At 45.2% G+C, this 144,179-nt stretch overlaps 1 protein-coding gene across 4 annotated transcripts; it reads right to left on the reverse strand.

The window, feature by feature from the left end:
- Positions 1-24,653: 24,653 nt before the first annotated feature.
- SALL1 (spalt like transcription factor 1) lies at positions 24,654-63,709 on the reverse strand. Of its 4 annotated transcripts, XM_078671577.1 has the most exons (5): positions 63,501-63,709; positions 55,081-55,173; positions 49,023-51,856; positions 48,429-48,668; positions 24,654-26,726 (listed from the first exon to the last, which is right to left on the reverse strand). In XM_078671577.1, the coding sequence occupies exons 1-5, from the start codon at positions 63,577-63,579 to the stop codon at positions 26,286-26,288; spliced, it is 3,687 nt and encodes a 1,228-aa protein (XP_078527703.1). In that variant the 5' UTR covers positions 63,580-63,709; the 3' UTR covers positions 24,654-26,285. The 4 variants fall into 4 exon arrangements, with proteins under 4 accessions (XP_078527703.1, XP_078527699.1, XP_078527701.1 ...); XM_078671573.1 differs by having other exon boundaries at positions 48,429-51,856; XM_078671575.1 differs by lacking the exon at positions 63,501-63,709 and adding an exon at positions 61,252-61,371 and having other exon boundaries at positions 48,429-51,856.
- Between the last annotated feature and the right edge of the window lie 80,470 nt (positions 63,710-144,179).

The raw sequence follows: 144,179 nt of genomic DNA on the forward strand, positions 1-144,179 counted from the left end.
AGGGAGGCTATATTTAGAGACCCGCCCGGGTCTTACTCACATCGTCAAGGCTGCAGACTCTCCGGTAAATACCTTCTCGTGGCTCCGTGGAACTTTATCTGAACGTTCGGAGCTCCAATTTATATTGCCAGCACTTTGAAAGCCTGCTAAACAGGAAATCAAACACTAGAGTGTTACATCACCAATGATGGCCACCAGTAATGTGCTGTTACAGTTAATGAAAATGCCACACTTCCTGTATGATTGTAATTGTGTGCTGACTCTTCGTTTGTATACGAATTTGTCCTAGATACAAAAATCTCGTGGATGTATGTCTAGAAGGGAAAATAACTTTTTGCAGGTCAGGATAAATAGCTTTGTTGAATTTAAAGTCCACCTGATGAGCATACTGTTATTTCGAGAAATAACTACTAGAGTCCTACCTTTCACAAAGATGGCCGCCTGTAATGTGCTGTTGCTGTTACCAAAAATACCACACTTCCTGTATGATCATGATTAAGTGCTGGCTCTTTGTTTGTTCCTAAATGTGTGGAATGCTACCATTCGCAAAATGGCCGCCTTAGTTGTGCCATTCTAATCGGTTGGGATAGTCCACTTCCTGGGTTAGTAAACATATGTAATATTTCTATATTCTTACATATATATATTTCTTTATATTGGTACGATATATTTTATATTTGATATTATCATTTTAATAATGTTTATTATTGGAAATGGGGTCAGGTGGGCATTTACGTTTTTTCTAAAGTAAATACATAGTCAGAGTATTTTACATACATATGATCTTATCTTGGTGGCATAGTATGATTCTTATTAATTATATCTCATAAAGAGTAGAAAATTACAGTTGGTCCCAGGGAATTTCAAAGTTCAGTCCTGTGTCATAAGTTTTGAAACGGAACACCCCCCTTTGTTCTTTTTCAAAAAGATATCCTTCATTCATGACTTGTTTTATCACTGTCCACGAGATTTCTTTGTGCGTGTCCCTTTTTTAAAAAGTTAGGCCATTTTTGTAGTGTTCTTTTTACACTTAGTATTGTCCTTGTGCTCCCCTATCCTGGTTTTCTCTGGGCGTCTGGTCATGCCTAAATACTCCATCAAACAGGGACAGGTGATCAGGTACACAACATTCTTGCTATTACACATTGTGAATTTTCTCTGTTCCCTCTTTGTGCCATTCCGGAAAGTGATTAGTCTGCAGACTGTGCACTTGCCGCAGGGGTAATGTCCTGTGATTTGTGGTAGTAATGTTGTATGTCTTGTATGTTCACCCTCATGCGGTCTGGGGTGCACTACCATATCTATGATGCGTTTTCCTCTCCTGTGGGAGAAGTTTGGTTTAGGGAGGTTCATTCCTCCACTGTTTAAGATATGCCAGTGTTTGTTGACAATCTTGGTTATTTGGTTGTAATTCGTATTGAATGTTGTTATGCAAATGGGACGTTTGTCTTCTTGTTTTGGAGACGAAGGTTCTAACAGACTTTCCCTACAGTTGTTCCATGCTCTTTTGTAGGCCTGATCTATCACCTTTCTTGGGTATAGTCTTTTTTTCCGTTTCTTTTTCAAATCCTCTGACTGATGTTTAAAGTCAGTGATTTCTGTACACTTCCTCCTTAGGTGTAAACATTTCCCATAAGGGAGATTGTAACGAAGATGTCTAGGATGGAAACTTTGATATAACAACAAGCAGTTTTTAGAAGTGGATTTGAAATGTGTCGTAATCACAAGTTTTCCTTCTTTTGGGTATATCTTCAAGTCGAGGAAGACTAATTTCTTATTTGAAATGGTGCTGGTAAATTTCAAAAATTCATCTTGGTAGTTTAGCCTAGTGATGAAACGTCTGGCTGTAGTTTCACCTCCACCCCAGATGATTAGTATATCATCAATATGCCATTTCCATATATTTATATGGTTACGGAAAGGATTGTCAGCATGCAAAATGTTGTGTTTCTCCAGATGGTGGACATAGAGACCAGCTATGCTGGGAGCAAATGTGCTCCCCATGCTGGTGCCCTGTTTCTGGAGGTACAGGGTCTTATTGTACTCAAAAAAGTTTTCCTTCAATGCCAGAATACAGCACTCCATTATGACATTTCAAGGCGTTTGGTAATCACAGTCTGTATCGAAAAGCACTTCTTCAATGATGGTTAGGTCTTGTTGTGAGGAAGGCTGGTGTACAGACTCTCCACATCACAACTAATCATTAGTTGGTGCTGGGGATCAAAAGGCATGTCTTCAAGAAGTATCAGGATATTCTTGGTGTCTTTCAAGCATGTGGAGGTCGTTTGTACCATTGGTCGTAGGTAGGCATCTGCACATTTTGAGACGGGTTCTAAAATGGATCCTATTCCTGACACTATCGGGCGACCGGGTGGAGTCTTCAGATCCTTTTGTATCTTTGGGATTGTATACAGATATGGTGTCCTTGGTGAATCTTTGATCAGGAAATCACCTTATTTTTTCGATATCCATCCATGTGCCAGGGCTTCTTCTATCATACTTACTATCTGTACCTTTATTTGATCTGTTGGATCCTGATCTAGGATTTTGTAATTTCTTTGGTCTTGAAGGAGGCGCCTGCATTCACAATCATATTGGTCAGCTGACTGTATTACAATAGCACCTCTTTTATCCGCTGCTTTTATGACCAGGTTGGTGTTGTTGGTTAGCTCTTTGATGGCTTCTCTTTCTTCCTTTGTGATGTTATGTAAAACCTGATTGGCAGTGGGGTCCAATTCCTCCAGTTCTTTCATAACTGCTGTCTCAAATGTGAGCACTTCAATAGGTAAAGTTGAATCTGGGGGGTGAAGGTAGATTTGAGTTTTAAACCAGTATCCCCATCTGTAAGGGTATATAGTCTGTTAGATTCACCACAACATTAAATTCCTGCTAGTTGTGGCACCCGTCATGCTCCTTGTCGATACTCTGGGTTGCTCTTTCTCTCTCCGTGTCCTGTGCACATTGTTTCCTCTCCGGTTTCTTCCTTTGTTCTTCCCTTGGCGTGACCCTAAAAAATGGGTCTGTTCATAATAGGGGAAATCCTGGGGAGGATAGTTCCAAGGGTGGTATGCTCCTTGAGGATGTTGGTATGGAAGAAGGCAAAAGGGAGGTGCTGGATACGTAGGTGGGCCCTGGTAATGGCCCCAACCTCTTGGTCCGTAGGGATTTGGGCATCTGTAGTTCTTCTTGCCCCCTGATATATTGGACTCTTACCGCGGCTGGAATCTGAGCTACTTGACCCTGTCTCTGATGAATCATCATCTGTTGTCATTTCTTGGGCGCTTGTTTGGGGTTTATAATATTCCCTGGTATATGGATATACCCTGTCATGGCTGAAACGGCTTGTATCTTTTTTTAATTTGTTATACTTGCTCTGTTTCAATGACACTTCAAACTCATGCAATGTTTTGTTCAATTCATTCAGATGTTTTTTATAGGCACTTAGAGATTCGTAGCTCTTTAGACGTACTTCTATTTCCTGACTCTCAATCTTCAATGCATATGCTAGTCTACTGGCAGTTTTTATTATTAATACCAGCTAATGTCTGGGGCAGTGCCACGATATTAATGACCAATCTTTTTTGAAAGTCTTGTCTTGCTGGAAGATAAATGGCTCATTTATAACTATTAATCCTGTGGTGCTGCGTTTGCCTTCAGACACTCTGTCAATAAGAGGCCATGTAGAGCTGTTTTTATTTGAGTTCAACTCATTTGTGATATTTTGTCCCAGTCATTGTTGTCGGTGGTAGGTTCTGGTATATTTAGACCTTCAAAATTTTCTAAGGATGTAATGATGCTCTCTATTTCCTCCTCGGAAAAAGTGAGTCCCATGTTTTCTGCCATTTTTGTGTGTGTTTCAGTGTGTCTCTCAGTAGACTACAGAGTGAGAAAAAGTGACTTAGAGGGAGAGGGTGTTTACACATATTCACCTCTGCAGGTAAAGATTCTGTGTATACTCCCACAGCTACATGCTGTCAATAATAAGCAAAAAATCGAAGAGGGGGAGTGAAGAGGGGCGAAAGTAGAATTGTCCTCCTCTAGAGACCTTAATTCAACAAAGAGATTCTACCACTTTTCAATATATCCTTCCTTGCTTGGAAAGTTATAATGATGGTGGTGGGAAAATTGTGTTATACCCAAGAAATTGTCATGGGAAACACTTCGTTTTTTTAAAATACCCCTCACACACAAAGAATCCCTGTGTCATGCTTCATCATGGGGGTCTTCCCGTCCCTCTACGGGTTGGGGCATGCTGCAACCTACGAAGATGCGGGAGCACTTGATTTAAGTGAATAAACTATGTGTAGTGCAAATGTAGAAGTGGTAGGGTCAGGAAAGATAGTGTTGCAAATTTAAAAGTTACCTAGCTAGTGGACAAAATAAACGTTATTCGCTTCCCTAGCTGGAAACATAAAAAATTGGGGCGACATAGGGGTTATACTGTTATGAGTTGCCTCCTACTTGGTCAACATGTTTCGAAAGCCATCCCCTTGGCTTTCTCTTCAGGAACACGCTTGATACCTACTTCACTCACACATTATTTATATGTAATCCCTGTGTCTAATTGATATTCAGCCACAGTTCATGCTAAAATTAAGCATCCCAAAAAACATATCCATTTGGTATCTTTTATAACCTGTAAAAAGAACAAAAACATGAAATAAATTACACAGTAATGCACTGTATGAAACATATCACCATCATGTGGAAATAGGAAGTTGGCAGTAAATACCACTGTGATATTTGTACACTAGGAATTTAGCAATCATAATTTCCATTTACAGGTCTTCTACCATTGTGTTAATAGTTGTAGCTCATTGTTAGAGAGATGAGACCTTCCAGTGCATCTTGCTGGGTAGTGGTGTGTGTGTTATTTTGTGGGGCCCACCTTCTTTCTTTCTGAGGTGGGGTGATTCCATTATGTTAATTGTTTGTAACTTCAGTCTTATTAAACATTTAATATTTCAATTTTATAGAGTAACACAGAAAGCAACACACTGGGAAAGCCACTGGTTTTCGCCTTGGCAAGATCTGTGATGATAAATGTATTTTTATTGCGACCATATGTAATAGAAAATATGAAAAAGAAAACATGCTGCCATTTATAACATCTGATCATATGCTTGGAATAACATTTTTACATTTAAAAAACACTTTCACATTTCAAAAGCATTAATAGAAAAGTACTGGTGTCCTACTGCTCCCATGGCCAGCTGGCCAGCTCGCGGAGGATTGCTTTGGAATCATCAGTTCCCGGGGCATAATAACTCACTAAGTTGATCGTCTTGGCATAGTTTCAGGTTGTTACCAAGATCCATCAGCCATTGAGATCACGACTAACTTGTGTGTCCTCCCACTCTATCCCCTTCCCCAAATATATTGCTACCTCCCTCACTGCAAGTCCGGCTGAAGCAAAATAGGCTGCATGATAATATTTGGAATAAAAAGTTTTGGCGTGTTGGATTTCAAGTGAGTTTCTTGCAACATTACAACCTGTGGAGAAAAAGATATTAACCACCTAATTAGCCCTCCATATTTTGTTGGATATGGCATTGATATTGCAAGATAATATTGTAATTTTAAACGCCATCACTTTTATAAAAATGTTATTTTTTCCCAAAGAATATTAAAGGAACTCTCACATTTCTTTTGTGCATTCTGCTAACTAGTATTTTTTGTGAAGAAACCATCCCAAACCTCCTACAACGTGCCCCCCTACAGAACCCACCTGGATATCCCCAATTGAGAGAGGAATAGCCCACAATAGCCCTCTCAAGAAGGTACCTACCCTTTTGGGGTGCCATGGTATTGCACCCGATAGACTGCCCACCCCTAAAAAGAAAAAGGAAAAAAAAACTTCTACGAACATCTGCCATGTCCCTCTGTTTGATTCAGTTACTTTGTGATAATTATAGGAGGCGATTTTAATGTCATACAGGATTTGGCCCAAGATACCTCAAACAAAACAAAGAAGCAATTAAAGCCCTATACAAAGAAAGTAATTGATTTACTGAAGAAGGAGTATCACCTGGTCGATCCTTGGCGTAGGGGCAATACCAAATCTTCACCGTACACCTGCTATGCAAATCTGCTGCGCGTATAGATTTGTTTTAAATTTCTCGCTCGCTTAATTGTCTGTGTTCCGAAATAAAGGCTAATGCCATTTCTTACTATTCCTTGGTTAGTGTTGACCTGGAAGTTAAAACCAGCATAAGAGAAAGGCCCAGGTAGCAGATTGACTGTTCTCTTCTTTCTAATCCGCAATGGTTATCAGATATGAGCTATTTATGGAAAACTTTTTCCAGACCAACATAGGCACTGCACCTTTTTTCTCTGTCTCGGAACCCTTCGAAACCACAATTCGTGGACAAATAATAGCCTTTACAGCTGCACAATTTAAAAAGCGGCAGGTAGGTATAGCTCAAATACAATCCAAAGACGACAACTTATTACAGTTGAGTAATGGACGGCTGTGGTCTCAAAATATTATCAGGCAAATAAAGCAAAGCTCGAGCTAAGAGAGTTTTTATTTTAGAGAAAATCCAAAGTTCACAGCTATATCAGCACCGGGTCTATGAGGAAAGTCAGTTGATAGGGACGTTTCTTGCTCATTCAACTAGAAGTAAACAGGAAACCGCAACAATTAGGAAATTTGCAGAACCACAGACAGGTGCTGTGGTCTGGGAGAAGGATAGGATAGCCAAAATCTTTTTACAGCATTATAACAATTTATATGCGGCAAAATATACAGTCTCGAAGGAGTCTATATCCTCTTATTTTCACTATCTAAATCTCCCACAACTAACAACTACACAAATTGAAGAATTAGATACAGACATAACAGCAGCAGAAATTAAACTTGCCCTCTGCACAATGTCAAGTGGCAAAGCTTCCAGCAACAATGGTTTTCCAGTAGAATTTTACAAAATCTTTATTAAGGAGCTAACACCCTTTTTGGTCGAGTTTTTTAACGCAATAAATAAAGGGGGAGGGATTCCATCTGATTTTAAAGAATCAACTATAGTCAGTTTTGACAAGAAAGGCAAGAACCCGAGAGATGTCAATGCATACAGACTGATAAGCTTATTAAATGCCGACTATAAAATCTTAATAAGATTATGGGTTGGTCGTGTGTCGCAAATAGCTTAGAACCTAATCCATATGGACCAAACAGAATTTATTGCCAACAGAATGATGTCATCGAACAAAACTTTTTTAATACAAGCACTTAAATATTTTTATATTAATCAGACCTCCGCAGTTATGTTACTAGATTCATAAAGTGCGTAGCTGCCCCAGCAACGGGCGTCCCAGCGCTAAACCGAGAAATACCATTGCAAGGTGGAGAAAACAAGAGGCAATGACTAGACAGGAAAGAACGCGGTTTTTATGGACCTTCTGAAAGCCGCATGATTCTGGATACTCCTGATGGCCACAGGTAGGGAGTTCCAGAGGACTAATGCCAGCTCCCCGAAAGAACGTCCCCCCGTTCTTGCTCTTTGGACTCGAGAGACGCATGCTAAATGCAAATCCACGGAGCACAGCATGCGGCATGGTGTATAAGGCAAGAGAAGATTAGTTAAAATAGGGGACGCTTGGTGGATGAAGTTTGGTGGGCAATACAAAGGGTCTTGAAATTAATTCTCTTGTCCACCGGCAGCCAGTCTAATTTGGTGATGAGTTTCGATACTGAGCAAGATTTAGGGAGCGCAAAGAGAGTGTGCACTGCTGCATTTTGTACCCTCTGAAAGCGCTGTATCTCAGTTTTGTTTGGGCCAAGATGCAAGGAATTGCAATAGTCTAATCTGGAGAGGATCGTAGATTGCATTATGATCTGGCTTCTTTGTGGGTCGAAAAACCCTAAAAGAGGCTTGAGTCCACGTATAAGCCCAAAACAAACTCATGCAACCGCTTTTGTTTGGGCTTTGAAGGACAAGGCGGTGTCAACCCATACGCCCAGGTTTTTTCCACCTCCTTAGGTGAGGGTGGGGACCACAGCACGTTTGGCCACCACTGGTCTGTCCATAATGGCGTGTCTTTGCCTAACAAAAAACTTTCGGACTTGCTGACATTAAGCTGTAGACAACTGGCAGACATCTATTCCGCTACAGCCAGCACATCATCCTGGAATTTGATTAAGTTATTGTTAGATTTGTTGGAGAAGGAGATAACCAGCTGAATATCATCAGCAAAAGTTACTAATGACAGTCCTCTGCTTTTTGCCACCACTGCAAGGGGTGGTATGTAGATATTAAAAAGCATGGGACTCAGCATCTATCCCTGTGGAAATCCATGATGGGCTGCGCATTACCGAGAACAGTAAGGGGGTGCAATAACCTGAAATTATCTGCATCCAAAAATGATGTGATCCAGGCACGTAGTCCTATCTCCTGTAGACGTGGCAATAGAATCTCATGAGATACCGTGTCAAACCCAGTGCTGATGCGAGAAGGATTAAGGCTACGGAATTTCCTTCATCTAACGAGCTCTGTCTATGTTCCTTGGCCGCCAACAAGGAGGATTTGGTGCAATGGTGTGATCTAAAACCATTTTGTGAGGAGTCTGTAAATTTTGTTAGGGCGGAGTTAACATACCATTCAGTGGCTTTAGCCGAGAGATGGGACGATAATATTCTGGTTTGGATACATCCAGGGAAGGTTTCTTCAGCAGCAGAGCAACTTTGGCAAGCTTCCATGTGACAGGTACTGTCGCCGTAGCCAGTGATAGGTTCATCAGCTCACCGCAGACCGGAAAAAGATGTTTCGGAAATTTACAAAGTTGGTCTCATTTCATAGGGTCAATAGGGAAACCAGATTTAATTTAATTGCAGAGGGTCTCTACCTCTGTCTGGGATAGTAAAGGGAATGAAGGGGGAGCCAAGGGGCTCATCCCTTCCTTACCATTCAAGTTGCCCCTCGACCATTCCTTACCATTCGCATTACCACTTGTTGTTGAAAAGTTTTTATAATTATTCTCTACCTTGTCAATGAAATAGGTTGCCAACTCGTCACACTGGGTGTTTGAAGTGATGGAAGGTTCAGCTCCCGAGTTGGGCTTCTTCAAGTCATTTAGAAGGGAGAAGATGGTTTTTGAGAGGTTACTGCTATTTAGGATTTTAAAAGCAAAATAATCAGCCCTGGACTTCCATATTCACTTATGATAACCTTTAATAGATGTGTGATACTTTCTTTTTGCATCTGGATCATAGGAGAGTTTCCAGGCACATTCTATCTGCTTACAGATTTTTCTCGCAAGGATCTGGGACTCATTAAACAAAGGGTTGGTCTGTGTTTTTTTCCTGTAGGTAAGCTTAGCAGGGATACAGCTATCAAAGGCATGTGTAAGCCAGGCTTGATAGAGATCATTCGCTGCCTCTATGTTGGGGGCAGCTGGGGCTTTTGTGCTAGCAAAAGGTCTCTAAAATGGTCTGCATCTAGTTCATGCCATGGGTGTTTCACAGTAGGATGAGGGCGGGACTGCTGTGGCTGGCCTTGCCAGCATAATAACAAAGAAATAAGGAAATAGTCCAATCAGGCCATAAGGAGAGAGGGAAGGACCTTTAATGAGGGTAAGTTAGATAATACTGGGTCTAACAAATGCCTTGTTAGATACGTGGAACTTGGAATGCATTGCAACAGCTGGCATGCTTCTAGGTCTGCTAAAACGTTAGCGATCTCCTTAATGTGAAGTCTTCCAAATGAAGGTTAAGGTCCCCCAGGATGTTAAAATTGGCAGATGTACTAGCCAATATGATTACCAGGTTAACCAACGCTTCCCTAAAAGCTTAAAATGGACCGGGGGTCGGTAGATTAACAAGCCAGAAATTGTGAGGTTACCATTGAGGGTGATTTTAAAAAGGGCAGTTTCACACTTCACAATATTCTCCCTGGTGAAACAGCAGGAGTAAGATTCCTTAAAAATTACCGCAATGCCCCCCCCCCTGTTACTGACTCTATTTAACTGCTTCATAGCGTAGCCTTGGGGCAGAGCCAGCAATGGCTCGGATACGGAGTTCGGGGTCAGACATCTTTCTGTTAAAACAGACCATCTGGGGATTCCTCATGCAACAGGTTGAAGACTTCAGTTGATGCTTGACCAAGGACCGACAGTTTAAGCTGAGGAGTTTAAACTCTGAGATGTGAGGGGGTGGTGCTGAGGTCAGACCACCCACCCCCAACTTCAGCCCACATTGTTTGCAATGAGGAAAACTTGCCAATGGGACCCAAGTGTGTTTGATACATGGGTTAGACAGGACTTTGAATATGGCTATTAAAACCATAATGATGGTAGATGCCGAAAAGGCTCTTTTTTTCCCTTATGAAGTTCGGCTTCCCCTCGCAGTCTACTAACATGCTTCGCAGAGTATACCATGGAACACAGGCAAAGGTCCTTATAAACTCAACTTAGCAGGAATTGCTAAAATAAATAGGGGGATGCAGCAAGGATGCCCCCTTTCACCAGGGTTGTGTACCTTTATTACTTAACTGTTAGCTATTAGTATTAGGGACAATAGGGGTGTGGAGCCACCAATTTTGAGAATTTCTAAACTAAAGCTATTTGCGGATGATATAGTATTATCTTAGGGCAGAAAGGCAAAATCTTAAGAATTATTGGCAGAATTTGATCGTTTTCAAGCAATAGGGGGATATAAAATCAATCACAGCAAAACATAAATGTTTGTATTTAATGCCTTGCTTAGTATATTCCTTTTAAATCTTCAGCAACAGGCATGTAGTAACCAACCAATTCACTATCAAGGGGTAAGAGTAACTAACCAATATGAAGAACTTTATAGATTGAATTAGGAATCTATGTTGAGAAAAATCAAGGATAGACATTTCTCCTTCTTACAATGATAGGACGTGTAGCATTGATCATGATGTCTATCTTTCCTTCGTTGATTTTTCTTTTTTCAAATATCCCGAGAAAAATCAAGGATAGACATTTCTCCTTCTTACAATGATAGGACGTGTAGCATTGATCATGATGTCTATCTTTCCTTCGTTGATTTTTCTTTTTTCAAATATCCCGATCAAAATCAATAGGACATATTTTAAGAAATTGGGCACCCTTTTTAGGCGTTGGAATAAAAAGGCTCCAAGAGTTAAATTTCTAATACTTCAATTGGATATAGGCCAGGGTGTATATTTTATTAGGAAGCAGCCCTTTTAGATGGAACAGTGCGGATCTGGGATGCTGTAGGAACACAGGATATATATTTTTTTTAAAGATGTTGCAGGAGGAGGGGTCCCAGTTACCGGCTGTTTTAAAGACTGCTAAGCTCCCAAAAAAGACAAGATATAAGGTTCTTCAGGAATACTCTACCAGACTTCAAATATTTTATGCCATAAAGGTACACTTTGCAGACTATAGTCATCTGCAGCTAGACGAATGTCAGGACTTGGGTTTGCAAATCCCTAAAAGGCATACAAAGGCATTGGTATATGAACAATTTAAAAAAATTAGGACCTTTTATGGTAGGAAGAAGTATTATTTCCTGGCAGAATATCCATGGAAGATGTGGTGATCTCGTACTTTATAAACAAAAAGTAATATACCAATGAGCTCCATCTCTTCACCAACAACAACGATTCTTTTTAAGACAATAATGAGGAGGATAGGAAATTGGTATAGGTTACTAAGGATTCAAATGTAATGTCTCTTGATGAAAACATTTTTAGAGAAGATTTCCTTGACAAGCCAGTGTACTTTTTCAGAAGCAGAATGGCAGATGATCTCAAAAATAGGGAACTCAGCCTTAAGAGCTGCAAACAACAAAAGAATATCTTTTTTCGCTCGGTGTATGGCATACTTACAAAGATGTATCCAGAGGTGGAAGATCGCTGTTTCTAATGTAAGCAGTTTGGGAGTGGAGATTGGCTCTATATCTTTTTTACCAGCCCTGGGATAAAGGTGTTTTGGGAACAAGTATTTGCTGCCTTAAGCAGGGGACTACATATGCAGATAGAACGTGATATAGGTGTGGCACTCTTTGGGTTAAGCACCCAAAGGCAAAGCCAACTTTTGAGTAAAGATGCTGATGTATTTATAACTATTACATCTTTAGTTGCTTGCTCCTTGATCCTTTAGAACTGGAGGACTAATAGAGTTCCAACTTATCAGGAATGGTATAATAAAATGATCCTAATTCAAAAGTTTGAGAAAGCATGTGCTAGCAGGGTCAGGGCCTTAAAAGATTTGCCGCTTCTTGGCAATTTATGACAAAAATCTAGAACTATATGTTAGGACTCTCTGCTGAACAACAAATATTTTTTCTCTTTAAAGAGTACATACGCACTCTCTAAGATATAATTGTATAGAATGGATAGCTGCTAAATTCCCAATCTTTGCACTTTATGTACTACATATCCAATATTTGCACTTATGCACATCTGCACTTTCTCGATATACTTAGGATTTGATGCACTGTTGAAAATATAATTATGAAAAGGGTTGTATTTGATTTTGTGATTCTGTAATTTAAGCACATTTTATAATATAACTGTTATGTTGATGCCATTAAGGTATTATGCGCAATGAAGGTCTGATTGATAAATTGAAAATACATTTTTACTTCTTTGTAAATCCTACTGGCTTATTTTATATATGTATTCTGCTATTTCATAGAAATATCCGGGTAAGCTTTTCGTTTAAAGCTTACCGACAGCACGACCTCAACATAATCTCCTACACCCACGCTCTCCCTCACCAAGGACCCCATCACCGCCAAAGCCAACCTCCACGAAGGAATTTTAGGCCGTCGCCAACTGGATGAAGACCAGCCGTCTGAAGCTGAACTCGGACACGACAGAGGTCCTCATCCTCGGCTCCAACCCTTCAGCCTGGGACGACTCCTGGTGGGCGACAGCACTGGGGGCAGCCCTGACACCCACCGACCACGCACGCAACCTGGGAATCATCCTCGAGTCAACGCTTCAATAACCAAGCAACTCAACACCGTATCCTCCTCCTGCTACAACACCCTTCGCATGCTCCGCAAGATCTACAGATGGATTCCGACAGATATAAGAAAGACAGTCACTCAGGCCCTTGTAAGCAGCAGACTCGACTACGGAAACGCCCTCTACGCTGGAGCCCCGACCAAGCTCATCAAATGACTACAACGCATCCAAAACGCCTAGGCACGACTGATCCTCGACATACCATGCCACGTCCTCATCACCCCCCACTTAGAAACCTGCACTGGCTCCCCGTCAACAAGAGGATATCCTTCAAGCTCCTCACCCACACACACAAGGCACTCCACGAGACCGGCCCAGCCTACCTCAACAGACGGCTCTCCTTCTACATCCCCAAACGCCAGCTACGCTCCGCCGACCCCTCACTCGCCACCGTCCCGCGCATCCGAAGAAAAACCACTGGTGGGAGATCCTTCTCTCACCTCGCCGCCAAGACATGGAACACCCTCCCACTGAGCCTATGACAGACCCAAGACCTGCTGACCTTCAGGAGGATACTCAAGACCTGGCTGTTCAATCAGTAGAGCCCCTCAGCGCCTTGAGACCCTCGCGGGTATGTAATGCGCTTTACAAATGATTGATTGATTGATTGAAATAACCATGACAAAGCTGATGTATTCTTTTTATCTGGTTTAATAAAAAATAAAGTACTGATGCTTCCAAAAGGCAGACCTATTTGGCACGGGTATTGAAGTCCTTTACACTTTAATGTAGAGAATATTACAATTCTTATTAGTGCAAAGAGAAGGTAGCATTAGCTTTGAAGTAATGTATCCTGAAGACATAGTTTAAACACATAAGAAGTACAGAATCATTTTTAAAAAGATAGGAGAGAAAACAACATTCGCAAACTAAACCAATGACCCACAAGTCCTGACACTGAAGCACACTTTTTAGGTGACTGTCCACGTGTGATAAAGTAACATTAAATCAACTACAGACAAAGAAAGCCAGTGGCTAAAGTGGGCTGGCCCATTGCCCAATCCTGTATCTTTGGTGGACAGATGCAAAATGTGAATGAAAATCGAAGAGACCAGTGGATGAAGTATGTATATAGGTATGTATTGTTTGTTACTTTGTTTTCTTACACAAGACTGATGAGACAGCTAAAGCTGCCTCAACGCCTAACCTTAAAAAAAGAAGCATTGGCAAAGCCAATAGGTCTCACCAATGCAAGAGCTACTGGCTTTGCCAATGTCTTTTAAGCATGTTCAACAGCAGCCGGCCACTGTGCTGCATCTCTATACATTATTTAAAGAAGCGCTGTGATGCTTCTAGCATAAGCTACAGCATAGCACTTGTTCTTCTTATGGCAGGTGGGCAAAACGCACAATGGAAGGGAGGGTGGTAAGGAACGGGCAACACTGACAATGAGAGGGAGGGAAAGGGCAGCAAGACAAAAAAATCACTATTATGCAGCCTGCGGAGGCTGCATCATAGAGCTTTTTTTTCTTATGACGGTCGGGGTATGGGTAACACGGGCAGTGGGATGGTGGGGAAGGAGGGGAAGAAGCAACATGTACAAGGGGGGTAGGAGGGGAAGAAGCAATGTGGAAAATGGGGAAGGGAAGGGAAAAGCAACACGGAAAAAGACAACAATGGAAGAAGAAAAAATAAAAATAGTACCTCAATCACTGAGTGATCAGTGGGGGGACAGCAATCAAGCTGAAGCAATTCGTACTTCGTCAATGCTCCAACTGAAAGAAGAGGAAGTGAAGCTGCAACGTACTGGCCAATTAGAAGGCAGAAAATGAAAGTGACAATCAAGAAAATAAATGGTAATAAATGGGCAGGCTGCAAGCCCCTTGTTGTATACAATATCTCTCATAAGCAAAAGCACATGCAAATTTAAAAACGCTGGGCCCTTGGATGAAAACATCCACCTTCTGGAACCTTAAAGATGTCATATTCTCAACCAATTTTGCTCACATAATTGTCTGCCTCCCAGTTCTTTTCTATCAAGATACAGGCCACCAAGGAATAGAAGACTGTAATAATTGGGTAGCAAAGTTCCTTGGATTAGTTCACAGCAGCAGCCCTGCAAGGCCAGGTGAAGATTGGGATGTGTCTCTCTGTGTCACTACAGAGCATATGTTATGAATCGCCTACTCCAGTTTAGCATCTGGAACACTTACGTAATTAATCTTTGGAAATCCTATACAAGAACCTTGAAACATAATATAGGCGATGCAGTAAAAAGTATTGAACTTTGAGTAAATATGAGCCACTCAGGATATCAAGCAAGAAGTTGAAGCAAAGTCATTGGAAGAGTTGGCCCTTAATCTGAAAGTAGAGTTTGATCCCTGGTCGATGTTCATTTAACATTTTATCTCCTCTGGTCAATAAACGGAGTTCCCATTTCATTGGGTAATAGGTACTTTGCCTATCTAAAGTGCTTAACACCTACAAAAAGGTCTGAAGTGCTATATATGATTCTACCTACTCCGGCATTTTGCAAATTAGAAGCAGAGACCTCAGTTACGGATTTCCCTATCCAAGTCTACTCTATCTTCAATATGCATTTAAGTTATTATTACATTGGGAAACACAGACCTTAACAAACTGCTACTGGAATTTAAAACCAATGCCCTTTGAGGTGGAATTGTTTGAACGTCTTGCAAAAGTAGCTTCTTAAATGTAGCAATTAAGTAATATAAGCCACCCTGCTCATGAGGCCATAGTACCCATTAGATTTTATTTATTCACATTTTTTGTTAACAATAATCCTTTCGTGCACAGCATAAAAACATTTATACATTATAAAATATAAAAAAAGTTAAGACATGTTTGTAATAGTACCTAGAGAATAAAATATATGAAGTTATGAACCTTTAAAAATCTAAGAATGCCTCTCCAAATACTAGGGATTGCCCGCTTTATCTACCAGTTGAGATTTATTCATGAACAAGTCAAATTCTCGCTTTAGTACATTTTACAGAAATTCCACAAGTGACACAAAACACGGTCCTCTTTGACTTTGGCAAACGCCTACTTTGCTTTCACGAACACTGGTAAGGGGACACGATTTTCTTAAGTAATTGTTTTCTATTTGGATGCGTTTGCTATATTCTTTTTAACATCAGAAGCAAATAAACTCAAAATAAATCGGAAAATTGTCTTCATCCCCGTGATCGAAGGTATCCCTATGCAAGCAGCCCAACCGACCCATGTCAATACCTTCATTTCTATTTGCAATTTAAAAGTGCCATTAATGCATTGACTTTTGAAGCAAAGTCTATATTCCGGTACTTTAAGACATCTGTGCACCCTACTGTTTAATAACGTATGACTTCCTCCTGTCTGCAAGCCCTATAATTAATGAATGTGTGGCAGTGAAACACGAGCTGCACTGGGCAAGGGGTAAGAAAGGAAAGCTGCGAAATTCTAACTTGTCATATAACATCCTTCATTAATAAACAACCTTCGTGAAACAAATAAGACAAAGAAACAGAATTGTCATCTTTCTAATAAAATATGAATTGGTGGACAGAAGGATGTTTTTAATAAAATGTGTATAACAATGTAACTTTTCCGTAGTGTGGGTTATGCACGCACAGTTGGTAAACAACAAATGGGGAATTGGTCACTTTTCCATTAGCGACCCTCCCCCTGCTAAAGGATTAATTTCGAAAAAATCGTTATTTACGAGTATTTGACAAACCTGGGTATTTTCATTCGATGGATCGATTTTCGAAAATGCAAACTATCCGATGTTATTATTTGAACAATTAAATAAAATCGTGAATAAACCCGGGGTCGAAACTAGAACTCCATGTGTGGTCTGTGACACGCACGCATACATTTCATAAGCAAGCGAGGAATGTAAATAAAATATAAATCAAGATGGCTACGGCAGTTCAACTTTACAGTTATCCCTTAAAATGTAACCGGGGTGTAAATGAACACAAGTGAATACATCCGCCTCGCCGAAATGAGTGCAGGTGTTTCAAAGATCAGGGCGACGCCATTTCTGAAACCATGTTTGAAGCTGTGCTGTGCTTTACGCAGTTGGTTAACCTTTGTTAAAAAATGTGCCACACAGTGGATGTCGTGCTAATTTCCGCGCCCCTTTCATCCCTACCTCGATTAATCTGGTGAGAAGGGCAGTTTTAAAGTCATTTGTAAAAGAAACAACATGAAAGGCCTAGCTCCACAGGTATTTTGTCTTGTGACAAGTGTCCGGAAGCTGATGCCCCCTCTGCACACAAAAGCCTTGAATGAGAGGGCCAGATGTGACCGCCCCAGACAAAGGGACCATCCAAATGACAGAGCTGAGGCGGGGGTGCGTTTAGTGCCTCGAACGTGTAAATATTGGCGAGTTTAGCCTGCTATAAAACTCCTAAGGAAGGGCTACTGAGCTCAAATTAACAGATCCTGTATTGCAGGAAGTGCGACCATGTGTAAAATTAAAGACAGCTGTTGTAAAGAAAGGGGGTAGGGGCTGCGTTCCCATAAAATAGACCTTTGAAGGACATTCCGGGAGTGCCCTGGAGACAGCTGCATGTTTTCATGTTTGCATTTGCACATAAAATAATCAATGGTATTGTCTTCGAAGTTTAATGATGGGTAGCTCACGGAGACCGGAAGTGATCACTCCACCTTGCAGTCCTTTTGCCATTGTAACCGCATTCCGGTATTAAAAGCAGACAGAGGTCGCGCCATGATTCTGTATAGCGAATGTGACGTCAAATGAATGCGCTTTGCCCAAGGTGTGGACTAAGTATTGCTGAACAACAGGGTGGAGGGGCGCCGTTCCTGCTCCGTATTTTTAAATGCCCCATCCTACTGTTGCCTGCACGCGGCTAGGTCGAGTGCCTTAAAAGTAGAGCCAAGAACGCTCTGGCAGATTTTATTGAGCAGAGCAGAAGGCAAGCCAGCCCTATCGTGACTGCAAGACACTCAGACGTCCTTCAGATTAATTAAAGACGTAGCCTGAGCAACATCAGTAGCAAGTGAGAAAGGGGGAGGTAGAAACATTTAACACAAGGTCTCATTTCAAATGTAAAAATAAAAGAGACACAAGTTACATGATATGGCATAGAATGATAATAAACAAGACAGCAACAACAACAACATGATAATAACAACAACCGATTATTATCATTATCTATTATTAACGTCATTATTGATCAATAATAGCAATAATAATATCACTAATATGAAATGTGTTGATAATGATAACTATCACTAGTATTATTGTTGTTATTAATAGCATTATTATTATTGTTATTCATAATATTGTTTCTTTTATTGGTATTATACCACGTACAACAAAAACAACAGAGACGCCTGTCAGTGCAATAAGAAATTACCCATAATTAGTTAATATAAAATGGGCGTTCTTTAATGCACACAACAAGTATTACTATCACGCACAACAGACAGAATAAGCAATGCCAGCACGTGGACCACTTTTCAGTGCAAATGAAGACTTTCCATAATGAGAGCCACAGTTTCCTCTTGTCATCTCCAAAAGATCCCAGTTTAAAAAAAGTAACAATTAAAACAGTAAGTTTGTGTTTACATTTGTTTCTGGTGAGTTATTAGGCTTTCAGCGCTTGCCTGAATCTCTCCTCCATGGTACTAGAACAGGCACGCTTATCAAAAACATCTGACAAGAGCTCTACCTGGTTGCACAGGTGTTATTTCCATAGTATAAATATAATCACACTCAACCTTCTAATGGTCCTACTGCTCAGAAACTATAAATTTAAATGAACAAATATACATAAAATTGGAGTGCTTAGGAAGGCTCCCTAAAAATAATCACCTACATTTAAATTAACTCTTTACAATGTCAGTCCAAATTCTTATTCCAATCGTGAAACTTCTTCTTTCAGGTCCAGCCAATGCAACAAAATTGCTTGGGAAGCCAAATAAGTATTATTCCAAATTTGGCAATCACGAGATTCTTCTCATTGATTTCAATGTAATGCAGGAGCCAAGGCATGATATTTCAAAGAAAGCATTATTTTTTCTATACAAAATCCAACAGCAGCCGATTGAAAGCATTAAGTTCCTAACAGGGGCATCATGAGGGATTAGAACAATTATTGTCCTTCTCTCTTTTAGTGATGTCAAATCCCATCTAGACGGATCCTTATCGTTGACGAAAACAATTCATGTAGAGAGGATTTGGCGCCATTCTACTTGATGTAGAAGATCCCACTGGGGAACCAGTCACTCTATGCCTGCATTTTTATGGGATATCTCTATCCAGAAAAGCGTCACTAAAGAAGAGAAGAACAATCATTTTTCTAATCCCTGATGAAGTCCCTGTTAAGGACGAAATTCGTTGGCTGGGCTGCTGTTGGAGTTTGTAAAGAACGCGTTTTCTTTGAAATGTCATGCCTTGGCTCCAGCATTACATTGAAATCTATGAGAAGAATCTCGGTGTTTGAATGATCACTACTTGAAGCCAAATTTGGAATAATACTTACTTGGTTTCCCAAGCAATTTTTGTGCATTGGCTGGACCTGAAAGAAGAAGTTTCATAAATGGAATAAGAATTTGGACTGACTTTATATTGAGTTAATTTCAATTTAGATTACATTTTTTGTGACTTACTAAGCTACTTCCTTTTTACATATTTTTGTACATATTTTATCCCCACTTTTTAAAGCGATGGATCTCTAAAAATTAAAGAAAGGGAAATTTGCTTTCATGTTATTGAAGCACATGCACAGGAGTTTAAAAACCACTAAAAGTGATTAACTATCACTACATAGAAAGTTTCTTAAAAGAGAGGCTGCAATTCATTGATCTTCAGGAGATATAGCAAACGTTACTGAGTGCATCAAGGGGTATTTCTGATCACATTATCGAAGATAACAATCTTATTCAGAAACAAACGTCTTCTACCAAGTAAGTCCCTTTCCGTGAGATCTTGATTGAGTCTTGCTCCAGTACCAGGCTGGTCAGAGCTTGACCTGTAATATCATTATTGAATTTCTTGACAAATCTGCAGAAAGCTAAGAACAGAGAGGCGTGGCATGTTTTGGAATACTCCCTGACGACATCTTGCATCTACAGAGAGAAACAATCTTTCAATTTTTAGGTAATTCTTTCTGTGAAGGGGAGGAGTTAGTTGTGAGACAGCAACATGCCAAAAATTGAGCATGTAGAAAAACCAAGCGATGTGGACTGCAGGCCTCTCAGTTGCTTAGTGTCACATGCACTTTGGACTTCTCGCCAGCATGGTCAGGTTGGAGATGCATTTCATGTAAGCCACCGTTTATCCTTTGAAATTATGTTATTCCTTGACAAACAAACAAAGTAACATGCAGCTGATGCTACAATGCAAATGCCATTCAATATCAGTTCTCTACAGAGGAATTTAGGATATAAACATGCTAGAGGCTACATATGAAGTTGTAGGAACATCTTAACTGGGAATACATGCATGTAAAAAGGATCATACGCTGATCTGTGCAAAATTGTACATAGTAAACTCACTCATTTTGTGGTGTATGTATTGAATTCAATTAATACATACATGAATAACTTACGAGTGAAAGCAAATGATGTTCAATCAAACATGTTATATGAAGCAGGAGCACTAATAAAAACATATGCACAAAATGTATTACAACATTGCAGAGGCCAGGCTCTGCGTTATCACTATAGTACAGCATCACTACCTTACAAAAGCATTTCTTCCTGCACTTCAGATAACACATCTCTGTCACGTCATACAGGAAAACAACGAGGCCAGTTTTCACAAGGCCTCTTTAATGAGATCTAATCTCAATACACTTATGTAAACACTTGTGATCTGGGTAAAATGTTTTTCATAAACACTACACATGAAAAAAACTGCACATATATAAACCATACATGAAGATCCTCTGAAAGTTACATGCTATTACTGCCATTATTGAGGAAAGAGAAGGGCATTATGATCCACTCGACCCTTCACCTCTCTTGAGTCAAGACCCCTCCTCACAATCAACAATTTTAACTTACAGTGTATAACAAACACAGACACATGCATGCTTGCATGTTTCTGTAATACATGGATAGCTGCTTTAATTACTCGAAAAACAGTGGGTTCAAAACAGGGCTAATATCTTACCTACAAATTATTTCCTTGCATTATGGCTTTCATCCAAAGGTAGACCTAGCTTCAGTCGTCTTCATTTCCCTCCAGTTTAAAAACCTCCTAGAATGGCAGTGCATTTAAGATAATGACAATTCCAAAACAGTCTCCTAACCTTCACCATAGACCTTGACAACTTTGACAACCTTGACATTATTTAAACAGCATCTATTCATGGAAGGTATACTAAACATGAACATTTTAATTGCAATGAGGGCTCATGGTTAACACAACCATTAAGGCAACTGCTTCAGAAAGCTAGCAGTATCCGGGTCATTGTGATTTTATTTGTTGTGGCAGGTGGGGGGAGGGCAAGCAACAACAGAAAAAGAGCGGGTGGGTTGGAAGGATTGGCAAGCAATAACACAGAATGAGGCAGGGCTGGGGCAAGCAACAATGTGAGGATGTTTGGGGTCAAACAAAAATGTAGGGAGAGTGTGCAGGCAAAATCAAATGCTATGACACGTTAGCGGTGTTTGCATCAGAACACTTTTTTGTGATGGTAGTGGTCAAGCAAAAACGGAAGGAGGGAGGACAGGTGAGGCAAGCAATAATGGAGGGAGGCATGGTGGTTGAGAACCAGAAACAACAGACACATTCAAGAAGATATGCAGCAGAGGGGGAGAGAGAGGTACATGAGGGAGCCACCTGAAAACGAGAGATTCTGGGAGAGTACTCAAACACGAAGAAAAAAGTAGTACCTACAAAAGTGAGCAGTGGAAGGAAACAAGTAATGCATCCATGCTCCTGGGAAGGGGCAAACATACAAAGGGGAAGGAAGACTACAGCAACTGACCAATAAGACGCAAGCAAATGAGAGTGACAATGAAGTCAACCAATGGTAAGCAGTGGGCAGTCTTTAAGCCTCCTGAGAGAAAACAATAGGTCTTGAGGATAGAGAACAGATGCTGTCTAGGCAGGAACTTAAAAGCACTCACTCCCACAGACCGAATATACGTAGCAAAATATGCCTTCAATGAATCTCACTTTATGAAATACACAATTAAATATTTTCTTTTCTTTTAACTGCAGCCAACCAAAACTACTCAACTAAGTAACTAATTGTATTAAAATATCATTTTGAAAAAAACCCACCATTTTCATGTAGTCTGCATCAAGACACTTTTAATATAACAAATCTATAATGAGCATTATGAACCTGCACCAATGAAATAATCTCAATAGTTCTGTGACTTCAGCTGCAAGACAAGATTGCACCATAATTTATTGTAAACCAGTATTATCTATTCTTCATATAAGAAATAAGACACACAGGGAATAGCCTATAGCTCTATCTTGTATGTTCTATAAATATTATAGCTGATGGTCATGTCCTGTGCTGCCTATATACTGTACACCTGACGATGCTCGTTACGTCTTATGCCTTTTGTGTTTTGAAACTAAGGGTACAAGCATTGAATTAAAGTGTGCACTAAGAGCACTTTAAAAAGCGCTTGGCAACAAGTCATGTCCTGCAAGCCCTGTGTTTCTTGTATGGATAAAAAACACCACCAAATGTCTCCTCCTGTGCATGCTACATACAAGAGAGGGCTATAGTTCACACTGTGTATGGTACTTACAAGGGAGAGCTATAGATCACCCTATATATGTTACACACAAGTGAGGGCTATAACTCACTTTGTGTATGTTACATACAAGGGAGGGCTATAGCTCACCCTGTGTATGTTAAATACAAGTGAGGGCTGTAACTCACCCTGTGTATGTTACATACAAGTGAGGGCTATAGCTCACCCTGTATGTGCTATATACAAGTAAGGGCTATAGCTCACAGTGTATGCTACATACAAGTGAGGGCTGTAGCTCACTCTCTGTATGTTACACACAAGGTAGGGCTATAGCTCACATTGTATGTGCTTCATACAAGTAAGGGCTATAGCTCACCCTGTCTATGCTACACACAAGTGAGTGCTATAGCTCATCCTCTGTATGTTACATACAAGTGAGGGCTTTAGCTCACCCTGTATGTGCTACATACAAAGAAGGGCTATAGTTCACCCTGTGTATGCTACATACAAGTGAGGGCTATACATAGCTCACCCTCTGTATGTTACATACAAGTGAGGGCTATAACTCACTCTGTGTATGTTACATACAAGTAAGGGCTATAGCTCACCCTGTCTATGCTACATACAAATGAGGGCTATAGCTCACCCTCTGTATGTTACATACAAGTGAGGGCTTTAGCTCACCCTGTATGTGCTACATACAAGTAAGGGCTATAGTTCACCCCGTGTATGCTACATACAAATGAGGGCTCTACATAGCTCACCCTCGGTATGTTACATACCAGTGAGGGCTATAGCTCACCCTGTATGTGCACATACAAGTAAGGGCAATAGTTCACCCTGTGTATGCTATATAGAAGTGAGGGCTATAGCTCACCGTCTGTAGGTTACATGCAAGTGAGGGCTATCGCTCACCCTGTATGTGCTACTTACAAGTAAGGGTTATAGCTCACCCTGAGTTTTTTACATAAACACGAGGGCTAAAGGTCACCCTGTGGCTAGGGCTTGCAGAAAGCACCAATGCTGTAATTGGTCATGTCATCATTGATGCCATGTGTGTGACATATGTGGTGTCACATTTGAGATTAAGGAGAAGTGTTGAGATCTATGATTGTCTGTTGTCAAATGTTATACTGTTTAGGTTATGAATCATAATGACCCTTCAACCATTTTTTTCGAGTACATATGTATGGGGTTTTATAATCCAGGTAAGTATGTAATATTTGTAGAGGACTATACCAGCCCTGAGTGAAAATCTTTTCAGTTCATTTATTGGGTTCTGTGGTTATATGATTTGCCCAGTTCCTCGATTATCAACACCGTAAAGCGTTGTAATACTTTGTGGACACTGAATAAAGGACAGGGCATTTGGCTTTGCCTGTGTCAGATGTTTATGTTTGCAGTATCAGTAGTGTATGGACAGCTGCCATGCCCTGTGGTACCTGGATTCATTACATGCTCTTGGACCACACTCTGTATAAGATGTCCATGTCCAAAGAGCCTGAAAGGCATGACCGTTGCCACACTCCGCTGCCTCTGGTTATACTGTCTTTATCTATAGCCTGTACCACATATCAGTAACAACAGTTCCTGCAAGGAAGAGCATTGGGCATAGGGGGTGGCCCTTTACGATGCGCTGTGCCCACTATCCATGCACACAGTACTCAGTAGAATAGACCTTTAAAAATAGCCTCTGACACTATTAGTGCTCACACTAACTACAGGGCCTGTCTTTCATCCATGTCCTTCTGGTCCTGGGCACATGACATTACTTTTTGGCATGACAACTCAGTACACTGTACCTTGTAGGAAATGAAGGTAGATCCTGATTATCCCTGCGCTATTACCATAATGTAAATTATTTTGGGATAATTATACACTTATATCTAACTACTTCTTTTTTTATTAGTATTGTTGTAGAAACGTCCATCAATAGAGCATGCACCAGTAAACAGTGTTGTATGGCATTCATTTTCACGGGGGAATTCTCGCCTCAAAGCCCATGCTATTAAACATTTCTTAAATTGTGGAGGTTATGTACCAGTGCGTAATTTATTGAATAGTAGTCAAATCATTGGAAATGGTCTGAGAGCGCATCTGGTAAACATAAATAAAAATATAGACTTCTCTATACCCAATCCTGCATGACCGGCAATCACCAACAACAAAGATCTTACAATGACTAGCTGGAGTTTGCCATTACTGACCAGTTGGCCACTTCAACACAACACTGTTACATTAAAAAGTAACCACTGTAAATCTCAAAACACATTTACACAGTTCCATTGGAGTAGACTTCATACGATGCGATATTCATTACTAGGCTCATCTCCACTGCACTGAAAAATCTCAGAATAAAATGCAAGAAAAAGAATTGAGCAAGATTTTTTGGAAAAGCAATGAGATAGGTTGTAATGGTTTACCTGCGAGAAATGACTTGCAAGTGACTCCAGTTGTGTGTATCCCCAGTGGTACAGCCATTAACATGTTAATTGCCAAACACTTACATCACTGAATAGCTAAGTTTGAAAGTCAAACTCAAGGTCATCAATTATACGTGAACATGTTAAAAACACAGACACTTGTTGTTTTTCTCTGTTGTAAAACTGCTGTATTTGATTACTCAAGTAAAATTACAGTATCTCTGCGGTTAGTACGTATTAAATGTTTAAAAGAAACTGGACCCTTTTTCCTTTTAACTTTCTAAGAAAGTGCATGTAACAGTCCAAAGTTTGCAATATCTAATACAAAACAAGAAAACTGTTTCCTTAGTCAAGAAGTAGGGCTTGGTCTTGAAAGGAACATATGTACATTTTAATGCAAGTGAATATTTCTCATTTTATATACAGGAGCATCTACATGTTTGTCCCCCCAGAAGGTTGTTCAAGATGCCATACTTAGCAGCATTGTGAAATTCCAGCACATTTTCTATAATGGATATACCTACAAGGCAAATTATTACGTCTCAGTTTCAACTACCAAAACAACACTTTTGTATTATTCTCTAATAATCTGCGTGCGCGTTTCTGTACAGGAACATATTGACATTTAAGAGGACTCAAGAAAAAGGAGCACAGTACAAAGAACTGTCCAAAACGGAAATAAACATATTTCGATCTTCAAAAGGAGAAAAACTGTTTTAGTCTGAAAATAATAAAAAAGAAAAAATGAGCATCATGTACAGGTTCACACGGTTCAGTCCAAGCTCTCCAAATCAAGTCGTTAGTATCTGAAAATCAATTTCTGGAAGATTGAACAAGGGTTTCCCCAATTGATTGACATGTTCAGCAGATCAGAGTAAACATTTAAATACAGACTTGGATCAGAGATGCAAATGCATTCTCAAGACATTGAATCAACCCTGGAGTTCATATTAACTTGGGTATATAAAATAAGTTAATGCCAGAATGGGATCACCTAGCAGAACAAACTTGAAACTGCCATAAATGTTACAGCATGTTTACAGCAACTCTAGTTGATTAGTACATAGTTCAAATTACAAGGGGGCTGAAGTTATGCATGTGTCTGCAAAGCCAAGGAAATGTAACTAATAAATAAGGTCTCTAGTAACTCTACGAGTCACTCCTGGTACAAAACAAGTTTTTAATGTTGCACTTCATATACTGGAAAAAGCAACCGCGGGTTGCAGTATTTGCAGGAACGCCATTCATGAAGTGTGTTCTAATTTGTTATCATTTCTTTGTTGTCCTCTACAAAACGGGTGAATCGGAAGGTTGTCCCATTGTCATTGCCTGCCATCCTCTCCAGACCAGCTAGAGAGGCATTGGGTTCAGAATTCTGGAGCTTCTCCAGGCTTCCTGTTAAGCCACTAATGGGTGAATTGCCACCATTGCCCAAGCTGCCAGAAAGTGAGGGGATGCCTCCATTCTGTATGACAGAGATCTCATTGGTCTTCATGGCCAGTCCGTTGGAGAGAGCTGCTGCGTACTGATTCCAGAAACTCGATGGGTCTCCATTCCCTGACCTGGAGATCAGGTCTTTCTGAAAGATGTCTGGAAACTTGACTGCATTGCCTCCCAGAAAAGTCATAGGTCCATCTACAGAAAGTCGTCGCCCTCGCCGTGCAGGAGTGCTGTTCCACATATGCGTCCCCATGTGAACCTGAACGAAAATAAATGGAGTCAAATAAGTGACGGCCATATGTCACAGGACTGAATAAGGAATCAAGAGTATTAAAAAAGGCATTCATACATTGGATGGACCATCCTTATCAGTCATTATTAGTTTTTGCTGTTGAAAGTGCACACATGTTGGCTTTACTGTAATTCATGTTGTTAAACCGAATATGCTGCTTCCCGTACTAATAATAAAGATCATGTTATTTACAAGAGCAATGCGACCTTTTATTGGCTGTAGGAGGTCGGTATAAAGTTCTTCTTTTCACTTTTACAGATCGGATAGCCATTTGCAGAGGGAGAATTGCTATGTCCACTTCCATTGCATTGGCGAGTATTGTATTTGACACCTTTCACCCTAAACCTATCCTTTGCAGACAGGAATAAAGTGTCCTTTCCTGGTAGCTCATCTGACGGCCAGGACTATAGACAGAATGGCCTGAAAGTAATTATTCATCTTGCATTAAGGATAGCAATCCCTAGAGAAATGATTCTCCTGTTGAAAGTGACCAAATGGAGTTGGAAAACTAAAGTGTTTCCTATGCTGTAATGTGATCTATAGGGGCAATGCTTGTTATAGAATCCTGGATAGCCAAAACAAACTACGCTTCTTTGTTTGTAGGGCACAAAGAGATTTATTGTACATTATAAATATTTACTGACTTCGTGCATGATAAAATACTTTCCGATAGCATATTGCTTGTATGACAGTGAAAATGTGGACTGATCTGGAGGTTTCATTGTTACCTTGGTCTGTTCTATGGGGATTTGCTAAGTACAGAAACCTTTAAATAACTAAGCAGTGCGTTGATTCATACTAAATAGTGAGTAATATGAACACCTGATCAGTCGCTAATGGCTTACACAAATCAGACTACATTGATTTATTTTACACAGGTGTTATCTTGCATAAGTCCTTATTAGTGGAGTATGCGTATTTTGTGTATTTTTTGTTAGACACCAGTTTACACTTTAAGCATAATTTTCACTTGTGGGAGACACGTTCAAGCGGATGGTAGCTATAACTGGCAACTTAACCATGTCACTTTAGAAAATGCACAAAAAATACATAGAACAAATATTGTGTGACTTTTTTTCTGCAAAAGCATACCTCGTGTACAATTTAAATGCAGATCATTACCTTGCCTAATTGTTATACGCACAATTTCTGGGAAATAACATATTACACATAGAAAAACTAGGCGATTTCCCCATCCTAGGAAAAAAAAAATCGGTTAATTTGCACTAGTGTGATAATTAGCACTCTAGTGACCAATAGTTCTGTTTGTATCATTCAATACTGTTTATAGCAGTAAAGAATCTTTGCTTAGAAATTGTCTTTGTAGATAAAATATAAATAATGTTTTATTGATGCTGCAAAACAATACTGCAAAACTGAACAACAATACACAATCGAATGTGGTACTGATAACCCCTTGGATAGAAAATAGCACCACCAAGCTAATTCTGAAATTCACCTCATTCTTTGCTATATAAGGCAACATTTGTTCTTATTGTGGGTTCAAAAAGGATATTATTTCTAAGCAAAGTGCCATACTGGGGAAGCTTCTTTCCTCTGAAAAACAAGAGATTTAATTGGTGTGCTGAAAGTATTGGTGATTCAATCGATTAGGCCCTAACCCAACTGGTACCTACTGAATAATGTTTGTAGGAGCTATGGTGAACTGTTGTAAATGGTCTTGAAAGCCAGTTGTATTTAGGCCCCAATGGAGGAAGACTGAACTTGTCTCACATTAGGGGAGGAGTTGGACAATTTATTTCTCCTTTAACCCAGTGGACACATGGCATGGCTCTCATTTTCAATTACAATGACATGAAAGTGACAGAATGAGGTTGTTTTCAATCAGTACTTTATAAATAATTCAACAGATCATTATAAAATTCAAAATTGAGTCATATAAAAAGTTACCATCAAGTGATTTGCAAGTATTATAGTACCCAGATCCTCCTACTCCAACTACCTACTGAAATAGCAGTTTTCCTCTATGGTAAATACGCTTGCCACTAGCTCAAGTACAAAGTAACATTCCATCGACCACTGCCAAGTGCTTGTGCTGGAAAAATCTGTATCATGCTATGATTTCAGAAAAAGAAAACTACTTCATGTTTGAAAAGTCTGCTTGTTTTAATTTTTTCTGGTGGCAGTTCAACCTGGGGTCATAACTTCAAACATCTGGAAAAAGATGCACAAACCTTGATGTGGGTCAACATGACACACAGCCTTTGGTCAAAAGATTATGTTCATTTGGCTCAGCACCAGGCTTCATAAATCTACTTATGTAAATATTGTCAAAGCCACAAAATACAAATCCGGCAGAAATAATGCACTGGCCAAACTTAAACGCACTTGTTGTGTGTTCAGTGTATCACCAATTTATTTTCTATGGTTTCTCGAAGAGATGGGCGTGTGTTGTGATACATAAGGGCAGTGTAATCTCTTCCTCATAGACTATAATATTGTTAGTTACCAGACGAATAAAATAACAAAAAAAGAACCGTAAAACATACAGCATTTTAATGTACTGAATTATTTGTAGGATGGCTATTTTATGTATCACCTCCCACGACAGACTACTAGAGTTTGATACCAAATTCAGGGAGAACCTATAAATAGGTGCACACAAATCCATCTGTTTTACATGACAGAACTCGAGCAGTATTTGCAATGGAGAGGCGAGGTACAGGGGATAAATTGGGATTAGAGAATCACATGGAAAATATGTTTTCATAAGTCTTCTGAAAGGCGAGCACAGTTACATAGGGTAAGGGATAGCTGGGACGCTGTTGGTAAGGTGTCTTTTTCCCATTCCTAAATTAGAATTAACTCTGTGACGAAGTCTCCTCTTTCAGGAAACACTAGGAGAATGATAGAGTCGCTAGAGATGGGGCAAGACAGATCACAGTATTTTAATTGTCTCTAACTGAGGGTAATCAAAACAAAATGAACATTTGTTTTCTTTTTCTGTACAAAAAGACAGACTGTCCCTTACAGCACAGTGTGATTTTATCTCTTTCCAAGCTTTAATCGACACATAATATATTAGCGATCAACTGACATCTTGCACTCTTAAAGTCCTTTGCTCCATGCATATGTGCACCCTTCCATTTTCATATTCATTTTGTAGATGTGTGCATGCTTAATGTCATAAGAGTGCCCAAGAGTCACTACGCTTATGCACCTACAAAATGATGCAGTTAAAGCAGTATGGGTGACCTTTTTATTCATTTATATATCTGAGATGGGGGGAAAAAAAAGAAGCAGTGCAAAAGTACTTTTTTTAAAACAGAGGCAGCAATTGGATATCTGATCCCCACCAAAATATTTAATATAAAAAAGAGGGGGATTTGAAGGGGACAATGCAGAAGCCAGTGGAGTCAAGGGGAGTGGGAAGAGTTGAAGTAGCACACGAGAAAGAGCAACATGGGGTCACACAAGTGAGCAAGCACCCCAGATTGTGGAGGAGGCAGGGAGATTGTCAGGTGAGAGAAGAGCACGAGAGTGATAGCTCAAAGCACGGTGGAGACCACAACAAAGAGCATGGTGGTTAGTTATTGGCAGAGGCAAGAGAGCGCTTAACCAAAATGGGGAAAAAGTAGTTCCCGAAAAGTGAGTAGTGGAAGAAAATAAAACAGCCAGTCAGCAAAATAGAAAAGAGGCTATCTTCCGGGGAAAGAAGAAACACAAGATAGAAGAAAATAAGCGAGTAAATAAAGCCAACCAACGGTAAGCAATGAGCGGGCTATAAGCACCTGTAAGTTCTTGGTAAGCCCACAATTAATATTTTACACCCAGACAGCTTGTGCTGTGTAGCAAGCTTGACTTAAAAATGCATCCATGCTGCTTTCACCATGATCTGTTAACATTACCAACTCACAACTAAAAACGCAGCTTTTATGGAACTTTCAACTCTTACACAACTATGTCGATGCATCCAATAATAATGATAATAAATGACATATGTTACAGTAAACGTCCAAGTATTTTATGAATAGTTCCTTCTGTAAAAGAGCCACGCATTTTTCAATACATAACGTTGCTTCAATAAGTTATTGAAGAAATGCAAATAAATCAACTAAAGCCACTGGGCTGAATCCACCATCTAATAGTCTAATTCATTTCTCAGTCGCAAAACCACATGTCCCTACTGTACATAGATTGTGGCATTGAAAGACATACAAATAGCTGTGCTCGTTTAAAAGGAACTATTCAAGACTCATTGTTTAAACAGTGAGCAGCAAGGTTCTCACAGTTAAAGCAATATACAGGATTTATTTTCAGATACATAAAAGTATCAATGTACATTAAACATCTTTTTCTTGGCCCCTCATGGAGCCAAAATGCTTTTTTATCGATGGGGTTGGGAAACTGGTGTAAAAAGCCAAAGGATGCAAAGGGAATAAAAGCATATCCATCAGTGATTGCTAAAGTCGCCTAACTCTTGCCTTACAAAGAATCCAACTATAATAAACACAAAATATGCCCAGTGACAGGCACTTTCCGAGATCGACTGTTTTACCTAAATCAAAAATTGCCTAACCCTCAAACAAGATAAAGTAGGAGGGTAAAAAGGGAAGAGAAAAGTCCCTCATTCATCCCACACTGATTCCAAATGTGAATCCAGCTGTTAATAGGCGGAAGAAGTAGAAGGCTGCCCTGCCAACAAATCCTGCTAGAACACACAAGTCAATCATTCAGTGCCACAGATATGGCCTGGAATGAATAGCTGCACCGTAAAAATGTTCCTATATTTACATTTACATTTGCACTTAGTCATTTATAGCGAAGAAGCCCGGATGAGTGGTTTCCAATCTAACATTAGATTGTGCTTTTGAGACTATGGGCCTTATTTAGAGTTTGGCAGAGCAGGAGCCCGGGTGAAAATCAGTGGTGCTGCCACACCACCAAACTCACGGCTCGCCCACCTCATTTAGTGGTAGGCGAAGTGCCAGGATTCCTGTGGCAGAGACTAAGCTGTCTTTTCAGCGATGGCCCACCACAACGCCACAGGTCAATGGGTGTTGGAACACCTGCCTTACTTAAGCCGGGCCTTCCGATGACATTTATCCAAATGGAAAGCACTAGGAAAGACCTGATGGTCCCTAACTTCAAACAATGAAAATCCCCCACCCCCCCACCCCCCTCATCCCCCACCCCCGCATACTTGGAGAAGTCTCCCCATTAGTCAGGGAGATTTTTAAACTGTCATAAACAAACTACCCCTCCTTCTAGGCTTATCACATATGAACAAATAATTGCTGAGGAGGTCCAAAACAACATGAAAACTTCTCTGCCTTCTGAGAAACTGCTGTAGTTGCTTGAAGTCAGTGCTATTCCCTTCTAGGCAGGCAGAGATCTAACAATATGGTGGTTGGTCCTACAGCAGGGGCATCCACATATCCTCTTCTAACCTGGAAGGCTGTCTACTCTGCAAAGTCAGGGATATTTACTTTGAGTCAGTCAGAGTAAGTAGGTGCATGTCCAAGATGGGGGGAAAAGTGAGCACTTTCATGCATAAAAGGAGACTTCTTAGCAAAAAGTTAACTGTGCCAGTGCACAATTTGGCATGGTTTAATCATGCGGATTGTAAACCTTGTTGAAAATTCACACGTATTTTATGCCTAATGGGAAGTCCGCATACGTACATTTTACAAATTGGAGGACTGCCGAACATTTAAGCTGCCATAAGTAATCCTAGAATTCTTTTTAACCCAATAAAATTAGGCAATCTACGTTAAGTGTAGGTGTAAATCTGCTGGTGTACATTTTTTATTTTGCTTGTGAGAATTTGTAAATTGGACCCTCTGTATTTATTACTGATACTTCTATAGTGCGTTTTAAAAGCTGAAATGTTAATGATCTGGTGTGGAAAAGCATATGTAAGTACCTACCAGTTATGGCCAATGAATAATTATTTTCCACTGCGTTCTTGTGTGTTTGGTTTTGTTGCTCTTTTTTACTCACCATAACATGGCCCTTCTTTAATTATATCTAAATAATTGAAGAGGTGATTCTGAATCATCCCCGTACCCTTGGCTTAGAGACCAAGGGACCTTCTACAAACAATTAACTGATTTAAAGGAATTCAGGGAGTCATTTAGGCCCTTGCAGGCAATACTTCATTCCGCCAGGCCTTAAGAGGGATGTACTCTGCTGCCATAGTAGACTGCAGCCCACCATATCTAGAGGTCTCTGCCTCCCTGACAGAGATGTGTAAGCCTTCAGAATAGTCAGAGTGGCTTCTTTGAAAGCACTCAAAGTTTGCTGAGCAGCCGTCATGTTTCATGTGGCGGGCCTTTCAGCTACATTTTTTGTTTTAAGTGGGAGGTTTTTTTTTTAAAACAGAAAAACAATTGACCCTGACACGCTGGGAGTTTCTTTTAGGGAGTTGGATACATTTTATATCTGTTTGTGACAGTCACGCTTTTCCTGGCAGTCCTGAACAGACAAAAATGTACATTAGAACATCTTCTCTAAATAGGGCAGATGGTTTGAGGCATACATACCGATAGCCATGAGTCTGTCAGGCCATCAGTGTAAGATTTCTACCAGAGGAGGTGGAATCATGGCGCTATACCTGACTTCAAAAAGATCAGGTGGGCCCTCAGTGTGGCACGCATCGTACTCCACCATGTTTGTGGCAGAGTACCCTCTCCGCCAAACTCTAAATGAGAACCCTAGCCCTTAGGTATATTGAAGATCATTTATAGATCTCACTTGACATTACACTTGATATTTTGTCTGCAGTTATTACAAAAATAAGAACATTAAATATTAGACATCCTTTTTCATTGGTGGAGGGGGACGTTAATTTTGGCAACAAAAGGTCACACCAATGTGCTTACAAGTAATTAATATTAGCACCATTCAGGTTTTAAGTGTTTTATTTTTATTGTTGTCGCCGTCATTGTCATCATCTTCAGTGGCTTTATTAGTATTGTTAGTAACAGCAATATTAATACTATCACATTATCGTCATTGATAGCAGTAGTATTGTCATTATTTTGTCATCATCCTCTTTAGTGGTTTGAAATGCACATGTGACAACAGGAAGCTATCATTACCCAGCTTGCTGTGTGTCCCGGGAAGCTTTCCCTTCCCGGGACACACAGCAAGCTGGGTAATGATAGCTTCCTGTTTGTAAAGGTTTTTAAATTATGTTTGCCCGCCAAATCAACTAACCGTGATCAAGGTAGTATAGAGCTACTGAAACGCGTTGGTTAAACCTGTGCGGAGACTACGTAATGGATTGAAAAATAAATTAAAACTTTAAAAAGGAAAAAACGAGGCTGGAGTTTGCGGCTCTTTCTTGTTTCCGATGGAGACTGTTTGTTGAAATTATCGGCGGTTTGGTTCTACCGCGAGAGTAAAGTTTAGCTCTCCAATTGTCAAAATTCAGTACTAACAATGCAGAACTATTTTTATGGTCAATCTGTGAAGCCATCCAAAATATATATTTGCTCCTAAAATTCATCAGTTGTATCCCTTAAATTGTCTACACTTGTTTTAGGTATTACATTATCATGACACCAAAATATAGATTAAAAACATTTCTCAAATTGTAATTCCACCATGGAAGCAAAGATCTGAGAGGATACTCTTTATTGCGGATTTAGGGCACGAGTGCAAGGTAGGGAAATGGAAATGATGAGCACTAGGCTCAAGCTACTAGCCAGGAGCAAAACCTTGAAATCAAGTCACCGACCATGGGTAGACTTGTACCAAAATAAGCGGGTATTTCCTGGAACTTTGCAGCAGGCTCAGTCCAATAGTATTCAATTATATTGCACTGCGTGCACATATGTTCTCTTTACCATACAAGGAGGTCCAGACTACAGGTTTGCCTGAATGTAACATCTAGGGTTATGGCAAACTGACACCCATTTGCTGTCCAGAGAAGTGTTTACAAACAGCAAGATGTACACATTAAACATACATTTCCTTCCAGGTAGACACCACTTTGAATGATGGGAAAAAGGCCAGAATCTAGCCTCTGCCAGGTATGTCAGCTAACGTGCCCCTACCATTACAGTGTCAGAGGCTATGGGCATCCAACTGCCTACGCTGGAGTCTGTCAGATGGAGGGAAAGAAACATTCAGAGGCAGAAAGCCATGCTACTTCACAAAAGCACTTTATGTTAATCTGGAGGTAACGCAAGGTGCCCACAATGTAAACAAAAAAAGAGGAGCTATCAGACCATGTTAGGAAGAAGCTAAAGACTCTCCCATGTCAATGGTTGACCACACGGATGAAGGAGCATCAAAAGAGTGGTGTTTGATCACATAAGTTCTTGTGGGGGTAGTCCCATTGACAAAGCGACCACAATGAATGCAATTCCAGAAACTAAGCCCATCGACTGCAGCTACAGAAAAGATAAATCAACTAAAAGACCTATTGATTTCTTGAAACCCAAATACAGAGGATATATTCGCATGCCTAATAAAAGGAATTTTAACACAGGTCAGGACAGGCATATTACTGAGCAGCCAAACTTCCCAAAAATATGGGATATTTTAATTCACACCTCCTGCACTGTACTGTGGCTGGATTACTAGAAGATGTCAGACAAATCTACTCTATGATGGGGTATCTTAAGAACAAATAGCTCAGTTTGCACAATGACACCTATAAATAACCAATGGCCTGGAGAAACTGTCACTTCCCGATTCACATCAGGAAGCAGGTAACAATCGAGCTTAAGAAGTGGGAAGATGCAGACTTCATAGACAATGTGAAAGACTTCAGCCAGTGGGTGTCGCTGATAGACATCACAGAAACGCCCAGCAGGCTAGCCAAGAAGACTAAGCCAAGAAGAAACCTGATTTGACAGCAGGACTCCCAACTAGCCTGACGGACCTTTCCCCACGATTGACAACACCACGGCAGATCTTTATGAAGCCAAGTGATTCTCAGAAGCACAGTTTTAAATTATGGCAGAACCTGCTGCAACAGCACAGAGTTGAGATATATTACAATTGCCTCCATACATGTGGAAATTAGAAGATCTTGGTAGTTTAGTTTTGGCTTATATATCCAGGAGATTCTGGTGTATCTGAGTTGCTCAATGTCATTTACAATATTCGTATGGGTCTCAACCGAGCAGCAAGACTGTGAGCAAATAAATATGCAACACTTTTAAGAATTTCGAAGAAAGTGAATGAGCCTGTACTGAGGCAAATGTTGGAATTATTTGGCTACATGTTCAGACAGGTGGCAGCTTGCCAGACCAGAGCTAAATTCCCAACAACATGTCTAGAATCATCTAGTACACGTCTAGAATGAGAGGTTAATTTGGGATCACTACCTAATGGGATTGGTCCATCACAAACTGAATAAAAGTAACTGATCCCCTGAGGGAGCATCTTAGGCAAATACATGAATAGATATGGATAACAGAGCAAGAGAACTTTCAGACAACAAATAATTCTCACCTTCGGACTACATATTGCCAAGTTTTGAACCCCTCACAACCAGGAAACTGACATGTGTGGTGGCACATTCATGGGCCTACTGAACGACTCAGGCACTAGAAGCATTATGATACAGACATACTATGTGTGCATTGCGTTGTGAGGCATTTTCTCAGTTCTCTCTCTCTCTCTTTTTTTTTAGCTTTTACGGATGATGTACAGCATCACCAGACAGAACTAGCAAAGCCAATATGTCTCAAAGGTGAGACTTATTAGTGTTGATAATGCCTATTTGAGTAACTTTTGGTTTGTTTGAGCTAGAAACTCATTTATTTTGTTGAAATCTCTAAACTGAGCAATAGATGTTGAAACTGTTACAATTGAGGAAAATTATATAATTATGAGGAAAATGAGGCAGAATCGCATAATTCCAGTGGTGGGTGATAATGACCTCCATTCACCAGCAACCACTCTATATTTCCTGTCAGGAAACTCCCAAAAATTAAAAACAAATGTCCTAGAGAGGTGGGGATCATATGTTCTATGCCAGCTGCCAAATAATTATATTTTTGAGTCATATAAACAGGGTAATCCCATTTAATGTACTATTGAGAAGTTACAGATTGTGTTCTGTAGCTTTTCTTTATTTTTTAGGAACTGTACCATGCTAAGAACTCTTGCCTTTCCTTTATCACAGTGTTCTTCAAACTTTTTCATGCTGGGTCAGTCCTTGAGTAAACAAGCGTTGGCAAAACCAATAGGTCTTGTCTTTAATATGCGTGCACCCAGCTACAGGCTTTGCCAGTGTACGGTTGCTTTGGCATACTGTATGGGCCTAATTATTCCAAAATAGCAGTGCATATGTACATGAGTGTGGACAGAAGGAAGGCCATCTTAGTGTTTTTTTTGTGTGAATATATCATAGAAAATACATCAAAGATGGCCACTGCAAATGGTCATGCATGCAAATGCACCAGCGGCTATCATGCATTTACATTTGTTACAGTTAGACAAACAAAATGCAAGCTATCCACCCATACATCAGCAAGACGACAAAAAGAAAGGGATATCTTCTTGGGAAAGTTAATAAATGTTGATGTTTATTATTTACCTATTAATTTCTCAAAAGAGCATTTCATCCATTTCAATTATGTTTTCTACTTTTTTTTAAAACACCCTTTGCAACATACATTGGTAAACTGACAGAAGAAGCCTCATTCCTTAGCTATGCCAGAACTTCATATCCTCTTACAAACTGGTTCACATCCCCCCAGGAGTGGCCATCCCCCAGTTTGAAGACACATTATTTACCAGCTTCCATCACTCCACCACCCCTCCCCCACTCCATCCACTGTCATTTGTTGTGTAGTGCATGCAATGTTAACAATATAGGACCTTGGACCAAAAGTCACGTTGACATTATTACATTAATTGAAAACTCATCTCAATTAATCCAATGGACATTTGGAGTGGTGTATTACTGCCGCCTACCCTCATTCAGGTGTTATGGCTTCATATACTTTTAATTAAATGCTTTTGAAAAATGTGTTAAAGGTTATTAGGAGAGACTTGAATGTCAGCTACCCCATTTCTTGTGATTTTGATATATGGCTATATTCCAGCATAGTTTTATGGTAGATGTTTCTGGAAAACAGTAACATATCTAGTTAGCAAGGATGATCCCAAAGACCAGACATAAGCTAAACACAACTTGAGCAACACAGTTGAGAATTAATAAGTAAAAAATATACTAGCACCAGTACTTTAATGCTTCACACTATATCTTGCACTCAGTGATGAGACTTTATATCTTCTGTTGAGAAGTAAAGCTACCACTGGACAGCGCCTAGTGATTAATTATTTTGTTTGCACGGGTGAAGGTGCTGTTAGCAATACTTATTTAGTTAGTACGTGTTCAATATTCCAAAGGTGTGTGTATATCTAATATAAATCTAATATACTAGTGTTACAAAGTGTCCTCATTAAACTGAAAAGTGAAATCTGTTACGTGTTTCAGCACAAATTTTTATTTTTATTAATAAATTGCATGTACTAAAATGATCTCATCAACAAAAGCAGTAACCCACTTAACTATGTACATTATAAACACTTTTGTGATCTGCATGGTAACGTGCCTTGCAATAGGCATATTAACCCTCTGCACTACTTTATGAGTCAAAATTTCCACAAGACAAAACTCAATCTGCAGGTCCATTAATCACCAGGGTTTTCTTGACATTTGTATTGGTGCCTGAAAATTTCTGGAGGAAAGGAACGAGGCAGTAGGTGCTTTAAATTCACTATATAAGTGACAACACAGTGCTCCCCTGAAAGTTAACGCCTGGTGCAGTTGCACCAATCACACTGCCATAGTGCTGGGCAGGCTCAGGCAAAGTTGAGCTGTGGTGTGAATATGTGTAGAAGGAAGGGAGCGTATGAGTCTCACACAAAATGTACATTTGATGTGAAGAGTGCCATGTTGTCAGAAGGTTGGCCTTTGGTTCTCTAGTGGTTGAAACCCGTGCAAACAGAGTACACAAGGGGGTGTAGGATTTGAGCATGGGTTTGAAGAGGTAGCACATGCAGGGTAGAGATGCTCACTTTGAGGATTCAGACAAAAGTTGTTTTGATAACAGGAACTCGCCAATGGGTTGACCTTTTGCATTATTGTGGCTATTGAGAAATTAATGACACATGCTAGAGAGGTGGGTGCATAATTTCTTTAGGCGAAACAAAATACAATGTTTATTGAAAGGAAAACACAGAAAAGCAGAGAGGACAGAAGTGAGGGAAGAAGGGTGCAAAGAGAGGTAATGCAAGCTGGCTGTCCACTCGGTGCTGCTAAGTGGCTGCCTCCAACCTCTATAGTAGCCAGGGCAAGGAGGATACCATTGGTAAGGGTAGAAATGAGATGGAAGAAGCAAGTGTTCCATTACATACTGTACAGAAAATTATCTTTAAATACTCTAAGTAAGCAAATGGGCATGTTTGCATAATATACTTAGGGCTCCCTATTTTCCGTGTTTAGAGATAAATACAGACAGAAAACAATTTATTTTCTTGTCTGTATTTATTTTTTTATGTGGATAAAAACGGAAATTGGGTGCATTTTGAGTGATGCTAAATACACTTTGCCATTATTGTCAGGCCAGTAACTGTGTGGATTGATAGGTAAGGGTGTTAAAAAAAGTAATTTTAGTAAAGAGGCTTAAACAGCAGTAGATATGCACAAGGCTGATAATGAAATGTCCATATTTTCATATAAGTGCATTGATTTATCTTCTGCGGGTGTTCATATCACTGAAACCTGGCAGGCATTCAAGCATGACGGCATATTTAAATAAATGTGGAAATACCAGTTTCAGATTTATGTTTTTCACAAAACCCATAATAAATATTGATAAATACAGATAAAGTTGATCAAGAATAAATATGGATAAATATAGACGGAAATGTCAAAACAATAAACACCATAAAACCGGCAACCCTAACTGTACTTTAATGACTAAAAGTCAGAATAGTTTTTCCTAGGGGTTATAGTAGAGGAAGGGTTGAACCAATAGTTCATACTTTTTTCTACCTACAGCTAGGGCTTCTGGAAATATGTGGCAAGGGAGGCCCAAATTATGCAGCACAGTTGAGTAAATTATGTGCCAAAAAGTCAACTTGTGTGGCATAATGAGCCACATTTTGCGAATGTATTACTTAATTATTTTTACAGTTGTTAACACTGCCGGTTGCACATAATTCATACCAGTTTTACACCCAAATATAGCAATAAGCTAAAGAAAGGTGACTATCAACCTTTGAAAATGGCGTTGAACTGCGCAGGAACAAGGTGTTGCTGTGTTTTTGAGTAACTTTTGCACTGATAGAGCTAGAAAAAATGTTGGTGAAAATCCGATGATTATGCAGCAGATGATAGATTATATGAAAAGTGGAGAAAATCTAAAATCATGCAAAAATGCTGCGGCTGCACAATTGCATAATTCCAGTGGCCCTGCCTATAGTGTATTTCTCCTTGTCAGCAATGTACTTTAATACCCCAATTTTTCTATTTTTCAGAGACAAAAGTTGCCTAAAGCAAGCAAGCGTTTAACATATGGTGAAAATGAGGACTCTTCAACTACAAGCAAGGTGGAAGGAAGTCTTTTGTACGTTACACGTGCATAAGTATTCAGTGAAATATTCCTTAAATATCAGAAACTGATTCAAGATGGCAGGTGGGGTTTTTTATAAAATATGTGCCAGGGATCAAGCCCGTCAAATTACACGAGTGACAACCAACTGTTCCGAGTTCTTCACGTTTTGCGTAGAATCATGGGTCGACTTCCAAAAGTTGACTGTCTCCATAATAGACTGTCTCTTGTTTTACTTAGTATACATTAGGAGGGACATAGTATGCGTTTGACGATGATAACACAACTATCGCTAGAGAGCAAAATAATAGCCTAGCCACAGTAAATGATGTGCTTTGGCACCTGCCCTATTTATAACAATAAAATTCAGCCCTTATGGGGTGATGGTGGCTGGAAAGAGAGAGGTGAATGGAGAAAGGAAACTTGTACTTGTCTACATTTTAAAATAATATAATACTCTTCCTTGTAAATTTTAATGGGCGGGGCACATCATTTGGAATAGCAGTTAGGCTTGCTTTAAATACCAAGGTGCATGTAGATATTGTATTAACTATAGTATTTGCACAGAGGGGTATTCATTTCTGTTTATCTGTATTTTTATCTGGATAGTGTTCTAAACTGCAAAGTGGAGCGCATTTATCGGTATGAGATTCACGCGCTTGGAATTTTCCTGCTGGACTGTGCAGTGGGTGAGGAACCTCAGGATGAAACAGTATAGTTTGGTATATCAGCCAATCAACTCTACTCTTAGTGATCATGCTGCTTAGGTGTACCGGATTTGCGCTTGTTGTGTATAACTGCCTTAAACACCCCGCCTTCCCTACGGTGCCCCTAAACTCTACTACTGTGGATGGAGACAGGATGGGTGCAGAAGGAGCAAAAGGAAAGGAGGGACGTCACACGTAGACAACATTTAATAAACTTAAGTGTTACACAGAATATTATCAGTGAGAGCTAAACAAGGCATATTTTACCAATTGAACTGCCCCTAATGGACCAGGTTGAAGTCAGTGGAAAGTTACTGCCCATAGTGGTGGCACCAAGAATCAACATAGGCAACTTCAAATGTATAGGAGCTATATCATGGACCCTAGGAGATGGCCATCGTAGTCTACAAAGCAGTAGAGGGCAGACATACTACCTATTTGCATCAGAAAAGTGACACAAGCCAGTGCAAAGTGTGGATTTTGGATTTCATTTCCACTTTAAAACTTTGTTTCTGCTAGAAAGTAGCCTTAAAGTAACTAAAAAGTAGTTCTGATTTACATTACTTTTCATTAAGGGGACGTACCATGGGTGGTACATGGGCATTCCCAATCTACCACCCATGAGTCTTGACGCAAAGTCCTTTCTACTAACATTTGTAGACAGGACCATGTGGCAAACAATAACACCTCTCTGAGGTAGTGTTAACTTGACGGAATTGTTTTATTTCTATAGAAGTTTTCAACTTTGCATGAGTGCAGCAATTTACATCAGACATACAATGTGTGAAAAGTGTTAAACTAAGTCTAAGCTTTGTATTTTGCACTGGAAGGACAGCCTTTCAGTGCAAAGCCTATACTTGACGCATCCTTACTCTATTGTGCAAGGGTGCATGCAATTGTGCATGCAACAGCATAGGTGCAGAGGAAAACAGCACTGTATCTTAGAGGACATGGCCCTGTTCGGTTCTCTCCTTTTCATGCAATGCAGCACAGAAACTTTGGTTGCTGTGCTGCGTTGCATAAAAGGTAAGGAAATCTGACCTTAAATGTTGCAGAACCTTGCACTCTGTGGGAATCCTTTAGGGGTGCCTTGTCCTAGTCAGCACAGTTTTAGAACCACTAGTTAACATACACATACCGGGTGTTCAGTGGCTTAATGAGGTTTGTGATGTGTGCAGTAGCACCTTTTGTGCAACTATTTACTACAGAACCAACAAACAGAACACATTTTATTTTGCTAGTCTTGAATACGTTTCATTGATTGGCAGAGGTACCCCTTCAGCTTTCTTCGCTTCTTTGTTATTTTTGTAATTGATTTTGTTTCATATTCTATGCCTCATTTTCCAGAAATACGCACAATTGAATGGCACTCATGGATAAGGGGGAAAAAAAGGATAATTTGCAAAAATAAATTGTTTCTTTAAGGTCGATATGTTCGCCAGCATCTAGTTAGCCACACAACACTACGGATGTAGGGAAGCCTAGAGTTTAATGTGAATAGTTCAGTGCATGCGCACAAACATTTCCAAGTGGATAATTACAATTATACCTACTGCGTAAATGTGTCAAAAGATCAAAATAGGCGAGGGCTCAATTCACCACCGTCGATGCCCTCTCGAAGGAAGGCATGGGGTTTGCACATTGTCCTTGTTGAGTTTCCCCGGGAGTGCGGACCTACTGCAATTTGTTAGCTGACAAAAGAGCAGCTCCACAAGAGGCCGAGAGGTCAGCCCTGGGCGCCGCCATTTTGAATGCCAATTATTAACCGCTCGAGGAGAAGGGAGAATTTAAGGCAATTTTGCCCAACTAATTTAAACGTACACAGTAAGCTGGTCACCCCCCACCTAGTTCGAGGGTAATATTTCATAAAGAAGACGTATACTGATGCCACATTTGGTAGCTGAGTTTGTCCAACACTAACGACGAGGCAGGATGCAATCAGATGCGTTATTTGATCTTGGCATCACCATGCTACCCAAAATGCTCCAGTAATAGGTTGATGGATCTGTCTCTCGGCTGCCAACGACAATGTAGTGGGTGTGCAACAGCTGTACTCGGGCATATGGAACGAGATGGCTATTGCACCGCAGCTCACAGGGAAACCCCATTAACAAAGGTCTCCAGCTGACACGAGACTGTAGCCGAAGAGGTCTGCAGCGCTCTAGGCCGCTGCCTCTTTCAATCACTTAGAGGAACAATGTCCCGCCGCTGACAGCGCTGACATGCTCCCTGGACTGCACACAATCCGCGGACAAACCGCGGCACTCGCAACAATCACCCAATGTCTGCACCTCTTTCATCATGCTCCCTGCAGCCCTCACCTAGCAAGGCCTGCGACCACTGGAACCAATTGAACTCTCCGCGTGTGTGACTGCCCCGTGCTTTTTAGCGAAGTATGATGTGACAGCCACTCACCCTCCCGTCTCGCAATTAATGACATGAAAGAGGCCTATTCACCGATACTGGCTAATTAATCACTGTGAATTTGGACCATCTTCATACTGGGGAGTCAGCAATTTCATTTATGTAGTGCTTTTATATTTGTGAAAAATTTGATCTGATTTTTTTGCCTCGTTAAACGCAAACCTCGGAGCAAATTCGTTTTAGCATTCGGGGTTTTAAAAAATGTTCACATTTGCAGCTGTAAAGTTTACACGTATCTTCTTGGAGTGAGTTTAAAAATGCGTGTGTCTTCACAAAACATTTCAGGAGTACTCCTGGGTAACTGTAACACTTTCCAGAAGAATTTACACGTGTAAACATTTGCAAATGCACAAATGTACATGATATCCATATACACATGTATAAAAAGGAAGTAAAATGGCATTTGAACAGGCTAGGTTTTTTCTACTTTTCCCCAGGGAGAAATTCTTTGACCTAAACTCCTGTCAGTTTAGGGGGTGTCCACGCTCTATCTCCATGCTGGTTCCAGGTTTAGTCCTTACATTCTCTAGAATAAGGGGCACATGCATCAAGGTAGGCTTTTGCGATTCCTTAATCGCAATAGCCTATGCATGTAGGAATCGCTAACAAAATAAAAACAATTTGCGAATCTCAATTAAGGAATGGCTTCCCAATTATTCATATGGGCCTACAGGCCCATAAGAATGAATGGGTATTGCATGCGCAATTTGCGAGTACCAAATCGGTACTCGCAAATTGCGCATACAATCTCAAGGGTGCAAGGGTGCGAAAAGGACACCCTGTTGTACCGCAGAAATTGTAATGTGCACCCATGTTGCGCATACACATGCCCCAAGGGCTTGTGTGTGTGGAACATGTAACTTTTAAAAAATGCACTTTAGTGCATTATTCAAAGTTTTTGCAAATTACCAACCTGTTTTTTTTCTGGTAATTTGCGACCCCTGATAGCGAAATCGCTATTTTAAATTGCTTCAAGCATTGCATTTAAGGAATCGCAATTTGCGATTCCTTAAATGCAATCGCAATTTGCTATTTTTGGATTTGGGAATATGCATCCTAAAGGCAAAAATACTGGTCGCAAAGGGGCAGATTCTGAGAATCTACCCATTTGTGACCGGTTTTTAGTTTGATGCATGGGGCCCTAAATCTCTGATCATATCCAGGGTGTTCATAAACGATCCAAACATTAGTAGGGAACCACAAACGTGTTAGCTTGTCAATGTTTACTTATTATGTAAGATATTACCTCCCTGCAATGCCCACTCCCTGCCTTTGGGAGGAAATGTACTTCTACGTAATATTCAACTCTACTTGCGTTTAATATTCAACTCTACTTGCGTAACAATACTACGTATCAGAAAATCAATGTACAGGTATAAAGTCACATTTTAATAGCCCCTTAATGAAACTTTTGGAATCAAGGCCCCTGTGCTTTTTGTCAGCTAGATATCTTTCTTGAAATTAACTTATAATAATATCATAATATTTTATATATATTGTTTCATACGATTGTTTTCTAAGTGCTTTGGATAAGAGGTGTTAGAGTTACCCAACTTAATGGCATAGTTCAACGTCTGTGAGCAGAATGAGTTGCCTGAGGAAGGGCATCGCATAGCAAAAGGGTTCTTGTCAAAAAACTCTTTAACCCACCCCCAACAAATTACTATGTCACCTTGCTAATTATTTGCCTTTTTTATACATCACAAGTGATTTTTCAAATAGTCTGACTTACATCAAACAGAATTCTGTTGTGACAAAATCAAATAGTTTGAAGAGGTTTGTAAATAGACACACATTTGGTATAAGGAATAAACATGGAGTGAAAAGGCCTATGCATGTAACACCATGTTTGTTTATAATCCAGCACTGGTTTGGAGAGCCTTTCAAGAATGTGGTGATGAGTGTCAGATAATAATGTGGAGTTGATCGTACCACAATAGGGGCAATAGAAATAATATGCTGATCCCATGAATATGTATACAACAATTTGGTTTGATGGGCTCCAGATATTTCTTCTGGTACTCTGTACCCTGAAGAACGGCGTTTATGAACTCAAAAGGCGACATAGATTTCCAAAATCTGAGTATTGTTTTTATTGGCCTAATGCATTGGACACCTTCACTGAATCGAGTTTCTTTTAGATGAACCCACCATGAAATCATTTCTTACACTTAGGTAGACATTACAGACACATCTATTCACTTTGGTTTTAAAAAATGAAAAAAATTATAATTGTGAAAGAAGCCTGTCAGGGCTTGAGTTTGTAAACGGCAATGTTCGTTTCTTGCTCATTGATATTTTTAAGCATTAAAATAAAAAGCAAATGTGCATCCGAGTTACATACAGCACATGGCTGGAAGTGATTATCAAGCAGATGTTCCTGAACAGGGGGAGCCAACGGAAAAACAACAGTTTAGAGAGGCCACTTCCTTTTTATGATAGTGAAATGTGATTATCTCACAAGAAAATTAATTGTTAATTCAGGATTTCATTCAAATAAACGTTTCATAAACGCACATTTGTATCGCTATTTTCATTACACTTTCTGTTTGAAAAATGTTTCTGTCCTTGAATATATATGTGTGTGTGTACTCGTCCATGTGTGTACGCGTCCACGTGTGTCAGGATTATGGGTTTACATATGAACACATTTGTGCATGCTTGCATGAATCTGGGTGTATGGGTACAACTGTAACGGTGGCTGTGTGTATCCTTTCGTGTCTGTGTGTCTACTTAATTGAGGTCTTAAAAACAGAAGAGATGGTTCATGTTTTGCCAAAGCTTCACCCAGTGTGCCAAAGTAAGGTATTAATGAAGTGTCTGTGCCATGATTTGGTGACTGACAAACCTCCATTGCTTTCCTTTGCAGAGCTCAAACACTTTTATCAAGATATCCTTCTACCATAGAACTTGTGAAAGATCAGAATTCTCAAAACCTTCAGCTGGGGCCAGTAGAGCCTATAATTGGCCTCACGAGAAACAATGCATCGACAGCGGTGTGGCTGGGAGCTGTGGATTGGACTGACACTGTTGCACACTCACACAAACTTTGAACGGAAAACTGCTTAGGTGGGGCAGAACAGAGCAGACACGCACAGACTGAGGCAGGCCCAACTCCACATATCACTAAAACTGAGGATTTGTGTTCTCTTGGCTTTTTATTTCTTGCCTACATGAATACTGATCACACCAAGGTGCAACCGTGCATTCCAAATTGGAGTCACTCAGACATCTATCTGATTCTGAATTTAATTTACCTAAACATTGCTTAATAATGTTAGATGGGCAAATTAAAGGCATCTTAAACTCCATATGATCCTTTTTGTTCTAGAGAAACAAGCAATTTAGCTCATTCTGTTGAATTATACACATAAATACCAATACAGTTATTCAACTCCAGGGCTCGTCTAATGAATTCAACAAGAAAATGATGAGATTGTCAAAATATATTTGTGAATCCATGAACCTGAGCTTACAGATCACTGATTTGGAACATATATTGGGTTTTTCCTCATTGAATCATCCCTGACATTGAGATAGCAACTTAACTAGTGTCCAGTGTGTATGGGTAGCTACAAATGAAGTTTAAAAAGTGATGTGAGACAAATGTAATTTGAGAAGTTCTCACCCCGAACAATTTACTGTATGAACTGATTGGTAAATGGCTTCCTTGACAAAAACAAATCACAGGCATAACTCCACCATTCACCTACCAGTCCTCAATGTTTAGAAATCATTATGAAAATCACGTTTCTTTAATACCTTCTAAAATATGGAATCAATTCTCTTTGTACGTTTGCCCTTTTGGGAGAACATTCCAAAGAGAGAGGCCAATTATTGAAAGATCTCCTGCCAAATATGATATTATACATCTGCAAACATGCGAGTGGAATCAGCCTCAAATATGAAGAACTGTGGTGTTTGGCATCTCACCAACGTGTTACTCAGCAATTGGAAGCCAAGATGGAAAATGAAGTCTGCACCAGCAGGGTGTCTTCATCTGAAATGCTCCCCTGGCTGGACGCCAGCCGAAGACCCTGGCACTCTAGGGAAATTACTCTTGATGGTGCAGATCAGGAGAAGACGGGAGAAGAGCAGGAGCATTTAGACTGGATTTGAACTCTGATCATAAACTTTGCAAAGGGGATCCTCTGCTCAGCTCAGATTAAATCTGACAAAAATGATTTGGGTGCAGTCGTCTGGCCAAATTCTACTCATTCATATTGTAAAAAAACGTTTAAGACTTCTTTATGGGGGGGCAGCCCTCATTACCACCTTTGTCCCCACCTTGCCCCTCCTAGATTTTGTAAGCTTAGCTCTTACCATCCGGCGGGTAAGCAGTCTGTACTTTATTGCCCCTGTAGACACAGATCCTCTATTTCCTCCTGTGGCTAACCTACAGCAGAAACATTCAGTTCTGGTGTTGGTATCCCTGAGTTGCGGATGCCCAGTAGATCTGTAGATCAGATGATGTATCTAATTTTCTTTAAGCCCCTTTGTACTCTTGCACCACCAACACTGAAGCACAACTCCACCCAATGCTCGACCTATCGACTTGTAAGTTGGACTATTGGTTGTCATTGTGCCTTAGTTTTGCTTTACTAGTTGTACTTTTATTACTTTTTATTTTTAACGCTTCGCTGAATACCTGTGAGTGTCTTTTGACACTCATTGATAAGTGGCGTGCGGAGAATAGGTGTAAACATGGAGCTGACTGTAGTAACACAATCCATGTAGGAGCGAAAATGGAGAAGCCAATGCAAGGAGCATAAGAGGCGATCACAATGAATAATTCCTCTATGGGCCTCCACCAAAAATGTAGCCTCTATGCCTCTACACACAAATGTACTAATTTCAAGGACCCTTAGATCCACACAAATTTCATTAAAATATTATTCCATCTACCACGTTCTTAAAAACATTTTTTTGCACCCATTATATGTAAGAACAATCTTGTGAAATATAAACAAGCAAAAGAGTAGCCATACCTTTAAATTGCCTTTTGTGGTAAAAGCTCTTCCGCAGATAGTGCACGCAAAAGGTTTTTCCCCCGTGTGCGTCCGTTCGTGGATCTGCAATGCACTAGAGGATGAAAAGGTTTTCCCGCATGCATTGCAATAGTGTTGCTTAGGAGTTCTTCTTGGAAGAGCTGATAATAAAACTGGTGATGTGGCCGAAGATGGCAGGTGTCCTGACGGAGCGATGCTGGGAGGAGGTTCTTTGATGTCCTGAGGAGAGCCATGCATAAAACCATTAACTTCAGTTTTTATGAAGGCTGACAAAGCATTAACAGGTATAAGGGAAGAGTTCTGATTAGTGCCAATATGAGAATTGGGCTCAAAAAGTTGTGATGGAAGATCTCGCATTTGATGGGTCAACATATGCTGCTTCAAATTACCCTTTGTGGAAAAGCCACGGTTGCACATTGTGCAAATAAATGGTCTTTCTTTGGTATGGCTTCTATAATGAATGTCCAAGGCACTCTGACAAGCAAATGTTTTGCCACAAATATCACATGCGGTGTTTCTAAATTTAGCCCGCTCTCTGAAAGGAAATAACATATTAAAAGATTCTTCCTTTACCATTTTATCTGCGTGTGTTGATGTCAGGTCCAAAGGTCCGCCGTTGGCAGGAGCTGGAGACAAGCCATTAGCGAACTCATGGGACCCTGTTCTTTGCTGTCTCTCTTCACAGGCGGGTGACTTTTGGTAGTCATTTGTGCTGTTGGACGGCGACAAAGCTTGCATGGAGTAGGTGGACTCTGACATAGCGGGGCTCCCAGCACTTTGGCTTTCCATGTCTCCACCTACTGATGAGGAATCATTGGTCATAGCATCCCCTTCCACCGACCCGTTGGCCTCAGATTTCAAGCTTGCCTGGAGCTGCTCTGCGAGTCCTGCATTTATCGTTTTCATTTGATTTTCTAGAGCAGCGATACTTGACATTTCTAAAGGCAATGGGGAAGAGGATAGGCTGTCGTGAGATGCATCAGCAGATTTAGGTGTATCTGGCACGCTGCTGTCGGGGCAGTCGTCCATGTTTTCATCCGAAAAGTAATCTAAGTCATCAAGAGTCTTCTCATCGAAAGATCCAGTATCAGACTCCATTGACTCTGGATAGTTTTCTGTGACAGGTGTGTTGGGAATCTGTCCGCCCATATGCATTCTGATGTGTTGCTGCAGCACAACAGCATTGGTGAACTTCTTCTGGCATATCGGGCAAGAATGCTGAACCCTTAGTGGAGGCATGGCACGGTGGACACTGTAGTGGGTCTTTAGATTTCCTTTAGTTGTGAAAGCACGGCCACAAACTTTACACTTGAATGGCCGCTCTCCAGTGTGTGTTCGATAGTGCATTTTCAACGCACTCTGGCAACTAAGAACTCGATGGCATATAACACACTCATTTGGATCACTTGCCTTTTTGTCAATATTTTCAACAAGCTGCTGCAATTTTGAGGTTTCAGAAGCCGGTGCAGAATCTAAAAGTCCGCCAAATGGAAACTTTGTAATAAATTGTTCTGACATTAGAGGAATCAGGGGGTTACTGAATGTAACAATACTGTTAACACTTGTGTCTGTTGCTGGAGGAGTCGAAGGGCAGCTGGTATAATTTGTAGATGCATTGCAGAGCTGATGGTTTTCCTCGGATTTCCCATCTGTGGAAGGAACTGCTTCGGCCTCTGCTTCATCAGACTGTCCAGTTAAGTTGTTTTTGAAGTTGGTAGCATCAGGAGCCTCAAGATCACTTTTGACAGAGCCAAGCGGGCTACCTGAGGAACGGCTTTCAGACACTGGGGAGGCTTCCTCTGTTTTGATAAATGGTGTCAAGTGTGGAATTGTTGGAGGAAGAGGCAGTCCCACAGTGGTTGTCAATGTAGACAAGACAGGCTTACTGTCTAGCCAGCTAGTTGCAGGTTTCTCTGGTGGGATAGACATTCCATATGGAATACCAGTGCTTGTTGGAATATTGTCTAAATGTTCTGGCACTGGGTAGGGATTCATCTGAATATGTGGGTATTTGTCCTTGTGACGTTGAAAATGTACTTTCAAATTTCCTTTTGTGGAGAATCTGTTGCCACATATGTTACATTTGAATGGCCTCTCGCCAGTGTGAGAACGTAAATGTATTTGCAAGGCACTGTCACTACCAAAAACTTTCGCACAGAACCTGCATTTGTGTTTGAAAAAGGACTCATCCGAAGCACTCTTTGCCTCAAAAGCAGTCACGTTTGGTGGTTTTCCTTTTCTCTGCTGTACCAATGCAGACAAAGAGTTTAAATCATCGCTGGCTGCTCCGATACTAGGTAAAGGACTGGAGAACATTGAGTTACAAACTGGTGGCTGAGGTAGAATCGGATTAGGTGCAGGGCTTATTAAACTGCTTATTGCAAAAGCTGGTGATGGTGTTGCTGATACTGGTGGGGTGCTAAGCTGTGGCCCAGCAGAACTTGAAGTGACTTTATCTGATGGTGGACTAGTAACGGCTACAGCCAACACGTTAATAGTAGACGAAGAGGCGTTACTGGGTGGAATGATAGTGCTGCCAGGGTTGGTGAGAGGTAGCTTCACAGGGGGCAATTGCTTCACACTACCAATGCTGGCAGATTGACTAGCGAGGCTTTGTGCTAACCCGGCAGCAGCAGCCAGCTGCTGGGATAAATGGGAGCTCAATGTGGTCAAGGGGTTGGCTGATGTCCGTAAAGAACCTTGAGCCACACTGGGCGACGGTGTTGACAGCTCTTTATTTTGGGAAGCCAGCAGCAGTATTTGGTGGCGGATTTGTTCAATGAGCTGTAACTGGTGGATCTGCTGTTGCTGCAGCGCCAACAGTTGCTCCATCAGGGCTGGTACTGCAAGTCTATTGGTCGGTGCACCTTTGCATCTGGCTTCCTGCGAGAACTGTGCCACTGCCACCTTGGTACTCTGAAGGTTTTCAATAATGACATTGCTGTTTATCACTGAAAAGTTGCCCAGTGCTGTGAGATCACCTGGTTGAGGTAGTGAGGTTGTGATAGCCGAGGTACCCTTTGTGGAGCTATCGCTGCTTGCAATGCTACTGGCGGTGTCGTTGGGGATGTTGCTGCTATGGTTCATGCTGGCAACTTCTACATCCATAGCGTCCTCCTTGTCAGGATTTTTAGGCTCTGGCAGGTCCCTGCAGTCCACGTGATCTGTATTGGTAACTGCTTCAGTGGTCTGTGGATCAGGATTATCAGACGGTGAAGTGGGTGAGGATGGTTGACTTGGAGAAGCAGTCTTTTTGTCACTCATAATTACAACCAGTTGGGTTTTTGTGCAGGTCTTCTTGTGTTGCAGTAGATCGGTCAACTCGATGAACTCCGCGCAGCATCTGCCACACGTATGGGCATCCTTGATCTTATTGGTGCGATGTGGTGGCCACTTCTCTGTATTTCCTGAAATATCAAAAGAAAAGCTGTGAGACACTGAGCCGTATTATGTTCTAGTTGACTATTTTTATACAATTCCTTAGTTGTCTATCAGGCTAAAAGGCCATCATTTTACATGAGCAGAGATCAATGCCTGTATATCACATATATTGCTTGAGACTGATTTCTAAAATTGTACGAGGGGCCAGTATCTATTTTTATGTCTTAGATAATCATTTCCCACTGATAATCCATCACAACATAAAATACTAAGAACGGAAGACACCGGGGGTGTAATGAAATTCCATAGTTAAGTATTGATTTCCAATATTTCATAGCCTTTATTGTGTCGTTGTCCACGGAGCGCAAATCAACCATTTGAAACTCTCATTAGACTTTCACGTTTCTGTCAACCCTCTTCATCTCCAGTGGCTTCAAGCATACCTCTGACAGCCTGCCCTGTCACTAAACTCATTTGTAGGCTTTCAGGCCCCAATCAGTAGTTGACATGTAAAAAAAATTGTGAAGAGCACCAGACTGCCAACAGACAACTTGAAAAATCGGTTCAATCCTGGGATATATTAATAAAAATCAAATTAAAAAAACAAGCACACATAATAGGCACACATTTCTAAAGTTTGCTTAGGGTGCCAGGGTTGTCAAATACCGAGCAACTTCCCCAAATGTCCCTTTTGTATGTCCCTTTACTTTACTTCTGGTATCAGGTTACTCTAGATTCCACTTCATGCTTCTTTCTTCTACCACCTTACATTTCCTACCTTCTTTTCATCCCACTGTATCCCTTTATCTCTGTTTTCCTAACTTTTCGTTCCACCCTTTTTCTGACTTTTTATCCCTTGCTCTGGGATGAAGTCTGACAATGAAAAATACCTCCTGGCCCCCAAAATTAGTGCCGGTGCCCCCCAGCTGCAACCACCGCCACAAATTATTCTCTGCCTCGACAGCTGCCCAACATCCAAGTTAACTCGGACTGCAAAACGCTAGCGTCGAGAGCACAGCTTGCCATTTAATAGTGGAAACAATATATTTCTCAATTGGAGTGAGAATGCTCGACGTCATCAAACCCATGCAGATCTCTCAACACATCTGGTACACACTAGATGTACATGAAAAACGTGCTTACTGGCTAAATCAATATATGCATGACAAGATTTCCATGTACATACATAATATTTGCTTTTTTTAATGAAATATTTTTAAGCAAGGAAACACAACTTTAAAGGCAAGTGGTAAAAACAGCTATCTTTAGCTATTAAAAGGATTTTTTTTTGCATATAGAAATGTAAAACTTTTGACGGACACAAAGAAAGGAGTTAAACGGCCGCGGAGTGTCCGCGAACACTGGAAACGTTAGTGTTTTCACTTGCAAAGAGGCAGAGGCGTTTGCGTTTAAAATGTGACACTTCTCCAGGGCGCCCTTTCCCGGAACCCGACTCCAAAGTGTTTTCTGTTAGCTGTTGTCAGCGGTTTAACTGATTGCAGCGAGCCCCCCTTAACCCGAAACCCCCCCACGAAAATCCTTTTATTCTTTGTTTTCACGGGCAGCTCGCATTTCTTATCGCCCGCATCCATTTGCAAATTAAACATCCAAATATCTGACTCCCAACTAGCTAATCACATTCAGGGGCGGGGGGGGCGCCCCTTTGTTTGCACAGCGTGCGGACACCGACTCCTGTTGTACGGCTGGTGTGTGGTCAACTTAGGAGGCAGTGGGGAGAAAACTGCTTCATTCAGGGATTACTCCCCGGCAGGAGCAAATCAGATAATAGGAGTTTCCATGACGTCCCAATAGAATCCCAGTGAAACCTCCAATGAATGCGCGGGCAAATATTAAGAGGCTCAGAGACAATTACACGGGATTTCGTTTAGCACCAAAGGGCTCCTTCGGTGTGCGTTTTATTGTTATATATTGTAAATTGGCAATAAATAGCCAAATTAGGCGAGCAAGCGTAATGGCAAAATGTTCCCTGTATAAGGCGGTATTTGAATCTTTATGATTTTACTTTGAGACACAGAGCCCCAAAAACAACACATAAAAGTATGTGTTTATTCTTCTAACTGCGATTTTAGCATCTATCGTGGTAAATCTAGTAAGTACACACCACAGCTTTATTGCAAAATATAAATGTAAATTACAAGATAAAAAGTGCAGTTGGAATAAAATAAATATGATTTCGGTTTAGGTTGGTTGGCTAATAAATCTAATTTGAGACGAGTACATTACAATACGATTCTTCCACAGATGGGGAACTGCTGTGATTTACAATGGGGTGGGACGGACGGGGTGGGCGGGGAAGGGAACCATACCAGAGTACTAATAGTTTCGTATATTTAATAAGAGGTTTTTTATGTAATTTTAATAAGGTTTTTTTTAACTCATACTTTTGCCGACATAGTACTGAAACCTTATGTCATATAGCTCCAACTTAACAGTTCTCTTGTATTTTTTTATTCTTTTTATCATGGCACCCATCCCGAGTGCCTGCATTACAGCCAGGGAGATGCAAATCGTAATGTATGCAGCCCAAATGGAATGTCCCTTTCTCATCGCGCATTTCCATATGTAATGGCGATGTTTCCATCTACTTTTACAGCCAATTATGAAGGAACAAAAGCTATTCGGTTGGTTCACACATTTCCAACAAAATGCATTAAAACGGTTCTGTCAGCATGTTCCATTGAGCTCTGCGTTCGGTGCAAAAAATACTTTTCAAGCCGATCACATTTATCAAAACATAAAGCCACTTTAAAACCCGGCTCTGCTTGGTCAGCTGTGCTTAGACAAATAATGGCAGATTCAGAACTAAATAACCGGCTGGGGAAATCACACAGCGCCCTGATCAATGGGAAGCGCCACCCGGCCGGCGCTGCTGTTCATGCAAATATTTATGAGCGAGGAGGAGATGTTAACCCCAAAATATAAAAGTCTTTTTTGTGTCACCGGGAACATCTTTCAAGATCACGTGGGGGGGGGGAGGGGGAGCGACTGTCACAGCAACAGTTTATTTATTTATCGTGAAGTTGTTTAATAGCGCTACGTATCTTTTTATCAGCACTTCAGAGCGCTTGACACCTTGATGAATGGCCTTAAAGTTGGATCGATCTACCCCCCCCCCCCCCCCCCCAAAAAAAAAAAATAATAACAACGGTTCACACTTAAGATGTTGCATGCAAAGCGGTAAAGGGAAAAATAAATACATTTGGTGGTGGGGAAACAAAATTGTTCATACTTTCGTTTCTGAGTTTGGAGGTCATCTCTTCCTGCTCGAACATCATCTGACTCAATTCTCTGCTGATCTTTAATTGCAAATAATGCAGCCCACCTAGTGAGATAGAAAGAAAACAGAGTTTAGGCTCACGAAGCAAACGGGGACATTTCAAGCAGGCGTGCTGCTAACAAGGGTCAACATCGAGAAACTAATAGCAGCAGTCGCATTAGATTTTACGTAGGCGCGTTTTATGATTTTTGAGCTGGTGTCTCCGCCCCTCGCAGTGAGTGGCGTGCGAGGCTCACTGGGGTGGTAATGTCCCTTGGGTGGGAGCCATGGGATGTTCCATTTGCTCAGGTTCGTCCCGACCCTTCAAAGCTCGCGACAGCTGTGTCGAGGCTGGCGCCCCGGCCCTTCCTGCCCCGTTATCCAAGTATTGACTCTTTCGTGGTCGGCCACGGGGGCTACTAATGCCACCGAGAGGGCCACCACAGCCCCTCCCCGGGCGAGCGACGAGTTTAATCTCACACACCATATGTGGCCGGTGGCCAGTCAGCCGTGAGGTGTTAAAATGCGGCCCTCGCTCTGCAAAACTTCAAACTAATATGTGGCATGTTCATGTGTTCGAACAGTACTCATGCGGGGGGGGGGGGGGGGGGCGGGAGAAGAAGAAGTGGTGATGTCTCCCCACTTTAATGTAGCCTCGGGGCTCCTAAGATGTCTCCCCTGCCTCCCCACTCGGAGCGGGCACCGGACGGGGCCGGGCGGGCTCGGCTGCAACAGTTTCCCGGTGCCCGCGGCTCCACTGACACGGAAAGGCTACACAAGCCTCCTAGGGCGGCCGCAGCCTCTGACTAGGAAAACATTGGCAGCCGGACAAGAAACCAGAGCCCGGCCCCGCGGAGGGCAGGGGCCCGAGCTGTGGGGAGTACCTGCCAGTCCCCTCTTGAGGGGGGGTGGCGGCCATGGAGGGGGTTTTAACGGAGGGGAGATACCTTAAAAAAAAACACTCAAATAAAACGAGGCAGAGCTGTGGGGCATGCCGGTTACTCTCATTTTCAGCAGTGGTGGGGGGAATTGAGAAAAAGAAGAAACAGACCTAGCTTAAAAATATATAATAGACCAACTCCATTAAACCTTCAACTTAAAAACATGAAGAGAAACAAAAAATACACAAAGGCCACCGTTGGGTGGGAAGGGGCTGAGCTATTGGGGTCTGTTAGTCCCTCCTGTGGGGGAAGGGGTGACGTAGGAGGGAGAGTTAATTCATAGAAGATGAAGAGCCACTCCAGCATCCGAAATGACACCAAACCGAGAACTACAGTGTGGACGACCGAGGCCTAGTGTTGAGACACAGAGGTACCGGTCATTCCCTCCTCAAGGGTCAGAAGATGGTGAGTGATGTCACTTTTCCAACACATTCAAACTGCTTTGTGGCGATTCCTGCTCGAAGTGTGGCAGTACCTGCCAGCCTGCACTTCAGAGGTCAAAGCGCGCGTTTTACTGTATACATACATTAACGCCCACACAGACATGGGTACATACAGGCTACCAGAGGTCACGACCTGCTCTGTGGAGAAGCTCAGTCCCACCCCAACCACATTAGGAAGTGGGGGCAAAGACACCCGGCTCCTTGACCCCCTCCCACCGAGCGCCCTGTGAGGTTCAGGCAAGCTCTTTTTCAGGTGCCCATCAACAGGGATATACCACCCCCTCCCACACACACATGCAAACACTGTTGTGAAGTGGCCAGGGCCCAGCTGTGCCCCTACACATCAGCCTCTTCTTCGGGAGTTTACCACGTACAGCAGGACAGGGGTGGGAAAAGTGTGTATAAGATGGTAGGGTCTGTGGTAAGAACCATGCAGACTCCAAGGGGGGAGGGTGGGGAGGTGGTGGGTGGAGAGCAATAACTAGCAGTATGAACTACATGGCGAGACATATATAGCTCCAAATACACACAGACGGGTGTTTGTAGGCTGGGCGCTAGCAGTGAAACCACCCTGCCACCACTTATCCAAGGCTCTGCCATGTGCTACAGAGAACAGGGCAGTGCATGGGGCAGTGAGGGGGAGGGTGGACAGGACGCCAGGGTGCCTGTACAGGCCTTGGGCCCTGACAGCCAGGCTGCAGACTGGATGGCAGAGTCTGGATGTGTAAGTATCCTGCAGTGACAAACAGCCAAACACCTTAAAACATACCGAGACATACACCCATACGAGAAACCGCCTTGCCCACCGCACTCCACGCAGGGTTCACTGTCATGACACACACCACCGGGGCTGGTGTGGACAGGCAGTCAAACAGTGGCACACCAGCACCCTACACACAGATAGGTCAACGCACTCCACGCAGGGCTCACTGCCATGACACACACCACAGGGCCTGGTGTGGACAGGCAGTCAAACAGTGGCACAGCAGCACCCTACACACAGATAGGTCAACGCACTCCACGCAGGGCTCACTGCCATGACACACACCACAGGGCCTGGTGTGGACAGGCAGTCAAAACAGTGGGAAAATGTGCTGTGAAGCACACTAGCGCCCCATGCACAGATAGGCCAACGCACTCCAGGCAGGGGTCACCCCAATGACACAGCAGGGCCTTGTGTGGACACACACACGGGCAACGCTCTGCAGTCAGGGGTCACTGCCATGACACACACCGCAGGGCCTGGTGAGGACAAACATTCAAACGGTGCTTAGAGAGGTGCTGTAAAGCATACCAGCCCCTCCCCCTCACACACACACAGATAGGCCGCCACACTACAGACAGGGGTCACTGCCATGACACACACCGCAGGGCCTGGTGTGGACAAGCATTCAGACTGTGCTGAGAAGGTGCTGTGAGGCACACCAGCCCCCCTAACAGACATACACAGCCACCACCCCCTCACAGACACACTCAGATAGGCCGCCACACTACAGACAGGGGTCACTGCCATGACACACACGCAGGGCCTGCTTTGGACAAGCATTCAGACTGTGCTGAGAAGGTGCTGTGAGGCACACCAGCCCCCCTAACAGACATACACAGCCACCACCCCCTCACAGACACACTCAGATAGGCCGCCACACTACAGACAGGGGTCACTGCCATGACACACACGCAGGGCCTGCTTTGGACAAGCATTCAGACTGTGCTGAGAAGGTGCTGTGAGGCACACCAGCCCCCCTCACAGACACACAGAGCCCCCCCTCACAGACAAACGCAGATAGGCCGCCACACTGCAGACAGGGGTCACTGCCATGACACACACCGCAGGGCCTGGTGAGGACAGGCAGTCAAGCAGCGGGAAGTATGTGCCGGGAGACGCACAGCGCCCCACACGCAGGCAGGGGTCACTGCCATGACACCGCCGGGACTGGTGTGAATTGACCTCTGGCACCTCGGGCAGCCGTGAGCCCGGCGGAGGTTAAGACAGCTGAACAGTTAGGGTTGCCCTGCACGTGACCGGTGGGCCCGGTGTGTTTGGAGAGCGGGGCAGTGCCATGTTGTGCCGCCGCTCCCAGAGCCCGCGGCATGCCAGCCACATTAATAAAGTGGATTATATTTAAAGCTCATCCTCTTACGCTGTGTGTAAGAAGCCTCTTAATCGCCGTTTATTCTCAGCGCTGTGCTAAACTCGCGCCTCGGAATATACTGCCAGAGGGACCCGGATGCGAGGGTCGGAGGTCTGCTTTGCCAGGGATACATTTAAGCCGGCGGTTGGAGGTAGTGAGCACCGACCCTCATTTTGGGAATCAGGGCCTACTTTCCACCATCTAACTTTGACCCAGAGCGAGAGAGAAAAAAGGTAGATTCGGGCAAAGGAGAACACGAAAGTACATAGTGGCAAAGGAAGGAGGGAGGGAGAACCTTCAAAAATGTGAGGTAAAGAGACGGGAAGTGGCAGGAGGTAAGTTCAGAATCTGCAGCCTTGCTACTCAGTAGCACTGACCTTCGGAGGAGCCGGCGCGGGTCACTAAAATCGTCTCTGGGCCGTGCAAATGTTTGAGCACATTAAAGGCTAGCAAAGCGCAGCGGTCCTAGTATGTCGAAGGCCTGCATCCAGCTTTTAGGAACGTTCATATGCTTTCGGGTCAAAGTGCATCTCTCGCACTTAGTAAAACATAGAAAATCCTAGTACATGAAGCTTTCCTCGCGCATACAAGCACAAAGTGAAACAGAGAGTTTATATGGTAAAGGGACAAGCAGCCGGCGGCTACCCCAGCAGCAAGTCCCCGTTCTGCCACATGTTGCTTATAAAATGATCTGAGCCATTACTGCTATTTTCCTGCTGATATCCTAGGGTCAAATAGATATGTTTGTGGCCAGCAGCCGGACCCACGTGCAAAATAAAAGTGACAAATCACGGAGGCCTTCGCCCAAACCTCTCAGGTGGCTGGGGGCCTATTTGTCTATGTCCGAGACTAGATTAAGGAAAAACATTCTGTGCTAGCCAGATTTAGAAACGGATGTCGGCGACATACTAGGCCAGGGTCGTGACATAATGAGCATTCAAGGGGTCGCAGCCGTGACAGGGCTCGCCTACCAGGACTCAGGTTATTCATGTGAGGGTCTACACTCGTTCATTATAATGCGATGGCAAAGTTTCCCACCTCGTCCGTGACAGGTCACAACACATTTGCTCCATATTAAAAAGTGTTATACTTGCAATGTTACGTTGAGGTGAGGGGAAAAGGCAAGTTTGGACAGAAGAGGGGACAAACACGGGAATGCACTTTAAATAACAGGAGCTCTTATAAATGTGAAGTTCAAATGCGGCCAGAATCTCAAAGTTTTTTGAAAATTGACACTGAAAGATGTCGAACTTTACAAAAAGAAGGAAAAAATGAAGTTGAGGAAACCGCAGACGTCCTCTAGTCTCACAGCATCTTCGTGCTCATCCGTCTTTAAGTTTAATTGCGAAATTGAATTTCAGAGCACCTTAGAAATATCGAACATTAAATTATGATATAAAATCTTATCAAATCTGAGACGGGTTACCACGTATAAGCAATCCATACCTTTTATAGAACTTCTGAACAATTGAGCAACCACATTCACTTCAATTTAAAATAATTAAATTTAAATTAAGAGATTTGACTGGGTAGGAAAATGCACGTTCTCGCAGGACATGAAGGAATCTCTCCTGAGCATGCAGCAAGTTCCCTGCATATGCATCATAACATTCGTGACACAGTGACATGTCGCGACAGCAGCAACGATGTGACAACATACCCACAAGGTATAGATAACACATCGAGCCTTTGATCCAGTGCGCTTTGGGTTTACAAATTACACGCATTATTTTAACGCAGTAAATCCGAAACATTGCACAAGAATATAGCCACGGGCTACTTAGTAATATCGTATTGTTCCAACGTACTTAATCATCCTAGGTTAAAGCCAGTACTTCTAGGAAGCGGCGTCAGGTCATTTACAACTGGGGCAAGAATAGAAAAAAGAACCCCCTATCCATGATCAGTACACCCGTTTCCCAGTTTATTTTACGCAACACATGAAAAGTTAGCAGCGAACTTTTTTTATCTGTCGAAATTGTATCTTTGCTGTTCGAGGCCATAAAACACTCGGTAACGCGTGTTTTTGCTGTTTTCCCAGTGTACACAATAACACTAAATAAAACAGCGCAGAGAAAAGTCGGTTTTCCTAAGGACAGCACAACTATATATCCGAAATGTGACCCGCTCCCACCAATCAAAAGTTTTAAATTGACAAGACAGAACGCCCACGCGGTCCCAGGACGGTACAGTAAGAAGTCTCAAAATATATACATTTATATTCAGAGGCGGAGGTCTTACTCCACGCCCCACCCCCTCCCCCCAATAAACCAACAACTTTTGGGGGATTCGATTCGCGATTTGTACTAGAAAGAAAAGAGACGAACACTTAGCGAAGCAAATAAAGCAAAAGCAAGTTCTAGAAGACCCCCCCCCCCACACACACACATACACAAGGACAGATGGGTTCTATGGTTCTCTACCGATAACAAAGCCCCCAGCGAGCCTTACTTTGGCTGGAATTCTTCATGATTGTGTATTTTAATCTCTAACCCCAAAATGTCCTTGACAGAAGGGACAGGCAAGGGACGCGCAGATGTCTCCCTGTACCACCACCCCCACGCCCCCATTGTCTTCATGTTCTCAAATACTACTACGAATGCGAGAATCAAAGCCCCTGAAACTTACATAGACATGAAAGGCTCTGCGGTGAGAGGCAGCGGCTTCTCGGTGCTTCGGGGGAGCAGGCAGACTACATCATCTCAGCGAACCTAGGTGCAAACTTCTCTCAAACTTCCTGGAAGTTACAGTGGCTGAGGGGAGAAGCGTGAGTCTGAGGGAGGGGGCGGGGAGGGGCCGAGACGCAAATAGAAACTGGACACAGAGGCTTCTCGGAGCCCAGGCCGCAGGACCCACCCCCCAGGACCTACCTTCGTCCCGGTCCCAGAGCACTGCCTTCGGGGAGCGGGCTTAATGAATAACCCGCGCCCGAGCTGCCGAGGGCTCGGGGGGATCTGCAGCTGAAGACAGGGAGGGCTGCAGGCTCCTCGTCCACATGACTCAGATCGGAAGCTGGCGCGTCAGCCCCCAGGATCCGGGAACCAGCCCCGAGGAGAAACGGAGGCTTAGAGGGGAGGGGGAGCAGAGAGAACTACAGGCAAGCCCGAAAGTGCTTAGAAGCATCACATGAGCACAATGCAGCGACCACTGAGCTTTACGCACATTCAAAATTCTTCACTTTTAGCCTACTAGGCAGGGTTCCTTTCTCGACATTACACGCCCTGACGCAGCGGATAGGGCCTGTACTTGTTATATGATGGGCTCTAATTACACCATGTATTGTGTTCCTAATTACACCATGGGCATTCTTATTAAATGCCAAATGATAAAAGATGGGGAACTCTTTTTGTTTCCCTTTCCGTCTCTGTCATAGCACCGCATGCACAGATGGAACTGTCCCGATTTAAAGTGCCTAGAAGCCCACGCTGTCCTCCCCGAAGGGATGCGTCATTTTCAAAGGCAGTGTTAAGGGAGGTTTCTGCTGAACCGACACCGGTAGAGCACTGAGACGGGCAAGGTGCTCCTGGTCCCCGTACGAGAGTATCATTTGTATAGCGCCTCAAATCCCAGAGAGGCCCAGAAGCGCTTTTACCGGAAACGGGTAGCACTCTACCCAGTTCTAGAACTAGTTCTCACCCTACAACTCCGTCTCCCCGGTGCGGCTCCTTTCACAGTAGGGCAGCGCCCACTGCCGTCCCGGGTGCGATTAGGAATATTACTTGATAGTCCCCCTAGTTCTGAACTAAAAAGAGTGAGTCTGCGAGGGATGCTCCGCCGGCTTTTACTGTCCTTAACACAACCTCCAGGGACATATCAAACCCCTAAGAAGACCTCTCCCTGCGATCGCCCTGTCTTCGGTCAGCATTAGAAAAGTTTAGAAAAGTTAGGACAGTTGGTAAAATACAAGCCCATTCAAGTGGTCCCTAGAAACGAAGCTCCAGTGGCAGATATTCTGAATAAAATAAAGCTAGAGGCTGTGCGGTCACATTTTGAAAAATCAGTCTCACTAAGCTTTTTACACTTGTAAGTCATTTTCCGGGACGGAAAACTTGAAAAGCTAAGAACTGCCCTTTCGATAAGATAGTCCCCAAATCACCTGACTGAACATACTCCGCAAGATACAAAAACCGGCTTAAACTCAGCTGACTCAAAACACCAAGAAGGGAAAATGCAGACTGGCATTAGACACAAAAGAACACAAAAAACAAAACTACCTGCACTAGACACTCGATACAGAAAGAATCCACCCCCCCTTCCAAATGAAGAGAGAAAAGAAAACAAAAAGTTCCCACCAGCTGCCGAAGCAGTTCCACTTTGATACCGGAATAACTTATTTTGAAAGAGTGTCTCCCAGTGCTCTCGAGGGTGAGACCGACAACATTTTAGTGGGCATCCCTACTGGTGTTTTAGTGGTGACATAAATGGCAAACTTCAAACCCGCGGACGTCCAGTTACTGGGCAGAGTTCTGGTGCGGGTTCACCGGACCCCTTGGGGTTTGGTGCACAGGGGGGTTGGTGCGGGGACTTGTGCCAAACACAGAGGGCTTTGGAAGTTGGTGAGATCCGGGGCAGAGTGGGGTCTGCCAGCAGCACCGGGGGTGGCAATGAGTGGCAGGCGTTGAACCGGTGGCACCAGGGCGCGGTGAGGTGCACCGGGGGAGCCGGGCGAGGTGCGCATGCCATAGCGCCTGGGGTGCCTCTCCAGCACTCAGGGCGCCCCGAAACTGCACTTGGCGGAACCTGGGCTCCTGTTGCCCCGGCCGGGAGCAGAGCCGCTGCCGCTCGGTAACTTTGCCTGGAAAGTTGTCTCTTCCCTGGCAGCCCCCGTCCCGGCGCCCCCCGGATGGACCCCCTGCTCCCCCGTCCCGCGCACTCACCGGGGGCGCCTGGTCCCGGGCAGGGCAGCGGGGCTCCGGACTGAAGGTGCTGTGGCTTCGCCTGCTTCCTGCGGGACATGCTGCCGCCGCCCGCCGCTCCTCGCCTCTGCTGCAGCCGCGGGAATCACAGGCGGCGCCGAGCCCGGACCATGGCACGAGAGAAGAGCCGCGCGAGTCCGGCGTACGGCAAGCGGCGAGGCCCCCTCCTCGTCGCCGCCCCGCGCGCATGTGTCCTGCGATAATTATGATTATCAATAATGCATTGCGATTAATCATAGAGAGCGGGCGGGGGCGGAGGGGGCGCCCCCCAGCCCATTGGCAAAGGGCCAGCGCTCCTCGCCGCCCGGCTCTCGCTCACATCCATCAAGGCGCCGATTGGTCGTCCGGTACTGTCAGTCTGGGGTGCGCAGTCCTATCAGCGCGGGATGGGCGGGGCCTCCCTGCCCACTGCGGCCCGCTGGCTCTCACGCTTGCTGCTGTTTACTATCGGAATCCGCGGGCTGAGGGGGCCGGGGACGCGCGGGGACCCTGAGACCCCGAGTGGGGCTTGGAGGGGGGGAGTGGGTGGAGAAGTGCTCTGAAGGATCCCGAGGGGGGAAGAAGGACAGTAGGTGTGCAGCCACACCGGCTGCTCAGCTAGGAGATGTTTCCCAACTTCTGAATCCTTAAGCACCTGTGTGACTGGGGATGTGCTCTTTCTATGGGGCCGATGCGGTCCTGGCCGTGGCTTGGGATTTCCGTGGTGCATTAGTGTCGAGAGGGGCACGGTGCACTGCTGCCCTTACTGAGCCCACCTGTCGAGCACCAGGAGTGCCACAACCATGCCCTGTGCGATGAGTGCCGGAAAGAGGGCTGAAGTCGGATGTGTCCACCTGAACATAGCGCCTTGAGACCCTTACGGGTGATTTACCCCAGTTTATAAATCTTTGAATGAATGATTGATTGATTGCTGTGGAGGAAGAGAGTATGAGAGCACCAACAATCAATGGCAAAAAAACACGTGAGGAGGGGAAAAGTGGTGTGTGTGCGTGAGTCTGTTGAGGGGGCGGCTGCAAGTTAGTCAACAAACACCGAGGTGGTGGTGATCCTCGTCTGTGATGGGCAGGGGTGATGGGCACAGGCTGGCACCTCATTTGAGGAGCCGTGGGAGCTGTCTCAGGGTGACAGCAGTAGTAAGAGTCTTTAACTCGGGCTGATACCACCGGGCATCTTTATGATTGTAGATGAACTTCTATGTAACGTTCTCGTGTCCATGTCTTTGATTATCAGAAACATCACCTCGCCTGTTTAAAGTTTCGCAAAAGCAGAAAAGCCCCAGCTGGGATGCGTTAATGTTCAGATTTATTATGAACTGGGGTGGCTTGGTGAGCAAAATAACGGTGGATTACACCCAGATCTGTGACTGGGGGTGAATGTTTTGGCATTGTGCAACATTCCGTCCATCATCTTGCGTGTTTTGCAGATTTATTATGCGACCAGCGGGGTAACTCTGTGACTATTGCATCTGTCCCCTTGCGACGAAAACTGAAAACACAGAAATATCGAGTTTGGAGCCAAATGCGTTTAGCGCTGATGTAAAGTACACGTAAGTTCTTTATTTAATTGTCAACATAGCACGCTACAGCGCGCTCATGTTTTAGCATCCGCTCAGTGTTCCATCATTGTACACGCACTCTTGAAGAGAATGTTTCTCTTCAAAAGTGCGTCCCCTCGAGTCAATCCTGTATACAGTTTATGTTCAATGATTTGTGTCAGTTGTTCCCTGGACTTAACTTAAACAGGCTGCGCTCCTGTGATCTGCTGCATATTACTTAAATAAAGTATTTCTTAATACTTTCACCGTCTGCTTCCTGTATCAATCGCTCTTCACAGCTCAGCCATGCGGCGCTGCTTCTTTGCAGCAGTAGTCATTGGCCAACGAGTAAAGCAAACTAGGGTGGGGGGGCGGGGGGGGGAGCTGTCTTACGGTCCGAGAGGGTCAGGGAGAGCTAATGCGGGGGAGGTGCGCAGGTCGGAGGCAGGGACGCGTGCCTCGACATGGATCTAGCCTAAATAGCGCAGAAAGAGCTGCGAAGTGCCAGGAAGGGAGCACCGTGGCTCTGGGAGGATGAGGCGCAGGACCAGTTGTATTGGGGGCCGGGAGGAGTGAGGGGGCTGCTTAGGAGACTGAAGCTGAACGGACGTCGCAAATGAAGTCACCAAGAAGGGGCGCGAGGCTTTTGTCCTCTGAGGGGCAGAGGCGGCGCTTTCCCTGTCATCCCCCGTCGGGCTGCCTGCATCTCTCTGGTGGTAGCAGGTGGGCTTGCTGTGCCGCTAATCAGCAGCACGGAGGGACCCTGATATGTCCTCAGATTACCAGAGTGTGTGGGGTGGGGACGACTTTAGGTGCGGGAGGTCGCTTCTAGGGAGCAGGGAGTCCGGCTTGGGAGCCACGGGGAGAGTCGTGGGAGGGGCGGGAGATGCTGAGAACAGGTGGCGCGGGGGCTCAAGGATGAGCAGGTGGGTCAGCCGGCTCCGGGAGGAGGGGAGGGGGTGCTACCGCCAAGGCGACTCTGCCCCAACTCTGCCAAACTCCCGCCATGTTTCTTTCTCACTCTTCCCTATGCCAACTCTGCTGCACCTCGGTGTATCATTTTAAAATGTTGTATTGGCATTTATAAAGCGCTTTTCTATCCCATACGAGGTCTTTTGGCGCTTACTAGCTCGTTTCTCTATTTTAATAGTGACTCCAAAACTGGGGAAGCTCTCCAAAATTGTATCTGAAATAATACGAAAACCAAGCAGAAAAGTGGCATTTTTAAAATAAGGCACTAAATTCTTATCAAATGGGCGTTGCTCTATCTCGAATTATGCATATTATAACCCGTGTTTACTCCTATCTTTAGTACACGCGTATGCGAACCATCATTTAGAAAAATATACTCTTACATGTAACTAATCACCCGTCACCTGAAACATACACATAATGTCAATAATATATTTTAAAAGAAAAAGTAACAACATATTTTATATTTGCAATTCCCACAGTCCTAATTCTGTCGCCGGATTAGGAAATATTTGCTTTGTAGATTTGATGCAGAGATGGCGAACTCTGCATCAGACTAGGACCCGCTCCTTGTGTACTTTGGGAATTAAACTTTAATTCCTCCCTCCGTGGGAATACAACCCAGAAAGTGTAGGGCGAACCAGTCAGAGCCGATTTCAATTCAAGTGTTGAGGGAGGGGTCGGTAGTATTGTGGTCTTCTCTCTAGTTAGGAACACGCCGTGGAGGTGCAGCGCGACCAGTTGAGAAGAAACACTCACCGGCCGACCTGAAGGGACTTTTTCCGGCACGCCGACGCGCCTAGCTGCCTTGGGCGTGTGTGGAACAGAACTAAGCAAGAGTGTCACCAGCACCCACAACTGAGCTTTGTATATATATATATATATATATATATATATATATATATATATATATATATATATATATATATATATATATATATATATATTTATATATATATATATATATATATATATATATATATATATATCTCTCTCTCTCTCTCTATATATATATATATATATATATATATATATATATATATATATATATACACACACACACACACACACACACACAAACACATTGAGGTATGAAGCTAAAAGCCCATCCCAGGGCCTGTAGCTTTGCCATATTGTTAGCTTACATTTATACATCAGTCCATATATCATGATTTTGTATATAATATCAGTACGGGTACACAGACATATTTCTATACACTTGTTTTTTTGTGAAGGATATAAACACACAAATATTGTATTTGTGTTTGTATAGCGCTTGCTACCCCTGACGAGGCGCCCAATGAGTGTGTAATTAATCCACAGCTGCGGTCTGCGATTGTGCACAGATCTCTTCACTTGTTGCGTATTCTGACCGGCATCATCAGCTATCCTTATGCAAGCATCGACTTCCTCGATGCATTTGTTAAAGGTTAACTTCGATTTAGTTGACGTTTTTGCGCGATAGGGGGGGGTGGAGAATATTCAGAGTGAACTGGCTGAATGCCGTGTCCCTTCCTGCCCGGGACGTCTCGCAAATGCAGTTTCTGAATTGATGACTGGGGAGGGGGTTGGAAGGGGGCGCGTGCTTGTCGGCATCGAATCGAGTCCGTCGGTGCTGTCGATGGCGAATCATCAATCAGTTACCGCAGAGGGTGTCAGTGATACAGTGAGAGGTGGCGCCCCTCCCCCTCTTTCTGTAATCGGACAGTGACCTTAAGTGTGTTTCTTCACCTTCTCAGCTTTGAGTGCAAACTGCCGTATTTTATACCTCATTGCAGACACTGTGGGGTGGATGAAGCAGGGGGGTTGAGGAAGGCACCAAGGCGCCTTGGTGGGTTTGGGAATTTTCGTAGGTCAGAGGTTATGGGGGAGAGTGTCTTTCCTGTCAGTCTCCTCCAGGGGGCACACTCACTCACAGGAGAGGGTTGGCAGCATACAGGTCTGCGAGGCAGTGCCACCCTGCCCAGGGGTCTAAAACGGCACAGGGTTCTATGTGGCCCATGGGTTCCAGGGTGAGGGGGGGCATAACTGCCATGGTAGGTGAAGCTATGCGGTGTCCGAATAACAGAGAAGGGCAAAGCTGCCCAGGGGGCCATGGTAGCCCAGGGAACTAAAGATGCTTAGACTTGGCAGCTGCACAGTGTGCCAACAGCATAGGTGTGGAGGACGAGCAGCAAAGGGGTCCCAAGCTGCTGATGGGAGTGAGCAGAAATGGGGATCAAAGCTGTCCTGGGGGCTGGCATGCCCGTGGCTTCAAGGACAATGGCAACGCTGCCACGAGTCGCAGATCTCCAGTGCAGAACTGTCAAGGAGTTTAAAAGTGCTCTAAGACCATGCACGTTTATCAGGGCCAACGCCGCCTAGGGGTGCACAGCTTCCCTGAGGTACGGAAAGGCTCGAGCCGCTATAGGTCCAGATCGGCCAGGGAGGGGGTCAAGTCCTCCCAAGAAGTAGGTTTCTAACCATCCGTTCATGTTCCCCAGGAGTACAAAACTAGACAGTACCGAAGACTGTCCCACACTGTCCGCATCCCATGAAGTGCCGGGGAAAAGCAACCCCGAATTATTTTTGTTTTGGCGTGTGGTGCATACGCACACCACTATTGCATAAAGCGCTTTATTTTAAGCGGGCTCCCGTGCGCACAGGTCCCAGCACCCGGGCAAAGCTGCGCAGGGGGCGCAGGGTAGGGGCCGGCTGGAGGGGCTCAAAGTGTGCTTTTGTCAAACACCAGGAACACCCCAAAGCCGGATTTTTTTTAATATGATTAGTCTGATTAACTCACTCGGCTGTTAAAGCAATGCCCCGAGCACTTCACATTTGTGACATGGATGGAAGAAAAATACACAATTAATGGTAGCTCCGAGGCTTCCACCCGGGCAGATGTTGTGTGAATGCAATGTGCCACTTAGAGCTGTATCTGCGCGTGTTATTTATCGAAGAAGATACTGTTTTAGAGAACATATTTAATAACTGGTTACACAAAATTACAGAGCTTTCGCCATTACGTCGTTTTGGTAACTTCTATGGTACGGTCACTGTGATATCTATAGGGGGCATAAGTGGACGAAATATTTAATCAAACAAAGATGGCTTTTTATCAACACTACATAAGGCATGTTTGCAATAAGCACTGGAATGAATTACTTTCTCGAGGCTTGGGTTGCAAAAGTGTCATATGCAATTAAGCATTTTGTTCAGTTTCTGATAGACTCTCTCATATTCCATATCCCCTATCTCCCTCCCACGCTCCATCTTTCTTTCTTCCTTTCTCTCTTTCTTTCTTTCTTTCTTTCTTTCTTTCTTTCTTTCTTTCTTTCTTTCTTTCTTTCTTTTCTTCCTGCGTTACTTTCTTAAATATATACATATCTGCGTGTGTCATTTAATAATTTATATTATCTTTATCAATCAAGCTATGCATATTTTCGTATTTGCACATATATAGGGTTACCAAATATGTGTGTGTGCGTGCATGTCATTGCATCAATCGGTGTGCATGAATGTGCACATATAAATCATGTATACCTAATATATGAAAGATTAGCCTGCGTGTGTTTGCCAGTGCATAATTGTTGTAATCTATAGTTACCAGTCGACGTGTAAATATATATAGATGTATACACTTATTTATTAACGTTTGTGAGTGTGATTTCACAATTGTTGTTTTCCTAATATGCACTCATATTTACGCTCTATGCGTTTGTAAGTGTGTGTGTGACTTGATGTGAACAATTAAGTACATAAACTGACCCTCACATATTTATATATGTTTACAGATTCCCCTCATTTACAGTATGAGCCGATATGCCAGAGGTCTGGAATTAGTTATTCGATATCTGCATTAAACCGCCCATTTCGTGCTGGACCACGCCATCAGCCCCTCTTTTGATTTATTTTCCCCAAAGATCGATACTTCGAAAGGAGGGCCCGAATTTAATTCCTCCCTATTATTACCGACAGAAGATAATTGATCACTGGCCACAAACACCGCTTTTGGCCTCGTAATTGAATCATAAACGAGGCGGGAAGGTGCTGGAGGCGAAGTCGGGGGAGGGAGGGAGGCAGGGACAAGGCCGGAGTGACGGGACTTCTCCTCAAAACGCCGGAGGGCAGTTCCGGTGGAAAGATGACCGATGTCACTACCGGCCGAGGTGTGACTTGATTGGCGCCACGGCCGTGCGCCAATGTTTGCGCTCCCATGTTTGTGCTCAGAGATGCGCTGTTTAGACCTTATTGATGGGAGCTGCTGCGTGATTATCAGGAGATTTACAGCCACCGCGGGCACCTGGGGACGGCAAATGCAATCTGTCCCTCACTTCCACAGAGTGCAGGGCTATGTCTAGGAATCAGTGGGGGCAGGGGACTCTGGCACCCAGGGCTGCCCAGCCATGGACCAGACACGTTTATTGTCCACTGTAACGCGAAAGCACAATCTGTCCCTCACTTCCACAGAGTGCAGCGCTATGTCTAGGAATCTGTGGGGGCAGGGGGACTCTAGCACCCAGGGCTGGCCAGCCATGGACCAGACACGTTTGTTTTTCCACTGTAACGCGAAAGCACAATCTGTCCCTCGCTTCCACAGAGTGCAGCGCTATATCTAGGAATCTGTGGGTGTAGGGGGAGTCTGGCACCCAGAGCTGGCCAGCCATGGACCAGGCCTTTGTTGTCCACTGTAATGCGAAAGCACAATCTGTCCCTCGCTTCCACATGGTGCTGCGCAGCGCTATGTCTAGGAATCAGTGGGGGCAGGGGGAGTCTGGCACCCAGAGCTGGCCAGCCATGGACCAAAGTGATTCAAAGAGGTGAGCAACCCAGTTACACCCTTGAGGGCTTGGGTAATTTAAATGAAAAGGTAAGGAGGCCTTCAAGGGATATATTTCAGGAAAACAATCACTTATTTAATGTCACTTGTGGAGAAGTTAATTCACCAAATGTGTAAATCATATAATCAAAATTTAAATCACATTGAAACATATAAACATATAAACAACAAAACACAGAGGTGTATATAAAAAGAATTTTATCAAAAAGTTCATTAAATCAGCAATAAATCAAAGAAAGCAGGTAAGGAAATGCTGGTAAAAATGACGTAATAGTACAAAAATCAATACCACAGCAAAACCTAAAAAGAACATCTATCTCAGAAACAACGTGAATCAAACACTGTAGAGATAAGATGCAGGTCGACGTTTCGGTCTCTTTACAATAAGTTTATCGAGACCATCCTCAGGACTGATGTCATTAGAACACTGCTATGAGCTGTGCTGTAATCCAATGGACTGAGATATCACAGTGTTGGTCTCAGAAGAGGTTATGTGGCTTTACCCGGGTGGAGGCCTATATATAGAGCATGACCGTCGCCCAGGCTAGAGCGCTGAGAATGTAGTGGTCAGTCAGTTAAAGCTGGCTGAAGGCGCACCGAAATGGATGCTCCGTGATGTAAAAAGCAGAAATCTAAACTTTTCCTTTTGCGCAATATCTGTGTCCACGAACACGTAGTCTTTTCAGTTGAAACAGATATCCAACTGGTAGCATCAACCAGCTAGGTCACTTTTTTGCATGGAGAGCACAGCAAAACCTAAAAAGAACATCTATCTCAGAAACAACGTGAATCAAACACTGTAGAGATAAGATGCAGGTCGACGTTTCGGTCTCTTTACAATAAGTTTATCGAGACCATCCTCAGGACTGATGTCATTAGAACACTGCTATGAGCTGTGCTGTAATCCAATGGACTGAGATATCACAGTGTTGGTCTCAGAAGAGGTTATGTGGCTTTACCCGGGTGGAGGCCTATATATAGAGCATGACCGTCGCCCAGGCTAGAGCGCTGAGAATGTAGTGGTCAGTCAGTTAAAGCTGGCTGAAGGCGCACCGAAATGGATGCTCCGTGATGTAAAAAGCAGAAATCTAAACTTTTCCTTTTGCGCAATATCTGTGTCCACGAACACGTAGTCTTTTCAGTTGAAACAGATATCCAACTGGTAGCATCAACCAGCTAGGTCACTTTTTTGCATGGAGAGCTGCAGTATGAAACGCGGTCAAACTTAATTTGACTAGAAACACGGGAAGAGCCGAGTTTCTAGTCAAATTAAGTTTGACCGCGTTTCATACTGCAGCTCTCCATGCAAAAAAGTGACCTAGCTGGTTGATGCTACCAGTTGGATATCTGTTTCAACTGAAAAGACTACGTGTTCGTGGACACAGATATTGCGCAAAAGGAAAAGTTTAGATTTCTGCTTTTTACATCACGGAGCATCCATTTCGGTGCGCCTTCAGCCAGCTTTAACTGACTGACCACTACATTCTCAGCGCTCTAGCCTGGGCGACGGTCATGCTCTATATATAGGCCTCCACCCGGGTAAAGCCACATAACCTCTTCTGAGACCAACACTGTGATATCTCAGTCCATTGGATTACAGCACAGCTCATAGCAGTGTTCTAATGACATCAGTCCTGAGGATGGTCTCGATAAACTTATTGTAAAGAGACCGAAACGTCGACCTGCATCTTATCTCTACAGTGTTTGATTCACGTTGTTTCTGAGATAGATGTTCTTTTTAGGTTTTGCTGTGCTCTCCATGCAAAAAAGTGACCTAGCTGGTTGATGCTACCAGTTGGATATCTGTTTCAACTGAAAAGACTACGTGTTCGTGGACACAGATATTGCGCAAAAGGAAAAGTTTAGATTTCTGCTTTTTACATCACGGAGCATCCATTTCGGTGCGCCTTCAGCCAGCTTTAACTGACTGACCACTACATTCTCAGCGCTCTAGCCTGGGCGACGGTCATGCTCTATATATAGGCCTCCACCCGGGTAAAGCCACATAACCTCTTCTGAGACCAACACTGTGATATCTCAGTCCATTGGATTACAGCACAGCTCATAGCAGTGTTCTAATGACATCAGTCCTGAGGATGGTCTCGATAAACTTATTGTAAAGAGACCGAAACGTCGACCTGCATCTTATCTCTACAGTGTTTGATTCACGTTGTTTCTGAGATAGATGTTCTTTTTAGGTTTTGCTGTGGTATTGATTTTTGTACTATTACGTCATTTTTACCAGCATTTCCTTACCTGCTTTCTTTGATTTATTGCTGATTTAATGAACTTTTTGATAAAATTCTTTTTATATACACCTCTGTGTTTTGTTGTTTATATGTTTATATGTTTCAATGTGATTTAAATTTTGATTATATGATTTACACATTTGGTGAATTAACTTCTCCACAAGTGACATTAAATAAGTGATTGTTTTCCTGAAATATATCCCTTGAAGGCCTCCTTACCTTTTCAGCCATGGACCAGGCACCTTTGTTGTCCACTGTAATGCGAAAGCACAATCTGTCCCTCACTTCCACAGAGTGCTGCGCAGCGCTATGTCTAGGAATCAGTGGGGGCAGGGGACTCTGTCACCCAGGGCTGCCGAGCCATGGACCAGACACGTTTATTGTCCACTGTAATGCGAAAGCACAATCTGTCCCTCACTTCCACAGAGTGCAGCGCTATATCTAGGAATCTGTGGGTGTAGGGGGAGTCTGGCACCCAGAGCTGGCCAGCCATGGACCAGGCACCTTTGTTGTCCACTGTAATGCGAAAGCACAATCTGTCCCTCGCTTCCACAGAGTGCTGCGCAGCGCTATGTCTAGGAATCAGTGGGGGCAGGGGGAGTCTGGCACCCAGAGCTGGCCAGCCATGGACCAGGCACCTTTGTTGTCCACTGTAATGCGAAAGCACAATCTGTCCCTCACTTCCACAGAGTGCAGCGCTATATCTAGGAATCTGTGGGTGTAGGGGGAGTCTGGCACCCAGGGCTGCCCAGCCATGGCCCAGACACGTTTAATGTCCACTGTAATGCGAAAGCACAATCTGTCCCTCACTTCCACAGAGTGCTGCGCAGCGCTATGTCTAGGAATCTGTGGGGGCAGGGGACTCTGTCACCCAGGGCTGCCGAGCCGTGGACCAGACACGTTTATTGTCCACTGTAATGCGAAAGCACAATCTGTCCCTCACTTCCACAGAGTGCAGTGCATCGCTATGTCTAGGAATCAGTGGGGGCAGGGGAGTCTGGCACCCAGGGCTGCCCAGCCATGGACCAGACACGTGTATTGTCCACTGTAATGCGAAAGCACAATCTGTCCCTCACTTCCACAGAGTGCAGCGCTATGTCTAGGAATCAGTGGGGGCAGGGAGAGTCTGGCACCCAGGGCTGCCCAGCCATGGACCAGGCACGTTTATTGTGCACTGTAATGAGAAATAACAATCTGTCCCTCACTTTCAAAGAGTGCAGGGCTATGTATAGGAATCAGCGAGGGCAGGGGAGTCTGGCACCCAGAGCTGCCCAGCTATGGACCAGACACGTTTATTGTCCACTGTAATGCGAAAGCACAATCTGTCCCTCACTTGCACAGAGTGCAGTGCATCGCTATATCTAGGAATCAGTGGGGGCAGGGGAGTCTCGCACGCTGGGCTGCCCAGCCATGGACCAGGCACGTTTATTGTGCACTGTAATGCGAAAGCACAAGCTGCCCCTCACTTTCAAAGAGTGCACTGCAGCGCTATGTCTAGGAATCAGTGGGGCAGGGGGAGTCTGGCACCCAGAGCTGACCAGCCATAGACCAGTCACGCTTATTGTCCACAGTAATGCGAAAGCACAATCTGTCCCTCACTTCCACAGAGTGCAGTGCAGCGCTATATCTAGGAATCAGTGGGGGCAGGGGAGTCTCGCACCCTGGGCTGCCCGGTCAGCGACCAAACACTTTCATCATCCACTTATTATGCGAATAAAGCAAACTGTCCGTCAGGTGGGCAGCAGCGTGCATTGCGTGGGAGTCAACAAACGTCCTACAGACAATTATGCACTGCCTGTCGTGGGGACGGTGGGCGGAAGTGGTGCAGTCTGGCACCCGGTGACACCCACCTAGTGAGCAGCCACTCTTGATGTCACCTGTACACAGTGCGAGGAATGAATTCGGCCCCTCACTTCGAGCGAGCGCAGTGAGTGCAGCCCTAGGAGTCTGCAGCAAACACCCTGCAGACATCCCCTCTAGGCGAGAAAGAGTCGGGGCGCAGGGGCCTGACAGGCAGAGAGCGTCATCCTGGGAGCAGTCACTTTACCCTTGACTGTAGGTAATGCCAAAACAGTATTTGTCCCCTAGCTTCTCCAGAGTGGGGGCGCTGAGGGCCTAGTGAACGTTCACTTGTCTCTTTAACTCTGCACATTACGAAAAATGTAATCTCTTCTAACTTCTTTAGAGTGCAGTCACATTCATCTGGGGGCGGGAAAGAAGGGGCCGTGGAGAGGCCTGGCACTCACATACCGATATTCAGTCAACATTCATGTTCGTCGTTCACTGTGCACAACGCAAGAAATGCCACCCGCCCCTCTTCAGAGTACAGTACCCCGATAGGTAGACACTAAACACCCTGGGCATATTTACAAGCCCCTTTCGCCACTTTTGCGTCACTTTTCCCGTGATAAAAAATTACGCAAAAGTGGCGCAAGGGCCTTGTAAATAAACCCCCCTGTATTTATCTGGGGCAGTGGCCGGAGATGGTGTTGAAGGCCTGGCACTCCGATGTCAACATCCAGCCAACTTCAAGTTTCGTCTCTAACGGTGCACAAGACAAGACATGCCGTCTGTCCCCCACTTCGCCAGAGTGCAGTGGCGCGGTGCAGCCTATGCTTAGTAGCCAACAACCACACTCATCAGGGCAGTAAGAATAGAAGGCAGTTGGTGGTTGAATGGGGGCATGGGGCCGTGTGGGGTGGCACCCGTACAAATCCACACACAGGCAACAAACCTTGTAATCGTCAACATTGCAAACTGCAAGAAACGCAATCAATTTGTCTCACACCTCCCCAGAGGGCAGGCCCTGTTCGTGTAGTCGACAAACACCCAGCAGACTCCCTCTGCGGGGAGCGGTGGGGTGGAGGTGGGGAGCTGACAGGGGGTGGTCTGACGCCCCCAGAGATACACATCCAACGAGCAGTCTTTTTGACAGTTAGTTGTACTACACAATACGAGAAATTCAATTTTTGCCTCGCGTCGCCAGAGTGCAGTGTTATAAACCCTGCAGAGAGGGCACTCACCTTTCACGGGTGGGGGCAGGGGGGGAGGGGGGGTGAAGAGGTGGGGAAGGGGTTTGGCTCTCAGTTATGAACACCTGAAGTGTTGCATGCACAGAAACAGGAGACCATCAATTAAAGCGCAAGCTCATAAAATGAGTCCTGTTCTCTTACCAGGGAGGATTCGTCTTGTTTAACAGACTCTAGCCTACAACGACCTCTACACTTATCTCGGCGCTTCTCAGATACAGTCATGCTTTGTGCCTGCCTGAGAAAGGCAATATTTACAACAAGGGGTGGTGATGGACAGAGTCTCTGAATTAAGCAGAATACTCTCACCCAGTCAAGAGATCAGGGCTAGATCCAACACCGTTTTTTAGCTCATTGCACCATCCCAGTTTCAGAACCTGGCTGTATGCAAATTAGTCTGTCCCTGGCCCAGTGCATCATGGGAACAGGGCAGACCAGACTACAAAAGCCAATTCTTACACTGGGAAGGAAACAAGCTTCCGGGGACCGGTTTCTGGCATTTCAGCCGTCTTCGGCCCGGCTTGCTTGAATCCTGATGGTGCAATGAGCAAGGGACTCACATCTGAGTATACCCTTCCACGCTTAGGGTGGACAAAAATATTTACAACAAGGGGTGGTGATGGACAGAGTCTCTGAATTAAGCAGAATACTCTCACCCAGTCAAGAGATCAGGGCTAGATCCAACACCGTTTTTTAGCTCATTGCACCATCCCAGTTTCAGAACCTGGCTGTATGCAAATTAGTCTGTCCCTGGCCCAGTGCATCATGGGACCAGGGCAGACCAGACTACAAAAGCCAATTCTTACACTGGGAAGGAAACAAGCTTCCGGGGACCGGTTTTTGGCATTTCAGCCGTCTTCGGCCCGGCTTGCTTGAATCCTGATGGTGCAATGAGCAAGGGACTCACATCTGAGTATACCCTTCCACGCTTAGGGTGGACAAAAATATTTACAACAAGGGGTGGTGATGGACAGAGTCTCTGAATTAAGCAGAATACTCCCACCCAGTCAAGAGATCAGGGCTAGATCCAACACCGTTTTTTAGCTCATTGCACCATCCCAGTTTCAGAACCTGGCTGTATGCAAATTAGTCTGTCCCTGGCCCAGTGCATCATGGGACCAGGGCAGACCAGACTACAAAAGCCAATTCTTACACTGGGAAGGAAACAAGCTTCCGGGGACCGGTTTCTGGCATTTCAGCCGTCTTCGGCCCGGCTTGCTTGAATCCTGATGGTGCAATGAGCAAGGGACTCACATCTGAGTATACCCTTCCACGCTTAGGGTGGACAAAAATATTTACAACAAGGGGTGGTGATGGACAGAGTCTCTGAATTAAGCAGAATACTCTCACCCAGTCAAGAGATCAGGGCTAGATCCAACACCGTTTTTTAGCTCATTGCACCATCCCAGTTTCAGAACCTGGCTGTATGCAAATTAGTCTGTCCCTGGCCCAGTGCATCATGGGAACAGGGCAGACCAGACTACAAAAGCCAATTCTTACACTGGGAAGGAAACAAGCTTCCGGGGACCGGTTTCTGGCATTTCAGCCGTCTTCGGCCCGGCTTGCTTGAATCCTGATGGTGCAATGAGCAAGGGACTCACATCTGAGTATACCCTTCCACGCTTAGGGTGGACAAAAATATTTACAACAAGGGGTGGTGATGGACAGAGTCTCTGAATTAAGCAGAATACTCTCACCCAGTCAAGAGATCAGGGCTAGATCCAACACCGTTTTTTAGCTCATTGCACCATCCCAGTTTCAGAACCTGGCTGTATGCAAATTAGTCTGTCCCTGGCCCAGTGCATCATGGGACCAGGGCAGACCAGACTACAAAAGCCAATTCTTACACTGGGAAGGAAACAAGCTTCCGGGGACCGGTTTCTGGCATTTCAGCCGTCTTCGGCCCGGCTTGCTTGAATCCTGATGGTGCAATGAGCAAGGGACTCACATCTGAGTATACCCTTCCACGCTTAGGGTGGACAAAAATATTTACAACAAGGGGTGGTGATGGACAGAGTCTCTGAATTAAGCAGAATACTCTCACCCAGTCAAGAGATCAGGGCTAGATCCAACACCGTTTTTTAGCTCATTGCACCATCCCAGTTTCAGAACCTGGCTGTATGCAAATTAGTCTGTCCCTGGCCCAGTGCATCATGGGAACAGGGCAGACCAGACTACAAAAGACAATTCTTACACTGGGAAGGAAACAAGCTTCCGGGGACCGGTTTCTGGCATTTCAGCCGTCTTCGGCCCGGCTTGCTTGAATCCTGATTGTGCAATGAGCAAGGGACTCACATCTGAGTATACCCTTCCACGCTTAGGGTGGACAAAAATATTTACAACAAGGGGTGGTGATGGACAGAGTCTCTGAATTAAGCAGAATACTCTCACCCAGTCAAGAGATCAGGGCTAGATCCAACACCGTTTTTTAGCGCCGCGGCCAGGGCGACTGACGCTGGAATCTGGGGACCGCGGTTCGATCCCCGGCTCCGGCGGCAGGTTAGCCCAGCACCATGTGACTCTGGGCAATAGCTCGCTTAATCTTCCCGACGGCCCCCCAGCGCCTAGAGACCCTTACGGGTGATTGTGCGCTTTACAAATGTGGACTTTACTTTTTTTTTTTTAGCTCATTGCACCATCCCAGTTTCAGAACCTGGCTGTATGCAAATTAGTCTGTCCCTGGCCCAGTGCATCATGGGAACAGGGCAGACCAGACTACAAAAGCCAATTCTTACACTGGGAAGGAAACAAGCTTCCGGGGACCGGTTTCTGGCATTTCAGCCATCTTCGGCCCGGCTTGCTTGAATCCTGATGGTGCAATGAGCAAGGGACTCACATCTGAGTATACCCTTCCACGCTTAGGGTGGACAAAAATATTTACAACAAGGGGTGGTGATGGACAGAGTCTCTGAAGTAAGCAGAATACTCTCACCCAGTCAACAGATCAGGGCTAGATCCAACACCCTTTTTTAGCTCATTGCACCATCCCAGTTTCAGAACCTGGCTGTATGCAAATTAGTCTGTCCCTGGCCCAGTGCATCATGGGAACAGGGCAGACCAGACTACAAAAGCCAATTCTTACACTGGGAAGGAAACAAGCTTCCGGGGACCGGTTTCTGGCATTTCAGCCGTCTTCGGCCCGGCTTGCTTGAATCCTGATGGTGCAATGAGCAAGTGACTCACATCTGAGTATACCCTTCCACGCTTAGGGTGGACAAAAATATTTACAACAAGGGGTGGTGATGGACAGAGTCTCTGAATTAAGCAGAATACTCTCACCCAGTCAAGAGATCAGGGCTAGATCCAACACAGTTTTTTAGCTCATTGCACCATCCCGTTTTTCAGAACCTGGCTGTATGCAAATTAGTCTGTCCCTGGCCCAGTGCATCATGGGAACAGGGCAGACCAGACTACAAAAGCCAATTCTTACACTGGGAAGGAAACAAGCTTGTTTCCTTTCCAGTGAAGAATTGGCTTGGTAGTTTGGTCTGCCCTGTTCCCATGATGCACTGGGCCAGGGACAGACTAATTTGCATATAGCCAGGTTCTGAACTGGGATGGTGCAGTGAGCTAAAAAACGGTGATGGATCAAGCCCTGATCTGCGGACTGGGTAGGAGTGTTCTGATTAACTCAGATACTCTGTCCATCACCACCCCCTTTTTGTAAATATTTTGGCCACCATGAGTGTGGAAGGGTATGCTCAGACATGAGTCCCTTGCTCATTGCACCATCAGGATTCAAGCAAGCCGGGCCGAAAACGGCTGTAATGCCAGAAACCGGTCCCCGGAAGCTTGTTTCCTTTCCAGTGAAGAATTGGCTTGGTAGTTTGGTCTGCCCTGTTCCCATGATGCACTGGGCCAGGGACAGACTAATTTGCATATAGCCAGGTTCTGAACTGGGATGGTGCAGTGAGCTAAAAAACGGTGATGGATCAAGCCCTGATCTGCGGACTGGGTAGGAGTGTTCTGATTAACTCAGATACTCTGTCCATCAGCACCCCCTTTTTGTAATTATTTTGCCTGAGAAAGGCAGCGGTGCCCTGGGCAGGGCTTCCTACTGTCACACATCTGTCAGATTGGGCCCAACGACCCCACCCCCAGGCAGCCGAGCGCACTGCCAGTCTGAGAAAGGCATTGGTGCCCTGGGTAGAGCTTCCTACACAGTCACACACCGGCCAGACACTGTCCACGAGCCCCCCTGATGCAGCCGGGCAGTGCCAGTCTTTAAAAGGCATAACTGTGCCCCGCCAGCGTATTTCACACAGTCACAAACCTGCCAGGCACAGTCCAAGAGCCCCTCTGATGCAGCCGGGCACTGCCAGTGTCCCAGGCAGTGTATCTTACACAGTCACAGACCTGCCACACAGAATCCAAGAGCCCCTCTGTTGCAGCCAGGCACTGCCATTGTCCCGGGCAGTGTATCTAACACAGTCACAGACCTGCCACACAGAATCCAAGAGCCCCTCTGATGCAGCCGGGCACTGCCAGTGTCCCAGGCAGTGTATCTTACACAGTCCCAGACCTGCCACACAGAATCCAAGAGCCCCTCTGATACAGCCGGGCACGGCCAGTGTCCCAGGCAGTGTACCTTACACAGTCACAGATCTGCCACACAGAATCCAAGAGCCCCTCTGATGCAGCCGGGCAGTGCCAGTCTCAAAAAGGCATAACTGTGCCCCGCCAGCTTATTTCACACAGTCACAAACCTGCCAGGCACAGTCCAAGAGCCCCTCTGATGCAGCCGGGCACTGCCAGTGTCCCAGGCAGTGTATCTTACACAGTCACAGACCTGCCACACAGAATCCAAGAGCCCCCCTGATGCAGCCGGGCACTGCCAGTGTCCCAGGCAGTGTATCTTACACAGTCACAGACCTGCCACACAGAATCCAAGAGCCCCCCTGATGCAGCCGGGCAGTGCCAGTGTCCCAGGCAGTGTATCTTACACAGTCACAGACCTGCCATACAGAATCCAAGAGCCCCTCTGTTGCAGCCAGGCATTGGCAGTGTCCCAGGCAGTGTATCTTACACAGTCACATACCTGTCACACATACTGTGCCAGTTCCAGGGTGGTAGCAGTGATGGGAGGGTCTCTTCGGCACTCACACACTCAGTGCCTCTGTAGATGCTCATTCTGTGCTACTCTGATGGAGGAATATGTGGCCTGTGTGATCTCTTCAGCATACACACATAGTGCCCATCCAGGAGCTCACACTGTGCCAGTCTGAGGCAGGCAGCAGGGCCATGAGTGTTCTCTTTGCACACAAGCACTAACTGTCTCTGAAGCAGCTCAAATTGAGCCAGTCTGATGTAGGCAGCAGTGCTGTGGTGATCTATCCCCCCCCCACACACAGTGTCCCTGCAGCTAATCTAACTGTGCCAGTCGAAGGGAGGCAGCAGTGCCCTAGGTGATATCACACACACACACACACACCTACACACACACACACACACGCGCGCGCGCGCACACACACACACACACACACTCACTCTCTCTCTCTCTCTCATTCAGTGCCTCTGTATAGGGCCGGACTGGCCATAGCGGGCACCGGGCAATCCCCCGGTGCGCCGCACGTGTGGGAGACGGTTTTGGGCTCCTGGGGACCGTTTTTGTTACAGGGCCGTTTTTGCAGCATGGCTGCAAAATCGTCCCTGTACCAAAAACGGCCGAAAGCCGGCCCTGGCAAAGAGCTCCTCGGGACCTCCAACCCCCCGAGTGGGGAGGGGTGGGCCGGGCCGAGCACTTTGCCAGGGCCGGTTGTGGTTCCCATTCCGGCCCTGCCTCTGTAGCAACTCTGCAGGAAGCTGTCTCTCTATATCGTGAACTAAAAAGAAGTTCACTGTTCAGAGAGACCAGAGAATCCCCAAAAAAGTACACAGAGGTAAAAGAAGATAGTTCCAACACTCTTTTTGTGGTAGTGTGAGCAAGCAGTTAGACTTATCAGAGGATAGTGCTAAGCATTTGTTGTACTCTCAGAGGCAATAAATGAGACACACACTCAAGAATATATCTGAGACCAATTTTTAAAAATACAGACGATTTTTATGTATTTTTTTTAATACATTCTTTTTATTGAAATCAAGGTATGACATTTGAGAAAGGGTGTATACACAAACAATAGCAACAAAGTTATGTTACAGGGGAGACAGAGCAAAATAATTGCAAAACAACTCTATTGTAATCACAGTTCTAACGTGTTCAGCCCCCGTGCGACTGTTCCTTTCCTCGTCGACGGAGGCTCGCATATCCCTCCCCTGTGGGTGTTCCACTTGTCCCAGACCTGCGACCACTTGGCTTTTTATGTATTTTTAGAGACCAAGAACACAGTTCTAAGGTAAGTACTTTGCGAGTGACGATTTTTAGAGATAGGAAAAAATATGAAAATTAAAGTTGTGCTGTTCCTGAATGATCTAGAATTTAGCAATATACAAAGGACAGTAGGCTTCAGAGTCAAAGAGATGGGAATCCATTTATTTGGAATGTAATGCCCTCACACACCCAGTTTGGTGTCATGCTTCATCATCAGGCTGCTCCTCGTCTGGCCGGCGCTGCAATGCCTGACGAGCTCCCGATGAGGGGCACTTTGGCAGAGATTTTTTCCAAATAGCCGTTTGGTGCCGTGGGGGTGAGAGACTTAGTGAGTGTAGATCAGCGGTACTCAAAGTGTGGGCCAGTTGCGGCCCGCCAGGCCTTTCCATTAGGCCCTCGTGTAAAACAACAGACAGTTCAGAATCAACTGCAATTCCGCCTGTTGTGATTCCTCGGGCCACATTCACAGGGGAAAGGATAAAAGAAGCATGCGCAAAATCAGTGTCTCACAAGCTCACCCGCAAAAGATCATCATACTGCAGCTTCCAATTAGAAACAAACTTGATATACATCTGTTGGTAGGTAGATAATATATTTTCTTTTAGGGCAGGAGCATGAGAAGGAGAAACTTTCTAACTGCCACATTGAAAAGCCCCCTTGATTTGTTTGGTTTGATGCATTGGTTTAATGATTGTAAATAGATATTCCTTCTTGCCACATCTGCGGGAACATCTCTGGGAATAAACATGGGAAACGAGAAATGAAGCATAATTTAATTGTCCTCTGATGTTGCTGGACGGGGCTTTTTTTCCATTTTACAAAAATAAATGACGGAAAAACATTTTTAAAATACATTTAGCCCATATGCAGGGGGCTTGTATTTGTGGGCTTGCAACTGCCAAAGATCACCAATGACGCCAAAAATCAGCAGGCAGAGTCCAATGTTCAACCAGTTACCACTGACAGGTCAGCGTGGCCTGTAGACCTTGGTGGGTTTTAGAATGGTTGCGCGTTTAATTTTCGTCACAAGGACAATGAGTTCTCTGACAGAGACAGTGAGGCAGAGAGACGGAGAGGGAGACAGAGGGAGAGAGAGAGGGAGACAGAGAGAGGGAGACAGAGGGCGAGAGAGAGGGACTCAAAAGGAGACAGAGAGAGAGAGAGGGGGAGACAGAAAGAGGGAGACACACAGAGGGAGACAGAGAGAGAGGGAAACAGGGAGAGACAGAGAGAGAAAGAGAGAGGGAGACAGGGAGAGAAAGAGGGAGACAGAGGGAGACAGAGAGTGAGGGAGGGAGACAGAGGGAGACAGACAGAGGGAGGCAGAGGGCGAGAGAGAGGGACTCAAAAGGAGACAGAGAGAGAGAGAGGGAGACAGAAAGAGGGAGACACACAGAGGGAGACAGAGAGAGAGGGAAACAGGGAGAGACAGAGAGAGAAAGAGAGAGGGAGACAGGGAGAGAAAGAGGGAGACAGAGGGAGACAGACAGAGGGAGGCAGAGGGCGAGAGAGAGGGACTCAAAAGGAGACAGAGAGAGAGAGAGGGAGACAGAAAGAGGGAGACACACAGAGGGAGACAGAGAGAGAGGGAAACAGGGAGAGACAGAGATAGAAAGAGAGAGGGAGACAGGGAGAGAAAGAGGGAGACAGAGGGAGACAGAGAGTGAGGGAGGGAGACAGAGGGAGACAGACAGAGGGAGGCAGAAAGACAGAGGAAGGGAGACAGAGGAAGACAAAGAGAGACAGTCAGAGGGAGATAGAGGGAGACAGATGGAGGGAGACAGACAGAGGGAGACAGAAGGAGAAAGAGGGAGGGAGACAGAGGGAGACAAAGAGAGAGAGAGGGAGACAGAGAGACAGAGGGAAGGAAACAGAGAGAGAGGGAGACAAAGGGAGTGAGACAGAGGGAGAAAGAGGGAGACAGAGAGAGAGAGGGAGAGGGAGATAGGTTGCACATTTAATTTTCATCACAAGGACAATGAGTTCTCAGACAGAGACAGACAGAGGCAGAGAGACGGAGAGGGAGACGCAGAGAGACAGTGGGAGAGAGAGGCAGAGAGACAGACACAGAGGCAGAGGGAGAGAGAGAGTGAGGGAGGGAGACAGAGGGAGGGAGGCAGAGGGAGGGAGACAGAGCAAGGGAGACAGACAGAGACAGACAAAGGGAGATAGAGGGGGACAGACAGAGGGAGAGAGACAGAGGGAGATAGACAGAGGGAGACAGAGTGAGGGAGGCAGAGGGAAGGAGACAGAGGGACACAGACAGAGGGAGGGAGACAGAGGGAGACCGATAGAGGGAGGAAGACAGAGGGAGGGAGACAGAGGGAGACAGAAGGAGACAGAGGGAGACAGAGAGAGAGATACAAAGGGAGACAGAGAGAGAGAGGGAGACAGCTAGAGAGAGGGAGGGAAACAGAGAGAGAGAGGGACACGGACAGAGGGAGACAGAGGGAGAAAGAGTGAGACACAGAGAGAGAGAGAGGGAGGGAGAGAGAAAGAGCGAAAGATAGAGAGAGGGAGGGAGACAGAGAGAGAGAGGGAGGAAGACAGAGAGAGAGCGAGTGAGGAAGAGAGAGAGAGAGATGGAGGGAGACAGAGAGAGGGAGGGATTCAGAGAGAGAGAGAGAGATAGAGAGATAGAGATATATATGTATATAGATATATATATATATATATATATATACGATCCATCACCAACAGCCGCCGCCGAAAGTGAAGAGGCCACAGCAGGAGAGTAAGTGGGGACAGCTTTTATTCAACCGCAGCAGGTAAGGAAACAGTACACACCCGCTGTAAAGGCGAATGCATTTCGGCTTGGGATTAGCCTTCTTCAGCGCCACGGGTGCAGGTATGTCAGGCGGTGGCAAATTTCTTTAACATAATGTCACGCCCCACCTGATTTAACCAGATTTGCTCCACCCCCATCGGCCCAAATGCCAAACGCAAATGTCTTTTGATAGGTCGCATCTTGCGCAGCGACTACCATTCCCAGAGTGCATTATGCTTGATCACTGGAAAACGTTGCGTGGGGATGACAAAGCGCCATTGTGATGAAATGATTCCCCACTTTGTTGCAGAAGAATACGCTGTCCCCTCTGGTCTCCAACCGTCTCAACCTGTATACGCCTAGTGTGCAATAAGCGGGGGCAAGGCAGACATGCATGCCCAGCCCAACGTAGAGCTGATTAACTCCAACACCGCCGTAATTGCACCAGACCAGCAGGTGGACTCTGACAAATCCCGGCACCCCGGGTAACTCCAAAACGCTACCGAAGCAGCAACCAGCAAAGTCAGGGCCAGCTTGATGAGACGGGGACCCCTTGGCGCGGTACTTGACTCCGCGCTGAATTATACGATCCATCACCAACAGCCGCCGCCGAAAGTGAAGAGGCCACAGCAGGAGAGTAAGTGGGGACAGCTTTTATTCAACCGCAGCAGGTAAGGAAACAGTACACACCCGCTGTAAAGGCGAATGCATTTCGGCTTGGGATTAGCCTTCTTCAGCGCCACGGGTGCTGGTATGTCAGGCGGTGGCAAATATATATATAGAGAGAGAGAGAGATATGTGTGTATGCCGAGTATGGTGGCTCAGTGGATTATTGCGCCTGCTGCAGGGGCCTGTGTTCAACCTCATGGTCACGTTTTTATTTCTCTAGCCCTGCCCCCTCCACCACTGACCCCGCCCCTACCGATGTGCGGCCCTCGGCCACAAACCACACTGTAAATTTGGCCCCCGAGAGAAAGGTTGTGAGTACCCATGGTGTAGATGAATAAGTGTTGTGTGATGTTAATGTGAGTTAAAACAGGGTTGTATATTGCTGAATTCTAGATCATTCAGGAACAGCACAACTTTAATTTTCATATTGCATTTGGGCAAATGTGCTGGACCTCATGTATAAAAGCCCTTTGTCCCTGGATTTGTGAATATAAGAAAAAAGATCACATTTGTGCACAATTATGCACCATAGGAATCAATGGGAGGAAATAGAAAATTGCATAGAAAATCAGGCAATGCATTAAAAAAATTGCACCTGCTCGGTTCAGGACAATGTTGGGACCAGGTACAAAGTTCCAGCAGGAGAAGTTAGAGAGCATCTTGGGTCAGGCAGGAACAGTGTGCTGAGGGTCTTGGAAACTGGTGCACAAGGACGAGGGGGGCCACTTGAAAAGGCACTGCACAGGTGAACTTACAGGTACGCCCGGTGGGTCTCATTAGAGGGAAGAGGTCACAAGGGCCTGGGGACCATGTGAGCACAGCTGGTTGATTTGTGCTGGGCTAGTGGAGCTATCTTCAGGGTCCTCACGGTCCGGAACAGGCAAATTGGAGAGGCAATCGTGGGACAGCTGGGCCACTCAGGAAATGGGTCTCATGTGTCTCAATGTCCTTTGATGGGTGCTTGCTTCTGGTGCTTTTGGAGCCCGGTGTGGACTCTTCTTCTTGGTTTTAACCATTGGGGTCCGGTACCCCGGGTATTGGTACGTCGCGGCTCCGTTAGGTCCTGGTGCCTCCAAACTTGGTGGAGAGGCAGATCAGATCTTTTGGAGCTGTTGTACCTCTCTTGCTTTGTTGATGTATCAAGGTCATCTGGAAGAAGCATGTTGACAAACCGGACTTCATGGAATAGATGCCTGCGGTGTGCCGGTGAGTGATAACGCCACTTCAAGGTAGCTTCTAGGTAAATTCTTGAAGGCTAGAGGTGCTCTGGGATCTTGGAGTACTTGCAGATTTCAGGATGCAACAGCAGCAGCGATTGTCGAGTTCTTCTTGCAGCTGGCAGGATTCGTCGCCTTCTCTTTCTGCAGCACAGCTTCTGTTCTTGCGTAGCAAGTCTTCTTTTGTCCTTGTCTACTTTGGTTAGATGATTCCGAGGTTCAGGTCTCTGGGAGCCACCTAAATACTGGATTAATGGTGTTATAGGAGGAGACAGGTAATAGCCAATGGGCTATCTACCTTTAGGTTGTCTACAACCTCTAGTGACCACTTCAGGTGGGAAGAGGCATTACCCTAGCCTCTGATTGGAGGTTTTCTGAACATCTCAATATATGGAATTTCAGGAAAGGGGTTCACCTTGCCTGCTCCATCCTAGAGGCGGTGCAGGTGGGGAGCGGACCCTCCTCCTTATCAAATAAATTTTCCAGCCTTTCCGCCTGCCAAAAGTGGTTAAAAAAAGGGGGCTTCACCTCCCCCACTATCTACGGGTTAAAGAGTTGGATTTCAAAGGCGGTATTGCCTTTGAAGCTTCCCGCCCTGGAAGGCCATCCAACACCAAGATGAAGAAACCACCCTGGATTCCTGAAGCACCAAAAGCAAGCACCCGTTGAGGGATATCAAACACCCAAGACCCACTTCCTAAGTGGCCTGCTGACCCGGGGTAGCACCTCCAAGTTGCCTGCTCCTGACTACGAGGACCTCAAGACCCACAGCGTTCTGCACAAGGGCCCACCGGCCCCAGCATCAACCATCCAGCTCAACGCTTAAGGTCCCTAGGCCCTTGCGACCCCCTCCTTCTGAGGAGACCCACCAGACGTACCTGTAAATCCCTCTGTGCAGTGCTTTTTCAAGTTTTTATCCATTCGTCTGTGCACACCAGCTTTCAAGACCTCAGCACCTATGCTCCTGACTGATCCAGGACACTGCATGGTATGCTGTTCCTAATAAACACTGACGGTTGATGTATATGTGGGGAGTTATAGAGTACTCACTAGAGCAGGGGTCTTCAATCTGTGGGGCGCGACCCCCAGAGAGGTCGTGGAGTCCTGGGAAGGGGGTCGCAGATTGTCAGTTTGCCTTAGGGGCGTCCGGCTGACTGAGGGTGCTCACGGCGGAGGCCTAATTCACACCGAGGGGTGAAAAACAACAAAGCCTCATTAACAAGTAAAAGGTCTTTTAAAGACCTGTGAAGTACTCGGGTGCGGCTTTGTGTGTGTCCCTGAAGGTGTTTCAGCCCAGCTCACATACACGAGGGGGGGAGGGCTGGGGGGCAGGGGAGGGTGGCTGGGGGAGGAGGCTGTAGCCCTTTGAGTTCAATGGACGTTGCGCGCCTGGAGCTGTGGGTCCTGCCTGTAAAGCACAAAGCACGAACTCTCATACCTGGCGCCTGTGCGGGAGAAGTGTGCCTGAGAGTCTGTTCTTCAGGTGAAATGTTGTTACAGCCTGTCTGCCCTCTCCCCCCGCCCCCAGCAGGGAGGCACAGAGATGCCCTCCCATGAGAGAGGAAGAAGAAGGAAGAAGACGCAGAGAGATATTGACCCCCCCGCTCCCCCCCATGAGAGAGGCACAGAAAAGGTGGGTGGATGAATGGATGAAATGGTGGATGGATGAAGGATGGATGTATGGATGGATGGATAAAAGGTTGCATGGATCATGATGGATGGATGTGTGAAAAGGTGGGTGGATGAATGATGGGTGAATGGATGGATGAAAGGGTGGATGGATGAAGGATGAATGTATGGATGTAAGGATGAAAGGGTGGATGGATGAAGGATGGATGGATATGTGAAAAGGTGGGTGGATGAATGATGAGTGGATGGATGGATGAAAGGGTGGAAGGATGAAGGATGGATGGATGGATGAAGGGTGGATGGATGAAGGATGTATGCATGGATGGAAGGAAGGATGAAACGGTAGATGGATGAAGGATGGATGTATGGATGGATACAAGGTTGCATGGATGAATGATGGATGGATGGATGTGTGGAAAAAGTGGGTGGATGAATGATGGGTGAATGGATGGATGAAAGGGTGGATAGATGAAGGATGTATGTGTGGATGGAAGGAAGGATGAAACGGTAGATGGATGAAGGATGTATGTATGGATGGATAAAAGGTTGCATGGATGAATGATGGATGGATGGATGTGTGAAAAGGTGGGTGGATGAATGATGGGTGAATGGATGGATGAAATGGTGGATAGATGAAGGATGTATGTATGGATGGAAGGAAGGATGAAACAGTAGATGGATGAAGGATGGATGTATGGATCGTTAAAAGGTTGCATGGATCATGATGGATGGATGGATGTGTGAAAAGGTGGGTGGATGAATGATGGGTGGATGGATGGAAGAAAGGGTGGGTGGATGAAGGATGGATGTATGGATGAAAGGGTGGATGGATGAAGGATGGATGTATGGATGGAAGGATGAAAGGGTGGATGGATGAAGGATGGATGTATGGATGAAAGGGTGGATGGATGAAGGATGGATGTATGGATGGAAGGATGAAAGGGTGGATGGATGAAGGATGGATGTATGGATGGATAAAAGGTTGCATGAATGAATGATGGATGGATGTGTGAAAAGGTGGGTGGATGAATGATGGATGGAAGGGTGGATGGGTAAAGGATGGATGTATGGATGCATGGATTAAAGGGTGGATGAATGAAGGATGGATGTATGGATGGAAGGATGAAAGGGTGGATGGATGAAGGATCGATGGATGGATGTGTGAAAGTGTGGGTGGATGAATGATGGATGGATGGACGTGATGAGGTCTAACAGGCGCATTTATGGTTGTCGATAGTTGTTGATGATGAGGAGTACCAGTTTCTAGAAACCTTTGTTGGAAGGGGGTCCTTAAGCCTAAAAAGGTTTTACAAGGGGGTCTCGGCATCAAAAAGTTTGAAGACCTCTGCACTAGAGGCAGGAGGAGATTTCCGCCTTTCGGAAAGGGACCCTCACACGCCCAATCAGCGGGGTGTCTTGCTTCATCATTGGGTCTGCTCCTTATCGGGTCGGCGCTGCAATACCCGATTGGCACCCGTGTTGGGGCCTTTTGGCGCAGATCTTTTTTTTCCTTTGCCGTAGGGTGCAGTGCGTGTAAGGGCCCTAGTGAGTGTAGATGTGAAATGTGCAAATGTGAGGTTAAAAAAGGAGGTAATGGTCCCCCAGAACTATTTTAATGAATGTGGCCACTCTCCTGATTAAAAAGGTGAATAGCGCGCACCACTGTTATTAGGTCACAGCGAAATGCGCTGTTGAGGTCAACATGTTTCTTGCCATTAATTTCAGTAGAAGGCAATTCGTCAGGACCGATGTAAGATCTATCTACACTTTTTGGAGGTGGTCCCTAATTAGGAAAGTAAGTGACCACCCATATGCTTATGATGGAAAGACCTACTCTCACTCTGCCGGTACCGGGACCGCAGAGTGAGGGTAGGTCTTCCCGCCATAAGCACGGCAAATACATGACACTGCACTGCTCAGTGTCCTACATCTGTCGGAACACGATGAAGCAGTAATCTTACCCGCTTGGGGTTGATGTCCTAGATCTACAGGTTGATGTCCTAATTCTACAGGTACCACTTTTTAGGGTGCTGTGTGGGTGGTCACTTACAGGAGAAGAGCTGGAGAAACTGGAGGAGGAGTACTGGTTCTTTTCTGTTGGCCTACAGTAGCTGTTTCTGCCAAGGAAAGAACAATGAATTTTCTGTGTGCTGTGTCCCCCCTGTTTGAGAAGGATCTCCAAGGGCCTGGCCTCCTGTTGTATGAAACTCAGGGACATCAAAGTTCCTAGGTACTTTTTCATCAACCACTCTGTGGGTGCACTCGCACAGTGCCCTGTGCACCTTTGTCTCTGCAGAGCTCGAAGGCGTTAAACTCTAGGAGGACTCAGGGGGCCTTCCTGTATGTCGGTGCCAACAGATCTTGCTTCCTTTCCGTTGTTCCCGGGAGCCCAGCGTGCTCCCTTATAGGAGGAAGCCGTTTGTGTAGTTGCCCTTATCACCGCCTCTGGCCCAAGTCTGGGGCCGAAGCCAGAGTTCATTTCTGAAAGATTGGCAGCCCTGCAGCACAGGCGTTGCCTAGCAATGGGATTCACCTAACATGGGGAAGCTGCGTTCAATGCAGTCCCAGCCAGCAGGATGCGCCAACTTGACCCTCTGGGTAGTGAGGGCGCGCTCCGTTCAAGAAGGAGCTGCCCCGCCTCCCTGTGTCAACAAAATCAGAGTTTTGGAGGGAGTTCACTGTTCCCAGCCCGGGTACGGAAGGTGCCTCGTGCCTTGGCCTTCTTTCTTCTCTCTGGCCCACTCGTAGCTTCTTACATCTGCTGCAGTGCTGCCCAAGGCACAGGCATCCATTGAAGGGAGGGTTGCAGAGTGGTCGAGTCGCCTTCCACAGGTGGTGGCAGTGCTTGCTCACAGCCGGGGCCCCGCCGGATAGAGAAGAGCCCCGAGGACGCAACAAGGACTAAACGACAGTCCACAAAAGTAACACTCCGTTTGGCTGATGGAGTTATGACGCACATTTAATTAGTAAACATAGGATTTGTTGATGGGGCCCATTCCACTGTGAGGGGGTTTACATGCATTTTTGAGATACAATACAAAGGCCATGTTCTTTTTACACATGTGATTCGTGGAACCTCGTGCATTTGTGAGGTAACATACATAAGATATGTGTTTCATGGAACCTAATGCATTTTTGAGATACAATACATAAGACATGTGTTTCGTGGAAGCTACTGCATTTGACGAATAATACAAAGGCTATATTTTTTATATAACTTAGTGTGGAGTCTCCTTTGTGGTGTGCCTAATGTGTCATTGGTGTGTGTGTGTGTTGCGCAAATGACTTACACATTGCCTCCGGGATAAGCCTGACTGCTCTGTCAAGCTACCAAGGGGGTGAGCAGGGGTTATCTTGGGTGTGTAGCTCCCTTATCCTGACTGGAGTTGGGGGTTCTGCCTGGCTTAAGTGCATACCCTAGCCAAGCAGAAACCTAATTTCTAACTACCCTCTTATAAGCCTAACTGCTCACCCACACTACCACAAAAAGAGTTATCTGCTTTTACCTCTACCTGCCTTTTGGGGATTTCTCATACTCTCTACATGGTGTACTTCATTTTAGTACACTGTACAAAGAGGTGGTTTCCTACATTGGTGGATCAGCGATGGGGTACACGACTTTGCATTTGCTAGACCACTTTTACAATAAGTTACCACACAAGTAAATACAAAAGTTGTCTCTAGATAGTCAAATTTTTGATTGGTCTATTTGTTTTCTAAATGTCTAAAATTGACTACTAGGGCCTTGTTTAAGTTTCTCAAACTAAGTGGTTAGAAATGTAAAAGTCTGTGCTTTAGTTAGGACAAACATATTCAGTGCTGGTTACTTTTCTAATTTCCTAAAAAGGTCTCAACTTTAGTAATATAATGCCTGATTCTGATGGCTAGGCTCAGGAGCTTGACTCAACGCCTTACATAGACCTGAAACGTGCTCAATGCAGGGTCACCTGGACTCAAAACATGCAAAAGTCCAAAAAAGGACTATCTCAGACAACTGATGGCTCAGTTTGAGATAGGTAGGGTAAAGGTGCCTACAAGGGATTTTGTTTACAATAGTTATTATACAAATTAGATAACTCATTCAATACCCAAATGAATAATGGTCTATTGATGAATTAAACAAGCGTGATTATTTGTTGAAATTTAAGACAGTCACAATATGTGATTAAATTATGAAAAGCAAAACTGCTTGCTACTTTTGAGTTAGCAGAGGCTACTAACAGGAATTCTTCATTTTGGAGGCACGAAGACAGCTGACCTTTTTCAAATCTAACTTGACGGCTTTGCATCTACAAATTCAGGTGTCTACGATTGAGAAGAGCAACAACTTACATTACGAGTTACTCCATCAAAATTAAGGATTTTGCCCTACGATTTATCGTTTGAAGACAGTCAACATAACAACTAACAAACCATACTGCTTCAAGTTCAGCCTAAGGGATCTTCTTGTACATCTTCGCTATTGTCCTGAAGATGGTCTCGACAATCAATTTATAGAGACCAAAACGTCGACCTACGCTTTTTCTTTAGAGATCTACTGTATAGACTACAACAAAGAAGAAAAGCGCTCACACTTGCTACAATGAAGTTGATTTATTTCTATAATATGTACTTCTTGTAACATTGTTGATATACTTTCCAGTACCCTATTTTTTGATTAATAATCTATATAAAATATACTTTTTCTACATACACCCGTTTCTTTTGCTTTTCATAATTTGATCACGTATTGTGTCTTAAATTTGAACAAATAATCACGCTTGTTTAATTCATCAATAGACCATTATTCATTTGGGTCTTGAATTGAGTTATCTAATTTGTATAATAACTATTGTAAATAAAATCCCTTGTAGGCACCTTTACCCTACCAATTCGTTTGCCCGAGCCCTTAAGGGCATATTGGGTTGCTCACTTCTTTATATATCTTTCAGTTTGAGATAGACCACCCAGAACTGGTAGCCCAGTGTGAGGCTGAAGATAATACCAATGGAGATGATGCTCAGGATGGACATGAGTGAATCCCCTCAAGCACAGCTGGGATGCCCCTCAGATGAAGACCTCATGCTAGAAAGACAGACCAGAAGGCTCACTTAGAGGCTCAGCTCCTGGATCTAGAATGTCAAAGAAAAGCAATGGGCCTAGGACCCATCTGTGATGGTGTTAGAATTGGGGGTCTCTAGTTCGCAGAGGTAGGTACCACTGTCCAAATAGGGACCATTGCTTCTAGTCAGGGTAAGGAGGAACCACTCTTTAGATAATCCCTGCTCACCCCCTTTGTAGCTTGGCACGAGCAGACAGGCTTATCAAAGGCAAAATGTAAAGTATTTGTACCAACACTCACAGTAACACAGTGAAAACACCACAAACTGACTCCACAACAGTTTAGAAAAATAAAGGTATTTAATCTAAACTAAACAAGACCAAAACGACAAAAATCCCACATACACAGTTCAAGATATGTTTTTTAAAGAGTTCTTAAGGGTGGTTTCAAAATAATCCACAGTTGCGCTAGAATAGTTCACAGTTGCACCACGTTTAGCCACCAGTACCTTTAGATGCGACAAAGTTCCAAAACAGAAGCTGGTGCGGTGGAAAACAAGCGATGCGTCACTCCTGAGACCCTGGGGAGGCGATGCGACAGCCCTGCTGGACGCAGCGGGCATGTTGCAAAGAATCCGGTCTGTATGGGGAGAGAGGCGATACCTTGTATGGATTCCGGAGCGTAGGTTCCGTAGGGAGTGTCTCGCAAAAGCATGATGCGATGATCTTCGGGACGGCGACAATCTCAGGTGCGGCGGCTATGCGCGGTGCAGCGTAGTTCTTCTCCTCTTGCGGACCCTCGATGCAATGGCTCTGCGACAATGTTTGCAGCGACGTGATGCAGTCCGCAAGCAAGCGGTGCGGCGATCTCACCCAGTGATGACAGTCTCTGCGACGATACTCGCAGCGATGGTACTTTTCCCGCACCGGAGTGATGCGTTCCGCAAGCGAAGGATGCGTCGGTTCTTGCAGCGGCGACAGGCGCTGCCATGATCTCAATCTTCGCGATCTCGATCTTCGCAACGATGCGTGAACATTTGCAGATAGTCTTATTTTCTTGTTCTCCAGCTTTCCAAACAGCAGGCCACAACTTCCAAATGCCCCTCAGTCGGATTCAGCACTCAGGAAGGGCAGAACTCTTTCAGCAGTGTTCAGGGAAAACTGGGTGGTGAAGTCCTTTTGTTCCTGGGACTTCTTAACAGGAGGCCAGCTCACAACAGGCCCTTGGAGATCTCTTTAAGCAAGGGAACAAAGCAACAACAAAGTCCTTCCCCTCTCCTTGGCAGCAAAGCAACTGCAGGTCAGTCCAGCAAAGCAACAGCAGGACAGTCTTCCTTCTTCAGTCTTCCAGCTTTTTCCTTGGCAGAGGTTCCTTCTTGATTCCTGGATGATCTAATTTTCTGTAGTCAGGGGTTCTGTACTTATACCCCTAAAAAGTCTTTGTTCCCTTTGTGCAGGAGGGCTTTGAACCCGGTCTGAACCAGTTCTGGGTGTTCCTTGAGCACTTTGTTTTCCTGGCTTCTCCTTTCCTTTCAGAGTGAGGGGTGGGGTCATCAGCCACCCAGCAGGAGGTGGAGCCAGCATTGTGGAAGGCAGGCACAGCCCTATTCTGGCCCAGGTGCTACTCCCTCCCACCACTCTAAATGCAGATGGTGCTATTCAGCCAGGGATAGCCCACTCAGCCTCTGGGAGCCACCCAGCCCCTGTCACTCACAAACCAGACAGTCAATTCACAAACAGGCCACGGCACACAGAAAGGTCAGACAAGAGAACAGCCACTTTCTAAAAGTGCTGTTCTCAAACACAGGATTTAAAAACAACCTTTCCTAAAAGATGTGTTATTAAATTCTGAGTTCAGGGATACCAGACTTTTATGTCCTATCTTGCTCCTATGGGAAGATATGCTGGTAGCCACTGCAGCCAGCATTCCCCATGATAGCCTTTGGGGCAAGATAGTCTTACAATAGTGAAAAACGAAAATGGCTGTAATTCACTACCAGAGCATGTCACCTGCACTAGTACATGCTCTACATTTCACATGCACCGCATCCTGCCCAAGGGGGTACCTTGGGCCTTCCATAGGGGTGACCAATGTGTACAGAAAGGGGTGGGTTAGGCCTGGTCAGTGGGGACACTGACCAGGAGGACATGGAAGTTCACAGACTGCACACAGGCAGTGCGGTGGCAGGCCTGAGACACCATTTTAGGGCTACTCATGTGGGTGGCACGATCAGTGCTATAGGCCCACTAGTAGCATTTGAATCACCAGCCCTGGCACTCTCAGTGCACTTTACTAGGGACTTCTTGGTAATACAAATATGCCAATCCTGGATACCCAATCACAATAACAGTTTATACAGGGAGCACTTGTACTTTGACACTGATCAGCAGTGGCAAAGTGCCCAAAGCATCTAAACCAGCAAAAACGAAATCCATCACAGCATCAAAAATACAGGAGGTGGAGGCAAAAAGATAGGGGGAAACCATACCAAGGATGCCAGGTCTAACACGTGTCCCCTCCAGCTGAAAGTAGGGAGAACTATCCACCCTCTTGGGAGTTCCTTTCAATAAGGCAGAAAAACCTGGACAGACCATCAGCATTGGCGTGTTCTGTGGCAGGGCAGTGTTCCACCTTAAAGTCCATTCCATGTAGGGAGAAGGACCACCTCAACAGTTTTGGGTTCTCACCCCTCATCTACATTAACCATCTGAGGGGCATGTGGTCTGTCTGAACACTGAAGTGAGTCCCAAACAGGTAGGGCCTCAGCTTCTTCAAACCCCAGACCACAGCAAAAGCTTCCCCTTCAATTGAACTCCACCTCTGTTCCCTGGGGAGTAGCCTCCTACTAATGAAAGTTACAGGTTGGTCCCAGCCCTCGTCATTGATCTGTGAGAGTACTGCTCCCACACCATGCTCTGAAGCGTCTGTCTGCACTATAAACTCAGTGAAGAAATCAGGTGCCTTGAGCACCAGTGCTGTACACATGGCAGTTTTCAGGGCATCAAAAGCAGTTTGGCAGGCTTCGGTCCAATTCACTCTCCTGGGCTGCTTCTTGGAAGTCAGCTCTGTCAAGGGGGCAACGATGGTGCCATATCCCTTTACAAACCGTCGGCAATACCCGGTAAGACCTAAAAAGGCTCTCACCTCTGTCTGGGTCTTGCGGGGCTCCCAAGCCAGAATGGTATCAATCTTCACCTGTAGGGGCACCACCTGGCCGCTCCCCACCTGATGTCCCAAATACACCACATACACCACAGATCCCTGCCCTATTTGGCACTTGCTGGCTTTGATAGTGAGGCCTGCCCTTTGCAGAGCCTTCATCACTTCACAGAGGTGTTGCAAGTGTTCCTCCCACGTGGAGCTGAACACAGCAATGTCATCCAGGTATGCAGCGCTGAATTTCTCCAGCCCGGTCAGTATCTGGTTAATCGTTCCTCAACCCAAAGGGCATGATTAGGAACTGGAAGTGCACCTCTGGCGTTGAGAACGCAGACCTGTCTTTGGCCCCCTCAGTTAAGGTAATCTGCCAGTACCCATAAGTTAAATCAAACATACTGAGGTACTTAGCAGCTCCCAACCGATCCACAAGCTCATCAGCTCTGGGGATGGGGTGTGAGCCAGTCTTCGTGACCGCATTGAGCCCACTGTAGTCCACACAAAACCGGAGTTCTGGAGTGACACCGGGCGCAGCAGCTTTTGGCACTAAGACCACTGGGCTAGCCCAGGGGCTGCTGGAGTTCTCAATCACCCCTAGCGCCAACATCTTGGAAACCTCTTCCTTGATGCTGGCCCTGACCTTGTCAGCCACTGTGCGAAATTTCTGTTTCACAGGTAAACTTTCTCCAGTGTCCACATCATGGACGCACCAATTGGTGACACCTGAGGTCAGGGAGAACAGGGAGGCAAACTGACCCAACACATGGCGACAGTCCCTCTGCTGCTCTGGGTTCAGGGTGGGCGAGAGGACTACACCATCCACTGACCCGCCTGCTCCTTGGCTGCCAGGAAGTCAGGAAGAGGGTCACTTTCCTCTTCCATTCCAGCATCTGTAGCCAGGAGCATTGTCACTTCAGACCTCTCAAAGTGGGGTTTGAGGCGGTTCACATGCAAGACTCTCAGGGTTAACCAGGTCAGTTACTTCGCTCTTGCGCTCCATCACCTCATATGGCCTAGTCCACTTTGCTTGGAGCACTCAAGCCTCCACTGGCGCCATCACCCACATTTTCTGCCCAGGTTGAAATTCAACCAGAGTGGTATTCTGGTCGTATAATCTTTTCATTTCTTCCTGGCTAGCTTCTAGGTTCTCCTGAGCGAGTTTCCTGAAGCGTTGTGTCTGGTTGCGGAAGGCCAGCACATAGCTGAACACATCCTGGGGGGTTTTCCCACGGGATTTCTCCCACCCCTCCTTCACCAGTGTGAGAGGTCCTCTAACAGGGTGGCCATACAGGAGTTCAAAGGGACTGAACCCTAAGGACATCTGAGGCACCTCCATGTAGGCAAACAACAGGCATGGTAGTAAGACGTACCACTTCCATCTCATGGGCTCCGCTAGGCCCATAATCATACCTTTCAGGGTGCGGTTGAACCTTTCAACCAACCCATTTCCTTGAGGGTGGTAAGGAGTGATGAACTTATAACTTACCCCACACTCCTCCCACAGAGACTTCATGTACCTAAAGATGAAGTTGGTACCCCGGTCGGAGACCACCTCTCTGGGGAACCCCACATGGGAAAAGATCCCCATCAATGCACGGCCCACCACAGGGGCTGTGATTGTCCTGAGAGGGACAGCTTCCGGGTACCGGGTGGCATGGTCCACCAAGACCAGGATGAACCTGTTGCCTAAGGCTGTCTTGGGGTCCAGGGGCCCCACGATGTCGATGCCCACCCGCTCGAAAGGGGTGCTCACCACAGGAAAGGGTTGGAGGGGTGCCTTGCACTTCCTTCCGCTCTTGCCACTGGCCTGACATGTTTGGCAAGATCTACAAAAGGTACTGACGCGCTTCTTCATCTGGGGCCAGTAGAAGTGGATGACAAGCCTTTGGAAGGTTTTGTCTTGCCCCAGATGTCCTGCGAGAGGCACGTCAAGAGCCAGACCCATTAGGAAGTTCCTGAAGCGCTCGGGTACCACCAGCACATGGCTGCACCGGATTCAGTGAACTTAGGCTCACTATACAACAACTCATCTTCCCAGTAAATGAGATGATCCTTGAAAGCTCCACCTGCTGCCTGGTCTGCAGCCTGTTGCTGCACACCAATGAGAGAAGGGCATTCTTCTACGCCTTGCAGAATTTCTCCCTGGAGGGGCCACCTTCTTGCTGCCAATGGGTCAGCTCAGGTAGGTCCCCCAGTTCGGCCATTTGTTCCCCGCTAGGCCCCAGGGCCTCCCCCTCAGGTTTTGCTCCTTCCTGGGCCGTGGGAACAGCTGGGGAGGGTTTCCCGCGCCCCCTGCCCTTTCTCTTTCTGGCAGTCTCCTAGGCCACTGTTTCAGGCTCCAGGTCTGCTGAATCACCCCTACTGGCTGCCATAGCCCGCGTGGTCATACAGATCCATGCAGGCACACCCAACATCTCCAGATGATCCTGGTGTTCGACCTTCTTCCATGGGGAACTCTCCAGGTCATTACCTAGCAGACAGTCTACAGGCAAGGCTTGACTCACAACAACCTCCAAGAGACCTGAGACCCCCCTGCACTCAAAGGGAACACGCACCACTTTCCAGAGGTGCACTGAGCTGTCAGCTGCAATTACTGGGCGGAGTACATTGGGAATGACCTGCTCTTCAGACACCCACTGACACCTCACGGATGTCACGCTGGCTCCTGTGTCTCTCAGAGCCTCCATCCTCTTCCCATTGATGGTCACCCACTGCCCGTATTTCTTAGTATTCTGGGGTAGAGGGGTGTCCTGGACCATCTCTTGGTCTCCTAAAGAGACAAGGGTCATAACTGTTAGTCCCTCCTCCCCACTGGAAACCAAATCCCCTCCCAAAGCTACACTCGCTAAACTCGGGGTGGGAGCACCAGGGGGTGCTGGATTTTTCTTGGGACACATAGAGGAAAAGTGGCCCACCTCATTGCAGTGATAGGAGGTAGGGGGACCTCAGTTGTCCCTGTTGTCCTGCCTGCCCTTAGGGGGCCAGGTTGGCTTAGGTTTGGGGGTTGGGACTCCTTTCCCTGGGAGCTGTTTTGGGGCCTAGAGAGAACTCCTTTTGGTTACCATTGTCCCCCCCACTCTTCTGCTGGGGACCCTGCCCATCTTTGGCTGTGGTACCCACAATTCCACTGTGGACCCTGGTACTGGTCCAGCGGTCCGCCTTCTTAGCAAGCTTAATGGGGTCTGTCAGCTTGCTGTCTAAAAGATGCTGGTGCAGCTCTGGAACACAAAGACTACTCAAGTGCTCCCAACTAATTAAATGCAACAACCCCTTATTATCAGTTACTTTGCTGCCCTTCATCCAACCTTCCAGTGCACGCGAGTACAGATTCACACACTCCATCCAAGTCTCAGACTCTTTCTTTCTGGAGTTCCTAAACTGCAGTCTGTACTGCTCTGGAGTAAGTCCATACCTGAGACATAAGGCCTCCTTCATATTGGGATATGTCATGGTACTTGCTAATTCTAAGGGCTCTAGAGCACTCCTCCCAGAAGCCTCAAAATGTTTTCACAGGCCCGCCCCCCAATGCTGTTCAGGCACACCATTCATCCTCAATGCAATCTCATAGGAGGTAAACCAGGCATAGATATCCTCACTCCGATTGTAATTCTGTACCAAATCCTTGGGGATATATACTTTACCACCCTGCACTGGCTGTGCGCTGCCACCATTTGAACTGGAATCCACCTCCTTGGCCTTGATCTCCAGTTCCCTCAGGCTCAACTCATGAGCCAAAAGCAATTACCTTTCTTCTAGGGCACGAGCATTCTTGCTCTCTTCTGCCTCTTTCTCCATTTTCATTTTCAAAAGCTCCAACTAATGATTCCTCACTCTTTGATTCCACGCTAACTCTTCTGGAGGGAAACCCCTATTGGAATCGTTGCTGCCAAGCCTTGAGCCTGGTCTGTTCACAGGCAGATCTTGGGGTTGAAAATCATTTCTTCCAGTTGCGTCATTTCCTTCTTGTGCCTCCCAGTGGGCCTTCAAGATTCTCTGCAGCTCCTCCTAACGGTAGCTGCTCTTGGTGGGGCAATCAAACTTTTTGCAGAATTGTCTGAGCTGCTCAACTTTGTAGGAATACAAATTCTCAATGCAAAACTCCAATTCTGCCTCCACACTTGGTGCCTTCCCATTCAGAGACATGATGCTTTGAAGAGTTACTCAAACATAGGATCAAAAACCAAAATGGAGTATGTGGTGGCGTAGTGGTCTGCACTCACTAGGGATGTACACCAATCACTGTGGGTCTAGTACAAATACAAATTCAAAATCACACCGCTGCCCAACAATGTTAGAACTTGGGGTCTCTAGTTGGCAGAGGTAGGTACCACTGTCCAAATAGGGACCCTTGCTTCTAGTCAGGGTAAGGAGGACCCACTCTTTAGATAACCCCTGCTCACCCCCTTGGTAGCTTGGCGCGAGCAGACAGGCTTATCAAAGGCAAAATGTAAAGTATTTGTACCAACACTCACAGTAACGCAGTGAAAACACCACAAACTGACTCCACAACAGTTTAGAAAAATTGGGCATTTAATCTAAACTAAACAAGACAAAAATGACAAAAATCCCACATACACAGTTCAAGATATGGTTTTTGAAGAGTTCCTAAGGGTTGGGTCAAAATAATCCACAGTTGTGTTAGAATAGTTCACAGTTGCGTCACGTTTAGCCAACAGTACCTTTATATGCGACAAAGTTCCAAAACAGAAGCTGGTGCGGTGGAAAACAAGCGATGCGTCACTCCTGAGACCCTGGGGAGGCGATGTGACAACCCCGATGGACGCAGCGGGCGTGATGCGATCAATCCGGTCTGTATGGGGAGGGAGGCGATACCTTGTATGGATTCCGGTGCGTAGGTTTCATAGGGAGCGTCTCTCAAAGGCACGATGCGACGATCTTTGGGACGGCGACGATCTCAGGTGCGGCGGCGATGCGCAGCGCAGCGTCAATCTTCTCCTCTCGCGGCCCCTCGATGCGATGGCTCTGCGACGATGTTTGCAGCGATGTGATGCGGTCCGCAAGCAAGCGGTGCGGCGATCTCACCCAGCTATGACAGGCTCTGCGACGATACTCGCAGCGATGATACTTTTCCCGCACCGGAGCGATGCATCCCGCAAGCGAAGGATGCGTCCGTTCTTGCAGTGGCGACAGGCGCTGCGACAATCTCGATCTTCGCTGCGGCGGGAATTTCCTCGCACTGACGGGGATGTGCTCCGCTAGCGAGCGATGTGTGAAAATTTGCAGATAGTCTTAGTTTCTTGTTCTCCAGTTTTCAAACAGCAGGCCACAACTTCCAGATGCCCCTCAGTCGGACTCAGCACTCAGGAAGGACAGAACTCTTTCAGCAGAGTTCAGGGAAAGCTGGGGGGTGAAGTCCTTTTGTTCCTGGGACTTCTTAACAGGAGGCCAGCTCACAACATGCTCTTGGAGAGCTCTTCAAGCAAGGGAACAAAGCAACAACAAAGTCCTTCCTCTATCCTTGGCAGCAAAGCAACTGCAGGTCAGTCCAGCAAAGCAACAGCAGGACAGTATTCCTTCTTCAGTCTTCCAGCTTTCTCCTTGGCAGAGGTTCCTTCTTGATTCGAGGATGATCTAATTTTCTGTAGTCAGGGGGCCTGTACTTATACCCCTAAAAAGTCTTTGTTCCCTTTGTGCAGGAGGGCTCTGAGCCCGGTCTGAACCAGTTCTGGGTGTTCCTTGAGCACTTTGTTTTCCTGGCTTCTCCTTTCCTTTCAGAGTGAGGGGCAGGGTCGTCAGCCGCCCAGCAGGAGGTGGAGCCAGCATTTTGTAAGGTAGGCACTGCCCTATTCAGGCCCAGGTGCTATCCCCTCCAACCACTCTAGATGCAGATCAAGCTATTCAGCCCAGGGATGGCCCACTCAGCCTCTGGGAGCCACCCAGTCCCTGTCCCTCACAAACTAGACAGTCAATTCACATATAGGCCAAGGTACACAGAAAGGTCAGACAAGAGAACAGCCACTTTCTAAAAGTGCTGTTCTCAAACACAGGATTTAAAAACAACCTTTCCTAAAAGATGTGTTATTAAATTCTGAGTTCAGGGATACCAGACTTGTACGTCCTATCTTGCTCCTCTGGAAAGGTATGCTGGTAGCCACTGCAGCCAGCATTCCCCATGATAGCCTATGGGGCAAGATAGCCTTATAATAGTGGAAAAGAAAACATGGCTGTAATTCACTACCAGAGCATGTCACCTGCACTAGAACATGCTCTACCCTTAACATACACTGCACCCTGCCCAAGGGGGTACCTTGGTCCTTCCAATGTGCACAGAAAGGGAAAGGTTAGGCCTGGTCAGTGGGGACACTGATCAGGAGGACATGGCAGTTCACAGACTGCACACAGGCACTGCGGTGGCAGGCCTGAAACACCATTTTAGGGCTACTCATGTGGGTGGCACAATCAGTGCTGCAGGCCCCCTAGTAGCATTTGAATCACCAGCCCTGGCACTCTCTGTGCACTTTACTAGGGGCTTCTTGGTAATACAAATATGCCAATCATGGATAACCAATCACAATAACAGTTTATACAGGGAGCACTTGCACTTTGACACTGATCAGCAGTGGCAAAGTGCCCAAAGCATCTAAACCAGCAAAAACGAAATCCAGCACAGCATCAAAAATAAAGGAGGTAGAAGTAAAAAGATAGGGGGAAACCTCGCCAAGGATGCCAGGTCTAACAGATGGCAGCATGCAAGTAATTAGGGAGAGTGGACGTTCCTATGACTCAAAACTCCCCAAAAGGATTGCCCCTCACTATTCAGAAGGTGATGACATCACCAAATGGTTTATTGCATTTGTGAGATCCTGTATAGGGAGAAAAGCAAAAAAAGCATATTGGACCCCACTCTTGTGGGAACTGCTCTCCGGAAAGGCTTGGTGTCATGACTGTAGAGCACTAGGACACTGAACTGGAGACCCTGGCTGTAAAAACAAACCAATTGCTTCTACTCTACCTGTAGTAAATGAAGTGGCCAATCTCCAAATGGGATCTCAGTTGAGAACTGACCATGCCAGAAAGCTCACTGAGGCGACTCTAGTAGGGGATGTGGACTTAGCCACCTTAGCTTTCTGACCCACTAACATGCAATATTATAGATAAGATACTATTATTATTGGGACTAGGCTGGTAGCCCTGAGAAATACTGGTGCCAGCATCACCAAGGAAACTGAGCAACTGGTGTCCTCAGAACAGTTTCTGCCTGGAAGGAGCTATCCAGTCACCAATGCTGACAATGTGACAAAAACCTATCCCATGGCGAGGGTGTCCTCTGACTGGGGAGGAGTTGCATTTTCTTCATCAATACCAGTTCATTTTTTGCTTGGCAATGATTTGGAGTCCTTTGAGGCAGAACTGAGAATCCACGCAGAAATGCTTGGAATTTCACACTTGGTGTGTGTATAATTCAGAGCACAGAGCAGAGCCCAGAGTGAAAAAGAGGTGCTGGAGTCTGAATGAATCATCCAGCCCTCCAAGAGAAAAGGCAAGCAGACTGGGAAACCAGCTGCAAATCAGACACCAGACAGTTCTCCTCAGGAGGAAGACGTGTCAATCCCTGAGGAAACAGAGCTTCAGGAGCTGGAGCCTTACCAGGCTGAGCTTTTGGACCCAAGGGGACCATCTAGGGAAGAGCTGTGTTAGGGACAGAGAACCTGCCCCATTCTTGAAAGCCTGTGACAGCAAGCTGCTGCACAGGAAGGCGTTGATGTCAGTGGTTCCCATAGGACCTATTGAGAAGAGGGAATCCTTTATACCGAGGCTAGAGAACGCAAACCTGGTGCCACTAGGAAAGGGGTAGTGCCTCAGGCATTTAGAAAATTACTCCTCACAATCAATCAATCAATCAATCAATCAGGGGTTTAAATAGTACACTAATCACCCGTGAGGGTCTCAAGGTGCTGGGGGGGGAGCGGCTCCGGGTCAGTCGAAGATCCAGGTCTTGAGGTCCTTCCTGAACGTGTGCAGGGTCGGGGAGCATCTGATGTTTACAGGGAGCTCGTTCCAGGTCTTGGCTGCGATGTAGGAGAAAGCACTCCCACCGGTTCTGTTTCTGTGGATGCAGGGGACCTTTGCCAGGGCCAGGTCGGCTGAGCAGATGATCCTTTTGGGTATGTGGTAGGATACTCTCTCGTTGAGGTATTTGGGTCCGATGTTGTTGAGGGATTTGTAGGCGTGGGTAAGGAGTTTGAAGGTGACCCTCTTCTTGACGGCGAGCCAGTGGAGGCCTCGTAGGTGTTGGGTCATCTGCTTGTAATGCGGTGTCCCAAGGACGAGTCTGGCTATGGCATTCTGAATGGTTTGGAGTTTGTGCAGAAGGGTTCTGTCCAGTCTGCTGGTTATGAGTGCGTGGGTGATGGTTCTGCAGTCAGGGGGGATCCATTTGAAGGTCTTCCGGAGGATGTGTAGGCAGTTGAAACTTGTGGAGGTAACAGCATTGATCTGGAAATTCATGTAGAGGGAGAAGTCAAGGATGATGCCGAGGTTCCGAGCATGGTCTGGAGGGTTGGGTGGGCTTCTGAGGGCAGAGCGCCACCAGGTATTGTCCCAGGTGGAGGTGCAGGGCCCTAGGATTAGGACTTCGGTCTTCTCTGAGTTGAGCTTCAGGCAGCTGTCTTTCATCCAGGTTGCCACGTTCTTCATTACTTCCTGGAAGCAGAGTATGATGTCGTCGGGATTCTTTGTGAGCGAGAGGATGAGCTGGGTGTCGTCGGCATAGGAAACGATGTTGAGCCCGTGCTGTCTGACGATGGCGGCGAGGGGGGCCATGTAGATGTTGAAGAGTGTGGGGATGAGGGATGAACCGTGGGGTACTCTGCAGTTGATTTCTGTGGGTTCTGACAGGAAGGGGGGAGTCAAATCCTCTGGGTTTGGCCAGAGAGGAAGGATTTGGTGACTCCTTGTATCCTGTGTCGTGCAGTCTGGCTGCGAGCGTGCGATGTGAGATGGTGTCGAAGGCTGCGGAGAGGTCTAGAAGGATGAGGGCCGCAGTGTGTCCCTGGTTTAGTAACATGCAGATGTCGTCTGTGGCGGAGAGGAGGGCAGTCTTGGTGCTGTGGTTGCTGCGGAATCCAGACTGAAAGGCACCTAGGATGTAGTTCTCTTCAATGAAGGCAGTCAGCTGGGTGTTTCCAAGTCTCTCTTTGACCTTGGCACCAAAGGGGAGGAGAAAGATCGTCCGGTAGTTATTAAGGTCAGTTGGGTCGACCATTGGTTTCTGGAGGAGGGGTTTCTCCTTTGCCCGTTTCAAGTCATCTGGGCAGATGCCGGATCTGAGGGAGGCGTTGATGGTATGTCCTAGTTCGGGTGCAATGACAGCGGCGGCCCTGTGGAATATGTGTGGTGGGCACGGGTCAGTTGGGGCTCCTGAGTGTGTTTTCATCATGGTCGCGGTGATGAGATCGATGGTAGCTGGATCCCAGGACATGATGGTAGACTGGTCGGCGGCGGTGGATGGGCTAATTCGCTGAAGTTGTCGTAGAGAACCTTGATCTTCAGATGGAAGTAGGAGCTGAGCTTGTCACAGAGTTACTGGGAAGGTGTGACGTCCGTGGCTTCGCAGGAGGGTCTTGCCATCTGCTGTATGATGTTGAACAGTTCTCTGGCGTTGGTCGCATTGGTCTGGACTTTGTCTCTTATGATGGTCCTTTTGGTGTCTCGTATGCGCTGGTGGTACTCCTTCAGGGAGCTCCTGTAGTTGTTCTGTGCTTCCGTGGTTTTCTGGTTTAGCCAGGTTTTCTCTAGGCGTCTGCAGGTGCGTCTGGCTTCTTGAAGTTCAGTGGTGAACCAGGTAGCGTTCTGAGGTCATTGTTTGGTGGGGCCAGTGAGGAGTGAGAACTTGTTGGCGCAGCAGGAGACCCAGTGGTGAAATTCCCTGGCTGCGGAGTTGGTGTCGGTCGTGGCGCTGGGTGGGTTATGAAGAAGGGTGGTGTTGAGGAGATCCTCAGTGACCTTGCTCCAGTTCCGGCGTGGTGGGCGCGGGGCGGGTTTGGGTGCGGTGGCGGTGTTGAAGGTGAAATGGATGCAATGGTGGTCCATCCAGAGGGGCTGGGTGGTGTTGCTGAAGTGGATGATTGCTCCTCCCATGAAGATGAGGCCGAGGGTGTGACCCGCTCTGTCGGTGGGCATGTTGACAAGCTGCTTCAGTCCTAGGTTGGCGAGGTTGGTGAGGAGAATGGTGGAGTCGGGAGCGTTGCCATTTTCGAGGTGGAAGTTCAGGTCCCCGAGTAGAATGTAGTCCGTGGAGGTGATGGTGTGGGGTGTGGCGAGCTTGGCGATGGTAGTTGCGGGCTGGGTGTGAGGTCCTGGCAGTCTGTAGATGAGGGTGCTGCGTAGCGTGGTCCTGGGGCGCATCTGGATTTGGAAATGGAGGTGTTCTGTGTTGGAGTGGGGGTCTCTTGTGCTGGATGTGGAGAGTCGAAGAGGGGTCTTTTGTGCAGTGGCAAGTCCCCCTCCTGGGCGGTGAGGGCGGTCCTTTCTCTGGATCTTGTAGCCGTTGGGATGGCATTGGCGATGTCAGGCCGGAGGTGGCATTGGTCCAGGTTTCCGTGAGGAAGGCGACGTCGGGCGAGAGGGTGTTGATCAGGTCCCAGATTTCTATGGCGTGTCGGTGCAGGGAGTGCACGTTTAGAAGGATGCAAGTCAGGGTTTCAGTGGTGCGTGCATCAGGCGGGCTTTCGGTGGTCGTTGGAGCTTTGTCGATGGTGAAGGATCTGCAGCGTGGTCTACATGAGAACTGCCCATGGGTGGTGTTCGGTGAGGATCTTGCATAGTTGGCGTCTCTACTGGGTTTGAGTGCGTGGAGGGTGGTTGCATCATAGCTGTGCGGCCTTGGAGAACCAGGGTTCCTGGCGCGGGTCACGGTCGGGTCACTGATGGGCGCAAACAGGCTTGCCTTAGGCGCACCTTCGGCGTGCCAGCAGCGTGGCCACTGTGTGACCGAGCATCTGTCGGCATTAAATAGGGGAGTGGGGCGGGACCTGAGGTAGGGTGGTGGGAGTGGGGATGTGTCAGGGGGCGGGGCCGCAGGGGCAGCAGTGGTGGAAAGAGTGCAACAGTAACAGTATGCGGTAAGAACGGTAAAACAGTAATGCAGTAAGGTACAGTACGGTACAGAAAATAAACACACAAGGCCAGGCAAATTAAGGAATAAAGAGTAAAGGGGGAAATAATACACAGAGCGAAAAACACCTGAGGCGCGCTGCCGGCGTGAACTTTGCTGAGGAGGGGCTCTGGGCCAGAGCGGTGTGACTCTAAGCTGGAGCTGCTGGGGAGTGCAGACCTGGACCAGAGGTCAAGGCTATTACACCTTTGGCCCATGGCAGCTTTGTAGCTGGACACATTGGTCAGGCCAAAATTTGGAGCCAGTCCAGTCAGCCACTTCTACTGGCTAGGGATGCACAAGAAGGTGAAGAGGTTTTGTAACTCCTGCCCCGCCTGTCAAGCAAGTAGCAAGACACGTGGGTACCCAAAGGCCTCCTTAATTACACTACCAGTGGTGGGGTGTTACCTTTGAGAGGGTAGGGATTGACACAGTGGGTCCACTAGACCCACCTAGAGCATCGGGAAACAGATATATTTTGGTAGCAGTGGATCATGCCACCCGGTGTATTGAATCTATTGCACTACGATTACCATTGCCCCTGCAGTGGTTAGGGCCCTCATTGGTATCTTCACCGGAATGGCCTTTCCTTAGGAGGTGGTATCAGTTAGAGGTACAAACTTCATGGCTGGTTACCCAAAACACATGTGGAAGGAGTATAGAGGGGCCTAAAGGTTCACTACCCCTACCATCCGCTGTGTAATGGCTTTGTTGAACAAGTCAACAAGACCATGAAAGTTATGATTGGTGGACTCCCTGAAAAGCTCAGTAGGAGATGGGATGTCCTACTGCCATGCCTGCTTTCTGCCTACAGGGCAGTGCCACTGAAGAGAGTAGGGTTCCCCCCTTTGAACTTTTGTTTGGGCATACTGTTAGAGCACCATCGTGCCTGGTGAAGGAGGGATGGGAAAATCCTCTTGTTGAACCTAAACAGGACATAGTGAACTTCGCTTCAGGATGGATGAATACATGGTGAAAGCAAACTGCAACCTTGGGCCAGCCAAGAGCTCTAACAGCAATGGTATGGCCAAAGGGTTGCTATGGTGGAGTTCTAACCAGGGCAGAAGGTGTGGGCTTTGGAGCCTGTGGCCCCTAGGGCCCTCCAAGATAAGTGGAGTGATCACTACCCTATCCTAGAAAGAAAAGGGGAGGTTACCTACCTGGTGCACTTTGGCTCTTGCAGGAACCCCAAGAGAACCATTCATGTGAACTGCCTTAAACCCTATTATGACAGGGCAGATTTGACCATGCTCATGGTTACAGATGAGGATCTGAAAGCAGAGAGTGAACCTCTCCCTAACCTCCTGTCCAACAACCAAAAATATGGGTGAGTGTCAGACACCCTCACTACCCAGCAGCAGACAGATTACAAGAAAGTCCTAAATCAGTATGCTGGGCTCTTCTCTTTGACCCCTGGTAAAACTAGCTGGAGTACCCATGATGTGGAGACTGGTGAAAGCCTAACTGTCAAAACACAATAAAAAAAGTCTGATCATGTGAAAGACAGCATCAAAGCTGAAGTAAGCGAGATGCTGGAATTGGCAGTCATAAAGCCATCTGAGAGCCTTTTCGACCAGCCCAGTGGTGTTAGTCCCCAAACCTCATACCCTGGGTGGTAAGAAGAGATAAGGTTCTGTGTGGACTACAGGGGCATCAATGCAGTAAACAAAACTGATGCACACTAATTTCCAAGATAAAATTACTTAATTGACAGATTAGGAGCAGCACAATACCTGAGTATCTTTAGTCTTGTATCTGGATACTGGCAGATAGGTCTGATTCCAGGAGCAAAAGAGAGAGCTGCATATTCAACCCCTGATGGGAATTATCAGTTTACTGTGATGCCTTTTGGACTGAAAAATGCACCTGCTACTTTTCAAAGGTCGGTGAATAATTCCTTGCTGACTTGGAATAAAAGTTTGCAGATCATCTAGATGATATTGCTGTCTTTAGCTCCACCTGGCAGGATGACCTGATCCACTTTGGGAAAATATTAGAGGTTCTGAGAAGAGCAGGCCTCACTATCAAGGCAAGTAAGTGCCAGATAGGACAGGGAAATGTTGCATACTTGGGCCACCTTGTTGATGGAAGCCAGGTTCAACCACTTCAACCCAAGATCTAGACCATTCTAGACTGGGTGGCTCCAACAATCCAGAATCATGTCAGGGTCTTCCTTTGCTTGAGTGCTATAGAAGGTTCATGAGGGATTATGACACCTCTGTGGCACCCTTATAGAACTGACCGCCAAAAGAATTCCCAAAAAGGTGAACTTGACGGTTAGTGTCAAAAGGCTTTTGACATTCTGAAGGAAACAATGTGTTCTGCACCATTCTTAAAGGTCCAGATTATGCCATGCAATTTATCATGCAGACTGATGCCTCATAACATGGGATAGGAGTGGTCCTATCCCAAATACATGACCAAGGTCAACACCAGCCAGTGGCTTTCATTAGTAGAAGGCTACTCCCCAGGGAACAGCTTTGGAGTGCTATTGAGAGGGACGCCTTTGCTCTGGTCTCATTCCTTAAGAAGCTGAGGCCATACCTGTTTGGCTTTCACTTCATTGTTCAAACTGACCATATGCCTCTCAGTCAGTCGGTGCCTAACAAAGACATTTCCAATAACAAATAGGCTAAAGTCAGGATGTGTGTTGGCTCCTTGCCTATTCAACATCTATACTGCCGACCCAGAGAGCAATCTTTGCATAATCCAGGGTGACCCACCGAAACTGGAAAAAACATCTATAATGAGCCTGCAATATGGGGACGATATCGTGCTTCTTCTCAAACTTCATTTGTCTTGCTGCGGCTGATTTCACAACTCGCACTGTATATCTCAAACGCACATTTACCATAAACCTAAAAAAATCTAACGTCCTATGCTTCTCCAGCACTCGTAAAAAATTATCAAAATTTGTTTGGAGGATAAATTCCTGTACTCTAAAACATGTGGATGAATATAAATACTAGGGCGTCCTACTAGATTGCCAATTCAACTATAAACATCACTTAGACCTCGGCAAAACTAAATCAAAACAACTACAATTCGCTTTCAAAACCATACAGAAAACTAAGTGGAAGCTCAACCAGTCACCTACTAAAGGTGATATCAGCAAAATTCCTGCCCTCTATTACATATGGCTCGGAATTGATGGACACCAAGGACTCTAAAACGTTAAATCTCGCCCAATCAAGACTGTTCAAAAAACTGTTCTTAAGTCCGCGTCATATTTTCCAAGCGCAAATACGTCTGGAATACGGACTAACAAACTAGATACAGGCCAGGCAAGGTGTCCTGGCCAAATATTACGAGTGCATGAGGGCAGCTGAAGACAACACACTAGCCTATCACTGTTGGGATGAGTTCGAAAAACAAGCTAGGCAGATCAATTCCACATGTAAGACTCTTAGGCAAGCCGAAAGGTGGGAACATTAGTTAGATTAGGAGGAGAGTCCCCAGTTAGCCTACACCAGCCCTAGGGTGAGGCGGGCAATGTGAACCCCTCTCCTGAAATTCTACCATCTTGGGATGGTGAGCAAGCCTCCTTTAAAGGTTAGGGTAGTGCCTCTTCCCACAGGAAGAGGTCACTAGAGGGAGTAGACACCCTATAGGTAGGTAGCCCTTTGGCTACTACCTGTCTCCCCTTGTAAAGACCCTAAATTCAGTATTTAGGTGGCAACCCAGATCTGAGCATCAGATTTGATGGACAATAGAAGACCAGGACAAAGAATACTCGCTGCCTAAGAAATGAAGCCCTGCTGCCGAATACAAAGGAGTCAAACCCTGCCTGCTCCCCCAGGACTAGATATTTGCTGCTGCTGTGTCATCCTGAAACCAGAAAGGACTCCAAAAAACACAGAGCACCTCCAGCATTCAAGAAATCACTATGATGCTCCCTTGGATTGGAGGTGTCACTCCCCTGCACACTGCAGTCACCAATTCTGTGAAGTCTGGTTTGTCGACTTGCTGCTTCCTGGTGACCTTCGCACAAAACCAAAAAAAAGGTACAACAGCTCTGGGAGGTCAGATCTGCCTCTCCTCCAAGTTTGAAGGCACCAGGACCTACCAGAGCCCTGGCATACCAATACCTGGGGTACAGGACCCCCAACAGCAAACACGATGAAGAAGAGTCCACTCCGGACTGTCGAAGTACCAGAATCAAGCACCCATCAAGGGACATCAAGACACCTGAGACCCTCTTCCTGAGGAATATGCGATGTTACATTGCATTCGGTACAACGCATGCGATTACAATGCAGTTGTTACAACGACTGCGTTGTTACAACGCTAACCATTACAATGTAAGCAGTTTCTACAACTTGCTCGTGGAGGCGTGCTGGACTTAGGAATAGTATAATTTACTATTCCAACTCCAGCGTGCACAACAGTAGGGAAGGTGTTGGAATAGTAAATTGTACTATTCCTTAGTTTAGAGTGCCCCTTACAGCAAGTTGTAGAAACGACTTGCATTGTAATGGTTAGCGTTGTAACAAAGCGGTTGTAATCACATGTGTTGTGCAGCATGCGATGTAAATGCGTCTTCCGCTTCCTGATTGGCTCCGCTGTTCCGAGCTTGCCTCTCCAAGTTGCCTGCTTCTGACCACGAGGACCTCAAGGCACAAAACACCCAGCTGACCTGTTTGCTTGCACCCAGCCCCAGTACCGACCAACCAGCCCAACTTCTGTGGTTCCCAGGCCCTTGCGACCTCGTCCCTCTGTCAAGACCCACCAGACTTACCTGTAAGTCCCTCTGTGCAGTGCTTTATCTAGTGCCCCCTTCACCTTTGGTCATGAATAGAAGGGAAACTACTGAATCTGAAGTTATGGAAACCCACGCTGAGGAGGTTTCCCTCTCAGAATTTCCCTCTATCTCGTAATAGGGATCCTTGGCAAGGAGCCTGAAATGCAAATCGGGGTCCCCAGAATATCCATGCCCCCCAAAACTGTGGAGAGCACTGGCCCACATAATTAATCCCACCTTAAACCACTTATGGAACAGCTCACTTGCCACAGGCAACTTCCTGCAGTCGTGGAAACATGCCATGCTCCTGCCTCTCTTGAAGAAGCCCAATGCTGATCGGGTGAACCAAACAAGTACTGCCCGATCTCACTTCTTCCAGCACTAATGAAGATGCTAGTAAAAGTGTTTCAACGTCAAGTGACCAATTTCATTGACAGACATGACGTTCTACACAAAACGTAGTCTGGATTTTGAGCAAGCTTCGGCCCTGAGACAGCTCTGTTGGAGGTGGCAGAGTCTATAAGAATAAGTAAGCATGAAGTACCCCTGAGACCATAAATCAAACACATTAGTTCTTTTTATTTACTAAGGGCATTTGAATAATTTCTTATGTTTTTGTTTTGTGAAGGTTCCTTAAACCAAATATCTTTTGAAAATAACCATATAGATTATATTACCCACATGACTTGATATTACAGTACTATATACAATACAAAACATTAAAAGGAAAAAGCAATATACATTCTTATTCACATCAAAAAACATATTTACATATTCTTTAGTATAAATTGAATTCATCCTACAGCATCTTTCTATTTTACTGGAACCGTTCCTAATTAGGTTCTCTGCTACAGCTTTACTAAAGGTCTACTGGGGGTCAGGGACAATCTTGATTTTCTTTTTCTTTTTTGTTCAAAGAATAGGTATGAGTTTCCCACACTAACTGTATTGGGTATATATTAAATCCTTGTATCCTCTGATCTAAAAAAAAAAGTGATTTTGAAGAGTGCCAATGCGTTTTGCTGAGAGATTGAAGGAGACGCCATAGGAAGAGAATCTCGGCAAGAATAACAGCATATGACGGAGAATAACAACAACAAAATTGAGATACATAAGCGGAATATAAGAATGGCGACAGATCATTTTGGACAAACAGGCTGAGACACACTACCATAAGTTGCACTTAAGAGGAAAGAAAACAGCTGGAGAACAAATATAAACAGGATACGACTGAAAGTCATCCTATATCCCCTACAGCAAATGGAAGAAGGGGTAGGCACATTGTCCTACGTGTAAAATATATCGCCCTGATGAAGACCTTCACATGAGAAATTGAGGTCAAGTACAGAAGGTCGAAACGCGTTGGCACTCTTCAAAATCACTTTTTTTGTGAGGATCAGAGGATACAAGGATTTAACATATACCCAATACAGTTAGGTACCCCTTAGTAAATAAAAAGAACTAATGTGGCAAAAGTAACAGTTTGATTTATGGTCTCAGGGGTACTTCATGCTTACTTATTTACATTGATTCCTTCCCCTGTAGTCCTTAACAAAATCACTCCCCTTTATGTTAGAGTCTATAAGAATGTCGGTGGACACAGGAGCCTCAGCCATGCTAGTGCTGTTGGACTTGTACGGCGCGTTTGATACAGTGGATCGCCTAATCCTACTGGCCAGGCTTAAATGTGCAGGAGAGGAGGGGACGGTTCTTGCCTGGCTAAAGTACTATCTTAGTGAAAACACGCAAAGGGTCACTCTTTACCCGTTTAAGTCAGAAACCAAACCTTTACGGTGTGGGGTACCACAGGGATCGGCATTGAGCCCTTTATTCTTTAAAGTATAGCTGGCTCCCCTCTTCTTGCTTATTGCCAAATGGAAAATAAAAGCGATTTCCTACGCGGACGACACCCAGCTGGTTTTCTCCTTTAAGGACCACTCAGCTAACTCCTTCACCAAATTTAGGGGATGCCTAAAGGACATCTCCAGCTGGATGAACAACAATAAATTAAAGCTTAACGCAAAAAAACCAGATTTTTTTTGGCAAGGCCCCCCGTCAGCCGAACTGCAGTGGCCGGAGAAAATGGGACTTCCCACCTGCCCCTCAAACACGGCAAAAAATCTGGGCATAAAATGGGAATCCGAAATACGTCACATTGCATCCTCTTGCTTCCGTATACTGAGAAGCCTAAGAAAATGTCAATACTTATTACCGGTGAGCTTCCGCAGATCAGTTGTTCATGCATCAGTGACATCGAGGTTGGACTATGCAAATAGTCTTTACCTGGGGCTGTCTGCATATCTGATCAAGAGATTGCAGAAGATCCAAAATGTGGCTGCGAGATTGATCAGAAGAGTACCTTGTAGACATCACATCTCTCCACACATTAAACATCTTCACTGGCTACCTGTAGCCAAACGGATAGAATTCAAGGCGTTGGCTGTAGCTTTCAGGGCTCTGAGAGGCAACTGTACCAGCTACATTAGGAAACGAATCCGCCCCTATCATCAAAAACGCTCTTTAAGATCAAACTCCCAGAATTTGATTTGCTTACCTCAATATGAGAAGACACACATTGGGGGTAGATCCTTCAATGTAGTTATGACCAGACTATGGACCTCTCTTCCGGTTAAAATTCACCTAATCCAATCGAACTGGAGTTCAGGAAAGCACTGAAGACCTGGCTAGCCAGAGCTAGTCTCCTGACATTCTATCTCTCCTGCTTGCCTGCGATAGCACCAGGACATCATTGTCAGAGGTAATTGTTGCGCTTTATAAAATTTATTATTATTATTATTACCTTTGGGTACCAACTTCTAAGACCTCAGCGCCTCGGCTCCAGGATGATCCAGGATGCTCCTGAACTTCTCCTGTTGGAACTTAGGACCTGGTCCCTACATTGACCTAAAACGAGACCTATTGTGCATAATTGCACGCAAAAGTTATATATTTTCTGAACTATGAAAAATCATAATTATTAAAATACTTACCTTAGAACTGTGTTTATGGTACAAATTGATCTCAGATTTATTTTTGAGTGTGTGTCTCATTACTGCCTCTGTGAGTACAACAAGTGCTTAACACTACCCTCTGATAAGCCTAATAGCTTGCCTGCACTACTACAAAAAAGTAGTATTATCTACTTTCACCTCTACCTGCTTTTTGGGGATTTCTCGCACTCTCTACATGGTGTACTTCATTTTAGTATACTGTACTGTGAGGTGGTTTCCATTTGCTATTTAACAACAATTCTGACTTTTAACATTTTTCAGCATTTTTTAGCATACAACACGTCACTAGCAAATAAAAAAAAAAGACACTGTGACTGGAAGTATAATCTTCCACACTGGTTGCCATGTGAGACAGTGAGGCCTGGCCATGTTGTCTATCATCGGTGTGCCTTTTCCCCTTTTGATGACCCTGAAAAAATAGTGTGTTAACTTCTGGCCCGCAACCAGAAAGCCAGATTTGAAAATTTTCAATGGGTGCATGGTGCACTGAGGGATCATCATTGAGGGAGTTTTCACGTAATCTTGCAGGTTGGTAAGAAAAATTGCAACAATCTACCTGGCCCCACAACTTTTCAGTTTCATATTTATTCAATCCAATTTCTATCACTTTTGAGGTAATCCCTTTCCTCTGTAGAAATATCAATCAATCACAATCAGTATTTGTATAGTGCAACACTAGCACCCCTCCCAAGGCGAAAATCCAGGTCTTGAGTTTCTTTCTGAAGTCCGCCAGGGAGTGTGCTGTTCAGAGGCGGAGGGGCAGGTTGTTCCAGATCTCAGCAGCTATAAAAATGAAGGAGCGACCTCTGCTCTGGCTGTGATGAATGTAGAAGTGTGCGTGAGGGCGAGCGATGCAGAATGCAGGTGTCTTGAGGGATGAATAAATGTAGTCAATAGTTGATGTAAGATGGTCCTTGGCCATGTAGGGCTCTGTATGTGTGCATGAGGATCTTGAACTGGCATCTCTTCTGGCTGGAGAGCCAGTGAAGATTTCTGAGGTGACGGGTGATGTGTGTCCATTTGGGGGGTCCAAGATGAGTCTGGCTGTAGTGTTATGTATGGTCTGGATTCTTTTAAGGAGCTGGGTGGAGATTCCAGCATAGAGAGCATGGCCATAGTCAAAGCGGCTGGTGACTATCTTTCTGGTGTTGATGGAGATCCATTTAAAGAGTCTTACAGAGGGTGTGGAATTGGTAGGAGGTGAATGCTTTGACTTGTAATTTTGTCGTGAGTTGGCTGTTGAGGGGATGTTGAGGTTGCAAGCATGGTCTGTTGGTGTGGGTGTAGGTTCGAGTTCTGCAGACCGCCAGCTGTGGTCCCATGCAGAGGTGTTGTTCCTGAAGATCAGAACTTCTGTCATGTCGGAGTTGAGTTTGAGGCAGCTGTTTCTCATCCATTTTGCGATGTTGGTCATGGCATTGCAGAAGTTAGTTTTGGTGTTGGAGGTGTCTTCTGCAAGTGAGAGGATTAGTTGAGTGTCGTCAGCGTAGGAGATTATGTTGAGCCCATGGGATCTGATGACATCTGCTAGGGAGATCATGTAGATGCTGAACAAGGAGGGGCTAAGGAATGATCCTTGGGGAATGCTGCAGAGGATGCTCCTGGGTGCGGAGGTGAAAGGAGGCAATCGGATGCTTTGAGTGCATCCTGGGAGGAAGGAGGTGGTCCACTTGAGGACATTGTGCTGTATGCAGACTTTGTGGAGTCTGTCAATGAGGGTGTGATGGAATACCATGTCTAATGCTGAAGTGAGGTCGAGGAGGATGAAGGCCAGGAATTCTCCATGATCGAGGAGAGTTCTGATATCATCTGTGGCAGCAATCAGCACAGTCTCAATGCTGTGGTTGGCATGAAATCCTAATTGTGATGCATTAAGTTGGTGTTTTTGTTCCAGGTATTTAGTGAGTTGTTGGTTGATGGCTTCCTTTTTGGCTGGGTAGGGGAGTGTTAGACCTGGTACCATTGGCGTGGTCTCCCTTCCATTTTTCACTGATTGCCTCCTCTGTTTTTGATATGTTTTGCTGATTTAGATGCTTTGGGCACTGTGCCACTGCTATTCAGTGCCACAGTGCAAGTGTTCCCTATGTTAAATTGATGTACTGATTAGTGACTCCATGATTGGTTTATTTGAGTTACTTGTCAGACCCTAGTACAGTGCACCATGTGTGCCCAGGGCCTGTAGATCAAATGCTGCTAGCGGGCTTGAGGCAATGATTGTGCCACCCACAGAAGCAGCTTGTAAAGTGTGTCTCAGGCCTGCCATTGCAGAGCCTGTGTGCAGTCTAGTTCTGCCATGTCGACTTGGCAAGTGCACACACTTACCTGTCACTAACCTTTCCCTTTTTTACATATCAGACACCCTTATGGTAGGCCCAAGGGCAGGTTGCATTGTATGTAAAAGATAGGACATGCCCTGATGTGTGTAGCATGCCCTGATAGTGAATTACAGCCATTTTTGTTTTTCACTATTGTAAGGCTACCTCTCCCTATAGGTATGAATGGGCAGTTTGATTATAACACCTTATAATCTTAACTGACTCAGGGAACATGGTAGAAATTCGAGTTTAGTATGCCTGATCTCAGATTGATAAAATGCATCTTTGAGTAAAGTTGGTTTTAACATTCTGTGTTTAAAAATACTACTTTTAGAAAGTGGGTACTTTCTTACCTAACTATCCAGCCTGCCTCTGCTAGCTTGTGTATTGCATGTCAGGGGCTGGGGAGGCTCCAGGAGACAGGGTGAGTCAGCACAGGCCCGAATATACCTATCTGCATGTAGAGTGGTGGGAGGAGTAGCACCAGGGCCTGAATAGGGCTGGCTATGCCTGCCTTCCACACTGCTGCTCCACCTCCTGTGGTGTGTCTGATGTCCCTGGCCCCACACTGGCAAAGGAAAGAAGGAGTCCTGTAAACAAAGTGCTCCACAACTGCACAGAACTGGTTTGGACTAGGCACAGAGAATAAAGAGAATAGCAGTATAAATACTGGGGCCCAGACCCCAGGACTTTAGATAACTTCTGGAACAACAAGACAAACCTTTGCCAAGGAGAAGAACCAAGGAAGCTGCAGGAGTTTGGACTGCCCCTGTCTTCGTCGCAGCTGTTGCATCACTGGAGAAGCATGTCGCCACCACAAGGGTCGCCATCGCATCACTGGCGAAGCGTGTTGCAGGGCCTGTCGCGGCTTCAAGGTTACAGAGTTTGCCGCACGGCTGTCGGGCGTGCACGCATCGTCTTCAGGTCATCGCATTGCATCAAGGGCACCATCTTATTGCATTGCACCGGATTGTCTCATCGCATCGAGGCGCTATCTTGCCGCATCGTAACTGGAACGCAGTACGAGAATGAACGCATCACCTCCTCTCCGGTAAGGAACAGGTGCATCCCCTACTCTGCGCAAGCATTGAGGTGCGACGCATCGCCTCCCCCGAAGCAAGGAACCGACGCCTCACCCTTCCTGCGGACCTTTTGTTTGTTTTGTGTTAGGCATCCAAGGCACTGTTGTGAGAAATGTGTCGCATTTATCATCAACTTGAACTAATTTACTTCTGCCATCTTTTAAGTCTAATTTGAGTACAGTATTGTGGATTATTGTTGTTTGTAGTCTTGTGTTAAGGATATATAAAGAATACTTATTTTTATAAAACCTGTGTGGTGTCCATCAGTAGTGTTTTCACTGTGTTACTGTATTTGTTCACAAATGCTTAAAACACTGCCTCTGAGATAAGCCTGTCTTCTCATGCCAAGCTACCAAGGGGGTGAGCAGGGGTTATCCAGCAGTGTTATCCCCTTTCCCTGACTAGGAGCAAGGGTCCCTATTTGGTCAAAGGTACCTATCTCTGCCAGCTAGAGACCCCCAGTTCTAACAGGGAGCAGAGAGATCGGTCACTGGGGTTGACCGAGGCTTCTTTAGGAGGGGTCTGACCTCTGCATGTTTCCATACGCCCGGGAAGGTTGATGTGGAGATGGAGGTGTTGAGGATGATGGCGAGTTCTATGCTGTTTAGGTTGATTCTGCGATGGAAGAGGTTGTGGGAGCAGGGGTCATTGGGTGTCCCAGAGTGGATGGACGATGTAACAATTACATGAATGGCAGTGGCAAAAAAACACCGGTCAGCACCTCCGTACTGTTTACCAAAAGCCCAGTATAAGGATCTGTAAATGAGCATGTTCAATGTACAACACCGTGCCACTCACCCAGTGTTATCTTGTATGAAAAAGACTGTTCCCCATACACGTAATCGCAATGTATTGATTACAGAGCAGAACCACTAATAAGTTTCACAACTGACCTTGTTGTCAGTTATTTTAATAAACATAAATACCATTCAGTGTATAAAATGAAGACAGTAATCATCCAGGGACAGAAAAGCAAGAAAACAAGTATAATCCTGATTATGTTGACACAGAGTACATGTTGTTAATGCAGACAGCCGACACGTATTTCTTCATGTAGATGACTTTTTCAAGACTGTTCAATGAAAAAAATGTGCAATCCAAAACTCAATATTTTACTAAAGATGTTACATTACATGATGTAATATGTCCACATTGTATATCCAGAAAGAGAGAAAGAAAACCAGTGAAAGTGTACAAAACCAGCTATAGCACATTGTTTGGATAAAGAACCAAGATGTGTTACAAGAGTGTGGTTTACGAATAGTATCCATTCTACCAAATCCAAAAGAAATTCTTTCAAAAAACACCTGTGATTGTGAGATTTGTGACAGAAACAAGAAAAAACAAGAAGGAAAGATCCATATACGTCATAGTTTGGAAGAAGTAAAGAAGAAATGTTGAGATCATAATAAAATAAAACGAATGAGAAGATGTGCTCCAAGAGAGTCAATAAAGTGTTCTCATTTAGTTTTGGGTAAATATATACCTCGAAAAACAGTTGAAAGCATCGGAGCATGAATCCTCGTGATCCTTCAATAGTACGGGATATACCACAGCAGTAACGATGAGCCAGATACTTAGGTTTTTTAGCGGCAAAGTAGGACTTCCAGTATAAAAAGTTAGATTATGTTCAAAAAACATTATATTGATGAAAAGGCAATTTTTGTCATGCCCTATCAGACATATCAACAAGATCTATATCTCAGAAGTTTATTCAAAATGCTGTCCCTTAAGTGCATTGTGGTAGGCTCGTATTTTGATTTAATTAAAACCATAATAACATCAGACACTAGAATTTATATTCAAAGGTTAGTAATGAAAGGGGGAATTATATGCCAAGTATACTTCCAACAGATATATACCACCCATATATACCGGGTGTGTAGTATATATAGCTTCAAAATTCTTATAGTGCATACCTTCAAAACACTTTCCAATGTTGAAAGTTATAAAATGTAGTTGGCGCGTTTAAAAATGACTAAAGTTCAGTCTGTTCAATTTTCAACTATGAGCTCTAGAGTAAGGAGAAACATATCAAGACAACAAGTAGTGCAAAAAACTTGTTAGAAAAATAGCCACATCTAAGAAAAGAAAAATTCTAGATGCGGGACATATCAACACTATGCATTCTTTAGAACAGTTAGGGAAGAGAACACATTCTAGCACTACTCTCCTAATATTAGATGAAGAGTAGTGAGGGCAGTTGTGGGGCCCTAGATAATGCCATTTAGTCATGGAGCCTACAGACAGAAATGCTCGTATTGAAGTGGAACGAGCCCCAAACTACATTGGTGAAAATAGTGGTACAGCATCTGGGTTCCTGCTGTACAGAGCCTACAAGAATTGGAAACATATTAGATTGGGTCCCACCTAATACGTATATGTTTACAGAACCCCCGTAATTACCAAAGAGGTTTTAGTAAGATAAAAGCAGAAATACATTGCTCGGTGGTTGAGTTGCCAGACACACCGGATAGATAGTATGGGCATTCGAACACATAGTATTCTTTGTTTACTACCATCACTTATGTTGAGAAATAAACTGGTTTCAGTTTAATTGAAAATACAGTTACAGCCCATAGACAACCCGAAAAATAGTATGCAGCACTTAAAACTTCGTATTCGGTATGTCCCGCTCTGCACCACATAAAAGCACCTCACTGGGCTAAAATCGGCCTGCCAATATGAGGAGTGTTCCCAGCAGTGTTAGGGTATATACAAACAGAAAGTTAGGAGAACAGGCTTACCGGGCATGTAGAAACGCGTCGTACTTAAAACAGAGAAGTCCTTGAATGCTCAAGTTGATGATGCCGAGATAAATACTCCCAGCAATATTCCCAGTTATTAATTTGGGTAAAAACTGATGACGGACACTCCCGTACAATTTTTTTGTTATTTTTACACTTGTCAACACTGCCTGGAGAAAGGGTTTACCTAACTGTGAGAAGTTAGCCTGGCATATGATGTCCACTAGCTCTAGTGGGCACCTTGCACCAGTCTAATCGACCCTTATTGATGGTGGTTGTAAAGTCAACCTTATAAAAAACTCTCCTAGGGGTAGCAGTGACGAGCAGTCTTCAGGCTAAGACTTCAGAGAGCGAAATAAGCGAGTTGTTTTACCAATTATAATCCCTTGAGTTCCAAATCAAAGCACACCACGCAAGGTATGTATCAAATATATATGTAATTATTCTAAACACAACCCCTCTGCACTCTTTATGAGGTCAGAGGTAAAAGTACAATACAAGTTACTTAATTAGCATACGATAAGTTGCACAGTATACGTTTTCCCTAGGGGCCTCACAAACCATATACTAAAATAGTGGTATAAGAACCACGTGAGAATTAGAAAGCAGGCCGGGGGCCTGTGGAATCGCTGGGGCTACTCTAAACAACCAAAGGTTAGGATGTAGGAGGCCCACAGGAGACGCGTGCAGTGACTAAACACAGCCGCGGGTTACCATTGACTTTCTACGGGAAACAAACAAGTTCCAAATGTAAAATTTAAGGACACTTCTAAATAAACTACAATGGAACCATTTTAGACTTAGACACTAGGAGGGCCAAAACCCTCGAGACTACCAGAGTACTCGTGTTACCTCACCCACGGAAGCCGGTTGCATAGGTCTCTTTTGGTGTCGGGTTTCGTCGTCGATTTCAATGGAGATCTGCAAAGAAGTGCTGCAGGCGACCAGAGGAAAAGTGTCTGGGTGGATGCAAGGGTGGATCAAAGATCTGTAGAACCTGAAAGCAGAAGGGACAGAGTCTGGGCCACTTGCCAGTGACCAGGGTGGCGATAGAAGGATGCCACCAGATGTCGGGTGATTTCAGGTGAGAAGGTGAAGCTTGGATCTTCAGCCACGGGGACCAGGAGGCGTCGATGAAGACCAGGAGCTGGATTCAAGCTGTCCCATGAAGGATCTAGTTGACTGCTGTGTCGGTATCCGGATTGGACACAACAAGCCTTGGCAAATGCAACCCACGCAGGAAGTCGAGATGGCTTCGGTGCAGACCAGCAAGGTCTGTGGAACTTTTCCTTTGCAGGGAAGTTGAAGCAAGCCTGGAGCAACCAGGAAAGCAAGTTAGATTCAAAGAAAAGTCTTCGGGGGGCATCAAGCTGAAATGCAAAAGCGGGGCCCACGGGAATCTCGTGGAGTGGGGGCCTCTGAGCTTCGGTGCAAATGGTGCTCGGGTCTGGGGCTTCAAGCACCCCAATGCACAACTTCAAGATACCTCGTGAAGTAGGTGCAGCTTGCAAAATGCAGGATGTCCAGGAGTTCCGATCCCACGTCTCTCGTGTCTGCCACGGGTCTCAGCTTTGCTGTGAGCGAAGGTCGGAGTCAGAAATGTCTGGAAGTCTATGTCCTGTGTCGCAGATTCTTTGGGATCTGGTGGGAGCCTCAAAAATGCAGACTGGCAAAGTTGCTGTTGCTGCCTGTTTGAACAGGGTGGTCACTCCTTGACCACAAGGGAGATATCTTCTGTCTTCCAGTCGAAATGGAAAGTCGGAGGTCCACCATATATGTTTCAGAGTTTCGTCAAGGGTAATCTAAAGTCCTAGGGACTGGGTTCCTAAATTTATACTAAGTTTAGGGGCTGGACTACCTTTAAGGTCCCTCCTATGGGTGGACCTGGGAAGGGGATGGTTACACCCCTTTCCCTTTGTCCAGTGCCCCAGCAACCGGTTTGAATGGGGAAATGCATGGAGCACCTAGTGTGCCCCAGACAGTGTCTGGAAAGCATTCACTGAATGCAGCCCTCCCTGCCCTAATACACTAAAGCCTGTCTGGGGAGGTGCCAGCACCTCCCTGGACAGGAAACCTATTTTTCAGGCCTCCCCTGCCGGAGTTTCGTCCAGCAGTAGGAGGTCAGACTCGTGTCTGTGGCAGCAGCATCCATTTTGTGATGCTGAGGCTTTGTTGAACTTTAACCGGGTAAACCAGTAACTACATGTCTTCTCCCTCTAGAAGGGTGGAATGCTACCCCTGCTACCAGAGCTGGTGGTGGGGGGGTAGTATTCCAAAGTTGTTGACACCTTACACAACATGTTTCGATAAAGCCAAACCAAAGTTAGCATTAACCGCGAGGATTATAATGCACTTAAGAGTATATGGTATGGCTATATCATAGAACAGCTATAAGGAGATGCTGCAGAGGGGTTCAGTTCATGCTAGGGCACCCTCTCACATAAAACCAAGCACTCTGCCTCCAGGATTGTTACGGCCTGCCATAGGAGTGACTTAGATGTGTATATGCGTCTATATGTATATATAAATATAGGTACACTATATCTAAGTAAGGCGTGATTACACCATCTTACCCAGACTGTGGGAACAGACCTGTGGTGTCAGTTTGGAAGGCAAACCAGGGGTGGTACAATATATGCTGCAGTCCCTGGTAGGCCTAGGGTGCACCTATGCCCTGGGTACCTAGGGTACACTATACAGGGGCTCACAAGGGTGACCCAGTAACCAATCTGGTATGTACCTAAAGTACAAATAGTATCAATTTAGAGAGAGAACAGCTGGGCTGTGGGCCTGATTAGCAGGTCCACAGCCACATTAAAGTCGAAAAACCAGAGAATCACAGCAAAAAGTGGGGGTAACCATAGGAAGCAGGCCCTACTCTCCTACACTACCTCTTTAGGATCTTATTAACACCCAAACAGAGGGATCAGCAACTGATAATTAACTCCAGCCGAGGAGGCCCTGAAAAGTGGGGGAGGGTCCTCTTCGCAGAGTTAGTGCAGCTAAACTCAGATAAGAGCTGAGTGTCTACCCCAGCCCACCATGCCTTTCCAAGGAAACAGGGAGGGGCACGGGGGAGCTGGGATGTCCAGCAGAACAGCTCGCATTCCTCACACTGGCTCAAATCACCATTCTTTCCCTGTACACCCACGGGCTCTCAAACATACATCAGGCAGACAAAGGCAACAGGCCTACAGGCATAAGATAGGGGAAGCACTGTCTCCAGAGACATTCAGGAGATTTCCCATCCCAATATATGCCCTCCCCAGATCAGAATGGCCCGTACTTACTTCCCAGTGGTAGAAGACCGATCATCTGATTGGATAAACCAGAGGGAAAGTCCATCTGCATTACCGTGCTGTAAGCCTGCTGTATGTTCCACAGTAACATCTAGTCCCTGCAGAGATATGGACCACCTAAACAACTTTGGATTCTCCGCCTTCATTGCCATGAGTCACTTGAGGGGCTTGTGATCTGTCTGAACCACAATCCTTGCACCAAACAAGTAAGGCCTGAATCTTTGAAGGGCCCACACTATGGCAAAGCATTCTTTTTCAACTGCAGACCAGTTCTGCTCCCTGGGGAGTAGTCGGCGGCTGATAAAGGCCACTGGATGCTCCCTTACCTTTTCATTGAGCTGGGCAAGAACTGCCCCAACTCCCTTGTCTGAAGCATCTGTCTGCGCAATGAAGGTCTGACTGTAATCAGCGGCCTTCAATAGAGAGGGCAGTAGCCACTCTCTGAAAAATAGGGGTGCACTAGGCATGCCCCTCGACCTCAGAGCCAAGCTCTAGGGTCTCAATCCATGTAAACAGGGAGAACCTCAGTGGACATGTATGACTGTCATGCGAGCCGAGGTAGGGATCTAGAAACTATACAGTAGCTTTTGAGTGACTTGCCTGGAGATTACCATAAGGCAGGGGAAGCACTCTCTCCAGAGACATGCAGGAGACTTCCTGTTCCAACAACCAGTATAGCTATTTTAGAAGTATCTCACTATATTTTTTTGTTAACATATTTTTTCAAATGTATCAAAACATTTTACACAATACATTTGCTTTGAAAGGAGGCCATTTTTTAAACACATTTTTTAAAATTATTTTATGCTATCATCCTCTTTTGACCGGAGATTACTTCAAAGACTGCACATATTGGAGAAGTTAAGGATACAGAAGAAGGAATTATGAGTTTGTCTGTAAAGCCTGGCACCTACATACAACGCCCTTTCCTATTGGTTATCTAGCTGGCCTCTTATTGGTTAATCTTTTGTTCAGTGAGATTGACCATCCTTGGAAGTTTATTTAACATCTACTGTAAATAAGCAATTTTCTTTTCTAGTTGAAATTTTATTTTTCAGTAAACAACAACGCCACCTGCAAACATAAAGTCTCATATTTTAAAAATAAAGTCTGTAATACATTTTGGAACACCAAAAGTTGATATTAAACATTGAAATGTAGAATGTAAATATTTATACTTCTTCCTTGACAAAAACGTTTGATCTATCTGAGCGGAATCATTTAAAAAACAACTGTAAATTAAGTAGTAGATATGTATTAAGTAGCTAGTGCAAACAATCCAATATTATACTAAAAAAACAACAACAACAAAAAACGTGGTCTGCAGAAACAAATCATTCCTATGGCCCTGCTTAAAACTTTGGGGCATATTAGCAACAACTTGCGATAATTATCGCAAACCGCGCTTAGCGAATTTTTTTTAATCTTCTCCCATCGCTGGATTTTATCACGGAGATAACGCAGTATTACCAACGTTTATCTCCACGGCGATAAAAATTCAACGATAGCGGAGAATCCCATGTTTAACACGAGATTTCCAGTGATAAAAATCCTATCACTAAGGAAAATCTTGCTAATAGGCAGGTGGGGACTTAGCCGTAGAATTCCCCTCCCATTGACTATTATGGCTAAGTCAGGTTTTTACCAGGTGTAAAATCCCAGAGCTAATCGCGGTTAGTGCATGTTTTTTTATCGCATCGCGGGTATTGCTAATAGGCGATAGCTGTGTTAGCGAATGCTGTCAGTCGCTACCAGTTTGGGTACGCCCACTTTGCATGTCATTAGTGATACATATCGCTGACATGCAAAGTGGGCCCAAAACCGGTCGCTATCGCCTGGAAGCTTTCGCTAACTGCTGTTAGTGATAGCTTGGTAATTGGGCGATAAAAAAATTGCTGCTTTATCGGCAAAAAGTGCCTCTAAAGCAGCAATAACGCCCTTGCAAATATATATGCCCGCTATTCATGCATACGTGACCCATCACCCTTTTTGAAACTTCAAACATATGCTTATGTTTAGTGGATCCTCATTTAGATAAGTCAGAACTAATTTCTAAGTAATCACCGTTAAGAATCATCCTGCAACTATCTGGACAATTCAGGCTAGACACACATACTGTATGAATGCATGATGTTCATATCATGATCGTTTTTTAAACTAACTGAATTCCAACTGTAATTTACCACTTAATGCAGCGTTTCCCAAACTGTGGTCCGCGGACCCCCAGGGGTCTGTGAGACATTCCCAGGGGGTCCGCAGCACTCGAGTATCTGTCGTCGTAGTGAAAAATGAAACGCCCATGCGTCCTCACAGCACACAAGAGCTGTGAATGTTGGCGTGGCCGCGGCGAGACCACAACAATACATTCGGGAGGCGGGGGCAGCGAATGGGCAGTGGGCAGTCAGAGGGGTGAGGCCGCAGGGGGCACAGCAGCTGGGGAAACTAGCAGAACAGAAGGCAAAAGGAGCACAAAAACAAGGAAAAACGAGGGGCACTGAAGGCAGAAGGGCACAAAAAAACGAGTGGAACAGAGGGCAGAAGGGCACAAAAAACATGGGAAAACGAAGTGGAACAGAGGGCAGAAAGGCACAAAAAACGAGTGGAACAGAGGGCAGAAGGGCACCAAAAACGAGGGGGAAACAAGTGGAACAGAGATCAGAAAGGCACAAAAAACGAGTGGAACAGAGGGCAGAAAGGCAAAAAAACGAGTGGAACAGAGGGCAGAAAGGCACAAAAAACGAGTGGAACAGAGGGCAGAAGGGCACAAAAAATGAGGGGAAAACAAGTGGAGCAGAGGGCAGAAAGGCACAAAAAACAAGTGTAACAGAGGGCAGAAGGGCACACAAAACAAGGAAAAAACTAGTGGAACAGAGGGAAGAAAGGCACAAAAAACGAGTGGAACAGAGGGCAGAAAGGCACAAGAAATGAGGGGAAAATTAGTGGAACAGAGGGCAGAAAGGCCTGAGAGGAGTTGGCCTTACGGCTAAGGCGCTCGACCTCGGACCTGGGGATCTGGGTTCGAGTCTCGGTAATGACGCCAAAAACCTCCTGTGATTCTGGGCAAATCACTTAATCTCCCCGTGCCTAAAAATGAAAGTGTGTCCTCATGTAACGTAACTGGTGCTATGTAAAGCGCTCTGATACCTGATTCGGTTCGGGTCTAGTTTGCGCTATATAAAACTCTGCCAAAAAAAAAAAGGCACAAAAAACGAGGTAAAAATGAGTGGCAAAGAGGGCAGAAAGGCACAAAAAACAAGGGAAGAACAAGTGGAACAGAGGGCAGAAAGGCACAAAAAATGAGGGAAAATGAGTGGAACAGAGGGCAGAAATGCACAAATAACGAGTGGAACAGAGGGCAGAAAGGCACAACAAACGAGTGGAACAGAGGGCAGAAATGCACAAAAAAATAGGGAGAAACGAGTGGAACAGAGGGCAGAAAGGCACAAAAAATGAGTGGAACAGCGGGCAGAAAGACACAGAAAACGAGGGAAAAACGAGGGGAACAGAAGGCAAAAGGGGCACAAAAACAAAGGAAAAACGAGTGGCACAGAGGGCAAACGGGCACAAAAAATGAATTGCACAGAGGCAAAATACAGAATACAGAAATATAGGGGCAGCTAAGAACAGAAGGCAGAACGGGCAGAGAGGCACGGGGCAGCGAGGGGAACAGAGGGGAAAACCGGGCAGAGACACGGGGCAGCGAGGGGTACAGAAGGAAAGACCGGGCAGAGAGAGCACAGGTACAGCGAGGGGAACAGAGGGAAGAAAAAGGGGCACGGACCCCGTACAGGCAGCGGGGGAAGACAGACAACAGCAGTCACAGAAACAACAATGAAAATACAGGCAATACAATAAAAGCAATAAAACGTTGAAAGGCACATGTGTATAGGTTACCGTTACTTGGCAGGCAGGTAAAAATAGATGCAGCCAGGATCAGCAGTAGGATTTTCGTGCTGCTGTCTGAATGCTCACTTTCCACAAGCCCTTGGGTACCACTAAATAATACACTGCTGTATGCATACATGTCCATGCCAATAGACCCAATTCAGGCTGTCTCCCTCTTGAAATTGCCTCTGCTTCAAAAGGCGTTTTTAAAAAGAAATTTAAATTGTACGAATTGCTTTCAGTAGTGATTCAGTGGGGGTCCTCAGGAGTCAAAAGTTTGGGAACCACTGACTTAATGAATATGAAGCATTGTTGGACAGGCTCAAAAGAATCACTGTTGTATATTCTATTGAAATGTCTATGTTTTGTGAGTTTAGGAGATGAACTCATGGGAAATGTATGTCTCCAGAGGGTGGAGACAGCTTCATGGAAGACAGACACAGTCCACCCATGTGCAAGCAACAACTCCTCCCACTACTCTAAATGCAGCCAGGTCTATTTAGCCAGCCTATGAGTCAACCAGGAAAGGCAGGACACACCTCAACCCCCCCCCGGTGACTATCTAGTGTGAATGCACAAACCAGCCCCTGTCAGTCTAAAACCCAGACAGCGACTACACAACAGGCAGAATCACATTGATGGTTAGACAAGAAAATATCCACACACAATATTAAAAATATTTTTACTAAAATAAGTATTTTTAAATCCTGAATTCAAGAAGCCTAAGCTCCATTCTCTATCTTGTTGTAATTGAAAGTTATGCTTGTAAGATGTTACAAAGCAACTCCGATGTTAGCCTATGGGACAGATAGCCTCGCGATAGTGAAAAACTAGATACACAGTCTTTCACTATCAGGGCATGTAAAACACACCAGTACATGTCCTGCCTTTCACATACACCTCACCCTGCCCGTGGGGGTACCTTGAGCCTACCTGAGTGGTGCCTTACATGTAAGAAAAGGGAAGGTTTGGGCCTGGCAAGTAGGTGCACTTGCCAGGTCGACATGGCAGTAAAAACTGTGCTCAGACACTGAAGTGTCAGGTCTGAGACACCATTGAAAGGTTGCCTGTGTGGGTGGCACAATCAGTGCTGCAAGCCCACTAGCAGCATTTGATTTACAGGCCCTGAGCACACACCGTGCACTGTACAGGAAGTGGCTCCACATCAATGTAAGTTTTAGAGATTGTGCTTTAAACGTAACTGCATGTGAACGCTAGTATAACTGTTTTAGAAGTATGTCACTATATTTGTTTGTTAGCATACTTTTTCAAAACTATCAAAACATTTTACAAAATATATTTGCTTTTAAATTAGGCCATTGTTTTCCATTATTTAAATTATTTAATGCTATCATTCTCTTTTGATTGGCGATTACCTCAAAGACTTTGCACATATTGGAGAAATGAACGATGAAGAAGAAGGGATGATGAGTTTGTCTGCAAACTCTGGCTCCTATATACAACACACTTTCCTACTGGTTATCTAGCTGACCTCTTGTTGGCTAATCTTTGTTAAGTGAGACAAGTGAGACTGGCTATCCTAGGAAGTTTATTTAACATCTACTGAAAATAAGCAATTTCGGGGTATATTATCAAGGGGTTTATCTCCGCTTTTTTGGCTTTAAAAGCCAAGAAAGCGGAGATAAAATTATCTCCCTATTACCAAGCTGTCGCTAACACCAGTTAGTGACAGCTAATAGGAGATAGCGACCATCTTGGGCCCCGCTTTGCATGTCAGTGATATTTATCACTAATGACATGCAAAGTGGGCGTGCCAAGATGTTAGCGACTGGAAACAGTCGCTAACTTCGCTATCTCCTATTACCAACTTTTGGAGATATTCGCGCTAAGCGTGAATATCTCCAAAAGCTAACACCTGCCCTGAGCAGTTCTTCACCATGTTATCCAATGGGAGGTGGATAACATGGCTAAGAGCATTTGCTCGATAATGCATGAATATCGCTGACTTTTCAGCGATATTCATGCATTGCGGCCGTTTTTTATCGCATTTGCGATAAACCTTGCTAATAGCAAGGTTTATCTGCGATAAAAATCGCCGATGTGCGGCGATAATTTTTGTCTCTAAACAAGTTAGAGACAAAAATTATCGCTAGTTGTTGGTAATATACCCCTCCCTTTTCTAGATGAAATTTTATTTTTCAGTAAACAACAACACCATCTTCAAACACAAAGTTTCACATATCAAAAATAAAGTCTGTCATAAACGTTATAACAACAAAAGTTGATTTTAAACATTGAAATGTAGAATGTAAATATTTCTACTTCTTTCTTGACAAAAGCCGATATGCCCTGATTGAAATGGAAAGAGTGGTAGGTAGTCAGCAACAATTAATCAATTGATAACTTCTTAGCAGAACTGAGGATACCTGCTTCCACTTTAAATTGATGGTGTTCTAGAAAAATATCTAAGAGATCAGTTAGTGGTGAATTGTTGTTTCAGTAGAAAAGTTACAAATTGGGCATGAAGGTTTTAGACTTAGAGCTGCATATTCCACTGTCATTTTAAAATTTCAGGTCATCGCATAGTTTTTAGTTTTTGTAGTGATTTGGTTTTAGTTTGCTTTAGGGTTAGTTGTCTCGTACTCAGAAGGAGGGGAATTTGTGATGTACCATGTACTAAATCTACATTCACACTGGTCCTTGCACTCCTTGGCATCTCTAAATAAGTTTTTGAGACTCCATTACGTTGCTGGACACAGCCTGGAACAGTCACTGGAGGGGTGTTGTGTGCTGCAAACTCTAAGGAATTCAAATAAACCTTAATCGACATTTATTCTAATCATGCTCGATCCTAAAAAAGGGTGACCAGATTTTGAGATGGGAACATTTTGACAGGCAAGACACAAAAGTAGAACTAAAGAAGCGCCGTTAGGCTTGCATCTATGTCTGGCCTGTCCCGATGTTTGAATAGTTGTGTGTATATATATATATATACAGATAGAAATTGTGGCAATATAATTCAAAGACATTAAGGGTATTAAAACCGTCAGTATTTTTTCATTGTCTATTCCTGACATGTGATGCACTAGCACTTTAAAAATGGGCTGAAAATTATGTATCGTCATGTGACCAAGGCCGCAGGGACGGCCGAAACGCGTCATGACTGAGCTGTTTGTTGGATAATAAATAGCATACTGCACAAGAGATGGTCCATGCCTTGTTATTCACTGCACTGGTGGAGCGCTGCGAGGTATTGCAGATAATTGCCGGCATTTGACTGCTGCCGGCGCTGGACCCCCTCCTCTACAAGTTGGCTTCGTAGCAAGGAGTCTACTGTGTTCCCGATCTTCGTCCGTTCCGCCTGCTGGTAGGTAACTGTGGCGGGGACCCCGGGGGCACCATTCAAGTCCCATCCAAGGGAAAGAACGAAGCCATCCAATCGGATACACGGGTGAAGAAAGGAACCCGGAAGCAGTCAGTAGCGAAGTCGCGGACTCTGGCAACGCGCTGTGAGGAACCTGAGGAGCCGTTTGAGAAAGCAGGCGTGGGGACTGAACGCGCGCCAAGAGAGATATGCGACTGCGGTAAGGAAACTGCTTAATACACAAGTGTGACTGATTGGAGGGAGGAGGTACACGCACGAAGCCCGAAGGAGGTCATAACGGGGTGGTTGATTGCTGCCCAGGACCGAGAGTAATTGCGGTGTCTTCGTGGGTGCAAAGCAGCACAAGGAATATAGTCCAACAAACAGCAATGTCAGGCGATGCACGTAAAGCCCGGGAGCTCGCCGCGCAGGAGATGTTCTCTGAGGAGATAGAGAACGAAACTAATGATAGCAATGGGACTGGAGGGGAGCCTAGTGGGGTACAGCCGAGCAATATTAGAAGTGCATTCAAGGAGCTGGAGAAGTTAAAACGTAACGAACAGTCCAAATGGTGGGAGGCACGTTCGTTAAAGAGATACTTGGATGTGGGGAGAGTCCCTAGAGGGCTAAGGATAATGTTGGCCCCCAACTACGAGGCACCAAACCCCCTTATGATGGTAGCATGGGGCGAATGCAACCTTGACAATTCACGCCGCCTAATGCAAATTTTGGTACAGTTTGCCGAAATTGATGGGGATGAGTTAATAAAGAAAATAGATGCCCTTGAAGAGAACATTAAACTACTAACAAACGGAAAAGAGACCCCAGAAACCACTAAATTAAGGGTGGAAATGACAGCAAGACTGGCTAAAGAAGAGGATAAAATAAAAACCAGGAAAATTCAAAAATTTAAAAGGGACCGAGATGACTATGCCAACGGGCAGATTTTTACATTTGCACGCCGATTTGACAGTTTAAGAGCAGTGAAAGCGAATAAACGGGGTGCAATAACCACTGCGACCAATCAGTCCACAGAGGAAGATTCGGTGGTGTACAGCTCAGCAGCAGAAAGTGGCTCAGAAAATGAGGGGCCAAGAACAAGAAGTAAGGTTGCACTGACCTTGGGGGAAGAATTGGAGATTTTAAAAGAGAGCAGAAGAGATACCCTGAGGTCTCGCTTTCAAGGAAAAACTGTGCAACAAAAACCCAACGCAGGAGGGGCAGGCGCAATGCCGCAAAACAGAGGAGGGCTAAGCAATCGTGGTCGGGGTCGGGGTGCAACTCGCAAACCACGACAGTAGACCCTGCTGAAGAAGCCCAAGATAGCACTGAGGATATTCAGGCCATACCGGCAACGGAATTAACGGAATCCAAGTCCATAATAAACTTGAGCTCTGTGACACTAACAAGAGCGGAAGAACAACTCCTCAGTTTAGGCCTTAGTTTCTGCCCAGAATCAAACTTCTGCTACACAAGGACAAGGGCTGACGTATACCAATATATACGAAAATTGAAACTTAAAAAGCAATTTGTGCACAAACAATCCAGCATAACTAGTGAGCCCCCAATATCAGGTGGGGGTGAGGGGGAATTGACAGTAAGTGACATGGGACTGTATCACGATATGTGCCAGTTGGGGAGTGAAGACAACATGGGAACGCAAGAAAGAGTGAACCTAAGTGATCAAAGAAAACCCATCACTCCGTTTAAACCAAAATCAAAATATATTCCACTGGCAACACGTGATGGGCTCGATGCATTCAGTGAAGCTGTGGTGAAGAAAATAAAGAAACTGGCCCGTGTAAATAATGAAAGAGAGAAAAAATATACTAGCCAAGAGAGAAAACTGAACCAATTGGTAAAAAAACTACAGAATGCTGAGCTGGTAATTCGCAACTCTGACAAGGGAGGAAATATCGTGCTATGGCCAATTGCGAGTTACCTCCATGAAGCATATAGACAGTTAAATGATATGAATTGTTACAGAAGAAGTAATCCGCAAAAATATAGAACAATGTTGGAGCATCTGAACAAAAACCTGGTAGCCTGGAAAGGAGTAGGGATGTTAAGTGGTGATGAATTCAAGTACATAAAACAAGATCACCCACTGACCCCATATATATACTTCATCCCAAAGGTCCACAAGAGTTTAACTGAACCGCCGGGAAGACCAATTATCTCGGCATGTGGTGGACCTTTGGAAAATTTATCAAAGTATATAGACTATTTTCTACAGGCACACATGAAATCATTAAATTCATATGTCCAGGACACGAGTGATTTTTTGCGGAAACTAAACGACATAGAGTGGAAATCGGACTATCTTCTGGTAACATTGGATGTAAGTTCCCTATATACATGTATTAAACATAGGGATGGCCTTCGAGCATGTGAATACTATCTTAGCAGAAGGCCTATGGAACTCTCTAATCACACAAAAATGCTTCTGGAAATGCTTACATTCTGTTTGGAAAACAATTATTTTATGTTTAATGATCAATTTTTCCAACAGGTTCAGGGTGTAGCCATGGGGGCCAGTTTCTCCCCTAGCTATGCGTGCCTCTTTATGGGGTGGTGGGAGGAACTGGTCCTCAGGCGAAAGTATTTGCACTATTGCACATCCAACATAGTCTCTTGGCTTCGTTTTATTGATGATCTTTTTATTGTGTGGCATGGATCTGAGGACAGTGTTTTAAATTTTATACAGGAAATAAATGCAAATGATCTTAATTTGAATTTTACTTCTAGTATTAGCAAGGAATCGGTGACATTTTTAGATGTGCAGGTTTTTTTAAAAAGTAATGTTCTTAGTACTACCCTTTTTAGAAAACCGACAGCTGGTAACACACTGTTACATGCGACAAGCGCCCATCCGCAACACCTGATCAAATCAATCCCATACGGCGAAATGCTTCGCATTCGCCGTATTTGTAGTGATGATAGGGATATGATCAAGAAACAGCAAGAGAGCTTAAATAGATTTGTGGAAAGAGGCTACAGCACAAGAACAGTTGAAACAGCCATTAGAAAGTCCCGACAAAAAGCTAGAAGTGATCTCCTCAAATATACCCCCAAAGATAAAAGAATCCAGAGTGTAGACACCAATACAGTTCGGTTAGTTCTGACTTATTCCAAACAAGAGAGGGAATTAAGGAATATAGTTAGACGCAATTGGCATTTTATACAAGATGACCCTACTATTGGGGAATTGATGCCCGCCAATCCATCAATAACATATCGTAAAGGTATGAGCCTGGGCTCAATTTTAACTAAGAAAAGTCAGGAATGCCTGAAAAAAGAGCCCAGCCGACCTGTTAGTAGGGGATTCTACAAATGCTTTGCATGTAAGGCATGCCAACATGGGGTGAACACTAAGCAATATACTACAGTCATCCCAAAGGCAACTCGAGAAATCAAACAATTGCTTACATGTAAAACCGAATATTGTATATATGTTTTAGAATGTGAATGTCATTTTAAGTATGTTGGCAGCACCAAGTTGCCGGTTCATAAAAGAATCCTGCAACATTTGCGTGCTATAACGAACAAAGATCAAAATTATCCAGTTGCCAGACACTTTGAGGCATGTCATAACAGTAAGACCCAAGGATTAAAATATTATGCAATTGAATCTATCCCGATAACAAAGAGAGGAGGGGATAGGGAGGCCAACATGCGAAGAACTGAAACAAATTACATTCTGGAATTCGACTCTAAGTGGCCCGGAGGCCTTAATACTACAGAGGACCTCCACACATATTTATAAACAGAGGCCACGGGGGTTGTCAGAATGGAATAATTAGATATGTATCACTCTGTAAGCCTTTTTAGAACAAGTTTTTAGATTAGGATATTGAATTGCGTATTTTGCACATATTCTGTACCAACTGTATATTTATTTCCCCCTTTTTCCTTTTTATTAGAGGATTAGGAATATATGCTGGTGTACAACATTTCACAATAGGTGACCTACAGTTAATATAAGCCGACCTCTAAACATTAGGGTAGTTTTATCCATATGTATTTTAGATTGTTTGGTTTTATTATGTCACCGATATCCTCGTCTGATATATTGAATTTGTTCTTGTATTGTGCTAGTATTCTTTTATCTGTTTTTATCATTAAACATGGTTTTTACAGATGAATAGAATAGTGATATGTAATTAATTGATTCGTATATTGCACTGATTTTTTCCTGTTGAAATACTGCCCTTTTTGTAAGATTAGGAAATACCTGACTCCTCTTCCCCGAAAGTCCCCAATGAAATTGAATTATCAGTAGAAACTCCACCAGTAGTAGTATAATACTTTTGGAGGTTTCATTAATTAAATCTTTTAGTAAGCATTAAGCATGAGTCACTTTACCCTCATTGTACTGTTGCACCAAGTCACTTTAACTTGATCATAGAAGGGGATCCTTCTATGTATGATACAATGTGTATGTTTTCCAATCGGATACATGGCACCTCTAGGTGATAGTAAGGCGACTGTATATATGGGGATGTGTTTGTTCTTATATATGTGAGTAAAACTTGTTGGTTTGATAGCACGTGACCTATAGCATGCATATACAAACTCCTGTGCAATTGACTAAGAGCAAATAATTCTCTTTTTTTAAAAAGTTTTTGTATAACTTAGACACTTTGTGGTGAGCACTTTGTTTTGCATTTAGGCATCTTTTATGTAAACACATGTCAAACACATTTAGTATGAACTATTAAGCTACGGGATATAGACTGGATATGTAAGAAGAATAAGAATTCTATAAACTTTGCAATGGTACTGCCCGTAATAATGAGCTTATCTCAATGGAGGTGAATTATGAAATGTTTTTTGCACAAAGGATTTACTGTATTCATACAGATAGAAATTGTGGCAATATAATTCAAAGACATTAAGGGTATTAAAACCGTCAGTATTTTTTCATTGTCTATTCCTGACATGTGATGCACTAGCACTTTAAAAATGGGCTGAAAATTATGTATCGTCATGTGACCAAGGCCGCAGGGACGGCCGAAACGCGTCATGACTGAGCTGTTTGTTGGATAATAAATAGCATACTGCACAAGAGATGGTCCATGCCTTGTTATTCACTGCACTGGTGGAGCGCTGCGAGGTATTGCAGATATATATATATATATATATATATATATATATATATATATATAGCGCTCAGCTTCCAAAATTCCACTTAGAAGAACCGCACTCGTAAACCAAGGGTCGATGCTCACACCATCATTTTATTTTGTTTATCGGAACCAACAGACGCGTTTCAGCATCAAGCCTTCGTCAGTGTTAGTCACGCTCCGCAGGTAAGCCTGGGTATTAATGCAATCACAAGTTTTACTAAACATTGTTGATGGACTATTGACATTGCAGCCAAACAGCACGCCATCTTTAAACATGCAAAAACACAGTTAATATTACGGGTATATATACCCATCTTTGCACGTTAACGTTCAGTTTAAATGCAGTTGGAGATTAAATAAATATCGCCGTGTATCTTCAGTGGGACTGGGAGCATTCATATATATATATATATATATATACGTTCCATCACCCCCTCCAACGACGAGAGTGAAGAGGTCAACAGCAGGAGAACAGGTGGAAACTGCATTTAATCCATTTAGGCAGGTAATGGTTTCTTGTGACACCCGCTGTAGTGCGAATGCATTTCGGCTTTAGATTAGCCTTCGTCAGTGCCACGGGTGTAGCTGCTCCAGGTGGGTTTTTCTGATCCAAATATCACGCCCCTCCTTATAGTCCAGCCTTTCCCCGCCCCTTCAGGCTCCAATGCCTATCGCAATTGTCCGTTTCGTGGTCGCATAGTAAGCCGCGACTACCAAACCCAGAATGCAGTTCATTTAGTCATTTTCTGGTAGCGGTTGCGTGGGGGTTGGGAAACGCTGTAATTTGTCCAAGTCTTCATATCCTGCCGTCGTAGAGCAAACCGTTCCCTCCTGTCTCCAACCGTCTTAACCTCCGTGTGTCTGGAAGCGGGGACAGGATGACATGCTGTCCTGCCCGTGTGAAGCCTGAATAGTCTTCTTACACCGCTAATTTTATCCAGGTTGGGAGGTGGGTCCTGACTCGTCCCGGTACCCCAGGCAAATCCACAACGCCACCGAAGTAGCACCCAGTATGGTCAGGACCAACTTTGCAAGACGGGAGCCCCTTTGCACGGTACTGGATTCCGCGCTAAACATACGTTCCATCACCCCCTCCAACGACAAGAGTGAAGAGGCCAACAGCAGGAGAACAGGTGGAAACTGCATTTAATCCATTTAGGCAGGTAATGGTTTCTTGTGACACCCGCTGTAGTGCGAATGCATTTCGGCTTTAGATTAGCCTTCGTCAGCGCCACGGGTGTAGCTGCTCCAGGTGGGTTTTTCTGATCCAAATATCACGCCCCTCCTTATAGTCCAGCCTTTCCCCGCCCCTACAATATATATATATATATAAATATATATATATATTACCTACTGGTCGCCAGTAGGTATATATAGTTAGGATTTTTTCTCTATGGGATTTTTGAAAATTCTATGTCTAATAACTTTGGCGTTTGTGGACAGAATTGGCTGAAATTTGGGGGGGGGGTTCGTCAAGGGGGGGCCGAGAAAAAAGGGGGGTCCCAAAACGTGTTTTTAACATTGAGTTTTCCATAGGGCGGTTGGCCTCACTTTTAGCCCGAACGGCTGAATGGATTTGCACGAAACTTGGCAAAATTGTAGGGACTGGTAGCCCGATGTGCCTTTGCTAGGTCTCAATATATGTGCTCCAGTGGATTTTGAGAAATTAACGTTCAAAAAAAGATATATATCTGTAACAGCGGACCGGGCAGCGCTCCGGTTCGCGGACTTTACGCGTAACGGAACTTCGCGTAGCGAAGCTGATTGGCTCTCCGGCGTCTGTGAACATTCCAAACAGTCCGTAGCGGCCGCCATCTTGTCTCTCGGTAGGATCGAGAGACAAGAGGAGGCCAAAGCGAAGGGGCAAATGACCATAAGGGGGCATAGTAGATCCTCGCTGACCCCCTAGGTTTGATGTGGAGGTTTTAAAAGGGTCCCGCGGGGCAAAAAAAAAAATAATAATAATAATCGAACGGCTGAATGGATTTGCACGAAACTTGGTAAAATATTAGGGACTGGTAGCCCGATGTGCCTTTGCTAGGTCTCAATATATGTGCTCCAGTGGATTTTGAGAAATTAACATTCAAATAAAGGTATATATCTGTAACAGCGCTCCGCTTCGCGTAACGGAGGTTTGCGAAGCTGATTGGTTCTCCGGCGTCTGTAAACATTGCAAACAGTCCGTAGCGGCCGCCATCTTGTCTCTTGGTAGGATCGAGAGACAAGAGGAGGCCAAAGCGAAGGGGCAAATGACCATAAGGGGGCATAGTAGATCCTCCTTGACCTCTTAGGTTTGATGTGGAGGTTTTAAAAGGGCCCCGCGGGGCAAAAAAATAATAATAATAATAATCGAACGGCTGAATGGATTTGCACGAAACTTGGCAAAATTGTAGGGACTGGTAGCTCGATGTGCCTTTGCTAGGTCTCAATATATGTGCTTCAGTGGATTTTGAGAAATTAACGTTCAAAAACAAGATATATATCTGTAACAGCGCTCCGCTTCGCGGAGATAAAATTATATCTGTATTACCTAGCTGTTGCTAACACCAGTTAGCGACGGCTAGTAGGAGATAGCGACCATCTTGGGCCCCACTTTGCATGTGAGTGATATTTATCACTAATGACATGCAAAGTGGGCATGCCAAGATGTTAGCGACTGGAAACAGTCGCTAACATCGCTATCTCCTATTATCAACTTTTGGAAATATTCGAGATAAGCGCGAATATCTCCAAAAGCTAGCACCTGCCCTGAGCAGTTCTTAGCCATGTTATCCAATGGGAGGTGGATAACATGGCTAAGAGCATTAGCTCGGTAATGCATGAATATCGCTGAGTTTTCAGCGATATTAATGCATTGCGGTCGTTTATTATCGTATTTGCGATAAACCTTGATAATAGCAAGGTTTATCTGCGATAATTTCTGACGATGCTTAGCGGTAAAAAAATCGTTGCTAAGCATCGTTAGGGATAAATATCGCTTAACTTTGGTAATATGCCCCAACGTCTGTTAACGTTCGATTCAAAGGAAATCAGGAAGTGTTGAAAAACATTGTCTGCGCCATCTTGTCTTTTTTCAAATGCCACACTTTTGTCGTGCACGGCAGCCATTTTAGATGCCTTGACCAGACCCACTCTGTGCACGCTGTCGATCCTTAGCATGGCTCCCCACCCTCGCAAGCATCTCCCCCAGGCAGTGGTCACCCCCGCTCTCTGTCTTATGCATGGGTAATAAACCTCCCCCCATCTGCGCTGCTCTTCCCTGAGAATCACACCCTGTGCCCGCCCGACACCTCCCTTTCGCCCTATTCACTACCGCACCCTCTGACACTCCTTTTCCTCTGTGTCCGATTGTCCAGGCTGGTCCTAGGGTATCAGCTAGCCCTGCAGATGTAGTTTATGGCCCCAGCTGTAAAGAATCACCCCTCTTCAAAGGAGTTATAGTAGATCAAGGCCCACACTCGATGAGATCCGTCACAGCAGACGCGTTCCTATTATCTGAAAACCATCCTGTATTGTGATTGGGGAGGGGACCGAGCCTGAAGCGGAAGATTCCAGGGATGACTCTTTGTACATCAAAGTTTTTACAATTATGTGTCACATTAAAAATATATAGCACTCCGACAAAGTAGTAAGATTATAAAACTTTAATAACTTATAAATATATACAAGAAAACAAAAATAGTAATAACATATAAACATTTTTAGGGAAAAACAACGAAGTAGCGGTCGGCTGTGCGAATAGTCCCAACGCAGCACAACGTCCAGATTTCCGGCGTGGGGCGTCGCGGGGGGTGGGTCATCAGTAGCAAACTGTTGTGCGAATAGTTCCAAGGCAGCAGAACGATGGCACCAAGGTGATGTCCAGTAAGTTGCCGCACTGGTTTTGGTATCCTACAATGCTGCTCCGAATAACGGCGTGGGGCGCCCCGGGGGAGGCGGCGTGAACGGGCCTCTCCAGGTGGAGTGTCATCTGTTGTAGTGGGGCGCCCCTTTACCGTTTCAGTTGCCATTCCGTCCGTTTTTGGTCCACTGTGTCAAAAGCCGCAATTCAGCTGAGTTGCGCCCACTCTTGCGGTTCAGCGATAGGCAGCTGTCACAGGACTCTCAAAATGGCGGCAGGCTCTTTCCTTTTTGGGCCTGGTCCACTGAAATGGCCCTGGGACACCTCGGAAATCGGACGCTTGTCTGCTAGGTCTTGGACCCCATTCTGGAAAGCGTCCCCTCCGCCTTGAGGATTCATCAAAAGTTTTGGGGGCCCCCGACTCCTGTAGGCTTCTGGTGGGGAGCGGTTGCCATGATTGCTCGCGGAATGACCACGACGGAGCTACGAGATGGTGGTGCTCTCATGCTGACGCCAGCTTCAGTCTGAAACATCCAGAAACAAGGTGGGGCTTTCATCGTTTGGGAAAAAAAAAGTTTTCATCCAATGAAAAGTGTTGTTTTTAGGTCATATGATCAAGCCTTCCATCATTAGGAAACCAAAAGTAAAATGAACCAATGAAAAGTTTTATAAACAAGTCACATGACCTGTTATGCGGCATAGGGTATAAAATGCGGAGAAAATACGTTGGCACGTGAGGCGGCGTCAGTAGCGGACCGATGTGCGAATAGGCCGAAGGCAATACAACGCGCCAAGATCCGGATGGCACCGAGGTGGTGTCCAGCAAGTTGCAGCACTGGTGTGGCCATCCTACAATGCTGAAAGTCGGCGTGGGGCGCCCCGTTGGTCTGTGAGTTTGCGTCAGTAGCGGACCGATGTGCGAATAGGCCTAAGGCAGCACAACGCGCCAAGATCCGGATGGCACCGAGGTGGTGTCTAGTAAGTTGCCGCACTGGTGTGGCCATCCTACAATGTTGAAAGTCGGCGTGGGGCGCCCCGTTGGCCTGTGAGATGGCGGCAGTAGCGGACCGATGTGCGAATGGGGCCAAAGGCAGCGCAACAATATTTTCGGAATAGAAGACACCACAAGGCGCTGAGATGCCAAGATCCGGATGGCACCGAGGTGGTGTCTAGCAAGTTGTGGCACTGGTGTGGCCATCCTACAATGGTAAAAGTCGGCGTGGGGCGCCCTGTTGGCCTGTGAGATGGTGTCAGTAGCGGACTGATGTGCGAATGGGGCCAAAGGCAGCGCAACAATATTTTCTGACTGACACCACAAGGCGCTGAGATGCCAAGATCCGGATGGCACCGAGGTGATGTCTAGCAAGTTGCTGTACTGGTGTGGCCATCCTACAATGGTAAAAGTCGGCGTGGGGCGCCCTGTTGGCCTGTGAGATGGTGTCAGTTGCGGACCGATGTGCGAATGGGGCCAATGGCAGCGCAACAATATTTTCTGTATGGAAGATACCACTAGGCGTTGAGATGCCAAGATCCGGATGGCACCGAGGTGATGTCTAGCAAGTTGCTGTACTGGTGTGGTCATCCTACAATGCTGAAACTCGGTGTGGGGCGCCCTATTAGCCTGTGAGATGGCGTCAGTAGCGGACCGATGTGTGAATGGGGCAAAGGTAGCGCAAGAATATTTTCTGAATAGAAGACACCACAAGGCGCTGAGATGCCAAGATCCGGATGGCACCGAGGTGGTGTCTAGTAAGGTGCACTGGTGTGGTCATCCTACAATGCTGAAACTCGGCGTGGGGCGCCCCATTAGTCTGTGAGATGGCGTCAGTAGCGGACCGATGTACGAATAGGCCGAAGGCAGCACAACGCGCCAAGATCCGGATGTCACCGTGGTGGTTTCATAGTTGAGAGGCACTTCATCTGCAGTGGGGCGCCGAGATCCGGATGGCACCGAGGTGATGTCTAGCAAGTTGCTGTACTGGTGTGGTCATCCTACAATGCTGAAACTCGGCGTGATGTGCCCCATTAGCCTGTGAGATGGCGTCAGTAGCGGACCGATGTGCGAATAGGCCGAAGGCAGCACAACGCGCCAAGATCCGGATGTCACCGTGGTGGTTTCATAGTTGAGAGGCACTTCATCTGCAGTGGGGCGCCGAGATCCGGATGGCACCGAGGTGATGTCTAGCAAGTTGCTGTACTGGTGTGGTCATCCTACAATGCTGAAACTCGGCGTGGGGCGCCCCATTAGCCTGTGAGATGGCGTCAGTAGCGGACCGATGTGCGAATAGGCCGAAGGCAGCACAACGCGCCAAGATCCGGATGTCACCGTGGTGGTTTCATAGTTGAGAGGCACTTCATCTGCAGTGGGGCGCCGAGATCCGGATGGCACCGAGGTGATGTCTAGCAAGTTGCTGTACTGGTGTGGTCATCCTACAATGCTGAAACTCGGCGTGGGGCGCCCCATTAGCCTGTGAGATGGCGTCAGTAGCGGACCGATGTGCGAATGGGGCCAAAGGCAGCGCAACAACATTTTCTGAAGAGAAGACACCAAAAGGCGCTGAGATTCCAAGATCCGGATGGCACCGAGGTGGTGTCTAGCAAGCTATGCAGTTGAGTTGTGTGCGCACTTGCGGCGAATAGGTCGAAGGCAGCATTGCAATGTTTTCTGAATAGAAGACACCACAAGGCGTTGAGATTCGGTTACCACCGAGGTGATGTCTAGCAAGTTGCCGCACTGGTGTGGCCATCCTACAATACTGC

The sequence above is a fragment of the Lissotriton helveticus genome, chromosome 12, assembly GCF_964261635.1.
Source record: "Lissotriton helveticus chromosome 12, aLisHel1.1, whole genome shotgun sequence".
Classification (NCBI taxonomy): domain Eukaryota; kingdom Metazoa; phylum Chordata; class Amphibia; order Caudata; family Salamandridae; genus Lissotriton; species Lissotriton helveticus.

Excerpts from the sequence above, each read along its gene's own strand:
- SALL1 (XM_078671573.1), bottom strand. The coding sequence starts at position 63,579 with ATGTCCCGCAGGAAGCAGGCGAAGCCACAGCACCTTCAGTCCGGAGCC. Across the intron at positions 51,857-55,080 it reads CTCCAAACTCAGAAACGAAA|GAAATACAGAGAAGTGGCCA; the intron begins GTATGAACAATT and ends TTGATATTTCAG. Across the intron at positions 26,727-48,428 it reads CCACAAAAGGCAATTTAAAG|GTTCACATGGGGACGCATAT; the intron begins GTATGGCTACTC and ends ATTTTCGTTCAG.